The 119,681-nt window shown below is 39.3% G+C and overlaps 1 protein-coding gene and 1 long non-coding RNA gene across 2 annotated transcripts; both read left to right on the forward strand.

Moving 5' to 3' along the window:
• Positions 1 to 11,855: 11,855 nt before the first annotated feature.
• LOC136691410 (mucin-22-like) lies at positions 11,856 to 115,626 on the forward strand. Its single transcript, XM_066663972.1, has 71 exons — positions 11,856 to 11,964; positions 12,815 to 12,868; positions 13,088 to 13,141; positions 13,314 to 13,370; positions 13,970 to 14,023; positions 14,216 to 14,272; positions 15,306 to 15,359; positions 31,921 to 32,060; positions 32,374 to 32,652; positions 33,039 to 33,134; positions 33,243 to 33,402; positions 34,940 to 35,079; positions 35,176 to 35,454; positions 36,381 to 36,476; positions 36,557 to 36,707; positions 36,799 to 36,881; positions 40,541 to 40,619; positions 44,391 to 44,930; positions 55,128 to 55,267; positions 56,314 to 56,592; positions 59,225 to 59,320; positions 59,419 to 59,575; positions 59,842 to 59,895; positions 60,861 to 60,914; positions 61,135 to 61,194; positions 61,773 to 61,826; positions 62,063 to 62,122; positions 62,356 to 62,415; positions 62,660 to 62,719; positions 62,952 to 63,011; positions 64,902 to 64,961; positions 65,209 to 65,268; positions 65,847 to 65,900; positions 66,137 to 66,196; positions 66,429 to 66,488; positions 66,733 to 66,792; positions 67,025 to 67,084; positions 68,975 to 69,034; positions 69,282 to 69,341; positions 69,920 to 69,973; positions 70,210 to 70,269; positions 70,502 to 70,561; positions 70,806 to 70,865; positions 71,098 to 71,157; positions 71,390 to 71,449; positions 73,340 to 73,399; positions 73,647 to 73,706; positions 74,285 to 74,338; positions 74,575 to 74,634; positions 74,865 to 74,924; positions 75,169 to 75,228; positions 75,461 to 75,520; positions 91,781 to 91,840; positions 92,088 to 92,147; positions 92,726 to 92,779; positions 93,011 to 93,070; positions 94,624 to 94,683; positions 94,915 to 94,953; positions 95,181 to 95,240; positions 96,122 to 96,163; positions 96,510 to 96,563; positions 108,114 to 108,253; positions 109,972 to 110,250; positions 110,673 to 110,768; positions 110,877 to 111,036; positions 112,404 to 112,543; positions 112,638 to 112,916; positions 113,699 to 113,794; positions 113,877 to 114,027; positions 114,115 to 114,197; positions 115,171 to 115,626. The coding sequence occupies exons 1-71, from the start codon at positions 11,898 to 11,900 to the stop codon at positions 115,249 to 115,251; spliced, it is 6,870 nt and encodes a 2,289-aa protein (XP_066520069.1). The 5' UTR covers positions 11,856 to 11,897; the 3' UTR covers positions 115,252 to 115,626.
• LOC136691614 (uncharacterized) lies at positions 45,964 to 48,550 on the forward strand. Its single transcript, XR_010801884.1, has 3 exons — positions 45,964 to 46,731; positions 48,322 to 48,424; positions 48,518 to 48,550. It is a non-coding gene; the product is annotated as an uncharacterized lncRNA (long non-coding RNA).
• Positions 115,627 to 119,681: the final 4,055 nt, after the last annotated feature.

The following is a 119,681-nucleotide window of genomic DNA, read 5'->3' on the forward strand; positions in this document are numbered from 1 at the left end:
TGAGAAAGGTGTTTTGTTATTAGATTTATTATTTTATGATTTATGGTTTTACTTGCTAAGAAAGTGTTTTGTTTTGTTTTTTCAGTGCATTGTTAAAAATGCAAATACACACATTTGTGTCAGGTTGTGTTTTAATATACCTAAAAATAAATTGGCTTTAGTTATTATAAAGCCTGTAACAATTTACAATGTACATTATGTCCCTTTTTAATGTACCTTTATATATATATAGTATATATTTAAGTTACAAAATATTCAAATGTTGATATTTGTTCTTGGATGGAATCTTTTAAAGCCATGTTCCCATTTAAATAAATGGAATTTTAACTCAAATATTTTTCTGTTTGTTTACTACAACATCATGACCATCTCCTTGTTTCTACACTCACTATCCATTTTCTCAGCTCCACTGACAATAGAGGAGCACTTTGTATTTTTGCAATTACAGACACTGCAGACCACTACAGTGTCATTGAGAATGATCCACCTCCCATATCATACCGGTTCTATGTAGGTCCTGACAATTGAACAGTGTTGAAAGGAGCAAACAAATTATGCAAAGTGGACTACAGACTGTAACTGTAGAACTATAAAGTGCTCCTGTGTGGTCAGTGGAGCTGAGAAAATGGACAGTGATTTTAATCTAGTGATCTGAATTGCTGTGGTTCCTAAATGATTCCACTTACACCAATGACTTGTTGCTATGGTGGCATCCTATTACATCAGTACAATGCTCAATTTCAGTGAGCTCTTTAGAATAACTTGTTTAACAAATGTTTGTAAATGTGGGCTGTTTTTTTGTGGGCAGGTTTTTGATTGTATACACCTGTAGCATACGACTGAATGAAACACCTGAATTTACTAAGAGTTCCCAATATTTTGTCCTTAGAGTGTGTCTCTTACAGAATTTAAACATTTACATTAGTAAAAAAAAAAAAAAAAGGCACATATTTTTATTCTGAGGATTTTTCTTTTTTTTGATCCTGCAGTTTGGGCCAAAAAGGCAACATGTCTCATTCGAATGTAAGTATGTGAAAAGAATATGCGTACAGACTGTATACAAATTTCGAATGTCATTTAACAACAAAACAAAAGAGAAACATTTTCTATCATATTATTTCACTGAGGACTATCAGACATGCTTTTGTATTTAACACACTAATCTTACTTTAAAGAAATTAAAAGAATAAAATGTTGCTGTTATGATCATATGTGTCACCACTACAAAACGACTACATAGATGATTTTATAACATCTCTCAAAAATATGTACAAATCAATAGCTTGATATGGATCTCTTGGGAGTGTCAACTGGGATTCAGCCATAATTATATTACAAAGGTCATATACATCTGGATCACATGGCACTGACTGGCGAAATGTACATTCAATTTTGCATGTATGAATGTCCTCATTCAGCTGAATGAAGAAAGTCTCTGGTTCCATACAGTTCTGGCAGTCCATACATTGTGTTTGGCCGGCCACTAGGAACACTGTCATTCTTTGATGGTGTGTGAATCCCACACGTCTGCAGTGTCATCCAGCTCATCCTAGAAAAAAGGTTTTAAAAGATGTACCAGAAAACACCAAAATTAATTTCAGTATTACAATCCCTAACAATGTCCCTATTACTACAATGTTTAAAATACAAAGTACAATTATTAGACACATATACTTTTACCAATAAACATAACGTACAAACATCTCTAGTGCCAACTTTGCCTATTCATTCATTCATTCATTGTCTGTAACTCCTTATCCACTTCAGGGATACGGTGGTTCTGGAGTCTACCCGGAATCACTGGGCGCAAGGAAGGAACACACCCTGGAAGTGGTGCCAGTCTTTCACAGGGCGACACACACACACACTCACACTTATGGACACTTTTGAGTCACCAATCCACCTAACGTTGTGTGTTTCTGGAGCGTGGGAGGAAACCCACGCAGACACAGGTAGAACACACCACACTCCTCACAGACAGTCACCCAGAGCGGGACTCAAACATACAACCTCCAGGACGTGCCGCCAACTTTGCACATTTATTAAATTTAAATATAACTTAAATATACGGTAATGACAAACACCATCTCCAGAAATGTGGGGATGCTGTGCAAATCATTCACCTATTTTGAATTTGATGCCAGCTTAGGGTTACAGAAAATTTGGTATGAGAGCATATTTACCACTGTGCTGCATCATTTTGTGTTTTATCCCAAAACGCTGTATGCTTGGGAACTGAGAAGACCAAGTTCTGTAGTTGTGAAATAACAATTTTCCCATTCTTGCTAGGATTTCAGGTGCTTAACAGTTTGGGTGTCTGTTATAATTGTTTTCAGTGGGTAACAGGTCTGGATTAATTTAGCTCCTGGACTCCTTACTAAAGGAGACATGTAGAATGTGGACTGTCCTTCCAGTCACTCCATAACCTGTATATTTATTATTCAGCTTTATTATATATATATATATATATATATATTAGTCCCCATTTTTAGTTCTGAAAGACTCTGCCTCTCTGCTTTTGTTGAAGTAACTGTCTACTGAACAGAGAAGGTTGTCTACTGGAACAATGATTTGAAGCAATGCAGTAAAATAAGGATGTTGGATTTTCAGCACCCTGCCTCATCCACAACTCCCCAACTCATCCCAAAAGTACTGGGTGGGACACCATCATTCCAGAAAACACATTTCCAGAACTCAATGCTGGGGGCTTTATACGCTTCTAGTTCCCATATGGCTTTATTTATGGTGACAACAGGTTTGTGTTTATCTGCTCCTGAGAGTCTTATTCTATTGCCAATACTTCTGTACAGGGACTAGACAAGTTGTGTACATTGGCACATCTTTGTCAGCAATTTGTGCAAGTTAAAGTAGCTGAATGTATTCATTAAAAGGGGTGTCCACAAACAATTAGACATATTTTGTTGTTTATTTATAGCCTTGCTAAAATAAATAATAAAAAAAAATAACCAGCTTAACAACCCCTGTAAAAGACTGGCGTCCCCTAGGCTCCGGACCCACCGTGACCCTGAACTGGATAAGTGGTTACAGATAATGAATGAATGAAGGAATGAATTAATGAATTTATACTATGTTTAACAGATTAGGATATGGTTTAGTCTGTATAAACTGTTCAGCCTCTTTAATCAAACACCATCTTAGCACTTATCAAATCAACACCCATCAAATAGCTAATTCATCAACTCACCTGTATGAGGCCCATGCAGGAGAACTGAAGAAGGCTTTTGTCCAGAAATTCTCCATTAAAGAGCCCCCTTTCCTTGAGGTCAGCAAAGAGAGCTATCCAAAACGGCATGCATTCTTTCCTTAAGAAGCCCCACCAGCTTTCTATTCTCTGGTTGGCTGTGCTTGCTCCATCCAGATAGCTCTCTATGCTTCCATGGTGATTCCTTCTGAGGAAAAATTGAAAATCACGTACGTGTCCATTTTCTGTCCCACAGTCTCCTCTCACGATTTCTGGGCAGCCCCCCAAACGCTGAATTGCTTGGATGTAATAGCCTCCAAACAACCTTGGGTCGCTACTGGTAGTATAAGCATTCAGCCAGATTATTTTCCTGGAAAACCCATCTATACATCCATTGATGCAAATTCCATAATGCCAGATGAAGTTTGGTCCTTTTGAAAAATAATTCCATCTGCACAGCCTCTTTGCTCTTCTGAGTGCGACCCCTCTGGGGTTTAACTCCTTGAGAATCAAACGGACATCCTCCTTTCTCACTCGAAGCCCATTTAATCTACATTTAGCATACATCCATCGGTATCCATGGAGTTGTCCCGAGCTCTGCAGTTGCGACTGAACGAAAGTAATAACACTATGTCGATTAGAGTAATCCTTCCTTCTAGAAAATCCCATAGACCGCAACAAACGTTTCAGTTGGCGCTCCCCAATAACATATCCATGTTTACCGCTGAGAAGAGATGCAATGTCTTTATATTTCAGTCCAAGATCAAAGTAAAATTCAGCGAGCTGCTCCATAGTTCACCTGACACACACAGCAAGCACACAATCAACAGTAAGCACAGTACTGTACCATACGGAGCCCACAAAGTATTTGCGAGGGAACGCAAAACGTATGAAATTTTTTTGAGCCAGTCATCAGAACAGTGTAGCCCGCTGGGCTTGATGCATTTTTTTGTGATTCTGTGTGTTTACGTGGTGATATTTTTCCCCACTTGAACAAAAACGAGAGGCGGTGAAGTGAATAAATGAGTCGAAACAGCGAAACAGGAATTCCTCCGCTGCCCAAAGTAGGTCTATTGCAAAGAAGTTAGGAGAGGCTTTGGCCTCGGCTATTGGCCTCGTTTATTGATTTTAACGGACTCTGTTCTCTCGACGCGCGATTATGTTCACGTCTTAGAACACCACATCCTGCCTTTGACTCTTTTTTCTTCAGTAAAGTCAAGGCAAAATAATTTATTTATTTTTTTATTGTTGTTTGGCTGTTTTTTCAGTTACGTCTTACAATTTGAAGGGAAGACCCGTTTCGATTGCATAATTCTGGAAATGGCAAACAGCAATGTGCTTCTTTAACGTCCTGCATCACTTAAAGGTATTCAAATTTTTGGATCCTGGTTTGCAATATATATGCATGTTACTAGCAGGGAGACTGTAGAGCTTGATGGTTGTTTATGCATTTGAGTTAATAAAAATTTTTTGGAGAACATTTGATCCTTTATTTGATTGCTTTAATGAATCTCCAGAGTTAGAATGAAGGCTGCTAGTATTGCTAAGATAGGCATCTTCAAGGTAAGAAAACTACATATATATAACAAATGTTTTATCGTGTCATGACTGCATTGTCATAGTTATCTGTACACAGTTCGGGTTTATAAATTGTTTTTATAACGATTGTTGCAGTTTAAATTTTTCATTCCTGCCACCTTTCAGGCATTGCATTCCAGCTCCTATGAGTGGTTGTGGAAGGAACAATGTGCTGGCCTTTGTGACACCCAGGAAAATGGTGATATTCTAATTCATTTAAAATCAAGCTTTTGTTGTTTGATACTTTAGAAGATGATTTGTTTGCCATTTTTCCTATTTTTTGACAGCTGTGGTAGAGAGACAAACACAGTGAAGAGAGGTGATGATATGCAAAGTGCCCATGCCAGAACTGAACCTTGCCCGCTACAATAACAATATGTGGTATGTTTTTTTTTCTTAGAACAATGCATCTCCTTGTCTTTTATTACTTTTGTTTCAGGTATTAAGATTTTTCTTGACATGGACATCACATCCATAAAAATTGGTAGTTGGTTGTGCAGTTCAGTGTACATTAATTTAATGACAGAAGGCTTTGGGTTAATCTCTTTTTGTAGACTGTGTAGCCATTTCATGTTCAAACAGCGTATGCAGTTGCTGATGCTAAACACGGTCACAATTATATAACCTAATGTGATTTCAATTTCACCCATTCTAGTCCCTTTCTTCAGATGTTTTGATAACTGTTTAATAGATCTTTTATTATTAGTGATTTTATTAACTATTAGGATTTAGGTATTTTATTCCTTATGGGGAGTGATTGCTGTCACAGCAGGCTGGAGACAGGTCAGGTGATTTTTGTCATAGTGACGAACTTGTGCAGCTGTGCTTGATTTATGTATGTTCTATTGGTCTGATAATCTGGTTCAGAAGATACAATGGAGTTTGTTTATGGGCTGGAGACAGCAGAGACTGAGCTCCTTCAGTCTCCTTCATTTTCTCTGTCTATTCATTGTTTTAGGTGGCTCATGAAATCTTTATTGTAACGTGTCTTGCTCTCTTGTTTGTTTGTTTATTTATTATTTACAATTCATTTTAACATACTGTTTGTTAACAATTTAATGTTGTCTTGTTTCATTTATTTAATGTTTTGTATTTTTCTTTTTCTTTTGAGAAGCACTCTGCAACTGTGTAAGTGCAATATAAAAAGTTGTTATTGTTATTATGTTTATTATTATTAATTCTAATATTATTAATGTTGTTTTTGCTTTTGGGCTGCAGAGAGGATCATGTCAGTCTGCAGCAAATGCCTGAGATGTGAGTCTTCAAGCAGAACTGGTGGCAATAAACGCTTTTATTTACAGTTATTTGAACACGTCTGTGTAAGACTCTGTCCCATGTTAAATGCCACATTTGGACTCAGTGACATTACTTTTGATGAACTAAGGCAAGTGGACACTTTTCATAATGTTTCTTCATTCCACCATGGATTAGTGCATATGTTTGGACACACATGATCTCACCACTGCTTTGTATGTATACTGGGCAAGTTATTGGATCTGTTCTACACTGTTGGATCTGTTTTACACTGAGAATGTACTAATGCAAATGCCTCAATAATAGTCTGTACCTTGGTTTATATCTAACTTGTTTTGCCTTTGTAACTTCAATTAGTAATTGTAAAACCCATGGCAAAAAAGTGTAAAGCCTAATGTGTAATGCCGTATTTTTTGCAAGGATATTCTGGCAACCACAGCTGCCGGTAATTTACTGTAAAGTTGAAATCTACAATAAAATACTGTAAAATAATCATGGTTGTAATGTGTTTATCATGGAAATGGGATGTAATATTTTACAGTAAAACTGTTGTTTTTTAATTGTTCACCGTAAACAGGTTCATAAAAATAGCTGTTAATTTTACAGCATAGTACTGTAAACAGGTTCAATATAATTTTTAAAATTCACAGTAATTTTCTGTAATTAAACAACAGTTTTAAACTGTTGAAAATTACAATTGCCAGAAAAGATACCGTAATGTTATTTACATTGTCAACATTTTTTTTACGGTGAAGTTCTGGCAATCACAGCTGCCAGTATTTCACCGTAAATTTAACAGATTTTTTTTTACAGTGTATGGAAACCTTATAACTTTTTTAGATCATTTATCATGCCTTATTGGTTTTATTTTCAGGTAAACAACAATGGATTATTGACCGTTGATCAACCATGGTACAGCCCTAAACCTACTCTGTTCACTGCAAATAATGGAAAAGATATCAATAATACCACTGGACATGGTATTATCTCATACAAGCAGTACAATAACAGCAGTGTGCTCTCACGAGCCACAAAGGACATCAACCAGTACTATCCAGGCATTAATTTCACTGCCTCTTTGGTCTTTGTTGCAACATGGGATAAAGTGGGGTACTTCAGCTATTCAGACACGGTATGATACAAAATACTTGACTTGTTTGATTGGATAAGACAAAAATGACAGTAAACTTAAAACACTTTTAATGTATAGTAAGGTTTAGTTTGTTCATTGTGTTAATGCATAGATTTATGTATTTGTACAAGTATCTTAATTTTTTGGAGTTTTTCAACACAATTTTAAAACAAAGCTTTGGAACCTTGTGATCCTGGGTTAAATTCCCAACTGTCTGTGAAAGGATTTGTGTGTTCTCTCCATATCTAAGTTACATACCTATAAATATACTATCTTGAATGTGGGGTTTGTTCCAACAGAGACCGTTTCACATTTTATATATCACTGTCCAATCAAAAATATGTATCTCCAAAATAGCTTTATATGAGCAGGAAAAACCTTTTTAAGTTTCAATGGAAATCAAGGTAAAATTATTTTATTTTAAGTAACTTTAGATCTTTAGATGCTCTAGTCATCATGAAATTTGTACGTAGTGTGAAGGAGGGCTGCTGTATTCAACAAAAATATGCCATAATTGTCATAATTTGTCTTTATTCCAAATTCTAAATACTATAAACTTTCTGTTTAGGCTTGATATTACACAAACTCTACAGACTACATTATAATACTGTGGTTAAGTGGTGGTTTCTCCATTCTGACTCTCAGGATTCTTGAGTCATTTGAATGTCCCTGGGCGTTCCTCGTAGGCCAACTTGCTATCGCCATTACAGGAGGTAATCAGGTTTTACAGGTAGTACATTTTCAACATAGAAAACATGTTTTATCCCATGTGTTGATGTTTTAACTTCAATTCTGGGATGTCTCTATATTCTTTTCCTGGTATTTATTAAACAATTGAAATGTGTAATTGTAATTATCATTCTTCCTACTAATTACATTATTTTAGTATGTCTGAAAGTTCGGATAAGCCTTAATCTAACCTTAGTAACCAAAGGATCTTAATACATCAGATAATCATACCATTTTATGACTCAAAATGTATTACAACATGAATTAGTGTAACAGCTGACAATGTGAGTGGTGAGAATTCATGTGCAAGTGAATTTAATTCAATAAAGTGGAAACAGAGTGAAGTACAAAAAACAACCACTACACAGTACTGAACTTAGACTGTAGATTACTTGGCTGAGAGAATGTTAAGGTATTTGGTTTTAGAAATGTTCAAAAACCTAAATGTTATCTTGTTGCTTTCTGGTAAATGAGTTGCTTTAATTTCATTTCAACACGGTGCTTCAGTTTTGTAGCGTTGTATGAACAGAATATAACGGGCTTTCCCTGATCATACACACACTGCCTGAAACTGAAAAGATAAAAAAAAATTATAGTTGTTATTATTTTTTATTATTATAAACAAAGACATTAATATGAAGCACTAAAGCTTCTCCAGACCTTCCAATGACAAGGGTATGTATTTTGGGCATTTCCTGTTTTTGAAATTCCAGAAACACCTCTGTGGCTATATGACTAATGGTGGCTACATTAGGTTTGTCTAGTTTCTCATTGCTCTTGTTTGTTTTGATGTTTTTTTTTTTTGTGTGTGTCTTGTGTTTGCTGGACTTTGCATTAAAAATAATCATATAATGTGAATATTGCAGATGGAGTATGGCTCTCCTGGTAATAATGATTAATATTTGTATAAAACAGGAAATTATATTTAAATCCATGCACTTATACATTTCATTAATTACCAGCAATCTTTGGGCACAAGGCAGGAGCACACCCTAGAAAATTCACCACACTCTCACACCTACAGACACTTTTGGACAGCCACAGACCAAATGCCTGCAAGACAGAGACTAAATGTCATGCAGCTTGCACATGGACTACAAGGAAATCATTATCTGAAAAGCAGGTTTGGGAGGTTGCAGACATTGGAACTTTTAAAGGTTGCATGTGAAATGTTTTAGTTTGAAGCTGAACTGTGCAGTGTTCACTTTTTTCTGAGGCTGGTGATCTACAGTTATAAGATTGTATTACAGTGATATCAGCACAGACATTGGCAAATGAGCTAAAGTAAGTCTCTGTTTTGTTCCTTTACAGATGTGCATGCATTAAAAGTCTTTATTAAGTCAATCTGACAATGACAAGCTCGGCTCTATCGTCCGGGGTGACCCTGAAGACAGTGGCAATCCTGTTAATGATAAGTATGTTTTTTTTTTTTCAAAACTGGTTTTAAAGTTTTACAGATCTAAAATTATAGATCTATTTACAACAGTTTAATGAATCTTCATTCTTTTTTTCCTGAAAACAACAGTTGGAAAAGGTAATTAAACTCAAATAGTACTGTCCTGTCTTTTTTCTTATCATTGGGCTTTATGCTGTTAATTAATCATTTGTTCGCATTTTCTTTGCATTTACTGTATTTAAAAGCTATTGGGAGTATTACAAAATTCATTAATATTCAAATGACACTAAACATTTTTTTACATCATGTCATCCCAGAGGGAATTGATGTTCAAATGTTCTTTGTCGATAATAATTATCCTCTAAATTCTTTAGTAAACAATCCCTCTTGTGTCCAGGGAAATCAGATCACTTGATTTACAAGCTTTGCTGGGAGTTTTAGAAGTTTCATGAGTATTCAAATGTCATCATTCAAATGTATCCAAATGTCACCTGTTGATAGTTAATTCCTCAAATTCTTGAAGAGGCCGATCCTCTGGAAAATACTTAAGATGAGGTATCTCTTGTGGAATAAGAGAGTGTACTAAAAGTGTACTACTTTGGAACGACTAAATTGTACTAAATCTTTACTTATAGGTAACTTAAATTACAGTAAGTTACACTTAATGAGTGAATTAGTCATATGTTATTTCTGCAAAAATAAAATATATTTATATGTTTAATGTTTAAAGTCTAGGGCGGCACGGTGGCGCAGCAGGTAGTGTCGCAGTCACACAGCTCCAGGGGCCTGGAGGTTGTGGGTTCGATTCCAGCTCCGGGTGACTGTCTGTGAGGAGTTGGTGTGTTGTCCGCGTGGGTTTCCTCCCACAGTCCAAAAACACACGTTGCAGGTGGATTGGCGACTCGAAAGTGTCCGTGTGTGTGTGTGTGTGTCTGTGTTGCCCTGTGAAGGACTGGCGTCCCCTCCAGGGTAAATTCCCGCCTTGCGCCCGATGATTCCAGGTAGGCTCTGGACCCCCCACGACCCTAAATTGGATAAGCGGTTACAGATAATGGATGGATGGATGGATGTTTAAAGTCTTAATCTTATCATTTGTAAGTATTGTAATTTGTAATACTATATACTGGTATATTTGTGCTACTGCAAAATATTGATTATTGATTACTTTGACGTGGTCTGATTGTTTTTTATATTAATGACTTTTATTTTATAATTTATTTATAATAAAAGCAAATTTTAATGAGTTTTAGAGTTGAGGCATGCAGCTCATAAAAAATATTTCAGTTGTTTTAGAAGAGTGGCAGAAATAACATATGACTGGTACAATCAGTATATACATGATATAAATAAATTTACATATTAGTACTGATTTCAAAATGTGTCAGGAACAAGGGGCGGACTGACGGAACGGACGCACACGCTAAAGCACAGATAAACTTTATTTAAAGGAAAATAACAAAACAAAGAGACTTTAACAGAAAGAACAGAAACGGGAACCCAAGCAGGCTAAATGGGACACGGGAAGCTAAACAGGGTAAACGGGACAGACAGACTAAAGAACCAAATGACAGAGGAAATGAAACAACGACGTGGAAAATAATAACGGACGAACTTGCAGAGATGGACCGACTAGAGAACACGACAGACTTGATACAATACAAAGAACAAAAGAACAAATGACCAACAAACAGGAAGTGCAGGAAGGGGACTTAAATACTGAACACAGACACGATACACCTGGACATCTAACGAGGGGGCAGGTTAACAAATGACACAGACGAGAAGGCGGAACAAAGGCGGGACAAGAACATAAACAAACATAGCCATGTGCTAAAGGAGCACATGGCCGGGGGAAAACAGACTTGAAGAGACGAGGGCGTGACAAAATGACAATTATATAATATGCTGTCATTTTTGACAAGGGTTAAGACACTTGCGTCCAGAACAAAATCAAAGTTATTTACTGTAATGCATCAGAACTAAGCAAGGTTTTTTTTTTTTTTTGGTGCTCAGTTTTATTTTGAATTCAGTTGCAGAAAAACTGATGTGTTGATATTTCCGTAAATTTGTACCCACTATGAGACTGATCTCCACTAAAATATGGGTGAGGTGTCTGCTCTGAGGAAAATTCTCCACCATCTCTCCATCTGGTCTATAATTATTAAAAAAAAATAGAGAGATATTAAGATCACTTTCTTTACACTTGGATATTGCAATCAATAACACCATTCCAACAACTGAAGCTGAAAAGATATTTAAGTCCACCAAGCTAAAACACAGAAAATAAATTTGGTTGGGGACAAGCACTAAGCTGCAATAGTCTATTAAATAAGACATCAAGGACTAGTTTCTGATTCTGACAGTGGCAGATGCTGGTCTTTCAAGGAGGGGAAGCTCAATTTTGGCCTACATCATAAAATCTGTCGGATTATTTATACGTAAATTCTACCCTCCGTTCCTTTTCAAGGAAATGATCTGTGACCCTGTCGTACCAACAAGGCGACTTTTCCAGGGACTTGACTAGTGTCCTCTCAATGGCCAGCAGAGCTAGGCTGCTTAAATGGCCTTGGCCCATGTGAAGTGGGTCCGCCTGTGAGTGATTTGTGATGGTGGAGGGGCTCAGCAGCACCCGCTGGACAGAAACTGCAATAGAAGTCAGAAAGAGTGATAGAGGTCAGTCTCCAAACACAAGCAGCTACAAAATACCCCACCAGAAATAGAAGCTTGATTTGTGGCTAGTCGTTTTTAACAAAGAAAATGCCGCTAAGAGGATTAAGAAAGTCTCCGGTTCAACTCAGAACAGAAGGAAAATTTAATGATCCCACGGATCTTTACACCAAAGGATCGCTGATTCGCTCATTTCGCTGTCAATAAAAAAGGGATTCAGCCTCAGACAGGTCATCCAATCATCATGCAGAAGCTGAGCTCAGCGTCCACACTGTTTAAAGCACTGTGAAGCTGTGGGAATGATTGAGAGGAAAGCCGCGTCTTTACCAGTGATAAGAAGCTGATTCTGAAAAATAGTTGAGTGCGTTGTAATGCATATTTATTCAATGACATGTACACACAACAGTATATATTTGATCACTTATTTTTTTTTAATTTTAGGGGAAGCTGAGCTTCCCTTGCAGTCTTAGGGTAATCGCCTCTGGATTCTGAATATAGCTAAAAGAGATTAAGAGAAAATGTGGATGGAATGCAGCTGTCACCAGGTCATTTAGTCATCACTCTTGATGGCACCATTTGATGGTGATGGCTCAATGATGGTCACTCTACAAAGACCCGAGCATCCCTCAGCTGCCAACTTCTCCCTCTATTTTCTTAACATACAAGAATATTTCTTTCCTACTGATTCCAGCCTAGCAGCAATTCCCTGCTGGACTAGTAGGGGATGGGATCCCACTTCTGACACCACTTGTAGTGATGTTCAAATGAGAAAAATGGAAAACACAACCATTATCTTTTAAGGGTGCACTTTATTGCAAACTATCACAGTATAATAACACATTTTGACATTTTCTAGGTTTGACCACAGTGAGCCCTGTCACTCTGAATGCTACCAGCTCTGACACTACAGGTATGCACTCTATTTTGCTTGATATTTATTTATCCATTTAAATCTAAAATAGGCAGATGTCCAGACACTGAGGTAAACACATATTTCTTTTTTCTAAATTTCAGTTGTGATCATACTCTTCAACTTTACTCACTTCTTAATGTGCATAATCCCAGTTTAAGAGAACAAAGTAATATTTACATTACAGTATAACAGATCATGTTACTTTGATCATTTTAGCTTTGAGCACAATAATCCCTGTCACTGCCACCACTACCACCACTAGTACTACAGGTATGTACTCGTTCCCTATTCCTTTATCAGTCTAAAGAAGGTAGATGCACATACAGCCAGAGGAAACAAGTTTTCAGCCATATTTGTTAAACAAGTTCCATTAAATGAAAATTATAGATTAAACAATGTTTAAATTATGACAGGACCGATCATGTTCTGTTTCACATTGTAGTAAGTGCAAGCTCAATAAGCCCCCCCACATCCATAACTGGCACCACTATCACTACAGGTATGTACTGGTCCTATATTTTGTAACTATTTAAAGAAAGCAGATGCAGATTTCTCATATTCATCTGAGCAACTTCATTAGATTTTACAAGCATAAACAAAGTTAGAACTTGATGCCTGCAACACACTCCAGAAGTAGTGCAACTGAAGTATATCTACCACAGGTTACATTGCCTTTCATTTGATTTAAACTAAGGACACTATTGTTGTAGTTTTGCAAGTGGAACATTTCCTGAAGTACCCTTAAGCCCATGTGGCTGTATTTATTACATCAGCAAGGCAGTTTATAAAGCTACCTGCTATCTGAGCAGTGCCATCTCCGAAGTCTCACACATTCAACACTGGTTTCTGGGCTACACTGACTGAGACTTCTCTAAAGTTCATGAGTCTTTCACATTATTACATACAGTGGATGCTGAAAGATCAACAAATTCTTTGCAATCTTACATTGAAAACTGACTTTTAAGAAATGTTTGAGAAGAATATTACAATAATAATTGAGTACATGTTTTCAATGAATAGTACAAATTGTCCCCATTGTTTTCAAAATGATTTTGTACTTAAACACTATAAATGATGTTCATTTTGCCATTGTTTTAGATGTGACCTCAGTAAGCCCCATCACTTCCACAACCTTCACCACTAACGGTACAGGTATGCACTGGTTTCGTTTTCCTTCATGTGTCTAGAGAAGGTAGATGGTAGATGTACTTATAGGATGAGGAAACAAGAATTCAAGCATGTTATTTTTTATTATATAAAATTATATAATTTAAAATGATTAAATTATAGATTAAACAATATTTCTATTATGTCAAAACAAAATATTATTTTTATACAATTTAGTAGGTGTGAGCTCAGTAAGCCCTGCCACATCCACAACTGCCACCAACAATGCTACAGGTATGTACTAGTCCTACTTTTTTCTGTCTAAATTAGATAGATGCACAGATACTTTTCTATTAAATTAAATGAAACAGTGTAAATTAAACCAATTTTACAAAGCTGAATTTTCTGAAAAGTTAGGACATTTTGTATAATGCATTAATAAACATAACCATGAAATATTTTTGGTCCTGAATCTTTTTAACATGAGAAAATACAATGGAAATATTTCCAATATTTATCTCAGCAACTTGATTGGATTTTGTAAATTTAAAGTTAGTATTAGATGCCTGCATCACACTTCAGAAGATTGGGAATAGAGGCACAGCTGCCACAGATTACATTACGTTTCCTGTTAATTACACTTTTTATCACTGAGGATGCTAATTGTTGCAGTTGTGCAAGTGAACGATGTACTATTTCTTCCTTCATGCAAAACCTCAGGTGTTTAACAGTCAGTGGTCAGAGATTTGTGTGGTTCTCCTCCTCCTTATGTACCATAGGGGACAGATCTGGTGTTCAGGCAGGCCAGGCAAGCATGGGCTCTCTGTGTTTAAGAAACCACACTGTTGGAGCAAGTGTCTAAGGAAGCCTGACGTTGTCTTGCTTAAACAACCACAAAATTCCCAGATTGAGGCATTGCCTTAATGGTGGCATATGTCTCCCTAAAATAACAATAATCATCTCAGACAACAGAAGCAAGTCATCCATTCCGTTTCAACTGCTTCCCACAGACACACAAACAATGACAAATGCCTAGTTTTGCTGATAACAGTGTGGATGGTACATTTTGTCTTTGACAAAGAGAACTTAAAAATGCATTCTTTGAAAAACAAACTGCAACATGGGCTCACCTGAATACAGCAAAAATTCCCACCATCTTTTGGACCATCTGAGATGAGCTTGGCCCCAGAGAGCTCCAGGGAGTTTCTGCATAGAAACAAGTGTTCACACACATCAGTTAATAAAATTAAATTAAAATATATGCATGAATGAATCCAATTTTTTATTTTTATTTTAAAAAGTCATGTTATTTCTCACATTGTTGTAGGTGTGAACTCAATAAACCCCATCACTTTCACAGCTGCCACCACTAGCACTACAGGTATGGTCTGGGTTTTATATCTTTATTCAGTCTAATGTGGAGATAGACCCAAACATGTTCATTCCAGAGGCGATTGCTCTAAGACTGCAAGGGAAGGTCAGCTTCCCCTAAAATTAAAAAAAAATAAGTGATCAAATATATATTGTTGTGTGTACATGTCATTGAATAAATATGCACTACAACGCGCTCAACTTTTGTTCAGAATCAGCTTCTTATCACTGGTAAAGACGTGGCTTTCCTCTCAATCATTCCTGCAGTTTCACAGTGCTTTAAACAGTGTGGACGCTGAGCATCCACAGAGTTCAATAGCAAAGTAGCGAAGTGCAGCGAAACGAGACGAGTCATTGGATAAATGCTGGGCTTTGTCCCGCCCATCGGACGCTCAGCATCTCTGGGGGTCTATGGGGCAGTGGGCTGGCCTTGGCTGACCCAGACGCTCAGCTTCTGCATGATGATTGGATGATCTGTCTGAGGCTGAATCAGCGATCCTTTGGTGTAAAGATTCGTGGGAGCACAGGCGGACCCACTTCACATGGGCCAAGGCCGTTTAAGCAGCCTAGCTCTGCTGGCCATTGAAAAGACGCCTTGTTGGTACGAAAGGGTCACAGATCATTTTCTTGAAAAGGAACGGAGGGTAGAATTTACGTATGAATAAACGGATACATTTTACGATGTAGGCCGAAATTGAGCTTCCCTCCTTGAAAGACCTGCATCCGCTACTGGTTCATTCTGACATTGTTGTAGGAATAATGACAACAAGCCCAGGCATTTCCACGGTTGCCCCCAGTATTATACCAGGTATGTACTGGTTCTGCTTTTTTTTTTTTCAATCTTTTTATAATCTCATCAGTGAATAAACGTGTTTTTTTAATTAAATTCAGTTCACAAAAATTTCTGTATGTGGGAGAATGAAACAGACTGGACAAGATTCATATTCATGCTGTTTACTGTATGTCCTGTAGATCAGTGACAGACCGTGTTGTTATGATACAGAAATGAAAGACAAAACTGTTTAGCACAAATGGATCAAATATAACAAATCAGAAATATAAACATGGGGAACACCCTTAAGGCAGATATGTACATATAGGGCTGCATGGGAAAATACACTGGAGTCTTCCTAGACCTCCTGACACTCCTGTCTGTCAGGCCACAGATTCACATCTACATCACATCAGAGCGCTTCCCTTACAATGCAGCATGGAAAAAATCTTTTTGAATGTCTTATCCAGGCTCTACAGGCATGGTGCCATGATTATGTGGCTGGCTCCTTGCTTATTTGGGCTGTCGACACTGGTTATTTCCCTGTTCTTCCATTGTCGGAAATTTAAACACTGTGTTGTGCTCTGTCTATATATGTTTGGCAACCGAAGGTTCATAAGATGCACCTCTGAGCTATTTTAGAGAACTGGTTGGTCATTGGTTGATCTAAAGCTTCAAACATTCCCCTTTATATGTGAAAGTCATGATTCACCTGAGAGCTACTCATCAGTTCAGCAGACATTCATCAAAAATGTCTGGGAGAAATGTACAAAATGTGATTCACAGATCATGACAACTGGATCAACATGTCTGAGTGTACTGACTTCTGCAATGGACTAGTGCCTGGATGTTTTGGGGGTTTATTGAACTGTTCAACCAAGAACCAGTTTAATCCATTTTGATCAACATGAAAAAAGCAATTGATAATATATTATAGCACAGATGGCTGTGCACAATCACGAGCATGATTAAGAAAAACATGTGTTGTTTGTCCAAAATAAATAAGAAATGTCTTTATGAATTGCATAAGTAACTAAATGATGTTTGAACAAGTCATTTGGAGAAATTCAATTCTGATCTGAAAAATGCTGCAAAGCCACTGAGACAAACTAAGAGTATGTATAAAACGTATTTTTTAAAATTGTCATAGAACAGATCATGTTCACATGGACAAAGATGTTGGTTTACTCACAACAAGGTCAATCAATGACACTGTTTCCACCAATACTAGTCTGAGTATGTACTAGATCTGCTTTTTTATGAATCTAAAAATTGGAGATGCACATGCACACACACACACACACACACACACACTGAGACAACCTCGTAGACAGTGTTGTTAACTTTTGCTGTGTTGTGAAGACAGGTGATGGAAAAGAATCTCCGCAGACACGGTTAAAAGTGTAAATACATCTTTATTTACCAAAACAGTGTCTTACGGGTTCTTAAGGATCCCGTGAGAGGAGTGTTCAATTCAGAGCTCAGATTCTCTCCCATGTCTAAAAAATCTCTCCCTCCTCCTGGCTAGGACCTCGCTCTATATGTTTCTCTCCTTTCCAAATAAGGTAAACATAAAGGATAATTTACAATGCATGTTAAGGGAGTGGTAAAATTTATGGCCTCCTGCCCTCACTGCCAACTTATCCTAAACATTCCTCTTCTGTGGAGCACAGACACAGCACATATGGCTGAACATGAAAAACACAGTGAACATTTCTTAATACTGCCCTACGAGGCCTTCTGATAAATATACCGCATAATTTCCTCCCTTCGAGACTGTTAAAGTCTCGTAAAATTTTAAGCAACCCATACATGTTAATGTCATAACAAATAAGTGATACCTTCCTACACACAATTTTAACATCACTTGCATTATGATGTAACAAAATTTCATGGAGTGTGAGGGCGAAAAAACCTGCCAGGCAGCCATCTTTCTTGAAAATCCTTCAACCATTTTAGACAGGAAAAATTCCGTTACGATCCCTTCTGCCCAGGCGATCACAAAACTTGTACTCCAGTCCAATTAAATTTACTCTATATGTGTAGGGAGTTGACTTAAGTAAATGCACATGAAAATCTCAAATAAAATCAAACAAATGTCCAAATTCAGGCTGGTCGACCCATCGGGCCTTCCAATGGACCTGTCCCTACCTGACACACCCCTTGTCCCTAACATTGAGAAAAACAAAAAACTCTGAGATTTCAATACACTTACACAGATTACATTTCATCAGTCTATAAATCTTCATATTAAACAGTTGTTACAATTTTTAATATCACTCGTATAATGGTTTATCAATATCAAATAATAAATAATTAATAAATTAATTAAATAATAATAACTAATAATAAACAATTCAATAGGAACATATGACATAATATTCTCTTTTTAGCAATTTTGTCTTCTGATGTGATGTTGATGACATATTGAGCTTCAGCAAGTCTTCACCATTCTTGTTTCAAAGTCCTTCTGTTTTATTGTCCTCTTTTGAGTTTTTGGATCCCTGTAGCATTTCAGGAATCTCGAACAACCATCCTCCCTTTTTTCTTTCTGGAAGAAAGAAACAACAGCCAGTATCTTTCGCAAAAATGACAGATGCAAATAAACATCAAATAAATTTCAATAATAGTAATACTAATGGATTAATACGTTTTATAAGCTACAGTGTATACTTCATCCTACAATCTTTATAATTGATTACTAAATAGTAAACCTAACAAAATAAAAGAATAATGTCATAATTGAATAGTAAAATATATAATAGTGGATATTCAAAATGGATATCTTTCCACCAGGTTGTAGTCTAAAATTTCCTCCTCATGTTTGTCTGAGTCGGTTCTACTTAATAATGGCATCAGTACTTGATCTCCAGGCATTACAACTCCAACCCATTTCAAAATCATAGCTTTTGCACAAATTAACAACAGTGTACAAAAACAAAACATTATACACACTGCTAAAAGAGCTGCTCCAAAAACTTGAGCCAACATTGCTCCTAGTGGTCCTAATTTCTCCAATAACCAAGCATTCACAGACCATCCAGCTCCTTTTGATGGACCAAACACCTCCCTTATATGCTTCAATGCTTTTATAACACTAGTCATATTATCCGAATTATCCGGAATCAAAGTATAACAGGCATCCCCTGTTAGATTCAAAGCTACACATAAACCCCCTTGCTTAGCTAAAATGTAATCCAGAGCCATGTCATGTTTCAACAATGTTAATCTGTGACTTTTTTGTGTATTTGACAAATACTGAAACCCTCTGTCACGCCCTTGTCTCGTCGTGTCTGTTTTCCCCGGTCATGTGCTCTTTCTAAGCACATGGCTATGTTTTGTTTATGTTCTTGTCTCCGCCCTTGTCCTGCCTTTGTTCCGCCTCCTCGTCTGTGTCATCTGTTAACCCGTCCTCCTCGTTATCTGTCCAGGTGTGTCTCATTTATGTCTGGTATTTAAGCCCTCTTGTCTCACGTCCTGGTTGTCGAGCATTACTCATTTCTCCGTTGTCTTCAGTCCTGTCGGTCATGTTATCTGTCTGTCTCCGTAGTTTTCCCGTCGTCGTTTCATTCCCTTTGTCGTCGTTTCGCTTTGTTGTCCGTCTGTCCCGTTTACCCTGTTTATTTCCTAGTGTCCAGTTTAGCTTGTTTACCCTTCTGTTTAAAGTCTCTGTGTTGTCATTTTCCTTGAATAAACGTTTACTGTGTTTTAGTGAATGTGTCCGCCCTCAGTCAGTCCTCTCCATGATCCTGACAGAATGTTTGACCCAACAAAGGACGCAGCTAGCGCAGACAGTTACTTTCGGAGGCTAGGAGAAGTCCAAGCGTCCATAATTCAGGCATTGGTAGCTTCTAGGACTTTAGAGGAGCCGAATTATGGACAGAAGGACTGCTCCAGCGTGAGTCGACGGCTACAGCTCATGTCTGGCGAGGTTCCTGATCCCCTACCAGAGGAGTCGATGATTAGACTGAGTGATTACTCCAGCAGGAAGCGAAAGAGTCGGCGGAAGAAGCGTGCTGGATTCCCCCCCTCGACGGTGGATTACCCCCTTAGGTCATGGGAAATTTTGGGGGGGGGGTTTAAGGGTAGGGGCTGTTAGCCTCCAACCTCAGGACGACGGAGGTGGGGCTAACAGGGGCGCACCTCTGAGGGATCTAATGGGTGCGCCTGTCTTTGTGAGTGCGGCGCGCGCCTCTCCTGTCTTCGTGAGCGCGACGCCCGCCTCTCCTGTCTTCGTGGACGTCGTCGCAGTTTCTCCTGTCTCCGCGGACGACTTCGCAGATTCCTCTGCCTCCGTGGACGTCGTCACAGTTTCTCCTGTCTCCGTAGACGACGTCGCAGATTCCTCTGCCTCCGTGGACGACGTTGCAGTTTCTCCTGTCTCCGTGGACGACGTCGCAGATTCCTCTGCCTCCGTAGACGTCGTCGCCGGGCCTCCTGTCTTCGGAATGGCGGCTCCCTCAGCCGCTCCTGTCCCCGTGACTGTGACTACAGCCGCTCCTGTCCCCGTGACTGTGGCTACAGCCGCTCCTGTCTCCGTGAGTGCGGCTCCCTCAGCCGCTCCTGTCTCCATGAGCGCGGCTCCCTCAGCCGCTCCTGTCTCCGTGAGCGCGGCTCCCTCAGCCGCTCCTGTCTCAGTGAGTGCGGCTCCCTCAGCCGCTCCTGTCCTAGTGACTATGGCTTCGGCCGTTTCGCCACCTGTGACTGTGGCCCCGGCCGCTCCTGGTCATGTCCGAGGGACGGTCCCAAGGACTACAGGGCCGATCCCCAGAACTGTGCCCAGGCTGGTTCCTCAGACTGCCCCACAGACATTTGCCAGTCCTGGGCACCCCCCTGTTATATTAGTTCCCCTGTCTGTCCCTGTCCTGGTTCCTGTCTCTGTTCTTGTCCCTGTGCCCGTGTCTGCCTTTGTATCTGTTCCAGTCCCTGTCACTGTATTCGTGTCTGTCCCTTTGAATGTCTTGGTCCCTGTTCCCCTGCCAAGTCCAGTCCAGTCTCCTGTGAGTCCTGTCCAGTCCCCTGTCAGCCCTGTCCAGTCTCTGTTTCAAACCCCTGTCCAGTTTCAAATCCCGTCTCCGGTCAAGTCCCCGTTTCAACCCTCTGTCTTGTTTCATGTCCAGTCCCCTGTTAGTCCTGTCCATTCCCCGTTTCAACCCTCTGTCTTGTCTCATGTCCAGTCCCCTGTTAGTCATGTCCAGTCTCCGTATCCGTCCAGTGTTCAGTCACCTGTCTTGTTTCCATTCCAGTCCCCTGTCCTGTCACCTGCCCATGTCCAGTCTTCTGTCCCCAAACATGTCCAGTCTCCGTATCCGTCCAGCGTTCAGTCACCTGTCTTGTCTCCAGTCCAGTCTCCCTTTCAACCCTCTGTCTTGTCTCAAGTCCTGTCACCTGTCCCGTCTTCTGTCCAGTCCCTGTTCCCGTCATGTCCAATGTCAAAAACCGTGTCCACTCCCGTCCTGTCCAGTCCGTTCTCGTCTCTTTTTCAGTCTCTTGTTGCCCCCCTTTGTCAGTCACCTGTCATGTCCCATGTCCCGTCTCAGATACTCGGTCCTGTCGTGTCCCCAGCTCCTGTGTCTGTTCCCGTCCTGTCCTGAGTCCTGTCTCCCATGGTTCCTTGTCTTAGTCTGTCTTGTTTTCCGTGCCCTCTCCTGTGCCAACTCCTGGGGGGTTTAAGTGTACGCACCCCGGGAGTTGCGCGTTCATGGGGGGGGGCATCTGTCACGCCCTCGTCTCGTCGTGTCTGTTTTCCCCAGTCATGTGCTCTTTCTAAGCACATGGCTATGTTTTGTTTATGTTCTTGTCTCCGCCCTTGTCCTGCCTTTGTTCCGCCTCCTCGTCTGTGTCATCTGTTAACCCTGTTAGTCCTTCTATAGTGATTTTCTGAGTGGTTACTAAACCATTTGAATCCATGTCTTCCATTGGTTTTCTGGCTTCAAAAGTCACTGGACTAATATTCACTTCATGCTCCATATTTAACTCTGGACCCTGTGTTATGTTTATTTCCTTTTGCAATGGAAAGGACATTACTTCTGGAGTCTGGGTTACTTTTACAACATTATGTGATCTTGTTATTTTTCCATTTTCAACAGTTGTGATAGATTCAGATGTACCCGAAGCAGAAGTCATCATTGGCAGTGTAGTACTATTCATCTCCTTTAATGGCATATCTAAAGTAGTAACCTGATTTGTTACATTATTGCCTTTACTTATTTCTGGAGCTAGAGTAATTGGCTTAATTTGTTCTTTAGTAACCTTCAGAGTCATTGCTATAGTGGTTTGGTCCTGAACTCTTTTAGTAGATTTAAAAACTTCAATAGGACTCTGGTCCTCTATCATCACTATCACTGTACGAGTTATGTACCCTTCTCTCCCCACATTTTGAAATGGCACAAATTTAAGCTCTGGCTCCAAATAAGTACAAGTGTATTCCCCTTGATCTTCCCATGTAACATTACGTAAAAGAATTGAACAATCATCTCTAACTCTGAACCCCCTAAAGGCATTAAACAAAAGATACTTTCTCTGGTCACGAGGCAAATGATCAACTTCAGGTCCTGTTAACACCACTTCTTCACCACGACTATTTTTCCACTCAGGAGGACTATTACTCCCTGTAATAAATCTTCCACATTTACAGGGAAGATGAACTGCTTTACCTAATTTAGCTTTAACCACTGTCTTGAAAGGTGATGATGTTGTTGAAATTATCAAAGGCACTAGTGTAGTTAGATGTGATCCATTTACCCCCTCACTAACTTTTGACACTGGAAAAGTAAAATTCTTTAAAGTTTCATTCTCTTTAGTTCTCATACCATTTAGGTCTAACCTTTTTCCGAACTGGTCTTGGCCTCTTTTCTTGATCCAAGCCTCTGAACTGTTTTAAAATTAAATTACTGCTTTCTGGAATGGGACCTGCTGTTTTTGGGACATATTGAAATTCAATGTCTCTAAACTTTTTGTTTTGTTTACAGTCTGCTGTGTCATTTCTGGCATCGTCAGAAATATACACAGAGTCATCAGCATCATCCAAACCAGGGAAAATTTCCTCTTCAGGAGATCTACTCTGGTTTGTTTCCTGCATGTTATTTTCAACCTGTTCTCCCCCATGTTCTTTTGGTTCTCCTGAACCTGCAACCTCTCCTCCCTTTGAGAAAGGCTCCTCTTCACTTGGTGCTTTAACACAGTGAGATAAATGATACCACGTTGGAGACCCCTTAACTTGAACTGCCGTTCCAGTACTGTGAACAACTTCAAAAGATCCTTCTCTGCGTTCGTTATACCATTTTCTTCTAAATACCTTTACAAACACCTTGTCTCCAGGCTGCACTGTATTCTTCCTTTGCTCATCCAGCCTCTCCTGCTCCTCCTCTTTTCTTTGCTTTTCTGAAACATATGTGGATATTCTTTTATGTAAATTAGCTAAGTATGAAACATATGCTCTCATGTCATCTTCTAAAAAGGCTAAACGTGCCAATGGCGTTGGCTTTCGTCTGCCTGTCATCAACTCATGAGGAGTCATGTGTAAATCACGCAGCTCACTTGAGCGACACACCATTAATGCTAATGGAAGCGCTGCTATCCAATTTAACCCCGTGTGTTGACAGATTTTAACAATCCGATTTTTCAAGACACCATTAATTTTTTCACAAATCCCTTGACTTTGCGGATGGTACACAGCTCCCAGACGCTGTTTAATTCCCAATTTTTGCAAAATTAATTTCACAGTTTTATCCACAAACTCTTTCCCATTATCTGAGGATATTTGATCTGGAAGTCCCCACCTGCTTATGACTTCTCTACACAAAAACTTGGCAACCGATTGAGCATCCTTACGCTTAGTTGGACATGCCTCTGGCCATCGTGAAAACCTGTCCACAACATCTAGCATATACCTCTTACCTTCAACTGGTTTTATCATGTCAACAAAGTCCACAACTAACTCATGCATAGGACCCCTTGGTGTTGGAATGTAACCAGGCGGAACCATCAACCCCCTGCAAACATTATTTTTCAAACAAATTGTACATCTGCCAATTACGTAATCTATCTGTTCAAGCAAATATGGTGCCCAGAAACCATACTCCTTTGTAATCTTCCTCCTAACTTCTCCCCTAGCCACATGAGCTAACCCATGTGCCTCTTGAATCATCAGACCTAACAGGTCCGGGGGTGCTACTATCAGCCCCTCATGGTATCTCCAGAGACCAGTAGAATCCCTGCTGGCACCTCGATCTAACCACAATTGTATATCTATTTCAGGAACAGCTTCCTGCATTAAAAGTACATCATTAAGTGCCACCTTCTCTTCGAAGTCCACTTCATGAGTTACCAAAAACACTTCCCAGAGTTTGTCAGCTCCTGTAATGGCTTTGGCAGCTTCATCAGCTGCTCTATTCCCCTGTGAGACCCTTGATGCATCCATTTTATGAGCTGCACATTTAGCTATTGCTATTTCTTTAGGTTTCATCATAGCATGCAACAGTTTCATTATGTGAGCATGATGCTGTATTGGTGACCCATCAGTTTTCTTAAACCCCCTGTTTTTCCACACTGATCCAAACAAATGACACACATTATGGGCATACGTCGAATATATGTATATGTTCACTCGCTTACCTTCAGCCAACAAACATGCTTCTGTTAACCCCACAAGTTCAGCAAGTTGTGCAGATGCAGACTGTGGAATTACTTCAGCCTTTTCAACAACAAAGTCGGTCCCCTGGGCTCTTACTATTGCATTGCCAGCCCTCAATTTATCTCCTACACGATAACAGGACCCATCAGTCCAATACTCCAATTCAGCCTCACGCAATGGAATAGCTTGCAAATCAGATCTAAGTCTCGAATACCTCTCTGCGTCTCGTACACAGTCATGTGGTTCACCATCTTCTGGAGTTGGCAAGTTCTCAGCTGGATTTACTGTTACACGCCTCGCTAGGGTGATGACATCTTGTTCTAAGAGCCTATGATAATCTCTAATTCTAGGCATAGTTAGAGTATATTTACCAAAGTTTAAGAGATTTCTAAGACTATGATGGGTAAGAATTGTCCCTGGATAACCCATCGTGACAGATGATGCTTTCTCATACATTAAGTACACTCCCACCATTGCTCTGTAGCAACTTGGTAACCCCAATTCCACTTCCGAAAAAGCAGTTGAATAATAAGCAATTGGTTGGGGATTGGTTCCCGTACCTGTTGCCTGACAAAGAACTGCACATGCATATTTTCCTCCAGTAGAAGTGGACACATATAACAAAAAATTCTTAGAATAATCTGGCAGAGCTAATGCTGGAGCCTTTTGTAACCTCTGTTTTATTGTCTCAAAAGCTAAAAGGCCTGCCTGTGTCCAGGAAAGATTACAATAAAACTGAGCATTCTCTGTATCTTTAATCATAGCTCTCAAAGGTCTTGTTAAACTAGCATAGTCCTCTACCCATGCTGAGGAATACCCTGCAATACCCAAAAATGTCATCATGACTTTCTATACTTAGTGAAACACTAAAAAATGCACCACATAAATCTAATACTGTACGATAAGAGTTATCTGGCTTCTTCACAGGCAACAAAGGTGTATTACTCTGCGGATTCTGTGTTATCTTCAGAACACCTGCCTTCACAAGACCTTCAATTTGTGGTTCGATCCCTTTGATTGCTTCTTCATTCAAAGGATACTGAGGCTTCCACGGAGGTTTTGTTCCTGGTCGAAGTTCAACTTTCACTGGTTGAGCTGACTTCACAAATCCAATGTCAGTGCTATGTTGTGACCATAAACATTTTGGAACATATCGCAGCATTTCCTCTTTCAAAGAGTTTGAATCCATCTTCTCATTGTAAAGTGATTCATGTGTCATCCTGACGACTTGTGGCTGTCCTTGTCCTTGAGCAGTAATCATAATCTTAATAAATTGCTGATCTTCACTGCTCCAGATGGAAAGATTCTCTTTAAGCAGTTTATAGACAACTTCTTCTGATTCTGCCATCATTTCACCTATTTGTTTCTGCTCACAGTCTTCAGACACCAGTAAAGTCACATATGGTACACTTTTTCCCATCTCAAACTCTTTATGCAAGTAATCATTTTCATCTTCATAGCAGCTCCTTGTGGTCCCAAAATTATGCAACATGTACGCAATTCAACTTGCTTTGGTTGATGACTCAGCCATCGTTCTGCATCTGATTGTTCAGCATCCTTAAAGTATTTCAGTGTACAATGAAATGGATACTCTGGAGTCTTTGCATCAGGCATGTTTGCTTCAATAAACTTCTCCCACATCTTTGCTGGTTCCAAGAATTCTTCACGAGGATTTCCAATACAAAATACTGAAGAAGCTTCAGTCTCTGTTTTCATCATCAATTGATCAATCATTTCACTCGGCACTTCCACCAGGCAGCCGTCTGGTGTGCATTTTATTGTACAGTTCAATCTGCACAAAGCATCTCTTCCCAAAAGTGCAATAGGTGTATGTTCTGATACCAGTATGGGTATTGTAGTCTTCAGATGTTTATAGCAGAGCTCAATTGGTTCTGTGAGAGGAATCGGCTGTTTTACTCCCTCAAACCCGATTGTCCGAATCATCTGACCAGACCTGGGGTGGTGTATAGCATCTTCAGGCCGAATACAGGTGAAAGCAGCTCCACTATCTGCCATCATTGTCAATGGTTGATTATTTATTTTCACCTCAATTGTTGGATCTCTCTCCAGCCCTATTGCTACCAGCTGACACCTCCCATATGAGTTCTCCGGGCATCCCTAGAATCCTGGTTCCGGGCCCCTATAAGGGTTCACAGGTCCCTTGATTGACCTTGGTTGTCCTCTGAATCCTCCTCTGTATCCTCCTCTGAATCCTCCTCTAAAGTATCCCCTGAAGTTTCCTCCTGGCCGGTTGCACTCACGAGCAAAATGTCCAAACTGTCCACAATTATAGCACACTTCAGGAGGCTGCTGGCTGTGGCCAGGGAGTCACTGGAGCCTCTGATGTTGACTGGCTCACTTGAGGTTGAGTCTGATCCAGATGTGGTCCTGGCTGATTAGGAGGCTGACTTTGTATGACTACAGCTTGTTTCTTTTCTTTTTTCTTGTTGTCCACCAGTTGTATTTGGTTCAGCTTTCTGAGGGTCTCTTCATCCTGTATTTTCTGATCATGTTCCTTCTTTCTATATAGCTCCACTTGATGGGCTATATGATCTGTATAGACACTCTTTGCCCCTTCTGCAATTTGGCTCGCAAAATTGACTGCTCCATCTGATTTAAATCTGGATCATTTCCTGTGACACTTCTCCATACCTGATGGACTCTTGACACATAGGCTCTTGGGTTCTCATCTTCTCCCAAAGGCTCAATCAGGATATTGTCAGGATGCACATTGGTTGGAAATGAATCTTTCAATGCTCTTCACATTCGACCTCTGATTGCAGCAAACAGCTCTGGATCATTAACAGCAGTTCTTACATATCGTTCTAGGCCTGCTTTCTGTAGAATTTCTTCCATGGCTGGAACTCCCAGGAGATTTGCTAAAAGTCTCTTTATGTCACCTATTGCAGGCTGCGTTCCCACCAGAAGCTCTTCCAATTTTGAAATCCAAGGATATGCTCCTTCTTGCAAAGTAGCCAACTTTTCCATGATATCTGACATATCTGTTTCATCAGAACTTCCATCTCTTGAGTCCTCTTTCCTTCTACTCACATCTCCTCTTTTTTCTGCTTTAGCTAGCATTCTTCTGATGGCTGGGTCATATCCCCCCATGGCCTCCTCCTGGTCACTCAGATCCTCATCTCCAATGGTCCTCCTTCTCATTCTCAGTTCACCTCTAGTCTGCAGACGTCGAGTTTTCTTCTTGCTTTTCGAACTACAGTTATACAGTTTTATTGTTGTCTCTGCTTGTCCTGTTTCAATGATGCATTCGTCTTCGTCTTCAATGTGATAATTTCCTCCTTGACTAATCACTGGAAGCTGAGGGTAGACTTTCTCAGCTTTCACTTCCTTCTCATAAGGTGGTGGTGTCTTAACTGAGTCCACATGTGGAAAAGACACATCAACCTCTGCCATCTGTTTTTCTTACGACTTTCTTCGTAAGTTGATTTATGGCTTCTGCCCCGTCCTCCCTCTTGTCATTCGCGGCCTTGATCAGTTTCTGACTCTCTTGTTCAAATAACTGGAGAATGCCAAGCTGTATTTCTCTTTTTTCCTTTCGCTTTTCTCCTTGATGCCCTTTCTTCTGTCCTGCTTTATATGTTAATACAAGTACCTCTATTGTTTTAATTACATCTGGGTTAAGAGTCCCCTCTACTGGCCATGATTGGTCTATGTCAGGCCATCGCTTATAAAATTTTTCTGATATTCTTGCAATGCCTTTTATTAAAGGATTATTTTTCTTATCTATATCAACAGGAGTAACCCCCTTTGAAACATTAGTGCCCATTTTTGGCATAATAATATCTAAATATGTTCCCAACTTACACCAGTTAAATATTTCTCTCCCTTTTTCCTCTCTGTTTATAAGCCACTATATTACCACAATCAATAAAAATTAAACCCCAATTGAATTTGCCAACTTCAGAGAAATCAAACCTTAATATGCAATACAATTCACACCACTAAATCCCCTTTACTAAGTGATATAACTACTAAGTGCACCATAAACCTTGATTTATTAAACATTCAATAACTACCTTGTAATTAAAGAATATACAAACTTATATAAGGCTCAACAAGCACTTCTAAATATGATTACCACTAAATATTTGAAACCCCATTACACTTATAGCAAAGCTTAAATCAGAAACCCCTTTTCAAATAATAATTTTTCTTCATAAACCTCGTTGTTAATTCTTTATAATCAAATTATTATCTTAAAAATGAACAACCTGTTGCTAAGCTTTCTTTGAAGAAGTCTATGTCATGTACTATAGCACCAATAATGGACTAAATGCAAATAGATAAACAAATCAATGAATTTCTAATTATTACTTTTTAATAATGAGACCTATTAATGATTTAATCTAAATGTATCAATGCAGGTGTTTGTGAAAGAAGTTTGTGGATAAAATAACTGGCCTTTGTGCAGTCTGCTCTGCTTTGGGTATCTTCGACCCACTTTTTTTCCTCCTGTTCCTCTTCTCACCGTCTCACCGTCCAATGCACCCATTCTCAGGAGCTCCAAACCCCTTCACAGCACTATACATCCATATTTTTTCATTTGCCCAAATAACTATTAGTTTCTATTTAAATGAAATCAACGTGGCTTTTATCAGTAAGTCACAAATCAAAGTCCTGCCATTTCTCTCTTTTTCAAGAGTGAATTTTAGGCCTTATCAAATCAAATCAAATTTATTTATATAGCGCTTTTCACAACTGATGTTGTCACAAAGCAGCTTCACAGAATTCCAGTAAGACAAGATTTGACATGAAATGTAAAGACAAATGTAAAACCCTCAAGTGAGCAAGCCAGGGGCGACAGTGGCAAGGAAAAACTCCCCCAGCTGAGGAAGAAACCTTGGGAGGAACCAAGGCTCACAAGGGGTGACCCATCCTCCTCTGGTCAATCTACTGGTGATGATAGTTAGAGACCCCCCCTGCAAAGTATAAGATCTCAAAGATTCAACAAAATGAGAGGAACTAGACCCATGATCTCTTTTTTCTCCCAATAAAAGCCATCATATGGAGATTTAAACATTTTTCTCCTTTTTCTTCAATAACAATTTTCCCTTTAGTTCCCATGATTAAACCTTACAGTTTCCCCAATGTGCCCTATTAATTACTCAGCTTTAACCTCGCTCTCCTTTCTCCTATTCTCAGCATCTAAAAACGTCTTTCTGGAGCTCATTGTCTATATTTTCTTAATGTATAGTCTCCAAGAAAGCTCATAAAATCGTCTTTCTGGAGCTCATTTTCTACTATTTTCTTTAATTTACTGTCTCCCAGAAAGCTCATTTATTTTTACTTTATATTTTTTAATTTAAAAACGTCTTCCGTTCAGGCTCATTGTCATAAATAAACAAACCCCTCATTTTATTGAGGTTCATATTCTTTAAATAACTGTCCTTTGAACAAAGCTCATAATTTTTACCATTATAAATTTCTTTCCCTATTAATTTCTAAATTTCTCATTCTTCATCACATTTCCCACATTCTTTAAACACTTTCTTCAAACACTTTTTTCCGAGGGCTTTTTCCGAATCAGCGGCATCCTCTCTTTATTTAACTCTCTTTTTCCCATATATTCCTCTTCCTTATATTCCTTTACCTTAAATTCCTTATATTCCTTTTCTTTAAACCTTAAATTCCTTATATTCCTTTTTCCTTTTAACCTTAAATAAATTTTAACCAAATGCCACTGGGCCCAGGTTTCCAATAGTTTCCAGGTTTTCCAATAGCTTCTCACTATTTCAATATAATCTAATTCTACACTATCTCAAAGCTTACTTTCACGCAATGACTGTGATTCATGTCTTACAGTTTCGAGCAAAATAGGGCCCTGTTTACCCAAACGTGCATGTCATCATCAGCTCATCTCATCATTACTAATTAAGCTATTCTACACTTATACTTCAACATTTCCTTTCCTTTTCTTTTTCCTTTTCCTTTTCACTCTTTTCTTCATTATTCCCTTTTATTTCCTTCATTTCTCTATTACTATGACTATAGTTAAAATTTAGAACGGAGAAACTTTATCCAACACCATCATCAACACAACACTGCATACACTAATTAGTCTATCTCGGTGCAACTCTCTCTGCATCAGACAGCCCAAACACCCAACCAGCGCTCAAATTTGTGAAAATCTCACCTTCTATTTGCCGGCTTTAAGCGGTAGTTCGAATGCAGGGGCTGTCCGAAGCAGGAAGATCCACAACTCAGCATCCCATCCTCGTCGCCATCTTTGTTGTTAACTTTTGCTGTGTTGTGAAGACAGGTGATGGAAAAGAATCTCCGCAGACACGGTTAAAAGTGTAAATACATCTTTATTTACCAAAACAGTGTCTTACGGGTTCTTAAGGATCCCGTGAGAGGAGTGTTCAATTCAGAGCTCAGATTCTCTCCCATGTCTAAAAAATCTCTCCCTCCTCCTGGCTAGGACCTCGCTCTATATGTTTCTCTCCTTTCCAAATAAGGTAAACATAAAGGATAATTTACAATGCATGTTAAGGGAGGGGTAAAATGTATGGCCTCCTGCCCTCACTGCCAACTTATCCTAAACATTCCTCTTCTGTGGAGCACAGACACAGCGCATATGGCTGAACATGAAAAACACAGTGAACATTTCTTAATACTGCCCTACGAGGCCTTCTGATAAATATACCTCAACAGTAAGCATGTATAGGTCATATAGTGAGTGTGTGTGTATATATATATATATACAGGAGGTCTTTCCTACCTGTGGTCACCAAACCACCAAACTTTATATCTCCTCCCTCAAAGTGTGACACCATGGTTCATCCGCGAAATGCTTAATACCACATTATACAGTGATTTTTTTTCTTAATGTGTGCAATAATTCAGAAGAGCAATAATATATACAGTATATTTTATATTATCACAAACAATGCCATTTTACTGTATTTTTAAGAATGTAAATGTGTACATATTACAAATTTCGTTTTTGTTTTAATTTGTTTTATTTTTTATTATTATTTTTTTTTAAGTAGAGTGTTTATTTTTTACATAAACGAGTTTGCTTTGTACTAAATGAACCAAAACTGTGTTTTGTTATGTGTTAACATAAAGACAGACTGGCACACATTTAGTTTTCATTCCATTTATTCAGGTTTCATTTGATTTCTATTTGTGTTCTTTCAGCAGCAGCACCATCTCTTTTCTATCAGTTTGGTGCTGGAAGTGGTGACACTGTATTTTTTGGCAGTGATGATGGAAGCTCTCCTGCTATAAACCTACTGACTCCATTCATATTCTTTGGTCATGCATACTCTCAGATTTATGTAAGTGAGATCAGTTGCTGAATTTGTAGTGTCCACACCTAGTACTGATTTTTTTTATATATGTCATAATTTCATAATTTTCAACTTTCATAATGTCATAATTGTAAATATCTTTAAAATATCTTTAAATCTTATATGCCGAAATATGGAATTGGGTAATCTATGATAAGCTTTGAAAATTTAGCAATGTCTGATTAATACACATTTTTCAGTTTTTCATAACTTAGCTGAGTTGTGACTGTGGTGGGAGAATGTTTTCATAACCAGACTGATTATGCTCATTTTTAAAATCAACTTTTGGTGCTAACTGCAGATAAATGTCAACGGACACCTGACGTTTGATCATCCATGGTATGGCTTCACCCCCTACCTGTTCCCTGCTTATGGTGTTCGGGACATCATCGCTCCATTGTGGACTGATCTTTCTAGCAATTATGGTAGGGGTATCTCATATCAACAGTACACTAATGGCAGTGTGCTCTCACAGGCCTCTCAGGACATTAACCAGTACTTTCCAGGGCAGAATATTAATATTTCCTGGGTCTGGGTTGCAACATGGTCTAATGAGTCGTACTACAACCAGAGTGCAGCAGTAAGTTATATAATATTTCCTCTGTATTTTATTAAATAATATCTTTGGTTGTGGGGTGTGGCAAAAACATTAAAACATATGTTTAAAAATTGGCACCATTCCTAAACAAAATTTACTATGTAAACTAACTCATTAAATCTGTATGTTTGGGTGGCTCTGTGGCACAACAGGTAGTGTTGCTATCACACATGCTATCACGAGACCCACTCTGGGTGACTGTCTGTGAAAAGTTTGTAACGAATGACTCTGCAGAAAGTATTTTTGTGCACTATGTACTTCTGACAGCTGAAATCCTAAAAAACAAATCTGACAATTGAAAACTGGTGATTACTGGTCATTAAAACTTACATGTAATTGACCATTTTTTAATTTATTTATTTTTCCAGCAAGCATCATTTCAGGTGGTTTTGATTTCAGCAGGCAATTCTTCCTTTGTTCTGATGAATTATGGTGTGATTACTCCAACAAATCTACCAGTTGAGGTAAAATTGTAAAATTTTTTTACCTGTACCCCATCTATCTTTATTTGCAATTAATCTTTTAAAATGTCTTCTTTATTTGTCCTTTATTTTATATCCTTGTTGGTCTAGGCCGGGTATGACACAGTAAACTCTATGTATTTCTATCTAATTCCACGCTCAAATGACACCAGCTTCATCTTAAACCTCAAGAACACTAGTAATGTTAACATGACTGGACGCTGGGCTTTCAATGTGACTGGAGATGGGCCAAGAACCTTCTCTCCCCAAGGTTAGTTTTGTGTTCTATGAATAATAATTATGAATGTATTGATTAGTACAAATTCCAGTATGTGTTCTGTGTCATGTGTAGTGTATGTTGTGTATACACTGTAATATATATAATATATATATTTATATATTGTGTTTGTAGCGTTTGACCTTATTCAAACTCTTCTGATTACTGACGTTTTGACTACTGATAATAATTGTTATTATTATGATTGACTTAAATGACAAAAACATTAACAAGTAGTTAGAAAATGAAAACTGTCATCGCTACGTGAGTTCTTCAGGATTTTCAGACTTTTATTGAACAGACTCCACACACTGTTATTTCAAATAATGGAAATATTTTATTAAAAGGAAAAAAGAATATTCACTTAACATAGCATAATCTCAAAATCTCACGGCATCAATGCAGGTGAAGCCGATTCGAATTTAAAGATAAGCTAGGCGATATGACTTGTGACTAATGTGTTGCTAACTGAGATTTAATTAACGTATAAATTTATCAAGAGACTTAATTCAATTTTCAGCTCTGGAAGTGCGTAGTTTTAGCTTACTTTTCGGTCGATCTCAACCACTCGACGGGTACAGAGGTGCTTTGAGGTTATGGAAGAGAGGAGTCCCGCTTATTTCCCGCAGTTCTTCCGTGGAAGTTTTCAGGCTGGGTACTCAGAGCGTGGTGACGTAGACGAAAGGATTCCATCTGGCTCACTGTCCTGAGTGGGAGGTTCCAACCATATGGAAGCTTTGGACGAGAAGTTTCGCTGGTCCTTGCAGTCTCCAGAACTAAAAATCAAATCAATAGGCTTATACTTATTTTACGATTTTCTTCTATCTCGGCGGTGTTTCTTACTCTGGCCACGAATAAGTTTCACCTGCTTTGATCAGTCATGAGATTAAACTTAGATTGGGCGATAAAACATAAACACAATAAAAAGGAAAAAAGATTACTTAGAGTTACTCGACGTTACGTTGTAGTTTCTGTATCACACTGCTAACACAAGGCGTCCCTTGGAAGTTGAGTGAGGTCCTTCTTAGAGCCTTTGAGTTGTTTCGTCGGCGTAAGGAAGAATGAAGAGTGTCGCACTTGAAGAGTGAGCGCAACGTGAGAAGGTCGCTGGGGAGCGGCAGAAAAGACATCTTTTTGTAAACACATATTTTCACCTTTCATTTCAGTCTCACAAATATGGATATTTTGAAATAACCACTCTATCCATCTACAACTGTTTGGTTTTGAATTGTGGAAGGAAACTCCTGCAGACATGGGGAGAACACATACAAATCCACACAGACATGAAGTAACAACTGGACCTAAAGCCCAAAGACCTGGAAGCAAAACAAATACCTGTTTTGCTTGTGTGGAGTACATGCTGAATGATAATACTCTTTCTGTCTTGAAAATTGTCCAGTCATGGACACATCAATTGACAATTCACCATAGTGTTGTCAACTGATTCAAGACTAATCTCTAACACTTACAGTATCTTTGTACAGTAGATTAGTTCCATGTAAATAAGAAGGCATCTTTCGTTCTTTCACAGACTCACAGCCATACATATTCTATCCATATGGATCAGAGGCAGGAGACAATATCAATCTTCGTATTGATGATGGAAGCTCACCACCTATTGGGCTTCAGAGTCCATTCACTTTCTTTGGACGCACTTACCCTATGATATATGTGAGAATAAATAGGTTTTTACTACCTTTTAAAAGCTGATCAGAAAATATTCTATTTGTAACTACATTAACAATCTGCCTTTCCTTTCACCCGCAGGTTAACAATAACGGATTTTTGACCTTTGATCAGCCACTCTCCACCTGGGTTCCTGTGACATTCACAGTTCATGGTGGAAGAGATATCATTGCTCCACTGTGGACTGATATAGACAATCGTCAAAATGGAGTGATCTCCTATAATCAGTACACTAACGGCAGTGTGCTCTCATGGGCCACACAGGACATCAACCAGTACTATCCAGGGGTTAACTTTAATGCCTCTTGGGTCTTTGTTGCCACATGGGATAAAGTAGGGTACTACAGCAACACAGGCTCGGTAAGATATAACATCGTCGGACTGGTGGAGATTAGAGACATTTTAAAGAAGAACAAGAAAAAATATGCATTGTTTTTGTTCTTTCACTAGCATTTTTAAGAAACAGAAATAGCTGTCCAGTAAGATAGCTATCTCTATACGTAGCTCTTCTTATTCAGTCTCCTGTGTACAGATCTAGAAAGTACTTTTATATGTGCTAGACTTGCAACCTGGCTATATTAAGATCCAGGCATCAAGATGTAGCTGGAAGGTTAAGATGTTACATAACATTTGGTTTTTATGTGGTATGGGTTCATGTTCACTCAAAATAAATTCCTATTCTGTTTTTAAACATAAAGATGCGCAGTCAGAGGCACATACATATAACAAATCTGGTGCAGCTCCAGTAACAATGGTCAGACAATAAAGTAGTGAGTTAGAGGCTGGGTAATGAGTCCCTGGGTTCAACCCTTGTTTTGGATCACTGTCTGCGTAAAGATTCTCCCTTTATCTGTGTGTGTTTTCTCCGGGTATTTCAGTTTCCTCCCACAGTCCAAACACGTGTTGTTAAGTGGATTAGCTGCATGAAATTGTCCAAATGTGTCAGTGTGTATGATTACACTCTCAGAAAAAAAGTGCAAAATGTGTAAATATTTAAAGGTAGAACAGTAGTGTTAAGTCCAGTTGTATTCTCTAAATATACATTACATTCGCTTACCCAGAAGGCAAAGTGAATATTATTAACTTTTCAGTTTTCATTAACTGTAAGTCATCAACATTAAAAGAAACACTTGAGATTTTTTTAATGAATTTTTATGAGTTTCACTTTTACTTTTTGAATTCAATTAACGTTTTCTTCTAATTTATTGAGCTGCACCTGTAAATTAATGAATTTCTGTAGAACTCAATGATTGAACAAATGAATTTCCATAACTGTTTTTTTCCAGGAAACCTCTTTTCAGGTGGTTTTGATCACTGGCAGCAATTTTTCCTTTGTGCTGATGAATTACGGTAACATTGCTCCAACAGCCAACCCAGCAGAGGTAAAACGACCAAAATATCATCTCCCATAATACAAGCGTGTCTACATTCTCTATCTGTTCTCATCTTGTCATCTGTCTAGGCTGGATATGACACAAACACCACAGACTACTTCATAAGTTTGTCTTCAAATGACAAATTCACCATCCAGAGTCTCAGGTATTCAAGTAACAGGAACGTCCCGGGGCGCTGGGTCTTTCTGGTAAACCAACCTGACAACGCAATTACAAGAGGTAATGGTGTAAGGAGAGTTCAGAAGAGTAAATACACCCATTGTTACATGAAAAAATTAATTCATTAAATAAATGTGTGTAATTCCTACAGATAACACTCTTGCAGCGCGTTTGAATGTCATGTCAACCTTAAACCTTACAGACACCTATAATCAACAAATCTTTTTACAGCAGGTATGTTAATACTGTCACGTATAAAAATGAAAATGCAGCTATTCTACATATTAGAATACATGTATTTCTTTAATATCATATATTAATATACTAAAGTTACATTAAAACCAAGCACACCATTGTTTTTCTTGTGAAATTCCCAATTTTTGATGTGTCACATGACCCTCTTCCCATTGAAAAAATAAAAGTTCTAAAAAAGATCTAAAATGGCCGACTTCAAAATGGCCACCACCCATCTTGAAAAATTTTCCCCCTCCCATATACTAAGGTGCCACAAACAGGAAGTTAACCAACCATTCCCATTTTATTAAGGTGTATCCATATAAATGGCCCACCCTGTAAACTTATATCAAACAGTTCCCATATCCAGAAAAGTGATTACATTTTGTAAAATGAAGTATCAATTGAAATAATCTGTGTTATGTCTTGACTAATTCTCTTGATTGCAAAATCACAAAGAAATTGTTTTATGTATAGTTAAACCTTAGAACATTCCATTAAAGTTGAGCTGGTAATCACTTGTGGAAAAATATGTTTGAATCATGCTGAAATATTTGTTGTTGTGGAACCATTAATATTGAGCCTAATCAATTATATAAATATTTGAATGTGAATTTTAATTATATTTGTTGAATTTGAATGGCATTTGATAAACTTGAAATGTTGGGGTAGTAATATATGAAATATGGTTAAATATTCAGATTTGAAATATTCACATTAAAATAAATCCAATTATAAAAATTCTGACCCAAAAATACAAGTCTTAAAAATTCAGCTGAGTGATGGATTGATTAACAAACTGCAGTGCCCTCTTACAAATGTCACCAATCACGGGGCAGTCTCACTCCATCCCAAGTCCTGCCCTGAGCCTTAAGGTCTTCCTTGAAGTGAGCACTTTTTAATGATAGTTTAAGCGTGAGCAAAATGTGTGCAGTGTCCTAGTGATGAAGTAGTTTCAGAATAGAAATATGACCTAGTTGTCCCTTTGTGTCATTTATTATGGGTTAATCATTGCTGCTCAACATTACATTTCTCTACTGGATGCACAGACAGTAAAATATTTAAAGTTGTTGAGATTTAATCACAATCTCTTATAAGTGTGGGGGTGACACACAGTTTTCACATTGTGACAGCTCCTCTGTCCATAACCCACACCAAAACTGGAAACAGAGTGTTACTGCTTTTCTGTTTAACTTTACACAAAACAGGTGAGATCACCAAACTGTTTAGGCCACCAGAATACCAGAAAACGAGTGGTTGGATATTTTAATGAATCTCTCCTTTACATACAACACTGTTTTATCAAACAGTTATTTATGGAGATTTAAACATTTCTACATAAACACCCCCCTGTTCCTTTGTCAAGTCTATATTACTCTGGTTAAATAAATTTAAAGATGCTCACGTTTAATTGCAATCTACAATTTAACCTTATATTCCCCTGCCATGATCATAAGTTTTTGTAGAGGAATTGTATTGTGTTCAGTTTTTGTAGTTGGTTACGAACAGACAGGCTTTCCATGATGCTATACTGTCCTGAACTGCATGTTTATATTATATCAGTACAGCAAGTTAAACAGAATTTTTTCCCCAATCTTCATCATTTTTAAGAAATAAAAAAAGACTACAGAAATTACACTTGTTTACATGAGAAAATTGTCATGAATAAATATTAAACAGTGATATTTTTAATGTTACAAATCAAGGACATAAGTACGAATCAGAATTTTGAATATTTGAATTATAGTTAATTATAATTGATAATATACTGAATATATTATATCTGAATTATTTTTGTGTGGCATTGGGTAAACTTGCAGAGAGATTAACCAATCAAAATCACAGCATTAACCAATCACAGTGCCATGTTCTCAAGGCCACCAATCACAGAGCAGTCTCACATCATCCCAAATCCCAATGAGTCCCAATGAGCACCTTAATGACAGTGTAAGCGTTACAACCACTGTTTAATCAGTCAGTACTTTATAGATATTTAAACTTAAACGCCCTGTTCCTTCATCAAGTATATATGATTCTGCTTGCGTTTAATGACACATTACCATTACTATTTTATCTTTTAAGTTCCTGCAAGGATAAGCTCCTGCCAAGTACTTTTTTTTTTTGTGTAAAGGGATTGTGTCATTCAGCAGTGTCTTCTCTTTGGTTTGAACAAACAGGATTTTACCATTAACTGTCCGAACTACATGGCGTTTATATTATATCATTATGGCAAATCAAACAGAGCATTTCCCAGAACTTTAGCATTTTTATAGGAAAGAAAATGTACACTCATCCCGCCTTGCGCCCAATGATTCCAGGTAGGCTCTGGACCCACCACAACCCTGAATTGAATAAGCGGTTACAGATAATGAATGAATGAACGTACACTCAGAAATGACAGTCTTTTACACAAGAAACCTCAGATCATGAATACATCTTATTTTAACAGTGATGTTATGTATGTATATGTATAAATATATATATATCTCAACTTTACATATTACAATGAGAAAAGCTTGTAGTTCAATTTTCCATAAACAAAGTGACAGTGGACTGTGTGCGAATACAGAATGCTATGTTTGTAGCATTTTACTTGTTTGGTCCGTTTACATGCTAGTAGCATATGTGTGCTAGTTATAGCCTAAACATCCATGTGCTTGCTAAACTTAGGCTACTAGAAGATGTTCTACAATGAAGTGGAGTATATGTCAATGTCACAAAACGGATGTCGTTGTCATCGGCATATGCACAAAATAAAGGCATATGCCAATGTCACCAAATTAAAAATCGATGCCATTGGCATATGCCACTGTCACCTGAACATAAGATGCTGATGTCAGTTCAGGGTCGCGGTGGGTCCAGAGCCTACCTGGAATCATTGGGTGCAAGGCAGGAATACACCCTGGAGGGGGCACCAGTCCTTCACAGGGCAACACAGACACACACACAAAAGACAGACAGACACTCAAACATTCTAATTTATCAAATGTCATAGAAATATATTTAAAATATAAAATAGTCAGATTAAATTCAAATGTTATTTAGCTCCATACACAGATTTTTTAAAATTCCCTATTAATATGCAATTTAAATTATATTTATTTAAATCTACAGAGCATACAGAGTACAGTATCAGTAACAAATTGCATGTAAGAATATATTGTAAGAATCCTTTCAATTCCTAGATATCAAAACATTACTGTGAGCATTTGATAGCATCCAACCACATTAATCTTAGTGAGGACAGAGCTTGTGGGATTTATACAGATCTATCCAACTGTCTAGAGTTCATAGAGTACATAGAGGCTGTTTCTCAGTGGCAAGCACAAGACTTGTCTTCTACGGAAGGACGTTCTTGAGAAATCACCTTGTAGGATTACATTCATGACACCACAGTAATTGATGGTAATTTTAAGTGCTTCTTGTTGGCATACCAATGTTTCCTTTACGCCATATTTGGCACAAATCACAAACAATATTTGGGTGCTTTAACTCTTCTTGATGTTCATGGTCCTGAATATTGGAATATAACATGGGCAAAGAGGGAGAAAACAGGCAAGAACACCAGAACTTTTGAACATGCAAGAAAACACATTAAGAAATATTTTTAGTGTAGGTACCTATTTTTAATGTAAGACGTATTTAACCTTTCTCTACAGTTCCAGAATGCACTGAGGAAAAAAGGGATACCATCCACTGTGAAAGTGAAACTGACACGTCCCAAGATTAAAAGTCCATGATGGAAATTCTGAATTGAAGTAGGCTGTTGTTATCATTTTTTGGGCTCAAACCAAATTTTCAGCTCCTCTGAGGGATGAAGTCTTGCCATTCATTTATCCAGCTAACTTTCCTGCAACTTTGTTTATGATTACATAAAATATTTTGTGGAATAAATCTAGAGAAACTAACTCATCAATATATTCAAATATCTTGCAGACTGGAAAGGAGATTCACCTTCCAACAAGACAATGATCCTAAACATACAGCCAGAGCCACAGTGGAATGGTTTAGATCAAAGAATATTCATGTGTTAGAATCTGTGGCAAGACATGAACACTGCTGTTCAATCTCTCTCCATCCAACCTGGCTGAGCTTGAGCTATTTTACAAAGAATAAGCAGTAATCTCAGTCTCTAGATGCACAAAGCTGGTAGAGACATACCCCCTAAAGACTTGTAGTGAAACCTGGCTCTACAAAGTATTGATATAGAGGGACTGAATACTTTTCAGATTTTTATTTGATTAAAATTTTGAAAACCGTGTCTCATTTTTTTCCACTTCAGAATTATGTGCTAATTTCGCAGGCACTACATATATAAATCTATGTATTCTCAAATGGACAAATGTTAAGCTTATTAATTTCTCTTTTAAATGGTGCTACATTTGTAATGAACATGCATTTGTGTGATGAGTAGTAGAGCTGAGTATGTGGGTTGCACCCATGAAACATTTGCCAAATCCTCTCTGCCAGTGACAAACAGCTTATTTTTTGTGATGCTGCGGGGCGGCATCTCCCTCATTGGAAAAACGAGGCTTGTCATTATTGGAGGCAATCTTACTGCAGAGAGATATCGAGATGAAATTCTGCAACCAGTGGCAATCCCATATCTTCACAGTCTGGGACCGAACTCTATCCTCCAAGATGAAAACGCTCGTCCCCACAGAGCAGTGTTTATCAGAGATTACCTCCAGAAATTGGGGAGTCTAGAGGATGGAATGGCCTGCCAGCTCCTGACCTTAACTCCATTGAACACTTGTGTTTTTTAAATAAATAAATTGTTAAATTGCCAATACGTCTAGTTTCTTCAAACTTCAATCATCCAGTCCACCACACACGAAATGAGTCAATGGCAAAACAAGCTGTTTGGCATCAGCAGAGAGGATTTGGCAATTTTTTCCTGGGTGCAACCCACATACTCAGCTCTACTGCTCATCCCACAAATACATGTTCCGAATATGTAGCCATATTAGTTTGTAATAAATGGATGTCATAGTGAAGTTGTAAGTAGTCCTGCTGCCACACAGCACCACGTTATCCATGTCCTGTGTTCAATGGCCACCTCAGGTCATAGTCTGTGAGGAGTGTGTTCCTGAATTAAAGATAATGTTAACATAAATTTGAAGAATTAAATTTTACTAGTTAAATGTATTAGCCAATTTATGTAAAATAGATAACCTTGTTTACTTAACTATAAATAAATTAAATTTTCCCATCAGTTATGGTGTGTCTTGAGCCTACTGGGAATCATTGGGTATACACTAGACGGGGAGCCAGTCCATCAGAATAATAGCTGCCTAGTAATTGTACAATATTTTCAATTGTTATATATAATAATGTTATCCGTGATGTAACATGCTCATAGGCTACAAGGAAATCATTCTGTGAAAAGCAGGTTTGGGAGGTTGTGCCCATTTGAACTTGGTCACATTTGTAATATATCAGTTTGAAGCTGAACTGTGCACTGTTCACTTCTGCCTGAGGTTGATAATCTACAGGTGTAAGATTGGATATCAGCACAGACTCTAGAAAGTTAAAAGGATTTTTTTAACAGATGTGCAGGCATTAAATCAATCTGACAATGAGGAGCTCGGCTCTATCGTCCGGGGTTCTCCTGAAGACAGCGGCGATCATATTAATGATAAGTATGTTCTTTAAATGTCTTTTTCATTTTTACTCTGTTCAGTAAATTTAGATATATTTATAACAGTTTAATGGATATTAACTCTTTCATTTTTTCCTGAAAACAACAGGTGGACTTGTAAAAGAAAAACTAAACTGTAATGACACTATCCTGTTGTTTTTCTAGCCTTTGAGATTGCATTTTGTTAATTTGTTTACAATGTATGCTGGGAGTTTTAGATGTTTTATGAATTTCCCAATGGAATCAGTCTGTTTACATGTTCTCATTTTTGTTATCACAGAGGAAAACTTTTAATGTTAATAGTGGTTTCCTCTAATTCTGCAAAGGCAGACCTTCTGAAAAAAGTAAAATAAGGATTAAATGTTAAAAAAAGAATGCAAACTCATTACATCCCTTATTGCATGTCTGTTGCATGCCTTTCCACCATTATTAATCAAAGTGGTTTTTCACCAGTCAAGTTCATTTTTAGAGTCACATGCATTTTTTACTTTACTTATTTACAACGTGATGGTGTCACAGAGTAGGTTTACAGACACAAACAATTAAAACACAAACAATTAAAACAAAAAAACATAAATATTTTTATAGCTTCCACCTATATAGCGGCTAAATACTTGTTCATCCCAATTTATTCATAAGGAGGGTGTCCTTTTCTTGCAGTAACAGATTCTATACTTCTTTGCCATTTAGCAACATATACATTATTAAGGGGCTCTGTGGGATGATATTCTGAAAATTATTATTATTATTGTTATTATTATTATTATTATTATTATAGATTTTGCCACAGAAAGCCCACAACTGCCCACAAATGAAAGTTCTACAACTCCAGACAATGGCACAACAGGTGTGTCCATCCATTGTCCACCGCTTATCCGGATCTGGGTCGCGGGGGAAGCAGTCGGAGCAAAGAAACCCAGACCTCCCTCTCCCCAGCCACCGCCTCCAGCTCCTCCGGGGGTATACTGAGGCGTTCCCAGGCCAGTCGAGACATGTAGTCTCTCCAGCGTGTTCTTGGTCTGCCCCAGGGCCTCCTCCCTGTTGGACATGCCCGGAAAACCTCACCAGGAAGGTGTCCAGGAGGCATCCGAACCAGATGCCCGAACCACCTCAACTGGCTCCTCTCGACGTGGAGGAGCAGCGGCTCCACTCCGAGTCTCTCCCGGATGTCTGAGCTCCTAACCCTGTCTCTAAGGGAGAGTTCAGACACCCTGCGGAGAAAACTAATTTCAGCCGCTTGTACCTGCAATCTCGTTCTTTCGGTCACTACCCAAAGCTCCTGACCATAGGTGAGGGTTGGGACGTAGATTGAACAGTAAATCGAGAGCTTTGCTTTTCTGCTCAGCTCTCTCTTCACCACAACGGACCGGTACAGAGCCCACATTACTGCTGACGCTGCATCGATCCGCCTGTCAATCTCACGCTCCATCTTTCCCTCATTCGTGAACAAGACCCCGAGGTATTTAAACTCCTCCACTTGAGGCAGGATCTCACTTCCAACCTGGAGAGAGCACTCCACCCTTTTCTGACTGAGTACCATGGACTCGGACTTGGAAGTGCTGATCATCATCCCTACCGCTTCACACTCGGCTGCAAACTGGAGGTCCCGGCTTGATGAAGCCAATAAGACTACATCATCCGCAAAAAGCAGACATGGAATCCTGACCACCAAACTGGACACCCTCTGCCACTAGGCTACGCCGAGAAATTCTGTCCATAAAAATTGACAACGGGCAGCCCTGACGCAGTCCAACTCCGACTGGAAACCAGTTGGACTTACTGCCAGCCATATGAACCAGACTGCTCTGTTTATACAGGGACTGGATGGCTCGTAGCAAAGAGCCCAGTACCCCATACTCCCTGAGCAGCCCCCAGGTCTGGGCCTGCCAGGTCTGTCCGGCACCCTCCCCCGCCATCTTCACAGGAACAGACGCGGCGGGGGATGCCACCTTCGCAGGAACAGACGCGGCGGGGGACGCCACCTTTGCAGGAACAGATGCGGTGGGGGATGCTACCTTCGCAGGAACAGACGCGGTGGGGGGCGCCGCCTTCGCAGGAACAGACGCTGCGGGGACGCCGCTTTCTCTGGAGCAGGAGTGGCTCCTTCACAGGGACAGGAGCGGCCGGGGCCATAGTCACAAGTGCAGAAACGGCGGGGGACGCCACCTTCACAGGAACAGACGCGGTGGGAGACGCCGCCTTCTCTGCGGCTGCCGCCTTCTCTGGAGCAGGAGTGGCTGAGGAAGCCGCCTTCTCTGGAGCAGAAGCGGCTGAGGAAGCCGCCTTCACAGGGACAGGAGTGGAGACATCCACAGAGGCAGGGGCTTGTGCTGCTCGCCGGGCACATGCTGGAGTTTTTGCGGGTTTAGGGGGACTGATGAGCACACTCTTGAGGGACTTCTTCAACTGTAGTTCCCCCGGAGATGCACCCCTTTAGCCTCACCTCCCGTGTGCAGTGGTTTGAGGCTAACAGCCTCTACCCTCAACCCCCCCACAAAAATTTCCCTGGACCTGAGGGGTTAATCCTCGGGAGCAGAACGGGAGAATCTCTTGATTAGGAGTTCAAAAAATGTCTCTACATTAATATCATTGTCCCTTTCCTTAATTAAGGTTTCAGCGCACCGTAACACATCTCCTCTAAGGAGAGATTTCATAAATATGATTTGTATAAATTCAGGAGGAGGTTAAATATTCAAAATAATTTTTACATTGGAATATAAATCCTTTGCAGTGGGTACCTCCTTCAAATTCCGCAGGTACTCCCAGATAGGATTGCAGAATAGCAGGTTGATCACCCACCCTTATGGCCAGTAAATCCTCTGCTATTTTCATGGCTTTATCCGATGATATGTCAGTGTTAGCTGCGTCCTTTAGATGGTCGGTCATTCTGTCACAATTAGCGGAGGGCGGACTGACGGAGGCGGACGCACTTGCTAAAACACAGTGAACTTTATTTAGGAAAGAATAACAAAACAGAGAGATAACCGAGACATAGACAAAGGAGCTAAGCGAACTAAACTAGGACATAGAGTAAAATAGACAAAACCGAAACACGAGTACTAAACAGACTAAATCTAAACACTGAGTGCTAAACAGACAGAGAAACAGACTCAACCAAGACATAGACCTAAATAGACAAACCTGGACACAGCTAAACAGAGACATAAACCTGAACACAAAGAGCTAAACAGGTAATGACAACGAGAGACACAAGGAAGGAAACCGACAGAGAACAAACTGAAACGAGGGACAGACAGACTTGACTGAGCAACATGACAATGGAAGCAACAAGACTGAATTGGAACGAAAACGAGAACGATTGACTGACAAGAGGAAGTGATACAAGGGGACTTAAATACTTAACACTTAAATATTAAGACGCACCTGAGACAGATAATGGGGGGGGAGAAAGGCGGGACATGGGCGGAGACATGGACAACAACAAACAACCATGTGCTGAGAGAGCACATGGCGGGGAAAACAGACATGACAGGACGAGTGCGTGACAATATGGATAGTGTTTTAATAGAACAGAAAAGGTGTTACTCTCATTATTATTGTAAAATGTGCAGTTACAACTGTAACAATAACAAACTATAATAGTTATTATTATTATAGTTTTCACCAATGAAAACCCAAGCAGTTCCACAACAGCGCAGATTGGCAGAGCAAGTATGTGCTGATCTTCATTATTTGTGTTAAATCAAAGCAAGCTCATGTCTCATTTAGCTATTCTTCAAAGTTTTTTTTTTTTTTTTTAAAGTATTGTTAATTATCTTGGTGGACTAGTATGCCCAGTCTTCTTCCTCCAGCACTGCTTCTCATATTAAATGGTCAGAATACATGTTAAATAGGTTTGGTGATGCTATTCAAATTGATATTTGAGTTGCCCTGAACTCTTGTCTGAAAACATAAAGAAGCAGTTTCTGATTCTGCATAGGGCTTTTTAGGACATTGCTGTTGGTGAACACTGGAGAGAATAAAACAAATTGAACAGAGGGCCAAAAATAATGTCGACTATAAGTGAATGCAGAAATACAAATCACAATAAATAATAACAATGATAACCACCATATCATAGCCACCATTATTAATCAAAATGATTTACAATAGAGTAGATCATGTGTTGATTTAATTGTTTTATGTATTTTATAGCTAGCACAAGTGAAATTCCAACCAGGTCAACAACTGTAGACTCTGACGCAAAAGGTAAGCGATAATCCTCATTATTTGAGCCATCATTATTATTGAGCCAAGCACGATTTTATCACTATCACCTCTGTAACTCCAGCATGTTCCAGAGCTCCAGCCACCAGCAAACTAAGAAATCATTCTCAATGTGTTGCTTATGTTCATGTGTTCACCTGTTCACACAACATTACTTCTGAATGTAAAGGTATTAAGGGGGTGTCCTCCTTTCCTGCACAAACGTGTTCTAATCTTCTAGGACGGGGTGTCCAAACTTTTTTCACTGAAGGCCACATCCATAAAAATATAGGAGGGGCTGGGCCACTTACTAGAAATTAGATATATAGCCTTAACTTTAGTGTATTAAAGTAAGAAAAATCAATTAAAAGTGGTCAAATATTTGTTTATATTGTTGAATATAATTAAAGACAACTTTTCATAAATGGATCTTTATTGATTTATTAAAAAAAAGTAGCTTTGGTAGCTTTTTCTCAGAACAGCAGCCTCAGATTTCTTCTTAGAAGATTTACAGTACAGAGAAAATACAATAAAGGGGAAAATGGGACAGGTAAATTTTAAGCTTGTTAAGTTATTAACATTCGTTTGAAACGGTTATCAACATTAACAGACAGGAGTGCATATAATTTTAGTAAATTATTCTGGTGAGTATCAGCTGCGCTAGGTATGTAAATCGGGCCATCCAGCTGCGGTGCTTCGGTGATTCGACGCCACTTGTACTCTGTGTGTTAACAAGAAAAACGCATATAAGAAAGTGATGCGCAAAAGCAGTAGTGACAGAATTGATGTGCATTATTGATATTTGAAGCATGTGTATTTGCACATGCATTAATTCACGGGTACTGTGGAATATATTTTTTACTCACCTAAAGTGGGAATGATATTGGACCGAAGAATGGCTGGCAGGTCTGGAGTAAACTTAGTGGTTGAGATGCAAAGGACATTATGGAGAAAGTTGAAAAGACGTCCAAACACAGACATTGAAAAGACGACCATTAGACACATTTTGGACGTCCATTGACGTTATTAATTGGTCCCGAAATAAATTACTTGTATAAAACGCATTTTGGACGTCCACTGACGTTATCGATTGGTCACCACTTAACTAACTAATTTGGATGTCCATTGACGTTTAAAATATGTCCTTCACGGACAGACTATTTTAGACCTATTTTGAACGTCCAGGGATGTTCATTGTTTACTGGGTTTGCTGACAGTGGGATTTGGATACAAAGAAAACATGCTGGACCAAATTTTAATGCAGATAAGCTCATTTTAACTGTGGTTTTGTTTTAATAGCACTCTGAAATACATCATACCAATATGTCACATTGATTACAGAGGATACGGTGTTTCAGCATAATGCAGGATAACCAGACCAGCCACCTTGCACATGAAAATGCAGAGCTAAAAATCACATGAGGCCTTTTATAATAAGTGTTCATGAAGGAGCCTAGATATCAACAGCAGTATCGGCCACTACTCTATACCTGCCACTGTTTAAGAGAGGGCATCCCTTGTTTTCTTGTATATTCCTAGTAAAAGTCTATCACATTTCCAATAATACACTAATGATTATATATTCTCTATCAGTGCTGGAGACTCTGTTAACCCTCGTAGTGATGATGAACACTCACTTGCTATAAATCTACAGAGTCCATTCATTTTCTTTGGGGACACACACTTTCCGATATATGTGAGTGGTTATAATCATCATGACAATATCAAGAAGATATGAAAACCTAACTTTTTTAGATCATGTATAATGCCTTATTGGTTTTATTCTCAGGTAAACAACAATGGATTCTTGACCTTTGATCAACCGTGGTACAGCCCTACACCTACTCTGTTCGCTGCTAATAATGGAAGGGATATCATTGATACCACTGGACATGGTGTTATCTCATATAATCAGTACAATAAAGGCAGTGTGCTCTCACGGGCCAAAAAGGACATCAACCAGTACTATCCAGGCATTAACTTCACTGCCTCTTGGGTCTTTGTTGCAACATGGGATAAAGTGGGGTACTTGAGCTATTCAGACACAGTATGATATAAAATACTTGACTTGTTTGATTTGATAAGACAAAAATGACGGTGAACTTAACACACAGGGGCACTATACTTTTAATGTATAGTAAGGTTTAGTTAGTTCATTGTGTTAATGCATAGATTTATGTATTTGTACAAGTACCTTAATTTTTTTGAGTTTTTCGACACAATTTGAAAACAAAGCTTTGGAGCCTTGTGGTCCTGGGTCCTGGGTTTGTTCACAGCTTCATTTGTAACATTTCTACTGAGTACTTTCTGCTTATGCCTTGTTCTTTTTTTACATTTTATTAACATTTTTATTGTAATAATTTGATTACATTAATTTATCAATTATTATGATGTATTTATTTATATATGCAATTAACACAGGCCATATGTAATTTATGAAATCATGCAGAAAGACATTATGGTCTAGTAGTTTGGTTAGTTTAGCAGGACAAATAAAGATATGTAAATTACACTAGAGATAGTATAATTAGTATTTGTAATGCATTTGAAAGGAACTACACAATTACTTCTTATTGAAATTGATTATTTGTTTTGTCTTAAACATGGCTTGTATGTTTTGCTCACTTTATGTTGACTATATTTATCACAGTTTGTTCATGTTTGGAGAATGTTTCTGTGACACAGCGTTTAGTTTTCTACTATATATTTAACAAAGAGAAAGTCATCTTGTCTGTCCCTATAATGACACAAATACACGGACACATCACACCGTTACTGACTTTCTGACGAGGAAATTACATCTGCACAGCTTTTACTTTAACTTTATATGAAAACGGGCAGAATGAAATTATTATAGCCAGAACACCAGAGCGAGGTGTTACTCAAAATAAACGAGGCTGTGGATTAGTTACAGCACCGTTTTATCAAACCCTTTTTATAAAAGTAAGTCAGTAATATATATATATATATATATATATATATATATATATATATACCCAGTGATGCCCTGTTCCTTTATCAAGTGTAGATTACTTGACTGATATAATGTTAAAGTACTTGGTTTTATTCATTCATTCATTCATTATCTGTAACCGCTTATCCAATTCAGGGTCGTGGTGGGTCCAGAGCAGTGGCGGATGCTGGTCTTTCAAGGAGGGGAAGTTCAATTTCGGCCTACGTCATAAAATGTGTCGGTTTATTTATACATAAATACTACCCTCCATTCCTTTTCAAGAAAACGATCTGTGACCCTGTCGTACCAACAAGGCGTCTTTTCCAGGGACTTGACTAGTGTCCTCTCAATGGCCAGCAAAGCTAGGCTGCTTAAACAGCCTTGGCCCATGTGAAGTGTGTCCGCCTGTGAGTGCTTTGTGACGGTGGAGGGGCTCAGCAGCACCCGCTGGTCAGAAACTGCGATAGAAGTCAGAAAGAGTGATAGAAGTCAGTCTCCAAACACAAGCAGCTACAAAAAACCCACCAGAAATAGAAGATGATGATTAAGAAAGATGATTAAAAAGAAAATGATTAAGAACATCTTCGGTTCAACTATAGAATAGAATAGAACAGAATAAAAATGTAATGCTCCCACGGATCTCTACACCAAAGGATCGCTGATTCGCTCATTTTGCTGCCAATCAAAAAGGGATTCAGCCTGAGATCATCCAATCATCATGCAGAAGCTGAGCATCCAGGCCAGCCGAGGCCAGCCCACTGGCCCATAGACCCTGATCGTCCAATGGGCGGGACAAAGCCCAGCATTTGTCCAATGGCTCGTCTCGTTTCGCTGCACTTCTCTGCTTCTCTATTGAACTCTGTCTTTACCAGTGATAAGAAGCTGATTCTGAACAAAAGTTAATCGCGCTGTAGTGCATATTTATTCAGTGACATGTACACACAACAGTATATATTTGATCAATTATTTTTTGACATTTTAGGGGAAGCTGAGCTTCCCTTGCAGTCTTAGAGCAATCACCTCTGGTCCAGAGCCTTATCTTGTTGCTTTCTGGTAAATGAGTTTAATTATAATATATTATATATTATAATATATTAATTATAATAATATTATCTTAACATGGTCCTTCAGTTTTGTAGCTTTGTATGGACAGAAAATATTAGGCTTTCCCTGATCATACACACACTGTCTGAAACTGACAAGATAAACAATTTTTTATAGTTGTTATTATATGTTATTATTATAAACAAAAACACTGATATGAAGCAGCAAAGCTTTACAGACCTTCCAATGACAAGGGTATGTATTTTGGGCATTTCCTGTTTTTGAAATACCAGAAACACCTCTGTCGCTATATGACTAATGGTGGTCCGGCTTGTCTAGTTTCTTTTTTTTTTTTTTTTTATTCCAGCAAACACAGCACAGTGGAATTTCACCTTTCTTATTTAGCCAGTTCATGTACATTCTGTGAACCGTTCAGAGATAAGATAACTCGAGAAAAATGTTTGTATACAGGAGGTGTATTCCAAAACACACAGCCTTAATAGAACACATGACATGTTGAGAGGGACTGTCTAGTGTGGTGGAAAATTATGACTGTAGTCGGTATCAAATGAAAAACAATTTATTTGGAGAGAATGCTGTGCGTAGCACCATTTTCCTCTCTCCTCGACCATTTCTCGAGTCTTTTATACCTGTAATTCCCATTCTGTGCATCCCCCTCTACCCAGTTGGTCTCGGTTGTCTCCTCTCTGTGGCCTGGAGACAAAAGGAATTGATTGAACAGAAGGTGTCGATATCCTGTTATTTGAAACACACGCACACATAATGTAACAACAGCAACTGGCAATCGTGTGGTTCCCCATCATTTGGTGTGGGCAAGAGTGAGGCTGGGTTCAAAGTTGTGCAAAGCTGCATTGGGCATGTCTAACAGGGCTGTGTGATAGCACAGCCACCTCTGTGCTGAGAGGTGTGCAACCTTTTGATCTTGTAAAATGTTATACACTGAGTGTGGGACCTTGAGAGTGATATAGAATAGAATAGAATAGAATAGAATAGAAGCTACTAGAGTTTTCTCAGCTGCTGCCACTGCCCTAAGACACACTGGTAGGCCCTGAGCTACGGGGTTTAGTTTGCTGGAGAAGTATGCCACTGGCCGTAACTTATCCTCATGTTTTTGAGTGAGAACTGATGTCATGTATACTCCCTTAGCGTCCACCATCTGGACAAAGGGCTTAGTTGGGTTAGGTATGCCTAAGGCTGGCATGTTTTGTAATGCAACCTTAAGTTGTGTGAAAGCCTCCTCTGCTTGTTCTGTCCACTGCAGTGGACATCAGCCTAGACTACTAAATGATGTCCCATAGGGGACCTTTTTGAGCATAAGATGAAATGAAAGTACGACAGTAAGAACACATTCCCAAAAAAAAAAATGTTTCTTTGTCATGGGTTTTGGCTGAATTCTGTCTGCTGACATACGTCTGTGACCTGCAGTGAGAATGTGGCCCAGAAAGGTAACCTCTGGCTTACAATACTGTAACTTGGCCTTGCTGGCTTTGTTCCCATGCTTAGCCAGATGTTGCAATAAGAGCATGGTGGCCTGTTTACAGAGCTCCTGCGAGGGGGCACTCACAATCAAGTCATGGACTTGTACTGGAGCAAGTACTGGAGCAAGACAACTTCTTCTGGCAATGTTAGTGACCCCAGGCTATCTCTCAGAGCCACGTTGTATATAGTGGGAAACTTGAAACACCCTTGACAAAGCTGTTTGAAAGTATATGCTTTCCCTTCAAAGGAGAAAGGGAACTAAAACCTGCTGTTTGGATTTACCGGTACACTGAAAAATTCATTTGCCAAATCTACCAAACTGGGTCAAAATAGTGTGAGGTTTTGTTACTTCAGGTGCTCGAGCTTGAACTGCAGCATTTACTGCCTGCAGATCCTGAACAAATCTCCACTCATCCCGGCTGGGCTTCATTACTGGATAAATTGGTGTTCTGACTGGTGAATCTGGACATGGCACTATGATCCCTGCCTCAAGAAGAGCTTGAAACACGGGTCTGATGCCTTCAATTGCTCCAGGTTTCAAAGGATACTGAGCTTGCCTAGGTCTGTAAGTGGATTTTGGTGTGATGGATACTGGTTCATGGTTTTTAATTAGTCCCACATCATACTTGCTAGAAGCCCACAGCTGAGGAGGAAGTGAAGCAAACTCTAGTTCCTCTTCTTCTGTGAGTGTTGTGGCCTGAATCAGTGGGGGAGGGTCAAACAGCGCCATTGTTCGCTCCGCTCTCAGTCTGTACTGAAATGAGCACTTCCATGTTTTTGTGGAGGAGCTGTACTGCACGTTAGGGTGCTCTGTATCAGCCCAATCATTAGCCCTGGCCACCCTCAAGGCCCATGGCCTGATATCACTCCATGGGAGGGTATGTTTAAATATGGCCAGGGAGATGTGGGGGTATGAATTTCCTACTGTTAATAACGCATCCTGTTGTTCTGTTAGTGAAATTAGGGCTTCTTATCTGCCAGTATAGATCTTTATTATGGCAGAGCTACAATGCACTGAAGATGGCCCTCTTCAGCAGTATGTTGGTGCTGTCCATGTCTATGCATGGTTCCTCCAGGTTTTCTCTGGTTTCCTACCATAGTCCAAAAACACATATCACTAGGTGGACTGTCTATGTGACATAGCTCATGGGTGTTATTGTGTGGGTATGTGATGCCCTGAGTGAGTCTGTCCTCGTGCCCATAGATTATGCACAGAATGTGAATGCACAGGAAATGAATGAATGAATAGTCCAAAAAGTACACGTAGATATTTTTAAAAAATATAATAGAGAAATTATAATAATTGATTATATTCTGAGTGCAAAACAATGCTTAGTTTTCAGTAAATTTTCCTTTGGAGGACCATGTATCCAAATCCTCATATGACACTGACCATTGGTGTGCCTTATGTTTGCTGGACTTTGCCTTAATCATAATCATTATATTGTGAATATTGCAGGAGTATGGCTCTCCTGGTAATAATGATTAATATTCGTATAAAATGGGAAATTTATTTAAATCCACGCACTTACACATTTCATTAATTACCAGCAAGTTTTGGGCACAAGGCAGGAGCACACTCTAGAAAATTCACCACAGGGCACTCTCACACCTACAGACACTTTTGGACAGCCACAGAGCAAATGCTTCAAAGACAGTGACTAAATGTGACTAAAAGCATGCACATGTACTACAAGGAAATCATTATCTGAAAAGCAGGTTTGGGAGGTTGCATGTGAAATATTTTAGTTTGAAGCTGAACTGTGCAGTGTTCACTTCTGTCTGAGGTTGGTGATCTACAGTTATAAGATTGTATTACAGTGATTTCAGCACAGACACTGGCAAATGAGCTAAAGTAAGTTTCATGATGTTATTTTTTATTATCATTTAACCTTTAATTTAACCAGGCATGTTATTAAGGATGTTTTCTTTTTGTGCAATGGGAGCCTAGCAAGCAGCAGATGTCACCTAAATGAAAGGGAAATAGAAAAAAGGAAAATAAATATTTAACATATTTGTGAGCATTAAGTCTTTAGTAAATCAGTCTGACAATGAGGAGCTCTGCTCTATCGTCCGGGGCGGCCCTGAAGACAGTGGCGATCATATTAATAAGTATGCTCTTCAAATTCCTTTTTCCAAAACTGGTTCAATAAAATTACAGATAGGTTCATAAGATTTTACTGAAAATTCAATTTGTTCTTTTTTTTTATTTGTTTTTTTTTTTTTTTCTTCTGAAAACTACATAGGTGGACTTGGAAACGGTAAATACATTTTAATGACACTGTTCTGTTGTTTTTCTAGCCTTTGGGTTAAAACTCTATGTGGTGAATGCATCTTTTCTGTGCATGGTTGCATTTTCTTAATATATTTACAAGTTATATTCGGAATTGAATGAATATTAAAAGGCCACCAATTTCATCCCAGAAGAATTTATATATATATATATATATATATATATATATATATATATATATATATATATATATATATATACATTAAAACCTATTTCAGAACAAACATCACTGATGTTTGTTCTGAAATAGGTTTTAATGTCAGCATCTTAAAAAAAGGTTGTGCTCAATTTAACTTTCTTAAGTGCGAACAAAATAAGACCAGTCACTTTCACAATTGGTTTATTTATTATTATTATTAATAATATTATTTTTATCTAACACACGTAGATCAGTGAAAGGTATTGGGTTTAATACACTTCCATTGCCTCAGTTCACTGTAAATCTAGGTGGCTGTATGCTAAATATGAACCAAAATTATGTATTTATAAAAACAAAAGACATAGTGGCCTTTGTTTACTTATAAGATGTTTTTATTAATATTCAGAAGCTTTTGATTTTTTCATTCCATAAATTCTGGTTTCATTTGATTTCTGTTTGTTTTCTCACAGCAACAACACCACCTCAGTTCTATCCATTTGGTGCTGGGATTGGAGACACTGTAATTGCCAGCAGTGATGATGGGAGCTCTCCTGTTATAAATCTACAAACTACATTCTTTTTTTTTGAACATGCATACTCTCAGATTTATGTAAGTAAAACAGCTGCTGAATTATAAAAGTGTCCACATTCTACACTAACAGAAAAAATGTAGGGTAGAGCTACACTCTTAAATATAAAGGAGCTACGAAAGGTTATTTCTGTGAGGCCATAGAAAAAGCACTGTTGATTCAATAAGGAATCATTTTTACTAATCTGTTTAAATAAGTAAAGAATCATAAATTGAGTGGTGGATTTTTAAATGTGTCCACAGAATGTACTTTACTGCCACTAAGTTACAGACAGTATACCGTTTGTTACCTTTAAATACACAACAGTGGTTATAAGTCCAGTTGCGTTCCCTAAAGGTACATTAGATTCTGTTTTGCAGACACAACACAACTTTACACAATTACTTTATTTTAATTTAATGCAATTATATTCCCTAAGTAAATGTACTGAATATGTTTACTTGAGGGTACCAACCATATTGAGAGCAAAAGATACTACCACAGTGACAGTTTTCAGATTGAACATATTTATTGTACTTTTTCCCCCTCATGTCCGGTTACGAAGTTTGTGTTTATAACAAAAACATTCAAAATAAATTTTTAAATAAAGCTTTTTTGGAGTTTTCATATACAACGCATATGACATCGTTTCTATATATCCAATACATATGAAAAAGTAGTTGATATTGTGCTTTTAATTCTGATTGTCCTGTATTACTCATAATTCTACAAGTAGTCTAGGCTGAAATACTCCTTATAACTCCAATGTGAACAGGTGCAGCCAGACAGGTTTAGACTGGATAGGTGTATATATATGCAAAGGCCTTTATTGTGACCTTACAAAATTGCAGGTATTTCCAGCTTATATGTCCATCTATGGATTCTAAGGAACTGGTAAACTATGATCATTTTTTAAACATTAGCACTGTCTTATAATTACTTGATTTTCAACTGAAGTTTATCTAGTAAAATTAATTTTTCATAATGTAGGTGAACTGCAAATGGTGATCAGAAAAACATTTTCACAGACTAGCCTGGTTGTGCTCATTTTAAAAGATGTCTTGTCAAATTTTTATGACATTTGCAGGTAAACGTGAACGGAGACCTTACATTTAATCAGTCATGGTACGGCTTCACCCCTTACCTGTTCCCTGCTCATGATGTTCGGGACATCATCGCTCCATTGTGGACTGATTTTGATAGCATTTATGGTGGCAGTATCTCGTATCAACAGTACACTAATGGCAGTGTGCTCTCACAGGCCTCTCAGGCCATTAACCAGTACTTTCCAGGGCAGAACATTAATGCTTCCTGGGTCTTTGTTGCAACATGGTCTAATGTGCCGTACTACAACCTGCACACAGCAGTAAGTTATACAACATTTCCTCTGCTTTTTATTAGAATGTGGATTGACTTTGTGGGATAAGGCAAAAAAATTAAAATATTGAAATTCATGTTCAAAAACCATGTAAAGCGTCCCACTGGTATGATTTCTACAGAAAATTTAAGAGACAGGTTGCCAGACAGCTAACCTTAAGGACTGGATTTTATATACCAAAACTTTGCAAGGACACAAAAGTGTAGCAAGTGCAGAAAGCAACACACCACACCACTGACATAAGTTAATTAATTTATGAATTCATTGTCTGTAACCCTTATCCAGTTCAGGGTCATGGTGGGTCCGGAGCCTATGCGGAATCACTGGGTGCAAGGCAGGAACACACCCTGGAGGGGGCACCAGTCGTTCACAGGGTGACACACACACTCACATTCACTCACACCTACGGACAATTTGAGTCACCAATCCACCTACCAACGTGTTTTTTTTTTGGACTGTGGAAGGAAACCAGAGCACTGGAGGGAACCCACGCAGACACAGAGAGAACACACCATCCTCCAAAAATAACCCACAATATGAAAACAAATAAAACTAATACTAGAACAAATGAAAACTAAAATTAGGCATTAAAAATTATAAAAACTAGCAATCCCACTCTAAAACCAATTAAAACTAACTGAATTACAGAAGAAAGTCACAATGAATGTGACTTTGATAAACTATAATGAAAAATGCAATTGCCTTGTGGAGGGGGCCCTAGCATTCTGAAGGGTCTGGGTCATGGTGAAAGACAAGCTAACAAAGCTTCCATCTCAGTGGCCAAACCCAGAGATTGAACAGGGCCAGATTGGGATGCCAAAGAGACCCTTTAGCCTGAGACAGCGGGTCCTTCCTTCTCCCACCAAGAAATTTTGCAACTCTGCAAGCGGGACTGTTGAGGCACTACCAGAAGGACATGTGCAGGTGCTCTTCACTCTTTCCAGCATTTCTGGAATCAGGTACAGTGTGGGGGAATCACATATAGAAAACATGGAGGCCACTGATGGGCCAGTGAACTCACACCTAGTATTCCTTTGCTATAGGTTAAGAAGAAGAACAGTGGGCAATATGCCGACTCTTTTAAGGTTAAAGATCTATGTGTGCCTTTCCAAAATGATCCCTATTTACTTGCACAGTAGCTGGATAAGGTCTTCATTCACTGGGGTGGATTCTACCCCTTGCTGTATTTAGCACCTCTGGAAGAAGAATTGTTCTGATTGAGGTCAGGTGAACATCTGCCCACAGAATCAGTTCCTTGGCCCCTTGTGCAGAATCTGTGGCCATTCTTTGTGGGATTGAGTTTTTGAGATGGATACCAGTTTTGAAGAGGCCAGAGCTGGAGAAAGCTGAAGCTGGAGAAAGTGGACCAACGAGGCCACTGCCATATGACCAAAGGTCTTTGTGCTTGTATACCTTTCACAGTACTGTCTCTGTTGAATTCGGCAAGGCACTGATCCAGAGCTGCCTTCACCTGTTCCATGAGCTGTGCTACTATTGTGAGTGAGTTCAATAGGCTACCTTAAAATTTGGTCTGCTGAGAAGGTGTTAACTGAATTTTTATCATGGTTGATGGCAAGAGCAAGCTCTTCCACAAGGGGTCTTGTTCCACTAGAGCTGTTGGAGGAGGGCTAAGGCAGTAACTGAATCATCCACTGCTGGATAGGAACCAAACCCCAGCTTATCTGCCTCTGGTATATTTGCAAACTATATATTGCCCATTGCTGTAAGGTAATTTCCTTCACAAAATCTGGAATAGCTGGCATAGCTTACTAGTTACATTGTGCAACTGACAACACAGTCAGTTAAAAAGAAACAAAGAGCTGGTTCCAAGTAAAATGCCAATGTTTGTTGTACATAAGTTTTTGATACTATACAGTAATAGGTTATGGCACCAGCATTGATACCAAGGCAGCCTTGGTTTACACTTAATTTTAACTCAGATGGGCTGAAGTTGAACCAGGGCCACCAGCATGTAAGTTGCTTACCCCTGTGCACTGTTCAATGGTTTTAACCACTCCACACTGAGTTTGGGGTAATTGTTTAACCTGAGGGCTGTGAAAAATAATACTGACTGAGATAATGCAGAAGAGCATTGCAGTCCGACTTTCCTACGTTCTGTAATCTCACGAGGGATTAAAAGAGGACGACTGTGTGTCACACTGAGTGTATATACTGGGTGCTGCGACACACTCGTGATCATTGTTTTGGTATAGCCTACCTCAGCTGTATTGTGCATGTGAGGATTAATATCTAGCCCTTAGGGATAGCTGTCTGGTAAACTTTTTATTGGACAAAACCGAACTTGTTTGGCCCAGACTTTGCAGTTTCGTTCAAACCAAAATTGCATGTGTGAAAGGTGCCTTGGGCAACAGTCTGGGCCAAAGGATCAAAAGAGGTGTTTTCTGTTTGGTGTTGTGAGCAGTATGAATATCCCTTAGATTAGTGTGTGTGTGTGTGTGTGTGTGTGTGTGTGTGTGTGTGTGTGTGTGTGCTGTTAATGTGCATTACACTCAGCAACAGGTAGGAGGGCCCAGGAGAAAAAAAATCACTTCTATCATTGTATTCCTTTTAAAAGTCTTTTTAATTGTCCTAATATATCACTATTGTTTTCATTTTTCAGCAATCATCATTTCAGGCAGTTTTGATTTCAGCAGGCAGTTCTTCCTTTGTCCTGATGAATTATGGTGCGATCGCTACAACAAACCAAACAGTTGAGGTAAAATGGTAAAACATTTTCATCTGTACGCTATATTTACTTAGTTACAATCTTCAGGATATTGATTTTATTTTATTCTCCTCCCCTGTTTGGTTTAGGCCGGGTATGACACAGTAAATTCTACGCACTACTTCAAAATTCCAAACTCAAATAACGGCAGTTACATCTCAAACCTCATGAACACTAGTAATGTGAATGTGGCTGGACGCTGGGCTTTCAATGTGACTGGAGAAGGAACAGGAATCTTTCCCCAAGGTAGTTGTATGAATTAGTACAAATTCCAGTATGGGTTCTATGTCACACTGGATTTATTGATATAAGAATTTATGAAAACAAACTGAATAATATCAACTTTATTATGAATGAACCTAAATCTGCACAGAGTGAACAAATTTATACGTAATTCTGAGAGCTTTTTGGCATTTGGGTGTGACTATTATCCATGACTATTAATCAAAGTGCTTTTAAGCTAGAGCAGATTGTGTGTTTATTCAATTGTTTTTTCAAAATGTATTTTATAGCTATCACCACTAAAACTCCAACTAGTTCTACAGTTCCAAACACCAGCACAACAGGTAAGAAATTATTCTCAATGTGCTGATTTATGCCTGTTCACTTAAAATTCCTTTTAAATTTAATTAGTGATTTTAAAACGCCAGTTAAAGTAGAGAAATACTAAAATCACTTCTTCAATGTTACACTAATACTGAACATTGCAAACCACAAGACTATTTCCAAATACTGAAGCTGAAAAGATATTTAAAGCCAAAAAAAAAAAAACAGCATAGAAACTAAATTTGGGGACAAGAACTAAACTGAAATATAAAGTCATGTTCAATCCAGAGAGATTCTAGAAAGTACAAGACCTGTGTAACTCTGTATCTCAAGACATGTTTCAACTGTGGGCTGAATATCTGATAAGAAGTCTTGGAGCAAGAAGAATGTTAAAGTTTGGCCAAGACTTGCCATGAAATGCGGAAGATGTTTTACTCTGGAATGAAGCCCTGAAAATGCTTGAGCATAGTTAAATAGTGTGAGGAAAGTGAAATTATATGTTTTCAGTGTCAGTCATGATATTGTATTTGATCAGTGCCCAGTCAATGTGACAGTGACTTCCATATGTGAGAAGGTACTATTAATGAGGAGGTGTGTACTGGAATTTTACAGAGACATAAGCTGCCATCAAGTTGTTTTCTTGTCCTGGGATATCCATGGTTTTTTAAGCACTCTAGTGCAAGGCCTCTGTCTACACTTGCTACAGGAGTGTGGCTATTTAGATACAGAATCACTGGCTGAATCAATCCCAGATCTGTCTCCTGTAGCTCATCGTGAGGAAGAGTGTCAGACAATGCAGATCACAGGCTGTTGTGCAGCTGAAATCTTGTAACATGGTGCTAAGCAATCCTCAGTCAGTGACAGTTTTCCTAAGTGGGACTGTCATATCCTTTGTTTTCTTGATGGCGATTCTCATTTAGTTTCCTTTCTCAAGGCCTCCAAATTTGTAGATGTTCTGTATAATTTCTTCTGCATTTCAATTCAGTCTTGACCAATGAATCCTCAACCAGTTTCACGGCTACAGACACCAGCATGACAGGTACTTAACAAATACTTCTGAATGCAAAACTATTTATATGGTGGGGGGGACCTCCGTTCCTGCAATAACAGCAACTGCTCATGTGGGAAGTTAGGAGGTTAGGTTAAGCCCTTTAATTACATATACATTAGTGTTGGGGTGGGGATGTAGTTGTAGAGAGTTGGATGTTGTTTGTGGGTTTTTTTTTTTTGTAATTAGTTAATTTCCTTTAAAATTACAGCTTTGACCACACAGCTGCTCACAACTGAAAGTTCCACAACTTCAGACAATGGCACAGCAGGTACATGGTTATCCTCATTATCTGTGTTTCTTCTTAATTGTTTGTCTGAATTAGCTTTTCATCTAATGACTTTCAGGTCTTCTTGAGTTCAGGGCCAATGTTGGTTGTCTTGTATCTTCAATCTTCTTGCTCCCGCACTACTTCTCTTTTTTAATAATCAGAATTCATGTTAAACATATTTGGTGATGCTATGCAGATCCTGCTGCCATGAATCCTTTCTACCCTGCTGCCAGTACGCTTGAGCTCCTTGGTACCATTCGAATTCTGTCTCTATCAGGGTCCGCTGCCATGTGACGAGCTGCCTTCTCTGTATCAACCTGACCATTGTGTAGAACTTAATGCCTAGCGTGCCTGTCAGTTTTGGGGGTTTGACTTCAAATACATTCTAGCCACCCTGAACTACTGCCCAAATATATATCTGATCCTATTTCTGCATTTACAGACGTGGTCCGTACTAGCAAATAATAATTATAACCACCAAACAATAGCTTAGCCTGTCCACCATTATTAGTCAATGTTGTTTTACATTAGAGCAAATTGTATGTTTATCTGATAGTTTTGCAACATGTCTTTTATAGCTGCCACAAATGAGTCTCCAACCAGTTCCACAGCTCCAGACACCAGCACGACAGGTATGTAATAATTATCATTTTGTTTCTGGTTACCCGAAATCACTTCTGAATGTAATGGTATTAATATGGAGGGTGTCCTCAGTTCCTGCAGTTACAGGTTCTGCATTTCTGGGAGGTTGGGGGTGTTTGCCATTTAGCGACATATACATTAAAGTTGGTGTAGGGGCGGGGGGTTTTTAGAGGGGAGGATATTCTATTTTTTTGTTATTATTTATTTATTTATTATTAAATTACAGTGTTGACCACACAGCTATCCACAGCTGAAAGTCCCACAGTTCCAGGCACTAGCACCACAGGTACGTGACAATTTGTATTGTGTTGCTAATTTCCTGAATACCTGAAATCACTTCTGAATGTAAGGGTATTTATATGGAGGCTGTCCTCCTTTCCTGCAGTAACAGCTTCTGCTCTTCTGGGAGGTTGGGAGGGTTTGCCATTTAGCAACATATACATTAGAGTTGGGGTGGAGAACTTTAGAGGGTTTGAAATGATTTTTTTTTTCACATATTTATTTTTTTTTACTTTACAGCTTTCGCCACACAGCTGCCCACAACTGAAAGTTTCACAGTTCCAGACTCTAGCACCACAGGTAGGTGACAATTCCTATTGTGTCACTAACTTCCTGGTTGCCCCAAATTACTTCAAAATGTAAGAGTATTAATATGGAGGCTGTCCTCCTTTCCTGCAGTAACAGGTTCTGCATTTCTGGGAGGTTGGGGGTGTTTGCCATTTAGCGACATATACATTAAAGTTGGTGTGGGGGCGGGGGGTTTTTAGAGGGGAGGATATTCTTTTTTTTAATTATTATTTATTTATTTATTATTAAATTACAGTGTTGACCACACAGCTGTCCACAGCTGAAAGTCCCACAGTTCCAGACACTAGCACCACAGGTACGTGACAATTTGTATTGTGTTGCTAATTTCCTGAATACCTGAAATCACTTCTGAATGTAAGGGTATTTATATGGAAGCTGTCCTCCTTTCCTGCAGTAACAGCTTCTGCTCTTCTGGGAGGTTGGGAGGGTTTGCCATTTAGCAACATGTACATTAGAGTTGGGGTGGAGAATTTTAGAGGGTTTGAAATGATTTTTTTTTCACATATTTATTTATTTTTACTTTACAGCTTTCGCCACACAGCTGCCCACAACTGAAAGTTCCACAGTTCCAGACTCTAGCACCACAGGTAGGTGACAATTCCTATTGTGTCACTAACTTCCAGGTTGCCCCAAATTACTTCATAATGTAAGAGAATTAATATGGAGGGTGTCCTCCTTTCCTGCAGTAACAGCTTCTGCTCTTCTGGGAGGTTGGGAGGGTTTGCAATTTAGCGACATATACAGGGTGGGCCATTTATAAGAATACACCTTAATAAAATGGGAATGGTTGGTGATATTAACTTCCTGTTTATTGCACATTAGTATATAGGAGGGGAAAACTTTTCACGGTGGGTGGTGACCATTGCGGCCAATTTGAAGTGGGCCATTTTGGATCCAACTTTTGTTTTTTCAATGGGAAGAGGGTCATGTGACACATCAAACTCATTGTGAATTTCACAAGAAAAACAATGATGTGCTTGGTTTTAATATAATATTATTCTTTCATTAGTTATTTACAAGTTTCTGACCACTTATAAAATGAATTCAAAGTTCTGCCCATTGTGTTGGATTTTCAATGCAACCCTCCTCTCCCACTCTCCACACACTGATAGCAACACCGCAGGAGAAAGGCTAGCACAGGCTTCCAGTATCCGTAGTTTCAGGTGCTGCCCATCTCGTATCTTCACAGCATAGACAATTGCCTTCAGATGACCCCAAAGATAAAAGTGTAAGGGGTTCAGATCGGGAGACCTTGGGGGCCAGTCAACTGGCCCACCACGACCAATCTACTTTCCAGGAAACTGTTCATCTTTGAATGCTCAGACCTGACACCCATAATGTGGTGGTGCTGGATCTTGCTGGAAAAACTCAGGGAACGTGCCAGCTTCAGTGCATAAAGAGGGAAACACATCATCATGTAGCAATTTCACATATCAAGTGGCCTTGAGGTTTCCATTAATGAAGAATGGCCACACTATCTTTGTACCACATATACCACACCATACCATCAATGTTTTTGTTCCAACAGTCTTGGAGGGGTCTATCCAATGTGAGTTAGTGTCAGACGAATAGCGGTGGTTTTGTTTGTTAACTTCGCCATTCACATAAAAGTTTGCCTCATCACTAAACAAAATCTTCTGTGTAAACTGAGGGTCCTGTTCCAATTTTTGTTTTGCCCATTCTGCAAATACATTGAGCCGATCTGGGTCATCCTTTTTGAGATGCTGCAGCAGCTGGAGTTTGTAAGGATGCCATTTTTGAGTAGCTAATATCTGCTGAAGGGATGTTTGACTGATGCCACTCTCCAGTGACATGCGGCGAGTGCTACGTTGTGGGCTCATGCTGAATGAAGCCAAGACAGCCACTGATGTTTCTTCATTAGTGACATTTTCATGCGTCCACATTTTGGCAAATCCAACACTGAGCCAGTTTCACGAAACTTGGCAAGCAGTTTGCTAACTGTAGCATGGGAAATGGGTGGTCTTGTAGGGTGTCTTGCATTGAAATCTGCTGCAATGAACTGGTTACTGCGTTCACCAGACATCAGCACAATTTCTATCTGCTCCTCACGTGTTAACCTCTACGACATGTCAATGGCTGTAAAGACAAACTTGTAAATAACTCATGAAAGAATAAAGTTACATTAAAACCAAACACACCATTGTTTTTCTTGTGAAATTCCCAATAAGTTTGATGTGTCACATGACCCTCTTCCCATTGTAAAAACAAAAGTTGGATCCAAAATGACCAATTTCAAAATGGTCACCACCCATTGTGAAAAGTTTTGCCCCTCCAATATACTAATGTGCAATAAACAGGAAGTTAATATCACCAACCATTCCCATTTTATTAAGGTGTATCCATATAAATGGCCCACCCTGTACATTAGTGTTGGGGTGGGGGGGGGGTTAGAGTTTTTGAAATTATTTGTTGTATTTTTTTTTTTTTTCATATATTCATTTATTTTTACATTACAGCTTTCACCACACAGCTGCTCACAACTGAAAGTTCCACAGTTCCAGACATCAGCACCACAGGTACGTGACAATTCGTATTGTGTCGCTAACTTCCTGGTTACCACAAATTACTTCAAAATGTAAGGGTATTAATATGGAGGGTGTCCTTCTTTCCTGCAGTAACAGCTTCTACTCTTCTGAGCGTTTGGGAGGGTTTGCCATTTAGCGACATATACATTAGTGTTGGGGTGGGGTTGTGGTTGTAGAGAGTTGGATGTTGTTTGTGGGTTTTTTTTTTGTAATTAGTTAATTTCCTTTAAAATTACAGCTTTGACCACACAGCTGCTCACAACTGAAAGTTCCACAACTTCAGACAATGGCACAGCAGGTACATGGTTATCCTCATTATCTGTGTTTCTTCTTAATTGTTTGTCTGAATTAGCTTTTCATCTAATGACTTTCAGGTCTTCTTGAGTTCAGGGCCAATGTTGGTTGTCTTGTATCTTCAATCTTCTTCCTCCCGCACTACTTCTCTTTTTTAATAATCAGAATTCATGTTAAACATATTTGGTGATGCTATGCAGATCCTGCTGCCATGAATCCTTTCTACCCTGCTGCCAGTACGCTTGAGCTCCTTGGTACCATTCGAATTCTGTCTCTATCAGGGTCCGCTGCCATGTGACGAGCTGCCTTCTCTGTATCAACCTGACCATTGTGTAGAACTTAATGCCTAGCGTGCCTGTCAGTTTTGGGGGTTTGACTTCAAATACATTCTAGCCACCCTGAACTACTGCCCAAATATATATCTGATCCTATTTCTGCATTTACAGACGTGGTCCGTACTAGCAAATAATAATTATAACCACCAAACAATAGCTTAGCCTGTCCACCATTATTAGTCAATGTTGTTTTACATTAGAGCAAATTGTATGTTTATCTGATAGTTTTGCAACATGTCTTTTATAGCTGCCACAAATGAGTCTCCAACCAGTTCCACAGCTCCAGACACCAGCACGACAGGTATGTAATAATTATCATTTTGTTTCTGGTTACCCGAAATCACTTCTGAATGTAATGGTATTAATATGGAGGGTGTCCTCAGTTTCTGCAGTTACAGGTTCTGCATTTCTGGGAGGTTGGGGGTGTTTGCCATTTAGCGACATATACATTAAAGTTGGTGTAGGGGCGGGGGGTTTTTAGAGGGGAGGATATTCTATTTTTTTGTTATTATTTATTTATTTATTATTAAATTACAGAGTTGACCACACAGCTATCCACAGCTGAAAGTCCCACAGTTCCAGGCACTAGCACCACAGGTACGTGACAATTTGTATTGTGTTGCTAATTTCCTGAATACCTGAAATCACTTCTGAATGTAAGGGTATTTATATGGAGGCTGTCCTCCTTTCCTGCAGTAACAGCTTCTGCTCTTCTGGGAGGTTGGGAGGGTTTGCCATTTAGCAACATATACATTAGAGTTGGGGTGGAGAACTTTAGAGGGTTTGAAATGATTTTTTTTTCACATATTTATTTATTTTTACTTTACAGCTTTCGCCACACAGCTGCCCACAACTGAAAGTTCCACAGTTCCAGACTCTAGCACCACAGGTAGGTGACAATTCCTATTGTGTCACTAACTTCCAGGTTGCCCCAAATTACTTCATAATGTAAGAGTATTAATATGGAGGCTGTCCCCCTTTCCTGCAGTAACAGGTTCTGCATTTCTGGGAGGTTGGGGGTGTTTGCCATTTAGCGACATATACATTAAAGTTGGTGTAGGGGCGGGGGGTTTTTAGAGGGGAGGATATTCTTTTTTTTAATTATTATTTATTTATTTATTATTAAATTACAGTGTTGACCACACAGCTGTCCACAGCTGAAAGTCCCACAGTTCCAGACACTAGCACCACAGGTACGTGACAATTTGTATTGTGTTGCTAATTTCCTGAATACCTGAAATCACTTCTGAATATAAGGGTATTTATATGGAAGCTGTCCTCCTTTCCTGCAGTAACAGCTTCTGCTCTTCTGGGAGGTTGGGAGGGTTTGCCATTTAGCAACATGTACATTAGAGTTGGGGTGGAGAATTTTAGAGGGTTTGAAATGATTTTTTTTTCACATATTTATTTATTTTTACTTTACAGCTTTCGCCACACAGCTGCCCACAACTGAAAGTTCCACAGTTCCAGACTCTAGCACCACAGGTAGGTGACAATTCCTATTGTGTCACTAACTTCCAGGTTGCCCCAAATTACTTCATAATGTAAGAGAATTAATATGGAGGGTGTCCTCCTTTCCTGCAGTAACAGCTTCTGCTCTTCTGGGAGGTTGGGAGGGTTTGCAATTTAGCGACATATACAGGGTGGGCCATTTATAAGAATACACCTTAATAAAATGGGAATGGTTGGTGATATTAACTTCCTGTTTATTGCACATTAGTATATAGGAGGGGAAAACTTTTCACGGTGGGTGGTGACCATTGCGGCCAATTTGAAGTGGGCCATTTTGGATCCAACTTTTGTTTTTTCAATGGGAAGAGGGTCATGTGACACATCAAACTCATTGTGAATTTCACAAGAAAAACAATGATGTGCTTGGTTTTAATATAATATTATTCTTTCATTAGTTATTTACAAGTTTCTGACCACTTATAAAATGAATTCAAAGTTCTGCCCATTGTGTTGGATTTTCAATGCAACCCTCCTCTCCCACTCTCCACACACTGATAGCAACACCGCAGGAGAAAGGCTAGCACAGGCTTCCAGTATCCGTAGTTTCAGGTGCTGCCCATCTCGTATCTTCACAGCATAGACAATTGCCTTCAGATGACCCCAAAGATAAAAGTGTAAGGGGTTCAGATCGGGAGACCTTGGGGGCCAGTCAACTGGCCCACCACGACCAATCTACTTTCCAGGAAACTGTTCATCTTTGAATGCTCAGACCTGACACCCATAATGTGGTGGTGCTGGATCTTGCTGGAAAAACTCAGGGAACGTGCCAGCTTCAGTGCATAAAGAGGGAAACACATCATCATGTAGCAATTTCACATATCAAGTGGCCTTGAGGTTTCCATTAATGAAGAATGGCCACACTATCTTTGTACCACATATACCACACCATACCATCAATGTTTTTGTTCCAACAGTCTTGGAGGGGTCTATCCAATGTGAGTTAGTGTCAGACGAATAGCGGTGGTTTTGTTTGTTAACTTCGCCATTCACATAAAAGTTTGCCTCATCACTAAACAAAATCTTCTGTGTAAACTGAGGGTCCTGTTCCAATTTTTGTTTTGCCCATTCTGCAAATACATTGAGCCGATCTGGGTCATCCTTTTTGAGATGCTGCAGCAGCTGGAGTTTGTAAGGATGCCATTTTTGAGTAGCTAATATCTGCTGAAGGGATGTTTGACTGATGCCACTCTCCAGTGACATGCGGCGAGTGCTACGTTGTGGGCTCATGCTGAATGAAGCCAAGACAGCCACTGATGTTTCTTCATTAGTGACATTTTCATGCGTCCACATTTTGGCAAATCCAACACTGAGCCAGTTTCACGAAACTTGGCAAGCAGTTTGCTAACTGTAGCATGGGAAATGGGTGGTCTTGTAGGGTGTCTTGCATTGAAATCTGCTGCAATGAACTGGTTACTGCGTTCACCAGACATCAGCACAATTTCTATCTGCTCCTCACGTGTTAACCTCTACGACATGTCAATGGCTGTAAAGACAAACTTGTAAATAACTCATGAAAGAATAAAGTTACATTAAAACCAAACACACCATTGTTTTTCTTGTGAAATTCCCAATAAGTTTGATGTGTCACATGACCCTCTTCCCATTGTAAAAACAAAAGTTGGATCCAAAATGACCAATTTCAAAATGGTCACCACCCATTGTGAAAAGTTTTGCCCCTCCAATATACTAATGTGCAATAAACAGGAAGTTAATATCACCAACCATTCCCATTTTATTAAGGTGTATCCATATAAATGGCCCACCCTGTACATTAGTGTTGGGGTGGGGGGGGGGTTAGAGTTTTTGAAATTATTTGTTGTATTTTTTTTTTTTTTCATATATTCATTTATTTTTACATTACAGCTTTCACCACACAGCTGCTCACAACTGAAAGTTCCACAGTTCCAGACATCAGCACCACAGGTACGTGACAATTCGTATTGTGTCGCTAACTTCCTGGTTACCACAAATTACTTCAAAATGTAAGGGTATTAATATGGAGGGTGTCCTTCTTTCCTGCAGTAACAGCTTCTACTCTTCTGAGCGTTTGGGAGGGTTTGCCATTTAGCGACATATACATTAGTGTTGGGGTGGGGTTGTGGTTGTAGAGAGTTGGATGTTGTTTGTGGGTTTTTTTTTTGTAATTAGTTAATTTCCTTTAAAATTACAGCTTTGACCACACAGCTGCTCACAACTGAAAGTTCCACAACTTCAGACAATGGCACAGCAGGTACATGGTTATCCTCATTATCTGTGTTTCTTCTTAATTGTTTGTCTGAATTAGCTTTTCATCTAATGACTTTCAGGTCTTCTTGAGTTCAGGGCCAATGTTGGTTGTCTTGTATCTTCAATCTTCTTCCTCCCGCACTACTTCTCTTTTTTAATAATCAGAATTCATGTTAAACATATTTGGTGATGCTATGCAGATCCTGCTGCCATGAATCCTTTCTACCCTGCTGCCAGTACGCTTGAGCTCCTTGGTACCATTCGAATTCTGTCTCTATCAGGGTCCGCTGCCATGTGACGAGCTGCCTTCTCTGTATCAACCTGACCATTGTGTAGAACTTAATGCCTAGCGTGCCTGTCAGTTTTGGGGGTTTGACTTCAAATACATTCTAGCCACCCTGAACTACTGCCCAAATATATATCTGATCCTATTTCTGCATTTACAGACGTGGTCCGTACTAGCAAATAATAATTATAACCACCAAACAATAGCTTAGCCTGTCCACCATTATTAGTCAATGTTGTTTTACATTAGAGCAAATTGTATGTTTATCTGATAGTTTTGCAACATGTCTTTTATAGCTGCCACAAATGAGTCTCCAACCAGTTCCACAGCTCCAGACACCAGCACGACAGGTATGTAATAATTATCATTTTGTTTCTGGTTACCCGAAATCACTTCTGAATGTAATGGTATTAATATGGAGGGTGTCCTCAGTTTCTGCAGTTACAGGTTCTGCATTTCTGGGAGGTTGGGGGTGTTTGCCATTTAGCGACATATACATTAAAGTTGGTGTAGGGGCGGGGGGTTTTTAGAGGGGAGGATATTCTATTTTTTTGTTATTATTTATTTATTTATTATTAAATTACAGAGTTGACCACACAGCTATCCACAGCTGAAAGTCCCACAGTTCCAGGCACTAGCACCACAGGTACGTGACAATTTGTATTGTGTTGCTAATTTCCTGAATACCTGAAATCACTTCTGAATGTAAGGGTATTTATATGGAGGCTGTCCTCCTTTCCTGCAGTAACAGCTTCTGCTCTTCTGGGAGGTTGGGAGGGTTTGCCATTTAGCAACATATACATTAGAGTTGGGGTGGAGAACTTTAGAGGGTTTGAAATGATTTTTTTTTCACATATTTATTTATTTTTACTTTACAGCTTTCGCCACACAGCTGCCCACAACTGAAAGTTCCACAGTTCCAGACTCTAGCACCACAGGTAGGTGACAATTCCTATTGTGTCACTAACTTCCAGGTTGCCCCAAATTACTTCATAATGTAAGAGTATTAATATGGAGGCTGTCCCCCTTTCCTGCAGTAACAGGTTCTGCATTTCTGGGAGGTTGGGGGTGTTTGCCATTTAGCGACATATACATTAAAGTTGGTGTAGGGGCGGGGGGTTTTTAGAGGGGAGGATATTCTTTTTTTTAATTATTATTTATTTATTTATTATTAAATTACAGTGTTGACCACACAGCTGTCCACAGCTGAAAGTCCCACAGTTCCAGACACTAGCACCACAGGTACGTGACAATTTGTATTGTGTTGCTAATTTCCTGAATACCTGAAATCACTTCTGAATATAAGGGTATTTATATGGAAGCTGTCCTCCTTTCCTGCAGTAACAGCTTCTGCTCTTCTGGGAGGTTGGGAGGGTTTGCCATTTAGCAACATGTACATTAGAGTTGGGGTGGAGAATTTTAGAGGGTTTGAAATGATTTTTTTTTCACATATTTATTTATTTTTACTTTACAGCTTTCGCCACACAGCTGCCCACAACTGAAAGTTCCACAGTTCCAGACTCTAGCACCACAGGTAGGTGACAATTCCTATTGTGTCACTAACTTCCAGGTTGCCCCAAATTACTTCATAATGTAAGAGAATTAATATGGAGGGTGTCCTCCTTTCCTGCAGTAACAGCTTCTGCTCTTCTGGGAGGTTGGGAGGGTTTGCCATTTAGCAACATGTACATTAGAGTTGGGGTGGAGAATTTTAAAGGGTTTGAAATGATTTTTTTTTCACATATTTATTTATTTTTACTTTACAGCTTTCGCCACACAGCTGCCCGCAACTGAAAGTTCCACAGTTCCAGACTCTAGCACCACAGGTAGGTGACAATTCCTATTGTGTCACTAACTTCCAGGTTGCCCCAAATTACTTCATAATGTAAGAGAATTAATATGGAGGGTGTCCTCCTTTCCTGCAGTAACAGCTTCTGCTCTTCTGGGAGGTTGGGAGGGTTTGCAATTTAGCGACATATACAGGGTGGGCCATTTATATGAATACAACTTAATAAAATGGGAATGGTTGGTGATATTAACTTCCTGTTTATTGCACATTAGTATATAGGAGGGGAAAACTTTTCACGGTGGGTGGTGACCATTGCGGCCAATTTGAAGTGGGCCATTTTGGATCCAACTTTTGTTTTTTCAATGGGAAGAGGGTCATGTGACACATCAAACTCATTGTGAATTTCACAAGAAAAACAATGATGTGCTTGGTTTTAATATAATATTATTCTTTCATTAGTTATTTACAAGTTTCTGACAACTTATAAAATGAATTCAAAGTTCTGCCCATTGTGTTGGATTTTCAATGCAACCCTCCTCTCCCACTCTCCACACACTGATGGCAACACCGCAGGAGAAAGGCTAGCACAGGCTTCCAGTATCCGTAGTTTCAGGTGCTGCCCATCTCGTATCTTCACAGCATAGACAATTGCCTTCAGATGACCCCAAAGATAAAAGTGTAAGGGGTTCAGATCGGGAGACCTTGGGGGCCAGTCAACTGGCCCACCACGACCAATCCACTTTCCAGGAAACTGTTCATCTTTGAATGCTCAGACCTGACACCCATAATGTGGTGGTGCTGGATCTTACTGGAAAAACTCAGGGAACGTGCCAGCTTCAGTGCATAAAGAGGGAAACACATCATCATGTTGCAATTTCACATATCCAGTGGCCTTGAGGTTTCCATTAATGAAGAATGGCCACACTATCTTTGTACCACATATACCACACCATACCATCAATTTTTTTGTTCCAACAGTCTTGGAGGGGTCTATCCAATGTGAGTTAGTGTCAGACAAATAGCGGTGGTTTTGTTTGTTAACTTCGCCATTCACATAAAAGTTTGCCTCATCACTAAACAAAATCTTCTGTGTAAACTGAGGGTCCTGTTCCAATTTTTGTTTTGCCCATTCTGCAAATACATTGAGCCGATCTGGGTCATCCTTTTTGAGATGCTGCAGCAGCTGGAGTTTGTAAGGATGCCATTTTTGAGTAGCTAATATCTGCTGAAGGGATGTTTGACTGATGCCACTCTCCAGTGACATGCGGCGAGTGCTACGTTGTGGGCTCATGCTGAATGAAGCCAAGACAGCCACTGATGTTTCTTCATTAGTGACATTTTCATGCGTCCACATTTTGGCAAATCCAACACTGAGCCAGTTTCACGAAACTTGGCAAGCAGTTTGCTAACTGTAGCATGGGAAATGGGTGGTCTTGTAGGGTGTCTTGCATTGAAATCTGCTGCAATGAACTGGTTACTGCGTTCACCAGACATCAGCACAATTTCTATCTGCTCCTCACGTGTTAACCTCTACGACATGTCAATGGCTGTAAAGACAAACTTGTAAATAACTCATGAAAGAATAAAGTTACATTAAAACCAAACACACCATTGTTTTTCTTGTGAAATTCCCAATAAGTTTGATGTGTCACATGACCCTCTTCCCATTGTAAAAACAAAAGTTGGATCCAAAATGACCAATTTCAAAATGGTCACCACCCATTGTGAAAAGTTTTGCCCCTCCAATATACTAATGTGCAATAAACAGGAAGTTAATATCACCAACCATTCCCATTTTATTAAGGTGTATCCATATAAATGGCCCACCCTGTACATTAGTGTTGGGGTGGGGGGGGGGTTAGAGTTTTTGAAATTATTTGTTGTATTTTTTTTTTTTTTCATATATTCATTTATTTTTACATTACAGCTTTCACCACACAGCTGCTCACAACTGAAAGTTCCACAGTTCCAGACATCAGCACCACAGGTACGTGACAATTCGTATTGTGTCGCTAACTTCCTGGTTACCACAAATTACTTCAAAATGTAAGGGTATTAATATGGAGGGTGTCCTTCTTTCCTGCAGTAACAGCTTCTACTCTTCTGAGCGTTTGGGAGGGTTTGCCATTTAGCGACATATACATTAGTGTTGGGGTGGGGTTGTGGTTGTAGAGAGTTGGATGTTGTTTGTGGGTTTTTTTTTTGTAATTAGTTAATTTCCTTTCAAATTACAGCTTTGACCACACAGCTGCTCACAACTGAAAGTTCCACAACTTCAGACAATGGCACAGCAGGTACATGGTTATCCTCATTATCTGTGTTTCTTCTTAATTGTTTGTCTGAATTAGCTTTTCATCTAATGACTTTCAGGTCTTCTTGAGTTCAGGGCCAATGTTGGTTGTCTTGTATCTTCAATCTTCTTCCTCCCGCACTACTTCTCTTTTTTAATAATCAGAATTCATGTTAAACATATTTGGTGATGCTATGCAGATCCTGCTGCCATGAATCCTTTCTACCCTGCTGCCAGTACGCTTGAGCTCCTTGGTACCATTCGAATTCTGTCTCTATCAGGGTCCGCTGCCATGTGACGAGCTGCCTTCTCTGTATCAACCTGACCATTGTGTAGAACTTAATGCCTAGCGTGCCTGTCAGTTTTGGGGGTTTGACTTCAAATACATTCTAGCCACCCTGAACTACTGCCCAAATATATATCTGATCCTATTTCTGCATTTACAGACGTGGTCCGTACTAGCAAATAATAATTATAACCACCAAACAATAGCTTAGCCTGTCCACCATTATTAGTCAATGTTGTTTTACATTAGAGCAAATTGTATGTTTATCTGATAGTTTTGCAACATGTCTTTTATAGCTGCCACAAATGAGTCTCCAACCAGTTCCACAGCTCCAGACACCAGCACGACAGGTATGTAATAATTATCATTTTGTTTCTGGTTACCCGAAATCACTTCTGAATGTAATGGTATTAATATGGAGGGTGTCCTCAGTTTCTGCAGTTACAGGTTCTGCATTTCTGGGAGGTTGGGGGTGTTTGCCATTTAGCGACATATACATTAAAGTTGGTGTAGGGGCGGGGGGTTTTTAGAGGGGAGGATATTCTATTTTTTTGTTATTATTTATTTATTTATTATTAAATTACAGAGTTGACCACACAGCTATCCACAGCTGAAAGTCCCACAGTTCCAGGCACTAGCACCACAGGTACGTGACAATTTGTATTGTGTTGCTAATTTCCTGAATACCTGAAATCACTTCTGAATGTAAGGGTATTTATATGGAGGCTGTCCTCCTTTTCGCAGTAACAGCTTCTGCTCTTCTGGGAGGTTGGGAGGGTTTGCCATTTAGCAACATATACATTAGAGTTGGGGTGGAGAACTTTAGAGGGTTTGAAATGATTTTTTTTCACATATTTATTTATTTTTACTTTACAGCTTTCGCCACACAGCTGCCCACAACTGAAAGTTCCACAGTTCCAGACTCTAGCACCACAGGTAGGTGACAATTCCTATTGTGTCACTAACTTCCAGGTTGCCCCAAATTACTTCATAATGTAAGAGTATTAATATGGAGGCTGTCCCCCTTTCCTGCAGTAACAGGTTCTGCATTTCTGGGAGGTTGGGGGTGTTTGCCATTTAGCGACATATACATTAAAGTTGGTGTAGGGGCGGGGGGTTTTTAGAGGGGAGGATATTCTTTTTTTTAATTATTATTTATTTATTTATTATTAAATTACAGTGTTGACCACACAGCTGTCCACAGCTGAAAGTCCCACAGTTCCAGACACTAGCACCACAGGTACGTGACAATTTGTATTGTGTTGCTAATTTCCTGAATACCTGAAATCACTTCTGAATATAAGGGTATTTATATGGAAGCTGTCCTCCTTTCCTGCAGTAACAGCTTCTGCTCTTCTGGGAGGTTGGGAGGGTTTGCCATTTAGCAACATGTACATTAGAGTTGGGGTGGAGAATTTTAGAGGGTTTGAAATGATTTTTTTTTCACATATTTATTTATTTTTACTTTACAGCTTTCGCCACACAGCTGCCCACAACTGAAAGTTCCACAGTTCCAGACTCTAGCACCACAGGTAGGTGACAATTCCTATTGTGTCACTAACTTCCAGGTTGCCCCAAATTACTTCATAATGTAAGAGAATTAATATGGAGGGTGTCCTCCTTTCCTGCAGTAACAGCTTCTGCTCTTCTGGGAGGTTGGGAGGGTTTGCAATTTAGCGACATATACAGGGTGGGCCATTTATAAGAATACACCTTAATAAAATGGGAATGGTTGGTGATATTAACTTCCTGTTTATTGCACATTAGTATATAGGAGGGGAAATCCAATTTGAAGTGGGCCATTTTGGATCCAACTTTTGTTTTTTCAATGGGAAGAGGGTCATGTGACACATCAAACTCATTGTGAATTTCACAAGAAAAACAATGATGTGCTTGGTTTTAATATAATATTATTCTTTCATTAGTTATTTACAAGTTTCTGACCACTTATAAAATGAATTCAAAGTTCTGCCCATTGTGTTGGATTTTCAATGCAACCCTCCTCTCCCACTCTCCACACACTGATAGCAACACCGCAGGAGAAAGGCTAGCACAGGCTTCCAGTATCCGTAGTTTCAGGTGCTGCCCATCTCGTATCTTCACAGCATAGACAATTGCCTTCAGATGACCCCAAAGATAAAAGTGTAAGGGGTTCAGATCGGGAGACCTTGGGGGCCAGTCAACTGGCCCACCACGACCAATCCACTTTCCAGGAAACTGTTCATCTTTGAATGCTCAGACCTGACACCCATAATGTGGTGGTGCTGGATCTTGCTGGAAAAACACAGGGAACGTGCCAGCTTCAGTGCATAAAGAGGGAAACACATCATCATGTAGCAATTTCACATATCCAGTGGCCTTGAGGTTTCCATTAATGAAGAATGGCCACACTATCTTTGTACCACATATACCACACCATACCATCAATTTTTTTGTTCCAACAGTCTTGGAGGGGTCTATCCAATGTGAGTTAGTGTCAGACGAATAGCGGTGGTTTTGTTTGTTAACTTCGCCATTCACATAAAAGTTTGCCTCATCACTAAACAAAATCTTCTGTGTAAACTGAGGGTCCTGTTCCAATTTTTGTTTTGCCCATTCTGCAAATACATTGAGCCGATCTGGGTCATCCTTTTTGAGATGCTGCAGCAGCTGGAGTTTGTAAGGGTGCCATTTTTGAGTAGCTAATATCTGCTGAAGGGATGTTTGACTGATGCCACTCTCCAGTGACATGCGGCGAGTGCTACGTTGTGGGCTCATGCTGAATGAAGCCAAGACAGCCACTGATGTTTCTTCATTAGTGACATTTTCATGCGTCCACATTTTGGCAAATCCAACACTGAGCCAGTGTTGTTAACTCTTGCTGTGTTGTGAAGATATGTGATGGAAAAGAATCTCCGCAGACACGGTTAAAAGTGTAAATACATCTTTATTTACCAAAACAGTGTCTTACGGGTTCTTGAGGATCCCGTGAGAGGGTGTTCAATTGAGCGCTCTCAGTCTCTGTGTCCCATGTCTAAGCTCTCTCTTCCCGTCTGGCTCGAATCATTTTGTCTATATATTCTCTCCTTTCCAAATAAGGCAAACATAGAGAATAGTTTACATTTGCATGCACTTAAGGGAGGGTGTAAAATTAATAGTGTCCTACCTCACTGACAGCTTATCCTAAACATCCCTCTCTGTAGCGCACATACATATGTTCATATGGCTGAGCATAAAAACACACTGAACATTTCTTAATACTGTCTTATGAGGCCGTCTGATAAATATACCTCATAATTTCCTCCCTTCGAGACTGTTAAAGTCTCGTAAAAACCCATACATGTAAATGTCATAACAAATAAGTGATACCTTCCTACACACAATTTTAACATCACTTGCATTATGATGTAACAAAATTTCATGGAGTGTGAGGGCGAAAAAACCTGCCAGGCAGCCATCTTTCTTGAAAATCCTTCAAACATTTTAGACAGGAAAAATTCCCTCAACGATCCCTCTGCCCAGGCGATCACAAAAAAATTGTACTCCAATCCAATTAAATTTATTCTATATGTGTAGGGAGTTGACTTAAGTAAATGTATATAAAAATCTCAGAAAATAAAATCAAACCAATGTCCAAATTCAGGCTGGTCGACCCATCGGACCTTCCAATGGACCTTTCCCTACCTGACACACCCCTTGGCCCTAACATCGATAAAACAAACAAAAACTCTGAGATTTCAATACACTTACACAGATTACATTTCATCAGTCTATAAGTCTTCATAATAAACAGTTGTTACAATATTTAATATCACTCATATAATGGTTTATCACTATCAAAGATTACTAATAATAAACAATTCAATAGAAACATATGACATAATATTGTCTTTTCAGCAATTTTGTCTTCTGATGTGATGTTGATGACATATTGAGTTTCAGCAAGTCTTCACCATTCTGTTTCAAAGTCCTTCTGTTTTATTGTCCTCTTTTGAGTTTTTGGATCCCTGTAGCATTTCAGGAACCTCGAACAACCATCCTCCCTTGCAGTGATCTTCCCCCCTTTTTCTTTCTGGAAGAAAGAAACAACAGCCAGTATCTTTTGCAAAAATGACAGATGCAAATAAACATCAAATAAAACTTTAATAATAGTAATACTAATGGATTAATACGTTTAATAAGCTACAGTGTATACTTTCATCCTACAATCTTTATACTTGATTACTAAATAATAAACCTAACAAAATAAAAGATAATATCATAAGTGAATGGAAAAATATATAAAAGTGGATATTCAAAATGGATATCTTTCTACCAGGTTGTTTTCCAACATTTCCTCCTCATGTTTGTCTGAGTCGGTTCTACTTAATAATGGCATCTGTACTTGATTTCCAGGCATTACAACTCCAACCCATCTCAAAATCATAGCTTTTGCACAAGTTAACAACAGTGTACAAAAACAAAACATTATACACACTGCTAAAAGAGCTGCTCCAAAAACTTGAGCCAACATTGCTCCTAGTGGTCCTAATTTCTCCAATAACCAAGCATTCACAGACCATCCAGCTCCTTTTGATGAACCAAACGCCTCCCTTATATGCTTCAATGCTTCTATAACACTAGTCATATTATCAGAATTATCCGGAATCAAAGTATAACAGGCATCCCCTGTCAGATTCAAAGCTACACATAAACCTCCTTTCTTAGCTAAAATGTAATCCAGAGCCATGTCATGTTTCAACAATGTTAATCTGTGACTTTTTGAGTATTTGACAAAACTGAAACCCTCTTATTGTTTCATTAGCAAACCCTTGTAAAGTGTACGTAATATTATCTATATGATCTGCTAAAAATGTCACACCATACCATGGGAATAATCCTATACCCCATTTTTCTCCTATACTGATTCTCCAATGATATGCTTCCAAGTTATGAAACTGAGCCATTTCCCTTTTCTTTCTTCTCACAGAATTACCTTCAGAATTCCCTTCATCAGTTGCTTCAACTTTTTGGAGAGTATAAACCTCATAAGGAAGCTTTAATGTTGCCATATAACAACAGCCTGTCCACCCATATGGTAGAAATATGTATGCTTTATCTCCACAAACCCACAAATATCCTTAAAATTTCCTATAGTCACATTTACAGGCAAAATGTCATACTGCACCATTAATCTGGTGTATGAAAATTCACTTTAAACAAAACATCCTTAGGTTTAGGCTCTTTAAAATTCATCTTATATCGAGCACAATCAGATATTCCCATAAACATCCCCTGTCCATTGTGAGTATCATTGGAACAAAAACAGTCTTTAGTCTTCACAGATTTTACTTCCATCGCATCAGGCCGTGCTGTCAGTATATTTTCATGCCGATTAAGGAAATTCACATATGGTAACTTCATCAACCAAGTACAATTTAATCTAGGTCTAAACAAATGCACTGATAAAGCCATTATTATATCTTCTTCAGAGTTTTGCTGATATATTAACCATGATAAAGCATAAGATTGACACATAGCATGCAATGGTTCTGGTACTGTCTCTAAAATTGATGGCCATGTGCTTGGTGATGGAACTTTCACCACACATGGACCAGTCAACCTCGTACTCATTCTTACGGAATGGGTTATTTGCTGAAACCATAAATTTCTAGATGCCCATGGGTCTGTGATTTGTAACACTGAAGAATCAAATCCATATGCTTTCCATTTTGCTTCTCTTTTCTGTAATGCATGGTAATGGTCAGTCATTTCTCCAGATGTCCAGTCAGAATCAAAAAACTCACTCTGCCCTTCTAAAGTGATTTTCTGAGTGGTTACTAAACCCTTTGAATCCATGTCTTCCATTGGGTTTCTAGCTTCAAAAGTCACTTGACTGATATTCACTTCATGCTCCATATTTAACTCTGGACCCTGTGTTATGTTTATTTCCTTCTGCAATGGAAAGAACATTACTTCTGGAGTCTGGGTTACTTTTACAACATTATGTGATCTTGTTATTTTTCCATTTTCAACAGTTGTGCTAGATTCAGATGTACCCGAAGCAGAAGTCATCATTGTCAGTGTAGTACTATTCATCTCCTTTAATAGCATATCTAAAGTAGTAATCCGATTAGTTACATTATTTCCTTTACTTATTTCTGGAGCTAAAGTATTTGGCTTAATTTGTTCTTTAGTAACCTTTAAAGTCATTGCCATAGTGGTTTGGTCCTGAACTCTTTTAATAGATGTAAAAACTTCAATAGGACTCTGGTCCTTTATCATCACTATCACTGTACGAGTTATGTACCCTTCTCTCCACACATTTTGAAATGGCACAAACTTAAGCTCTGGTTCCAAATAAGTACAAGTGTATTCCCCTTGATCTTCCCATGTAACATTACGTAAAAGAATTGAACAATCATCTCTAACTCTGAACCACCTAAAGGCATTAAACAAAAGATACTTTCTCTGGTCATGAGGCAAATGATCAACTTCAGGTCCTGTTAACACCACTTTTTCACCACGACTATTTTTCCACTCAGGAGGACTATTACCCCCTGTATTAAATCTTCCACATTTACAGGGAAGATGAACTGCTTTACCTAATTTAGCTTTAACCACTGTCTTGAAAGGTGATGACGTTGTTGAAATTATCAAAGGCATTAGTGTAGTTAGATGTGATCCATTTACCCCCTCACTAATTTTCGACACTGAAAAAGTAAAATTCTTTAAAGTTTCATTCTCTTTAGTTCTCATACCGTTTAGGTCTAACCTTTTTCCGAACAGGTCTTGGACTCTTCTCTTGATCCAAGTCTCTGAACTGTTTTGAAATAGAATTACTGCTTTCTGGAATGGGACCTGCTGTTTCTGGGACATATTGAAATTCAATTTCTCCAAACTTTTTGTCTCGTTTACAATCTGCTGTGTCATGTCTGGCATCATCAGAAATATACACAGAGTCATCAGCATCATCCAAACCAGGGACAATCTCCTCTTCAGGAGATCTACTCTGATTTGTTTCTTGCATGTTATTTTCAACCTCTTCTCCCTCATGTTCTTTTGGTTCTCCTGAACCTGCAACCTCTCCTCCCTTTGAGAAAGGCTCCTCTTCACTTGGTGCTTTAACACAGTGAGATAAATGATACCACGTTGGAGACCCCTTGACTTGAACTGCCGTTCCAGTACTGCGAACAACTTCAAAAGGTCCTTCTCTGCGTTCGTTATACCATTTTCTTCTAAATACCTTTACAAACACCTTGTCTCCAGGCTGCACTGTATTCTTCCTTTGCTCATCCTGCCTCTCCTGCTCCTCCTCTTTTCTTTGCTTTTCTGAAACGTATGTGGATATTCTTTTATGTAAATTAGCTAAGTATGAAACATATGCTCTCATATCATCTTCTAAAAGAACTAAACTTGGACCTTTCCCACTTGTACGCAAACATGGCGTTGGCATTCGTCTGCCTGTCATCAACTCATGAGGAGTCATGTGTAAATCACGCAGCTCACTTGAGCGACAAACCATTAATGCTAATGGAAGTGCTGCTATCCAATTTAACCCCGTGTGCTGACAGATTTTAACAATCCGATTTTTCAAGACACCATTCATTTTTTCACAAATCCCTTGACTTTGCGGATGGTAAACAGCTCCCAGACGCTGTTTAATTCCCATTTTTTGCAAAATTAATTTCACCGTTTTATCCACAAACTCTTTCCCATTATCGGAGGATATTCGATCTGGAAGTCCCCACCTGCTTATGACTTCTCTACACAAAAACTTGGCAACTGACTGAGCATCCTTACGCTTGGTTGGACATGCCTCAGGCCATCGTGAAAACCTGTCCACAACAACCAGCATATACCTCTTACCTTCAACTGGTTTTATCATGTCTACAAAGTCCACAACTAACTCACGCATAGGACCCCTTGGTGTTGGAATGTAACCAGGCGGAACCATCAACCCCCTGCGAACATTATATTTCAAACAAATTATACATCTGCCAATTACGTAATCAATCTGTTCAAGCAAATATGGTGCCCAAAAACCATACTCCTAACCTAACTTCTCCCCTAGCCACATGAGCTAACCCATGTGCCTCTTGAATCATCAGACCTAACAAGTCCGGGGGTGCTACTATTAGCCCCTCATGGTTTCTCCAGAGACCAGTAGAATCCCTGCTGGCACCTCGATCTAACCACAATTGTTTATCTATTTCAGGAACAGCTTTCTGCAGTAAAAGTACATCATTAAGTGTCACCTTCTCTTCGAAGTCCACTTCATGAGTTACCAAAAACACTTCCCCGAGTTTGTCCGCTCCTGTAATGGCTTTGGCAGCTCCATCAGCTGCTCTATTCCCTTGAGAGACCCTTGATGCATCCATTTTATGAGCTGCACATTTAGCTATTGCTATTTCTTTAGGTTTCATCATAGCATGCAACAGTTTCATTATTTGAGCATGATGCTGTATTGGTGACCCATCAGTTTTCTTAAACCCCCTGTTTTTCCACACTGATCCAAACAAATGACACACATTATGGGCATACGCCGAATCTATGTATATGTTCACTCGCTTACCTTCAGCCAACAAACATGCTTCTGTTAACCCCACAAGTTCAGCAAGTTGTGCAGATGCAGACTGTGGAATCACTTCAGCCTTTTCAACAACAAATTCTGTCCCCTGTGCTCTTACTATTGCATAGCCAGCCCTCAATTTATCTCCTACACGATAACAGGACCCATCAGTCCAATACTCCACTTCAGCCTCACGCAATGGAATAGCTTGCAAATCAGATCTAAGTCTCGAATACCTCTCTAAGTCTCGTACACCGTCATGTGGTTCACCATCCTCTGGAGTTGGCAATTTCTCAGCTGGATTTACTGTTACACACCTTGCTAGGGTGATATCTTCTTGTTCTAAGAGCCTATGATAATCTCTAATTCTAGGCATAGTTAGAGTATATTTACCAAAATTTAAAAGATTTCTAAGACTATGATGGGTAAGAATTGTCACTGGATAACCCATCGTGACAGATGATGCTTTCTCATACATTAAGTACACTCCCACCATTGCTCTGTAGCAACTTGGTAACCCCAATTCCACTTCTGAAAAAGCAGTTGAATAATAAGCAATTGGTTGGGGATTGGTTCCCGTACCTGTTGGCTGACAAAGAACTGCACATGCATATTTTCCTCCAGTAGAAGTGGACACGTATAACAAAAAATTCTTAGAATAATCTGGCAGAGCTAATGCTGGAGCCTCTTGTAACCTCTGTTTTATTGTCTCAAACGCTAAAAGGCCATCCTGTGTCCAGGAAAGATTACAATAAAGTTGAGCATTCCCTGTATCTTTAATCATAGCTCTCAAAGGTCTTGTTAAACTAGCATAGTCCTCTACCCATGCTGAGGAATACCCTGCAATACCCAAAAATGTCATCATTTCTCTAACAGTTCTGGGTTTGGGAGCTTTGCAAATAGCTTCTAACTGCTTATCAGAAATACATCTGTGTCCCTGTGTTATGGTCTGCCCTAAATAAACTACCCTTTCCTGACAATACTGCAATTTTTTCTGAGAGACTTTGTGCCCTTTCTCTGCCAGCACCTGTAACAAAGTAATTGAATCCTTAAGACATGTTTCCTCATCTGGTGCACAGAGAAGAATATCATCCATGTATTGAATGACAGTACTTTTTAACTTCTGATCTACCCCAACTAAATCATCTTTCAATACTTTATTGAAAATGTGAGGACTATGTTTATATCCCTGTGGTAATCTCTTATACTCATAGAATTGTCCCTTGTAAGTAAACCCAAATAAACCCTGACTTTCTACACTTAGTGGAACACTAAAATATGCACCACATAAATCTAATACTTTGCATCCGGAGGAATTTGGGCTAACAAAACATGTGGATCTGGCACTACTGCTGGAAAGTCTGCGACTACTTCATTTACTGCTCTCAAATCATGTACTAAACGATAAGAGTTATCTGGCTTCTTCACAGGCAACAAAGGTGTATTACTCTGCGGATTCTGTGTTATCTTCAGAACATCTGCCTTCACAAGACCTTCAATTTGTGGTTCGATCCCTTTGATTGCTTCTTCATTCAAAGGATACTGAGGCTTCCACGGAGGTTTTGTTCCTGGTCGGAGTTCAACTTTCACTGGTTGAGCTGACTTCACAAATCCAATGTCAGTGCTATGTTGTGACCATAAACATTTTGGAACATATCGCAGCATTTCCTCTTTCAAAGAGTTTGAATCCATCTTCTCATTGTAAAGTGATTCATGTGTCATCCTGATGACTTGTGGCTGTCCTTGTCCTTGAGCAGTAATCATAATCTTAATAAATCGCTGATCTTCACTCCTCCAGATGGAAAGATTCTCTTTAAGCGGTTTAAAGACAACTTCTTCTGCTTCTGCCATCATTTCACCTATTTGTTTCTGCTCACAATCTTCAGACACCAGCAAAGTCACATGTGGTACACTTTTTCCCATCTCAAACTCTTTATGCAAGTAATCATTTTTGTCTATCTTCATAGCAGCTTCTTGTGGTCCCAAAATTATGCAACATGAACGTAATTCAACTTGCTTTGGTTGATGACTCAGCCATTGTTCTCCATCTGATTGTTCAGCATCCTTAAAGTATTTCAGTGTACAATGAAATGGATACTCTGGAGTCTTTGCATCAGGCATGTTTGCTACAATAAACTTCTCCCACATCTTGGCTGGTTCCAAGAATTCTTCGCTAAGATTTCCAATCCAAAATACTGAAGAAGCTTCAGTCTCTGTTTTCATCATCAGTTGATCAATCATTTCACTCGGCACTTCCACCAGGCAGCCGTCTGGTGTGCATTTTATTGTACAGTTCAATTTGCACAAAGCATCTCTTCCCAAAAGTGCAATAGGTGTATGTTCTGATACCAGTATGGGTATTGTAGTCTTCAGATGTTTATAGCAGAGCTCAATTGGTTCTGTGAGAGGAATCAGCTGTTTTACTCCCTCAAACCCGATTGTCCGAATCATCTGACCAGACCTGGGGAGGTGTATAGCATCTTCAGGCCGAATACAGGTGAAAGCAGCTCCACTATCTGCCATCATTGTCAATGGTCGATTATTTATTTTCACCTCTATTGTTGGATCTCTCTCCGGCCCTATTGCTACCAGCTGACACCTCCTACGCGAGTTCTCCGGGCATCCCTAGAATCCTGGTTCCGGGCCCCTATAAGGGTTCACAGGTCCCTTGATTGCCCTTGGTTGTCCTCTGAATCCTCCTCTGTATCCTCCTTTAAAGTATCCCCTGAAGTTTCCTCCTGGCCGGTTGCATTCACGAGCAAAATGACCAAACTGTCAACAATTATAGCACACTTCAGGAGGCTGCTGAAAGTTCAGACTGAATCTTCCTGGTCTTCCTCTTCCTAGATTTCCTTGACTTCTTCCTCTCCATGTCTGCACCTGACCAAACACTGGCTGTGGCCAGGGAGTCACTGGAGCAACTGATGCTGACTGGCTCACTTGAGGTTGAGTCTGATCCAGATATGGTCCTGGCTGATTAGGAGGCTGACTTTGTATGACTACAGCTTGTTTCTTTTCTTTTTTCTTGTTGTCCACCAGTTGTATTTGGTTCAGCTTTCTGAGGGTCTCTTCATCCTGTATTTTCTGATCATGTTCCTTCTTTCTATATAGCTCCACTTGATGGGCTATATGATCTGTATAGACACTCTTTGCCATGCTTCCAAGACCCACTACTTCTGCCAGTTTACTTCTCACTGGTAAGGGTAGTCCCTTCTGTAATTTGGCTCGCAAAATTGACTGTTCCATCTGATTTAAATCTGGATCATTTCCTGTGACATTTCTCCATACCTGATGGACTCTTGACACATAGGCTCTCGGGTTCTCTTCTTCTCCCAAAGGCTCAATCAGGATATTGTCAGGATGCACATTGGTTGGAAATGAATCTTTCAATGCTCTCCACATTCGACCTCTGATTGCAGCAAACAGCTCTGGATCATTAACAGCAGTTCTTACATATCGTTCTAGGCCTGCTTTCTGTAGAATTTCTTCCATGGCTGGAACTCCCAGGAGATTTGCTAAAAGTCTCTTTATGTCACCTATTGCTGGCTGCGTTCCCACCAGAAGCTCTTCCAATTTTGAAATCCAAGGATGTGCTCCTTCTTGCAAAGTAGGCAACTTTTCCATGATATCTGACATATCTGTATTTTGCCAAGGCTTGTATTCCAAATTCCGTCCACGGACTATCACTGGACATATCTTTTCAAGTGATTTCCCTTTCCTTGGGCGCAAAGTGTATTGTTTTTCAGATTTTTTAGTGTCTTCATTTTTCAGATCCTCCTCATATGTCTGCAACTCTTTCAGTTGTGTCTCCAGTGAGCTAGAAGCATTATCTAAGTTCAATAAACATTGGTCTATACTTTTTTCTACTTCTCTCAAAGCTCTTCGTCTGTCTTCTCCTTTTGTGCTGGATGTTTCAGGAAATAATCCTCTTTCAGAGAAAGATCCCATACTCTTCCATCCATCATCACTTTCTTCATTCTCTGTTTCATCAGAACTTCCATCTTTTGAGTCCTCTTTCCTTCTACTCACATCTCCTCTTTTTTCTGCTTTAGCTAGCATTCGTCTGATGGCTGGGTCATATCCACCCATGGCCTCCTCCTGGTCACTCAGATCCTCATCTTCAATGGTCCTCCTTCTCATTCTCAGTTCACCTCTAGTCTGCAGACGTCGAGTTTTTTTCTTGCTTTTGGAACTCGGATACAGTTTTATCGTTGTCTCTGCTTGTCCTGTTTCAATGATGCATTCAATTTCGTCTTCAATGTGATAATTTCCTCCTTGACTAATCACTGGAAGCTGAGGATAGGCTTTTTCACTTTTCACTTACTTCTCATAAGGTGGTGGTGTCTTAACTGAGTCCACATGTGAAAAAGACACATTAACTTCGGCCATCTGTCTTTCGGTTTTTTACATAAGTTGGTTAATCGCGTCTACACTTTTCTCCCTCTTGTCCTTCGCTGCCTTCATCAGTTTCTGACTCTCTTGTTCAAATAACTGGAGAATGCCAAGCTCTATTTCTCTTTTTTCCTTTCGCTTTTCTCCTTGACGCCCTTTTTTCTGTCCTGCTTTATATGTTGATACAAGTACCTCTATTGTTTTAATTACATCTGGGTTAAGTGTCCCCTCTACCGGCCATGGTTGGTCTATGTCAGGCCATCTCTTATAAAATTTTTCTGATATTCTTGCAATGCCTTTTATTAAAGGATAATTTTTCTTAACTATATCAACAGGAGTAACCCCTTTTGAAACATTAGTGCCCATTTTTAGCATAATAATGACTAAATATGTTCCCAACTTACACTTATTAATTATTTCTCTCCCTTTTTTTTCCTCTGTTTATATGCCACTATATTACCACAATCAATAAAAATTAATCCCCAATTGAATTTGCCAACTTCAGAGAAATCAGACCTTAATATGCAATACAATTCACACCACTAAATCCCCTTTACTAAGTGATATAACTACTAAGTGCACCATAAACCTTGATTTATTAAACATTCAATAACTACCTTGTAATTAAAGAATATACAAACTTATATAAGACTCAACAAGCACTTCTAAATATGATTACCACTAAATATTTGCAACCCCATACACTTATAGCAAAGCTTAGATCAGAAATCCCTTTTCAAATAATAATTTTTATTCATAAACCACGTTGTTAATTCTTTATAATCAAATTATTACCTTAAAAATGAACAACCTGTTGCCAAGCTTTCTTTGAAGAAGTCTGTCATGTACTATAGCACCAATAATGAACTAAATGCAAATAGATAAACAAATCAATGAATTTCCAATTATTACTTTTTAATAATGAGACCTATTAATGATTTAATCTAAATGTATCAATGCAGGTGTTTGTGAAAGAAGTTTGTGGATAAAATGACTGGCCTTTGTGCAGTCTGCTCTGCTATGGGCAAATTTGACCCCCCTTTTCTTCTCCTGGTCTTCTCACCGTCTCCTTTAAGATGAGACTCACACACATATACACACACACCCCACAGGATAAAAAGACAAATAGAAATTTAATACATTCAGCTTACTTCTTAGTAATTAAACATTCAATATGCTTATTTGTATTTTATTTACCAACATTTAGTTCATTCATAACATTTTTACCCTTCATTCAATATTGTAAACACCTCCAACAAATCTCTTCATTGGCTTGAAGCCCAAACGACCTTAATCTCAACCCCCCTAAAAAGGGTCTAAAGTGATTGATGGCAATAAGTTCATCCTTAATGCAGCTCCCTTTAACATCTGGTTCGGCTTAACCAGTTTAGCATAAACATTTCACATACTATTCTATGACCACATGATAGTAAGTTTCCAACCCTGCATCTTGGTTCCTAAGATGTATATATTAAGATAAGATTAATGTACTATGTTGTACTCTTCACATATAAACATCGCAGTGGTATGTTTAAACCCCAGAAAGCATCAATGCCAAACACTCAGAGTTTTCCAATATTCACACATTGGCAGTATTTTTCATTTATCAGTTGGCAGCTAAAAATTATTATTTTTCTCATATAAAGTAACAGTACTTCACAGAGATCTCAACACCATAGACTATAAAATTCACCCCCTTTTTCTGAGCAACTGAAATAACACCATTCCAACACACTTTATTAATTCAATTCTAATTTCCATATTGTAGCAGCTCTCTACATATAAGGCCATTCCTCAGTTCCACTGGCCTAAAACAATTACCCCATTCAATGTATCTCAATTTCATCAAACTATTGCATTCAAAGAGAACACAACCAAATTACTGCTCCACCAATTCACTCTCACACACTATGTTAAATTAATCCTCTATTCCCTTTTATTTTAGATCATAAGCACAACACAAGCACCACACCCATAAAAAAAATTCAGTTCAAACGCACCCATTCTCAGGAGCTCCAAACCCCTGCACAGCACTATACATCAATATTTTCTAATTTGCCCAATAACTATTAGCTTCTATTTAAATCAAATCAACGTGGCTTTTATCAGTACATCACAAATCAAAGTCCTACCATTTCTCTCTTTTTCAAAAGTGAATTCTAGGCCTTACACACTTGCAGAAAGAGACCCCCCTTGCAAAGCATAAGATTTCAAAAATTCAATAAAATGAGAGGAACTAGACCCATGATCCCCTTTTTTTCCAATAAAAGCCATCATATGGAGATTTCAAAAAATTTTTCTCCTTTCCCCAATAACAATTTTCCCTTTAATTCCCATGATTAAACCTTACAGTTTCCCCAATGTACCCTATACTCAGCTTTACACCTTGCTCTCCTTTCTCCTATTCTCAGCATCTAAAAACGTCTTTCTGGAGCTCATTGTCTATATTTTCTTAATGTATAGTCTCCAAAAAGCTCATAAAATCGTCTCTCTGGAGCTCATTTTCTACTGTTTTCTTTAATTTACTGTCTCCCAGAAAGCTCATTTATTTTTACTTTATATATTTTTACTTTAAAAACGTCTTCCGTTCAGGCTCATTGTCATAAATAAACAAACCCTCATTTTATTGAGGTTCATATTCATTTAAATAACTGTCCTTGAACGAAGCTCATAATTTTTACCATTACAAATTTCCTTCCCTATTAATTTCTAAATCTCTCATTCTTTATCACATTCCCCCTTTTTCTAAAAACACTCCCACAGAAAATTCATGGCTTTTTTACAGTGCAAGGGAGAAACCAGTTCTCCCCCTCACACACTCAATATGGGGGTTGATCACTCCCCCTTTTTCTCTTTTTTCTCCCAAAAAAATTCTTTCAGCTGACACACACACATGCACAGCAAGACACTCCTTTTTTCTTAACTCACTAGGCACACACACATACTCCAACATCCTCCAAACAGCGCTTACACACACTCATCATTTTCAACACAATTTCTCATAGTCGACCCATTCACACATTAACAGCATGCTTTTTATTGCCGCCCTTACCTTATTTCCTTATTTCTTATTCCTTATTTTTAATTTATGCTACCTTATGAGGTGTAATAATTCAAAAAGAGGCAGCATCAATACAGTGTTCGTCAACAGTGTTTCGAGTGGGCACCCCTAATTAAATCTCTGCATCACACCTCCAGTTTCTCATCAAACTGACCCAAAAAATCACCTAGTGAATTTTTCAGGATTTGCGGCCGGGCTAATCCCGCCTCCATGAGGGCTTTTTCCAAATCAGCGGCATCCTCTCTTTATTTAAGTCTCTTTTCCTCTATTTTCCATATATTTCTCTTTTATTCCTTCTTGTTATCCTTAAAACCTTAAAACCTTAAATAAATTTTAACCAAATGCCACTGGGCCCAGGGCTTCTCACTATTTCAATATAATCCAATTCCAAAAAACTCAAAGCTTACTTTCATGCAATGACTGTGATTCATGTCTTACAGTTTCAAGGTTTGATGTCATCATCAGCTCACCTTATCGTTACTAATTAAGCTATTCTACTTATACTTCAACATTTCCTTTTCTTTTTCCTCTTTACTCTTTTCTTCATTATTCCCTTTTATTTCCTTCATTTCTCTATTACAATGACTATAGTTAAAAATTTAGAATGGAGAACTTTATCCAACACCATTATCAACACAACACTACATATACTATTGAGTCTATTTCGGTGCAACCCTTTCTGCATCAGACAGCCCAAACACCCAACCAGCGCTCAAATTTGTGAAAATCTCACCTTCTATTTGCCGGCTTTTAAGCGGTAGTTCGAATGCAGGGGCCGCCCGAAGCAGATAGGTCACAGCTCAAATCCCATCCTCGTCGCCATCTTTGTTGTTAACTCTTGCTGTGTTGTGAAGATAGGTGATGAAAAAGAATCTCCGCAGACACGGTTAAAAGTGTAAATACATCTTTATTTACCAAAACAGTGTCTTACGGGTTCTTAAGGATCCCGTGAGAGGGCGTTCAATTGAGCGCTCTCAGTCTCTGTGTCCCATGTCTAAGCTCTCTCTTCCCGTCTGGCTCGAATCCTTTTGTCTATATATTCTCTCCTTTCCAAATAAGGCAAACATAGAGAATAGTTTACATTTGCATGCACTTAAGGGAGTGTGTAAAATTAATAGTGTCCTGCCTCACTGACAGCTTATCCTAAACATCCCTCTCTGTAGCGCACATACATATGTTCATATGGCTGAGCATAAAAACACACTGAACATTTCTTAATACTGTCTTATGAGGCCGTCTGATAAATATACCTCACCAGTTTCACGAAACTTGGCAAGCAGTTTGCTAACTGTAGCATGGGAAATGGGTGGTCTTGTAGGGTGTCTTGCATTGAAATCTGCTGCAATGAACTAGTTACTGCGTTCACCAGACATCAGCACAATTTCTATCTGCTCCTCACGTGTTAACATCTACGACATGTCAATGGCTGTAAAGACAAACTTGTAAATAACTCATGAAAGAATAAAGTTACATTAAAACCAAACACACCATTGTTTTTCTTGTGAAATTCCCAATAAGTTTGATGTGTCACATGACCCTCTTCCCATTGTGAAAACAAAAGTTGGATCCAAAATGACCAATTTCAAAATGGTCACCACCCATTGTGAAAAGTTTTGCCCCTCCAATATACTAATGTGCAATAAACAGGAAGTTAATATCACCAACCATTCCCATTTTATTAAGGTGTATCCATATAAATGGCCCAGCCTGTACATTAGTGTTGGGGTGGGGGGGGGGGGTTAGAGTTTTTGAAATTATTTGTTGTATTTTTTTTTTTTTTTCATATATTCATTTATTTTTACATTACAGCTTTCACCACACAGCTGCTCACAACTGAAAGTTCCACAGTTCCAGACATCAGCACCACAGGTACGTGACAATTCATATTGTGTCACTAACTTCCTGGTTACCACAAATTACTTCAAAATGTAAGGGTATTAATATGGAGGGTGTCCTTCTTTCCTGCAGTAACAGCTTCTACTCTTCTGAGCGTTTGGGAGGGTTTGCCATTTAGCGACATATACATTAGTGTTGGGGTGGGGATGTGGTTGTAGAGAGTTGGATGTTGTTTGTGGGTTTTTTTTTTGTAATTAGTTAATTTCCTTTCAAATTACAGCTTTGACCACACAGCTGCTCACAACTGAAAGTTCCACAACTTCAGACAATGGCACAGCAGGTACATGGTTATCCTCATTATCTGTGTTTCTTCTTAATTGTTTGTTTGAATTAGCTTTTCATCTAATGACTTTCAGGTCTTCTTGAGTTCAGGGCCAATGTTGGTTGTCTTGTATCTTCAATCTTCTTCCTCCCGCACTACTTCTCTTTTTTAATAATCAGAATTCATGTTAAACATATTTGGTGATGCTATGCAGATCCTGCTGCCATGAATCCTTTCTACCCTGCTGCCAGTACGCTTGAGCTCCTTGGTACCATTCGAATTCTGTCTCTATCAGGGTCCGCTGCCATGTGACGAGCTGCCTTCTCTGTATCAACCTGACCATTGTGTAGAACTTAATGCCTAGCGTGCCTGTCAGTTTTGGGGGTTTGACTTCAAATACATTCTAGCCACCCTGAACTCCTGCCCAAATATATATCAGATCCTATTTCTGCATTTACAGACGTGGTCCGTACTAGCAAATAATAATTATAACCACCAAACAATAGCTTAGCCTGTCCACCATTATTAGTCAGTGTTGTTTTACATTAGAGCAAATTGTATGTTTATCTGATAGTTTTGCAACATGTCTTTTATAGCTGCCACAAATGAGTCTCCAACCAGTTCCACAGCTCCAGACACCAGCACGACAGGTATGTAATAATTATCATTTTGTTTCTGGTTACCCGAAATCACTTCTGAATGTAATGGTATTAATATGGAGGGTGTCCTCAGTTCCTGCAGTTACAGGTTCTGCATTTCTGGGAGGTTGGGGGTGTTTGCCATTTAGCGACATATACATTAAAGTTGGTGTAGGGGCGGGGGGTTTTTAGAGGGTTTGAAATGATTTTTTTTTCACATATTTATTTATTTTTACTTTACAGCTTTCGCCACACAGCTGCCCACAACTGAAAGTTCCACAGTTCCAGACTCTAGCACCGCAGGTAGGTGACAATTCCTATTGTGTCACTAACTTCCAGGTTGCCCCAAATTACTTCAAAATGTAAGAGAATTAATATGGAGGGTGTCCTCCTTTCCTGCAGTAACAGCTTCTGCTCTTCTGTGAGGTTGGGAGGGTTTGCAATTTAGCGACATATACAGGGTGGGCCATTTATAAGAATACACCTTAATAAAATGGGAATGTTTGGTGATATTAACTTCCTGTTTATTGCCCATTAGTATATAGGAAGGGAAAACTTTTCACGATGGGTGGTGACCATTGCGGCCAATTTGAAGTGGGACATTTTGGATCCAACATTTGTTTTTTCATTGGGAAGAGGGTCATGTGACACATCAAACTCATTGTGAATTTCACAAGAAAAACAATGATGTGCTTGGTTTTAATATAACATTATTCTTTCATTAGTTACTTACAAGTTTCTGACCACTTATAAAATGAATTCAAAGTTCTGCCCATTGTGTTGGATTTTCAATGCAACCCTCCTCTCCCACTCTCCACACACTGATGGCAACACCGCAGGAGAAAGGCTAGCACAGGCTTCCAGTATCCGTAGTTTCAGGTGCTGCCCATCTCGTATCTTCATAGCATAGACAATTGCCTTCAGATGACCCCAAAGATAAAAGTGTAAGGGATTCAGATCGGGAGACCTTGGGGGCCAGTCAACTGGCCCACCACGACCAATCCACTTTCCAGGAAACTGTTCGTCTTTGAATGCTCAGACCTGACACCCATAATGTGGTGGTGATGGATCTTGCTGGAAAAACTCAGGGAACGTGCCAGCTTCAGTGCATAAAGAGGGAAACACATCATCATGTAGCACTTTCACATATCCAGTGGCCTTGAGGTTTCCATTAATGAAGAATGGCCACACTATCTTTGTACCACATATACCACACCATCAATTTTTTTGTTCCAACAGTCTTGGAGGGGTCTATCCAATGTGAGTCAGTGTCAGACGAATAGCGGTGGTTTTGTTTGTTAACTTCGCCATTCACATAAATGTTTGCCTCATCACTAAACAAAATCTTCTGTGTAAACTGAGGGTCCTGTTCCAATTTTTGTTTTGCCCATTCTGCAAATTCATTGAGCTGATCTGGGTCATCCTTTTTGAGATGCTGCAGCAGCTGGAGTTTGTAAGGGTGCCATTTGTGAGTAGCTAATATCTGCCGAAGGGATGTTTGACTGATGGCCACTCTCCAGTGACATGCGAGTGCTACGCTGTGGGCTCATGCTGAATGAAGCCAAGACAGCCACTGATGTTTCTTCATTAGTGACATTTTTCATGCGTCCACATTTTGGCAGATCCAACACTGAGCCAGTTTCATGAAACTTGGCAAGCAGTTTGTTAACTGTAGCATGGGAAATGGGTGGTCTTGTAGGGTGTCTTGCATTGAAATCTGCTGCAATGAACAGGTTACTGTGTTCACCAGACATCAGCACAATTTTTTTGAAATTATTTGAAATTATTTGAAATTATTTTTTGAAATTATTTGTTGTATTTTTTTTTTCATATATTCATTTATTTTTACATTACAGCTTTCATCACACAGCTGATCACAACTGAAAGTTCCACAGTTCCAGACACTAGCACCACAGGTACGTGACAATTTGTATTGTGTTGCTAATTTCCTGAATACCTGAAATCACTTCTGAATGTAAGGGTATTTATATGGAGGCTGTCCTCCTTTCCTGCAGTAACAGCTTCTGCTCTTCTGGGAGGTTGGGAGGGTTTGCCATTTAGCAATATATACATTAGAGTTATGGTGGGGGATTTTAGAGGGTTTGAAATGATTTTTTTTCACATATTTATTTATTTTTACTTTACAGCTTTCACCACACAGCTGCCCAAAACTAAAAGTTCCACAGGTAGGTGACAATTCCTATTGTGTCACTTAATTAATACTCTTACATTACTTCAGAATGTAAGAGTATTAATATGGAGGCTGTCCTCCTTTCCTGCAGTAACAGCTTCTGCTCTTCTGGGAGGTTGGGAGGGTTTTCCATTTAGCGACATATACATTTGTTGTGGCATTATAGAGGGGTTAGTTTTCTTTGTTTGTTGATGTATTTATTTATTTATTTTTAAATTACAGCTTTAACCACACAGCTACCCACAACTGAAAGTTCCAGAGCTCCAGACACTGGCACAGCAGGTATATGATGATCCCCATTATCTGTGTTTCTTCTTGGTGAGCTCAAGCCTGATTTAGCTTTTCGTCCAAGTACATTCAGGTCTTCTTGAGTTCAGGGCCAGTACTTGTTATGTGCTGAGGCACACTGTGCCAAGAAACGAGCAGAACAATGTTGCACTGAACTGTTCATAAAACATATATTTCGTGAATATCTGTAGTCTTCAAAGTATTCATAGCCTCAAAATGACTATGCGCCCCCTCCAGGGCATCCTGCTTTGCGCCCATTTTATGATTCCCAAAAAGTTTTATGATTCTCAAAAGTTATGAGAGAAATTAAACCACATTCATCTCACACTACAGTGTCGAGGTTTTAGAACAGCATTTGCTCCTATCCAAAAATGGTAAGCCATTACAACAGCCCGGATGCTGAACTGGCCATTTGCGGTCCTCACCTTTCATCAATAGAAATCATTTGCTCCCATGACTGTTGGGCAACTTGAATCCTACATCAGACAAGAACATTCATCTCATAAAATCCCAGCAATTAATCTCCTCACTGCTGTTAAATGAAGAATGGATGCTACACATTAATAGACCAATAGTTTAATTCAATTTAATTATTCATAAAATATCTTTTAAAATTTAACCTTAGAACAGGTCATGTTCATTTTGACATTGATTTATGTAATCACAACAAGCCCAGTCTATTCTGTTGTTGCCACAATTATGACGCACTGCATATATATGCACGTATACACACAACCCACTTACACCGACCACCTCACATTTGTATGATATAGAGGGAGCACACACACACACACAAATAAATTCAGTTGTATTTAAATGTGTATATTTATATTATAATATTTTTTTATTTTTTATTCTTTTTGGTGTGCTCTCAGTTTTCACAGTCCCATTCATAACAGCCATCCCTAGCACTGGAGGTATGTTCTGGTTCTGCTTTTCTTTTGTGATTTATAATTGTTAAATACACAGACAGAATGAAAAAACTAGTTCTCTCGCAATCTTTTTAAATGTATTTTTGTTAGTATACTTCCTGTACTTTCTGTACATTGTATCACACATAGGGGTGGTTTCCCAGACAGACCTTTAGCCTAGTCCTGAACTACATAGCATTTTGAACTGTGATTTTCCATTGAAAGGAGGACATAGTGTAGGAGGAGGCTTAATACCTGTCTGGGAAGCCATCCCTTAATGTGTGTGATGCCATAAATTAAACAATATCTATCTTACAAAGGAAGAAATTGTGTTCATTTTGCCATGTTTTAGGTGTCAGCACAATAATCCCAGTGTATTCCACAGCTGCTAACACTAGCACTACAGGTATGTACTCTGACGTGGTGGTAGTGTGTTTTGCTGGTATGGGTGGATTAGACACAGCAAAGCTTTTTTTAAAACTTTTGAGTGTCACAGTCAGAGGTGTCTGTGAGCGGAGACCTGTGTCTCCAACTTTACTTCTACAAGCTGGATCAATGAGGAGGGTGTGTTTAACAGAGGAGACAGTGAATGGACACAGTGTTTATAAAATTAAGCAACACTGCTGTTTCTAACCATCACATAGTGTCAGTGCAGCACTGAGAATGATCTACTACCTGTTGTTAACTTTGCTGTATTGTGAAGACAGGAGATGGAAAAGAATCTCAGCAGACACGGTTAAATGTGTAAATACATCTTAATTTACAGAAACAGTGTCTTACGGGTTCTTAAGGATCCCGTGAGAGAGTTCTCCAATTCAATGCGCGCACGTCTCTGGTCTCTGCCCAATTCTCTCCTTCTCTATCTTTTCTCTCTCATCTTTAACCTCTCTCTCCCATCTCTATTTTCTCTCTCCCACTGGGTAGGACCCCTGCTTATCTATATGATTCTTTCTCCTTTCCAAATATGGTGAACGTAGAGGTTGGTCTACATTTGCATGTTTAAGGGACTAAGGGAGGGGTAAAATTTATAGTCTCCTACCCTCACTGACAGCTTATCCTAAACATTTCTTCCTTTGGAGCACAGACATAGAGCATACGTCTAAATCTATAGAACAGTGAACATTTCTTAATACTGCACTTAAGGCCTTATGTTTAAATATACCTCATAATTTCCTAAAATTAAACAACCCATACATGTTAATGTCATAACAAATCTCCCATAACAAATTGTGTGATACCTCCCTACACACAATTTTAACATTACTTACGTTATGATATAGCAAAATTTCATGGAGTGTAAGGGCGAAAAAACCTGCCAGGCAGCCATCTTTCTTGAAAATCCTTCAAACATTTTAGACAGGAAAAATTCCCTCTTGATCCCTCTGCCCAAGGCGATCACGTACTGTAATCCAGTCCAATTACATTTACTCTATATGTGTAGGGAGTTAACTTAAGTAAATGTGTAAAGAAATCTCAGAAAATAAAATCAAACCAATGTCCAAATTCAGGCTGGTCGACCCATCGGACCTGTCCCTTCCAATGGACCTGTCCCTACCTGACACACCTCTTAGCCCATTGAGAAAAAATAAAAACATCTGAGATTTCAATACACTTACACAGATTACATTTCATCAGTCTATAAATCTTCATAATAAACAGTTGTTACAATTTTTAATATCACTCGTATACTGGTTTATCAATATCAAAGATTACTAATAATAAACAATTCAATAGAAACATCAGCAAATTCGTCTCCTGATGTGATGTTGATGCCATATTGAGTTTCAGCAAGTTTTCACCATTCTGTTTCAAAGTCCTTCCCTTTTTTTTGTCTTCTTTTGAGTTTTTGGATCCCTGTAGCACTTCAGGAATCTCGAACAACCATCCTCCCTTACAGTGATCTTCCCCCCTTTCTATTCTGGATGAAAGATACAACAGCCAGTATCTTTTGCAAACATGACAGATGCAAATAAACATCGAATACAACTTAATATTAGTAATACTAAAACATTAATACATGTTATAAGCTACAGTTTATACTTCATCCTACAATCTCTATAAGTGATTACTAAATAATAAACCTAACAAAATAAAAGAATAATGTCATAATTGAATAGTAAATGTATAATAGTGGATATTCAAAATTGATATTTTTCCACCAGGTTGTTTTCCAAAATTTCCTCCTCATGTTTGTCTGAGTCTGTCCTACTTAATAATGGCATCTGTACTTGATGTCCAGGCATTACATCTCCAACCCATTTCAAAATCATAGCTTTTGCACAAGTTAACAACAGTGTACAAAAACAAAACATTATACACACTGCTAAAAGAGCTGCTCCAAAACTTGAGCCAACATTGCTCCTAGTGGTCCTAATTTCTCCAATAACCAAGCATTCACAGACCATCCAGCTCCTTTTGATGGACCAAATGTCTCCCTTATATGCTTCAATGCTTCTATAACACTAGTCATATTATCAGAATTATCCGGAATCAAGGTATAACAGGCATCCCCTGTTAGATTCAAAGCCACACATAAACCTCCTTTCTTAGCTAAAATGTAATCCAGAGCCATGTCATGTTTTAAAATGTTAATCTGTGACTTTTTTGTGTATTTGACAAATACTGAAACCCTCTTATTGTCTCATTAGCATATCCTTGTAAAGTGTACATAATATTATCTATATGATCTGCTAAAAATGTCATACCATACCATGGAAATAATCCTATACCCCATTTTTCTCCTATACTGATTCTCCAATGATAGGCTTCCAAGTTATGAAACTGAGCCATTTCCCTTTTCTTTCTTCTCACAGAATTACCTTCAGAATTCCCTTCATCAGTTGCTTCAACTTTTTGGAGAGTATAAACCTCATGAGGAAGCTTTAATGTTGCCCTATAACATCAGCCTGTCCACCCATATGGTAGAAATATGTATACTTTATCTCCACAAACCCACCAAATATCCTTAGAATTTCCTATAGTCACATTTAAAGGCAAAATGTCATACTGCACCATTAATGTTCTACTCTGTTTGCTATCTGGTGTATGAAAATTCACTTTAAACAAAGCATCCTTGGGTTTAGGTTCCTTAAAATTCATAATATAATGAACACAATCAGATATTCCCATAAACATCCCCTGTCCATTGTGAGTATCATTGGAACAAAAACAGTCTTTAGTCCCCACAGATTTTACTTCCATTGCATCAGGCAGTGCTGTCCGTATATTTTCATGCTGATCAAGGATATTCACATATGGCAGCTTCATCAACCAAGTACAATTTAATCTAGGTCTTAACAAATGCACTGATAGAGCCACCATTCTTCTGCAGAGTTTTGCTGATATAACAATCATGATAAAGCATAAGATTGACACATAGCATGCAGTGGTTCTGGTACTGTCTCTAAAATTGATGGCCAGGAGCTTGGTGTTGGAACTTTCACCACATATGGACCAGTCAACTTCTTACTCATTCTTACGGAATAGGTTATTTGCTGAAACCATACATTTCTAGCTGCCCATGGGTCTGTCATTTGTAACAATGAAGAATCAAATCCATATGCTTTCCATTTTGCTTCTCTTTTCTGTAATGCATGGTAATGGTCAGTCATTTCTTCAGAGGTCCAGTCAAAATCAAAAAACTTGTTCTGCCCTTCTAAAGTGATTTTCTGAGTGGTTACTAAACCATTTGAATCAATGTCTTCCATTGGGTTTCTAGCTTCAAAAGTCACTTTACTAATATTCACTTCATGCTCTATATTTAACTCTGGTCCCTGTGCTATGTTTACTTCCTTTTGCAATGGAAAGGACATTACTTCAAGAGTCTGGGTTACTTTTACAATATTAGGTGATCTTGTTATTCTTTCATTTACAACTGTTGTGATAGATTCAGATGTACCAGAAGCAGAAGTTATCATATGCAGTTTAGTAATATTTATCTCCTTTAATGGTATAGCTAAAGTAGTAATCTGATTTGTTACACTATTTCCTTTACTTATTTCTGGAGCTAAAGTAATTGGCTTAATTTGTTCTTTAGTAACCTTCAGAGTCATTGCTATAGTGGTTTGGTCCTGAACTCTTTTAGAAGATGTAAAAACTTCAATAGGACTCCTTTATCATAACTATCACCGTACGAGTTATGTACCCTTCTCTCCACATATTTTGAAATGGCACAAATTTAAGCTCTGGCTCCAAATAAGTACAAGTGTATTCCCCTTGATCTTCCCATGTAACATTACATAAAAGAATTGAACAATCATCTCTAACTTTGAACCATCTAAAGGCATTAAACAAAAGATACTTTCTCTGGTCACGAGACAAATGACCGACTTCGTCCTGTTAACACCACTTCTTCACCTCGACTATTCCACTTAGGAGGACTATTACTCTCTGTATTAAATCTTCCACATTTACAGGAAAGATTAACTGTTTTACCTAATTTAACTTTAACCACTGTCTTGAAAGGTGATGACGTTGTTGAAATTATCAGAGGCACTAGTGTAGTTAGATGTGATCCATTTACCCCCTCAGTAACTTTCGACACTGGAAAAGTAAAATTCTCTAAAGTTTCATTCTCTTTAGTTCTCATACCGTTTAGGTCTAACCTTTTTTCGAACTGGTCTTGGCCTCTTTTCATGATCCAAGTCTCTGAACTGTTTTGAAATTTTACTGCTTTCTGGAATGGGACCTGCTATTTCTGGGACATATTGAAATTCAATTTCTCCAAACTTTTTGTCTTGTTTATAATCTGCTGTGTCATTTCTGGCATCATCAGAAATATACACAGCATCCAAACCAGGGACAATCTCAACGACAATCGCCGTTCCAGTACTGTGAACAACTTCAAAAGGTCCTTCTCTGCGTTTGTTATACCATTTTCTTCTAAATACCTTTACAAACACCTTTTACAAAAAAATTAATTTCACTGTTTTATCCACAAACTCTTTCCCATTATCTGAGGATATTCGATCTGGAAGTCCCCACCTGCTTATGACTTCTCTACACAAAAACTTGGCAACAGATTGAGCATCTTTACGCTTAGTTGGACAAGCCTCAGGCCATCATGAAAATCTATCCACAACAGCCAGCATATACCTTTTACCTCCAACTGGTTTTATCATGTCAACAAAGTCCACAACTAATTCACGCATAGGACCCCTTGGTGTTGGAATGTAACCAGGTGGAATCATCAACCCCCTGCAAACATTATTTTTCAAACACATTGTGCATTTGCCAATGACATAATCAATCTGATCAAGCAAATATGGTGCCCAAAAATCATACTTCTTTGTAATCTTCCTCCTGACTTCTCCCCTAGCCACATGTGCCTCTTGAATCATCAGACCTAACAGGTCTGTACATCATTAAGTGTTACCTTGTCTTCCAAGTCCACTTCATGAGTTACCAAAATCACTTCCCAGAGTTTGTCAGCTCCTGTAATGGCTTTGGCAGCTTCATCAGCTGCTCTATTCCCTTGTGAGACCCTTGATGCATCCATTTTATGTGCTGCACATTTAGCTATTGCTATTTCTTTAGGTTTCATCATAGCATGCATCAGTTTCATTATCTGAGCATGATGCTGTATTGGTGACCCATCAGTTTTCTTAAACCCCAGATTTTTCCATACTGATCCAAACAAATGACACACATTATGGGCATAGGCTGAATCTATATATATGTTCACACGCTTACCTTTGGCCAAGTTCAGCAAGTTGTGCATATGCAGGCTGTGGAATTACTTCAGCCTTTTCAACAACAAAGTCGGTCCCCTGGACTCTTACTATTGCATAGCCAGCCCTCAATTTATCTCCTACACAATAACAGGACCCATCAGTCCAATACTCCACTTCAGCCTCACGCAACGGAAGAGCTTGCAAGTCAGATCTAAGTCTTGAATACCTCTCTGCATCTCGTACACAGTCATGTGGCTCACCGTTCTCTGGAGTTGGCAAGTTTTCAGCTGGATTTACTGTGAAGCACCTTGCTAGGGTGACATCTTCTTGTTCTAAGAGTCTATGATAATCTCTAATTCTGGGCATATTTAGAGTATATTTACCAAAGTTTACGAGATTTCTGAGACTATGATGGGTAAGAATTGTCACTGGATAACCCATCGTGACAGATGATGCTTTCTCATACATCAAGTACACTCCAACCATTGCTCTGTAGCAACTTGGTAACCCCAGATCCACTTCTGAAAAAGCAGTTCAATAATAATTGGTTGCGGCACGGTGGCGCAGCAGGTAGTGTTGCAGTCACACAGCTCCAGGGACCTGGAGGTTGTGGGTTCAATTCCCGCTCTGGGTGACTGTCTGTGAGGAGTTGGTGTGTTCTCCCTGTGTCCGCGTGGGTTTCCTCCGGGTGCTCCGGTTTCCTCCCACATTCCAAAAACACACGTTGGTAGGTGGATTGGCAACTCGAAAGTGTCCATAGGTGTGAGTGAATGTGTTGCCCTGTGAAGGATTCCCACCTTGCGCCCAATGATTCCAGGTAGGCTCTGGACCCACTGCGACCCTGAACTGGATAAATGGTTAAAGATAATGAATGAATGAATGGTTGGGGATTGGTTCCCGTACCTGTTGGCTGACAAAGAACTGCATATGTGTATTTACCTCCAGTAGAAGTGGACACATATAACAAAAAATTCTTAGAATAATCTGGCAGAGCTAATGCTGGAGCCTCTTGCAACCTTTGTTTTATTGTCTCAAAAGCTAAAAGGCCATCCTGTGTCCAGGAAAGATTACAATAAAGCTGAGCATTCCTGTATCATAGCTCACAAAGGTCTTGTTAAACTAGCATAGTCCTCTACCCATGCTGAGGAATACCCTGCAATACCCAAAAATGTCATTATTTCTCTAACTGTTCTGGGTTTGGGAGCTTTGCGAATAGCTTCTAACTGCTTATCAGAAATACATCTGTGTCCCTGTTTTATGGTCTGCCCTAAATGAACTACCATATCCTGACAATACTGCAATTTTTTCTGAGAGACTTTGTGCCCTTTCTCTGCTAACATCTGTAACAAAGTAATTGAATCCTTATGGCATGTTTCCTCATCTGGTGCACAAAGAATATCTTCCATGTATTGAATGACAGTACTTTTTAACTTCTGATCTACCCCAACGAGGTCATCTTTCAATACTTTATTGAAAATGTGAGGTCTATGTTTATATCCCTGTGGTAATCTCTTATATTCATAGAATTGTCCCTTGTATGTGAACCCAAATAAACCCTGACTTTCTATACTTAGTGGAACACTACAAAATGCACCACATAAATCTAATACTGTGAAGTACTTTGTATCTGGAGGAATTTGGGCTAACAAAACATGTGGATCTGGCACTTCCACTGGAAAGTCTGCTACTACTTCATTTACTGCTCTCAAATCATGTACTAAATGATAAGTTATCTGGCTTCTTCACAGGCAACAAAGGTGTATTACTCTGCGGGTTCTGTGTTATCTTCAGAACATCTGCTTTCACAAGACCTTCAATTTGTGGTTCGATCCCTTTGATTGCTTCTTCATTCAAAGGATACTGAGGCTTCCACGGAGGTTTTGTTCATGGTCGGAGTTCAACTTTCACTGGTTGAGCTGACTTCACAAATCCAATGTCAGTGCTATGTTGTGACCATAAACATTTTGGAACATATCGCAGCATTTCCTCTTTCAGAGAGTTTGAATCCATCTTCTCATTGCAAAGTTATTCATGTGTTATCCTGACGACTTGTGGCTGTCCTTGTCCTTGAGCAGTAATCATAATCTTAATAAATCACTGGTCTTCACTCCTCCAGATGGAAAGATTCTCTTTTAGCGGTTTAAAGACAACTTCTGCTTCTGCCATCATTTCACCTATTTGTTTCTGCTCACAATCCTCAGACACCAGCAAAGTCACATGTGGTACACTTTTTCCCATCTCAAACTCTTTATGCAAGTAATCATTTTTGTCTATCTTCGTAGCAGCTCCTTGTGGTCCCAAAATTATGCAACATGAGCGCAATTCAACTTGCTTTGGTTGGTGACTCAACCATTGTTCAATCTCTTGAGTCCTCTTTCCTTCTACTCACATCACCTCTTTTTTCTGCTTTAGCCAGTATTCGTCTGATGGCTGGGTCGTATCCACCCATGGCCTCCTCCTTGTCACTCAGATCCTTATCTCCAACGGTCCTCATTCTCAGGTCACCTCTAGTCTGCAGACATCAAGTTCTCTTCTTGCTTTTGGAACTCAGATACAGTTTTATCGTTGTCTCTGCTTGTCCTGTTTCAATGATGCATTCATCTTCATCTTGAATGTAATAACTTCCTCCTTGACTGATCATTGGAAGCTGAGGGTAGACTTAGTTTTCACTTCCTTCTCATAAGGTGGTGGTGTCTTAACTGAGTCCACATGTGAAAAAGGCACATTAACTTCTGCCATTTGTTTTTCTATTGCCTTTGCCTTCATTCAATACTGTAAACACCTCCATACAGTGTCTTAATTGGCTTAAGACCTGAATGACCTTTTTCTTAATAGCCCCGAGAAAGGGTCTAAAATCTAAAGCAAAAAAGTCCATCCTCAATAAAGCTTGCTTTTAACATCTGGTTTTGCTTTCCCAGTTAAACATAAACATGTCACATACTATTTTTATGACCACTTGATAGTAAATTTTCAACTCTGCATCTTGATTCTTAAAACGTAGCACATCAATCTTATCTATATGTATATAAGTTGTAATTTTAACATATAAAAACATTGCAGTGGTATGTTTGAAACCCCAGAAAGCACCACTGTCAAACACTCAGTGTTTTCCAATATTCCCACATTGGCATTACTTTTACATTTTTCAGTTGACAGCTAATTTTTATATGTTTATATAAAGTAACAGTACTTCACAGAGATCTAAACATCAGACACTATAAGATTCAACCCCTTTTTCTGAGCAACAATTGTTAATTTACTAAACCCAAATGAACAACATTAAAGTTCAACATCCAACTAAACAACACCATTCCAACACACTCTATTAATTCAATCCCCTCCAAATTCCACCTTGTGGCATTTCTCTCCATATAAGGCCGTCCCCCAGTTCCACTGGCCAAAAATTACCCCATACAATGTGCCTCAGTTGTATCAAACTATTGCATTCAAAGAGAACCCAAACAAATTACTGCTCCACCAATTTACTCTCACCCACTATGTTAAATTTATCCTATATTTCCCTCTTATTTTAGGTTATTATACTTTTATCTCAGCTGTGCTCACATACAACTCCACACATGCACCACACCCATTGGAAAAACTCAGTTCAAACGCATCCAATCTCAGGTGCTCCAAACCCCTGCACAGCACTATACATCAATATTTTTATACATTTATATTTTTAATTTGCCCAGATAACTATTATTTTCTATTTAAACCAAATCAACGTGGCTTTTATCAGTACGTCACAAATCAAAGTCCTGCCATCTCTCTTTTTCAAGAGTGAAACTTAGGCCCTACACACTTGTCAGAGGAGACCCCCCCAATCAAAGTGTAAAATCTCAAAACTTCAGCGAAATTGAGAGGAACTTAGACCCGTGATCTCTTTTTTTCTCCCAATAAAAGCCAACATATGGAGATTTCAAATTTTCTCCTTTTTTCCAATACTAATTTAACCTTTAATTCCCATGATTAAACCTTACAGTTTCTCCAATGTACCCTATTAATTACTCAGCTTTAAAACCTCTCTCTCCTTTTTCCTATTCCCAGCATCTAAAAACGTCTTTCTGGAGCTCATTTTCTATAATTTTCTTAATTTATGGTCTCCCAGAAAGCTCATTTAATTTTACTTTTTATTTTTTAATTTAAAAATGTCTTCTGTTCAAGGCTCATTTCCATTATAAATAAACAAAGCCCTCTTATTTTGAGGTTCATGAAATCATATACAATCACTGTCCTTGAACGAAGCTCATAAATTTTACCATTACAAATTTCTTTCCCTATTAATTTCTAAATCTCTCATTCTTTGTCACATTTCCCCACTTTCTCTAAACACTTTCTTCACTCTTTCTGACACTCTTTCTCTCTCTCTGACACTGGGCAGAGGTGTCATTTCCCCGCTTTCTCTAAACACACCCACAGAAAATGTATGGCTCCAAGGGAGAGACCAGTTCTGCCAACACACTCATGATGGACCAAAGAAGGGAGGGGGGTGATCATTCCCCTACCTGCACCTAGTACTCACAAACATAACTCTTTCAGCTAACCATACACATAAACACACATAGTTACAGACACTGACACACGCACATACACAGCAAAACCTGTGTATGTGTATTTTTTTTCTTAACTCACTAAGCACCCACACATATACACACGCCATCCAACAACCCCCAACAGCGCTTACACACACATCTCTTTCAACATTTAACACAATTCTCATAGTCGACTCATTCACATTTTAACAGCATGCTTTTTAATTCCCCTGCTGCTCCTTATTTACTTATTCCTTTTTCCTTATTCCTTTATATCCTTATTTTTAATTTATGCTACCTTATGAGGTGTAATAATTCAAAGAAAGGCAGCATCAATACAGTGTTCTTCAACAGTGTTTTGAGTGGGCACCCCTAATTAAATCTCCATATCACACCTCCAGTTTCTCATCAAACTGTCCTAAAAATCACCTAGTGAGTTTTTCAGGGTTTACGGCCAGGCTAATCCCACCTCAACAGAGAGGGCTTAATCCAAATCTGCGGCATCCTCTCTTTATTTAACTCACTATTATCTCTTTTACTTTTATTCCATTTTTCCTCTTTTATTACTTCTTCTTTATTTCCAAAAATAGGGCCCTGTTTACCCAAACTCGCATGTCATCATCAGCTCACCTTATCGTTACTAATTAAGCTATTCTACACTTATACTTCAACTTTTCCTTTCCTTTTCTTTTTCTTCTGTTACATCTGTTCCTTTTTACTTTTACTTCATTATTCCCTTTTATTTCCTTCATTTCTATGTTTTATTACTGTAGTTAAAAATTTAGAACGGAAAAATTTTAGCCAACACCATCATCAACACAATACTGCATACACAAATGAGTCTAAGAGGTGCAACCGTTTCTGCAAAAGACAGCTCCAACAGACAGCTCCATTTGTGAAAAATCTCACCTTCTATTTGCCAGCTTTAAGCGGGAGTTCGAATACAGGAGCCATCTGAAGCAGGAAGGCCACAACTCAGCATCCCATCCTCATCGCCATCTTTGTTGTTAACTTTGCTGTATTGTGAAGACAGGTGATGGAAAAGAATCTCAGCAGACACGGTTAAATGTGTAAATACATCTTTATTTACAGAAACAGTGTCTTACAGGTTCTTAAGGATCCCGTGAGAGAGTTCTCCAATTCAGTGCGCGCACGTCTCTGGTCTCTGCCCCATTCTCTCAACTCTAACCTCTCTCTCCCATCTCTATTTTCTCTCTCCCTCTGGGTAGGACCCCTGCCCATCTATATTATTTTTTCTCCTTTCCAAATATGGTGAACATAGAGGTTGGTCTACATTTGCATGTTTAAGGGACTAAGGGAGGGGTAAAATTTATAGTCTCCTACCCTCACTGACGGCTTATCCTAAACATTTCTCTCTGTGGAGCACAGACACAGAGCATACATCTATACATATAAAACAGTGAACATTTTTTAATACTGCGCTTAAGGCCTTATGTTTAAATATACCTCACACCCAAACAAACCTGCTTAGTGAGGTTCCTGGGGGGTCCTGACTAGAGATGGGAATAAGAAAGTATGCAGACAAACAGGTGGACAACTGTCTATAACTAGAAAGTACTCCTATAAGGACAGTGGGGCTGATAAAATGGACAATGAGTGTAGATACAGTATGTTCAGTAATAAAAAGTGTTTATTAATATTCTAATCTGCTTCATATTTCATTTCATATGCTTTAGTTTTCATTCCATAAATCCAGGTGTCATTTGATTTCTGTTTGTTTTCTCACAGCAACAACACCACCTCAGTTCTATCCATTTGGGGCTGGGATTGGAGACACTGTAATTGCCACCAGTGATGATGGGAGCTCTCCTGTTATAAATTTGCAAACCACATTCATTTTCTTTAAACACGCATACTCTCAGATTTATGTAAGTAAAACAGCTGCTGAATTTATAGTGTCTTTAGCCTACATTGAGTCTGGTTTATTTTTATTCTTCATGTCTAATTATTTATATAAAATTTGGAATTATGTATCCAAAATGTCACAAATTAATTTTTAAATAATTTCAGATTCAACAAACTTTTGTGTTTTAGAGGCATTTGAGTGCTGGAGCTAAGTGATATTTTGCTCTTAATTTTGACATGACTTTGATTGACTGTTTTGATTGGCTGCTGTGTATGTACATTGTGGTGGAAATTTCATCAATATGTTTTCCTTTTTTTTTCAAAGGAAAATACATGATTCATTTGTATTAATTTGATATGTTTTGAACTGTGAATGTTTGTGAATGGTACAGGAGGAATAGTTCTTTCCTGCTTTGAAGAACTTATGACTTGATCATTGCAGGGAATGCGTGGGTTTCCTCTGGGTGACTCTCTGTGAGGAGTTTGGTGTGTTCTCCCTGTGTCTGCGTGGGTTTCCTCCGGGAGACTGTCTGTGAGGAGTGTGGTGTGTTCTCCCTGTGTCTGCGTGGGTTTCCTCCGGGTGACTGTCTGTGAGGAGTGTGGTGTGTTCTCCCTGTGTCTGCGTGGGTTTCCTCTGGGTGACTGTCTGTGAGGAGTTTGGTGTGTTCTCCCCGTGTCTGCGTGGGTTTCCTCCGGGTGACTGTCTGTGAGGAGTGTGGTGTTTTCTCCCCGTGTCTGCGTGGGTTTCCTCCAGGTGACTGTCTGTGAGGAGTGTGGTGTGTTCTCCCTGTGTCCATGTGGGTTTCCTCCGCGTGCTCCGGTTTCCTCCCACAGTCCAAAAACACACGTTGGTTGGTGGATTGGAGATTCAAATGTGTGAGTAAGTGTGTGTGTGTGTGTGTGTGTGTGTGTGTGTGTGTGTGGCCCTGTGAAGGACTGGGGCCCCCTCCAGCGTGTGTTCCCTCCTTGTGCCTAATGATTCCAGGTAGGCTCTGTACCCATATCTGGAGCCTGAACTGGATAAGGGTTACAGATAATGAATGAATGTATAATTGCAGGGGTTTCGGAGACAATGCATGTTTACAACCTTTCTATGACTTGCTACCTGCAGGGAAGCCCATTTGGGTGATAGAGCCTAGCTCTCTCTAGGGGTTTGAGAGAGCTAGAGAGAGTAATGCAGGGTCAGTACAGTGTTAGTAAGTGAATTCAAGGTATGGGAAACCTCATATGAAAGATAAATAATCAACTTGATGGAGAAAACAGACCTTACAAACTACATATAAAACACATGAAACAAACGGACTCATAAACGGGAACATGTCATTGACATGGCGAGAGTGAGCCGATGTGCATTTACAGCTCTCCTGCTGCCGAGACAATCTGCAGAATAAAGATTCATTCTCATTCCTAAGGCAATTGGTTTTTGGTGATTTGGTTTTGTTTTAATTTTTACTTCGCAGCGTGAACAGGTGCAGATTTAGATGGGATAGATGAAAATATGCAAAGACCTTGCTATTGTGACCTTACAAAATTGCAGGTATTTCCAGCTGATGTGCATCTATGGATTCTAAGGAACTGGTAAACTATGATAAGCTTTGAAACATCAGCAATGTCTTTTAATTACATGTTTTTCATTTTTCGTAATGTAGGTGAACTGCAAATGGTGATCAGAAATCATTTTCACAAATCAGACTGGTGCCCATTTTTAAAGTTGTATTTTCCATTTTGATGTAATTTGCAGTTAAATGTCAACGGACACCTGACCTTTGATCAGCCGTGGTATACCTTCACCCCCGACCTGTTCCCTGCTCATGGTGTTCGGGACATCATCGCTCCATTGTGGACTGATCTTGATAGCAGTTTTGGTGGCAGTATCTCATATCAACAGTACACTAATGGCAGTGTGCTCTCACAGGCCTCTCAGGACATTAACCAGTACTTTCCAGGGCAAAACATTACTGCTTCCTGGGTCTTTGTTGCAACATGGTTTAAAGTGTCATACTTCAACCAGAGCACAGCAGTAAGTTATACAACATTTTTAATTAGAATGTGGATTGGCTTGGGGAATGAGGAAAAATGATTAAATTCATGTTCGAAAACCAAGTGATGTGTTCCACTGGTGTCATTTCTAAGGGAAATCTAAGAGATTCTAACATTACACTTACATGTAAACTGACCAAAATTCAAGAGAAATATATATAATTATGTCTTTAAATATATGTTTATTTTACATGTGAAAAAATCCCATATCAGTTCTGAAAGTCCACCCAAATCGAAACCATATTTAATACAAACGAAATGTCACACATTTATAAATATTCTCATTGAAGCATAGCTAAACTCATGACAAACCCACTTAATTTGGTACAAGGTGTATATCCTTTAATACAAGCAAGGCCCATTGGAAATTTTGACTATGATATATTATTTATTATGTTTCAGCGATCATCATTTCAGGTGGTTTTAATGTCAGCAGGCACTTCTTCCTTTGTCCTGATGAATTATGGTGATATTGCTCCAACAAACCTATCAACTGAGGTAAAATTGTTAAACATTTTCATCCATATCCTATTTTTTATTTCAGTTGTATTTCAAAAAATTCTCTTTATGAAATTCTTCTTTATGTTATACTCCTGTGTGGTTTAGGCCGGATATGACACAGTAAACTCTACTGACTACTTTCTAATTCCACGTTCAAATGACAGCAGCTACATCTCAAACCTAATCAGCACTACTAATGTGAACGTAACCGGACGCTGGGCTTTCAATGTGACTGGAGAAGTGCCAAGAAACAACCTTTCCCAAGGTACTGGTGTTTTCCATGAATTATAAAAAATATATTTATGGATAAGTACAAATTCAAGTATGTGCTGCATATGACATATGCAAGAGCAGCCAGTAGCTGGCTAATAGCTTTTAAAGTATCCATTTTTCTGCAAAAACCTCCAGACGGTCCAGTTTTGTCGTTTATATACCGCATGAATCCGGTTCTACACGATTCGACTCGACTCGACACAGCTTGGCTCAGCATGCTTAAAGCTTTTCCACTGGCAGGGCTCGACCACGAAATGGCATCGCGAAACCGGAATCTCTGGCTTTGAAAACCACAAGAACGGCGGCGTTAAAGTTAGGCGCTGTTTACTTGTCATGTATTCGCATGTTGTTTTAGTTTTTTGGACTAAGCACAACTCCACGTCCCAGTTCTCACTCAGTTCAAAACTCTTTTGTTGCACGTTCGGTTAGCTTCAGCAGCGGCGCAACCATAAATACCAACACTTTTGATACTTCATTCATTTGAGGTAATGTATATCATTAACAGGAACACAGAGGAAAGTAACTAAACTGCTGAGATCTTGTATAAATGATATGTGGTTGGTGGGAATTACTTTTTTCCTTCCTCCTGGGTAAGTGCTTAATGTGTAAACGCAGCAGCACACTGCTCAGTCAATCAGTCACTCAGTCTGTAGACTCAGACAAAATGGTAGCATGTAAATGGAGTCATGTGTGCAGCTGTTTCAGCTCTGACTGTCTTTATTCTATGAAGTCTTCTGTGCTTCAGGCAGACACTATCCAGGTACAGAGGGAGAAAATGTGGAACTGAGCACTGTTGCTGTTGGAGTTGTTCAAATTAAATATGATTTTGAAATAAGTACATGCTTCAACAAATAGCTATGTGAGTTCAGCTCAGAGTTATAATGTGTATCACTGAGATAATCTCACACAGGCAAAAAAACTAAAGATAAGTTTTTCTAAAGAATTGATCATTTAAAGTGAATAAGATAGACTAGGTGTCTAGGATTTGAAATACACTTGCTTTCTTAGATTTACCAGACACATTAGGTGCACAAAGTATCTGTATCGGAGCGGTATCACCGATACCAGCCAGAATTTTACTCAATATGGGATCGGAAAGGAAAACGATGGTGTTGAGCATCACTACTGCATTGGTGGAAGGTGGAATGTACAAAGCTCATATGACCACCTTGTGAATTGTACAGATGCCTAATGTGAGGATGACAAATCACTTTTTCCCTGTGATGTGATCATAGATACATGCATCTACTGGCAATTCATCATCTTTTATATAATCTGGTTCAAGCCTATACTTTACCTCTTACAGTAGCTTTGTAGAGTAGTGCCATGTAAATTACATTACATATTTCTTTCTTTTAGAGTCACTACCATATATATTCTATCCATTTGGATCAGAGGCAGTAGACAATATCAATCCAATCAGTGATGATGGAAGCTCACCAGCGATCAGCCTTCAGAGTCCATTCCATTTCTTTGGCAACACTTGCTCAGAGATATATGTGAGTATAAATAGGTTGAAACCCCCAATCAAAGCTGATCTAAGAATATTCTATGTACACTGTTTAACAAATCTGCCTTTCCTTTTACTCGCAGGTCAACAATAATGGATACTTGACCTTTGATCAGCCACTCTCTACCTGGGTTCCTGTGAACTTCACTGCTTATGGTGGGAGAGATGTCATCGCTCCACTGTGGACTGACATAGACAATCGTCAAAATGGAGTGATCTCCTATAATCAGTACACTAACGGCAGTGTGCTCTCACGGGCCACACAGGACATCAACCAGTACTATCCAGGGGTTAACTTTGATGCCTCATGGGTCTTTGTTGCCACATGGGATAAAGTGGGGTACTACAGAAACACAGGCTCGGTAAGATATAACACCGTCAGACTGGTGGAGATTAGAGAAAGGATGTAGAGAAACAAGAAAGAGGTGCAGAAACATATGGATATCCAGCAAGTCTCTCTCTCTCTCTCTCTCTCTCTCTCTCTCTCTCTCTATATATATATATATATATATATATATATATATATATATATATATATATACATTCTTATTCAGTCTCCAATGTACAAATCATAGTAGTATTTCTTTTATATATGCCAGGCTTGCCACTTGGTTTTTGTGAGATTCAGACATTAGGATGAAGCTGGCAGATTTGTTACCCAACATCTGGTTTTATGTGGTATATGTTCAGGTTATATGTTATAGGTTTAAACAAGAGGGCAATGTTCTGGAGAACTGCCCTTTATCTCCTTCACACGATGCACATGTGCTGCCCCACACTTAAAGCATACAGGGCATTTCCCACTCTGAGGATGCATCTGACACAGAACTGCTGTGCACTACATGTGTAAAAGGACTATTTGGGGACATCTCCAAACCTGATAATCTAGAGTTATCTTGGAATTTTTCTGGAATTCATGTGTAAAGTGAGAAGGTTAAAAAAATGTGAGTGAAAGAATAAATGAGTGAGTGTGATTCCCTGTGGAGAACTGGCATCCTGTCCAAGTTGTGTTCCTGCATTGCACCTAAGGATTCTGGGTAGGATCTGGACCCAAAGCATCCCAAGGAACAGGATGAAATTAGAATGGATGTGAGTGCATGAATTAGTTAATGAATTAATGCAGGTTTATTATTTTTTCTTCTAGGAAACCTCTTTCCAGGTGGTTTTGATCACTGGTGGCAATTTTTCCTTTGTGCTGATGAATTACGGTGACATTGCTCCAACGTCCAACCCAGCAGAGGTAAAATGACCAAAATATCATCTGCCACAATACAAGCTTGTCTACATTCTCTATCTCAGTTCTGATCTTGTTGTCTGTCTAGGCTGGATATGACACAAACACCACAGGCTACTTTATAAGTTTGTGGTCAAATGACAAATTCACCATCCAGACCCTTAGGTTTTTGAGTAATGTGAATGTCCCTGGACGCTGGGCCTTCCTGGTAAACCAACCTGATGTAGCCATTACAAAAGGTAATGCTGAAAATAAAAATAATAAACATGCCTTTTGCTACATGAGAAAATTTGTTCACTAAATAAACGTGTGTGTGCTTTTCACAGATAACATTTTTTTATTGCATCTGAATGTTCTGTCGAGTTCAGACCTAACAGACCCCAATAACCAAGGCATCTTTTTACAGGAGGTATGTTAATACTGTCAAATAGAGAAATCTTATATTGAAATACATATATTTTGTCAGCACTAATTCTAATATATTTAAAAACTAAGTGTTAATGCATGGGTGTGTTTAATTAAAATTTAAAAGTAATTAATGACTTTACCAAATTTGTCAAACTTCCTGCAATAATCTGTCACGCATTTGTGGGATGAGTAGGAGAGCTAAGTATGAGGGTTGCGCCATGAAAAAATTTGCCAAATCCTCTCTGCCAATGCCAGATAACTTATTTTGTGTGATGGTGTGGGGCTCCTGTTTGTTAAATGAATAAATTCTTAAATTGCCGATATGTCTTGTTTCTTCCAACTTAAAACATCCAGTCACCACACACCAAACAAGTCAATGGCAGAGTAAACTGTTTGGTTAATTTTTCATTGGCGCAACCCACATACTCAGCTCTACTGCTCACCCCACAAATGCACGTTCCTTACAGTTGTGGCACAATTTAAAAGGGGTTTCCAACAGTATAAAATTTATTGCCAAGAAACATTGTTACAACAAATAAATCTACCAAACACAAATATCCTTTTTTTTTTGCTATGTTTAGATGATCTACCACCAACAAAGAAGGCCAAGAACATTTTGTTGATTTTAAAAATTACAATTACTTATTTAGTCAATGTAACAGGTTAAGGCACGCTGTGCCACCACTTCCCTTTACAATTTTTCAGGCAAAGACACACACTCACGTGAAATAAGACAAATTCAGCAGTCCTCCTCTCTGAGATATAATATGTCTGTAAATGTTAGAGTTCAGAGACGTCCTGCTTTTGAAACTAACCTATGCCTAGCCGAGTCTCTGGCCAACATGCATGGTGTCATGCCAAACACAGTCTCAGAAACGCACACAAACACACCCAGAATCTGAAAATTTGCAGTAGATATTATAAGATTAGTTTAAGGATCCCTGTAAAAGACAATTTTACACCCTTCTTTACAGTTTCAAGATACACTAAGGAGCAGAGGAATACCATTCACTGTGAAATTGAATTTAACATATATCCAGAAGACGAATCCATGATGAAAATCCTTTCCACAACAAGGATGTATCACACATGTTGGGCCCAGAACAAATCTCCAGCCATTCTGAGGGATGAGGGCTTGCCTTCTATTTACTCAGCTAACATTCCTATGACCTTCCTTTTCATTTGCTGTGGAATAAAGCTAGATAAACTACCTTACAATAAAATCTAAGAATGCCTTCAGTAAAATTACCATTATGGACATACTTGCATTTATTTTTTTTTAATGAACAGTTTGTCTTCATTCTATCCGCATGTCAAAAATAAAATTCCATGCAGACTGCTGTCTGTAATTTGTAAGATCAATTATGTTCTCAAAAAAATTCCAAAGAAAAAAAAGCTTTCCAAATGGCCAAATGTATACAACTTGGATACTGAAAAGCATGTAATAGAACAAAGTACTAAGACCAAACTTTGGAAGTGTGGAATAAACCTGTTATAGTCATACACAGGATAAGATTTTAAAAAACATTTATAATATCCTTTGTCAATCCATTGTAGCTTCACATACCCCCCACCCCCCACCCCCAACTCTCTTCCTACCTGCAGCCACAAAATTTCTCTCATCCCCCTTTTGTTAAAATCCTACACTTCACTTCTAAAGTTGCTGTGGCTATTTATGATCCAGTCAGCGACCAGCTACATCTAGAAACCTTTAAATGAAATAGTATCCTACACATACGCACTAAGGTTTCTGTGGCTGTTTATTGTCTCAGTACAAAACCACCCACTGCATAACTAGCTCTTCACAGGGGACATCAAGTCAGCACCTCCTCTCGTCTGTATTTCGCTGAATTAAGCCCACAACGCCTCTGGGTCAAAGGTGAAGTCTGTTGTCCCAGACACACCCACCTCCAAACTAGATGTACATCCTTACCATTCCCTTAACTGTCAAAAACCATAAATCCACATGGGCCTCCCTGGTTACTAAGGTTGTACCTAGTCCCACTGGCACCGTTAATGCAAGCGCAGTGCCATGTTTTCCAGGTGACCTTTACATGCTTCATCACCAACAACTGCAATAACACTTATACAGTGTATTTCCCCAACTTTTCTGTGTTCTCCTCATCCACATCCACTTATTAGACCTTTCAGCTGTTTCTGATAACTGTTTTACAGCTGCCCTCACGATCCCTGTCAAATGATGTTATCAACGTCACTTGTGAATTCTACCAGACACTTGAAGCTGAGCCAAAAGCAAGTGATGCCCAGAAGACAAACAAATAACAGTAACCCATCAGCCTGGACCAAGCAGATATGCCCACCCCCAAGGCCAGCCCCGACCATTATATCCCTGAATGTTGAAGGACTGTCTGCAACTAAAGAACTAAAGAGGAACTGCAGACACAGAAGAAGAACCTGAGTAAGTGCATGCTTGTGCATTCTGTATTTATTTACCAACTCAACTGATCTTGTGGACTTCCTGTGCTGTGGCTCCAGTCACCTGACTGCAAGTATCAACTGAAACCCATTCTAAAGGTGTTAAGTACCACTACTGATTCAATTAGGGAAACAATCAGCTCGAGGGAGTTTCAGCTGTGACCACTCCCTCAGGCCTTTTGTTCTCTACCAAACTGTCAGTGGGCGGTCTCAGCTGGGACAATCAATCACCAACACAGGACAGCTGTGTGAGATCTCCATTACAAAAATGAATGATCCCTCTGAAGCGTCAGCCTTTGTGTTCAGCCTTTCTGGGGTAAAGACATAACGTGTCTCCCAATCGTGTCCCCCAAGCGAGGCCACTAAACCTAATTTTCCTCTTTCCTCTTTCCACAATGTGTCCCTACCCCATCTCTCCTCTCTCTGGAACTCGCAGGCGCTTCTACTTCCACAGACGGAAACGAAACCTTGATAACCTTCGCTCTCTATATCACACATCCACACCCATAACCAATTCCTTCTCAATAGGTATATGGAACTGTCAGTCTGCAGTAAACAAAGCAGACTTCATCTCCGCCTATGCAAACCATCTTTCACTAGACATCCTAGCCCTCACTGAGACTTGGATCAAACCGGAAAACAGCGCTACCCCCACTGCTCTCTCCATCAACTACAGATTCTCCCATACACCACGGCCTGGTAAACGAGGTGGTGGTACGGGGCTGTTGATTTCCAACACATGGAAATATACCCAGTTCGAATCATCGGTCTCATACAGCTCCTTCGAATTCCATGCCATCCTGATGACTGCACCAGTAAAAATGTATGTGGTCGTTGTATACCGTCCCCCAGGGCAACTGGGTGATTTCCTAGAAGAACTAGACACCCTGCTTTCATCCATCCCTGAACATGACTGTCCCATGCTCATTCTCAGTGACATGAACATCCACCTTGATACTCCGGCTGCTGCTGACTTCTTCTCTCTGACCCACTCCTTTGAGCTACAGCAGGTATGCACCCCCTCAACTCACAAAGCAGGTAATGCACTTGATCTCATTCTCACCAAACACTGCCTAATTAACTCTGTAAATGTTACTCCTCTACATCTCTCTGACCATTACTTTATTCAGCTCAATGCTTGTCTCCCTCAGCAACCCACTGTGTCCGCTCCCCCTGTCCCCGTCCGGCGCAATCTCCGCAACCTATCTCCCACCCACTTCTCTGCCCTTGTGACTTCTGCTCTCCCACCCCCCAGCACCTTCTCATCTCTTGAGGTCAATGACGCCACAGAGTCACTCTGCACAACACTGAGCTCCTGCTTAGATCGCCTGTGCCCTCTGACTACCAGACCCGCAAGACCCATGCAGCCCCACCCGTGGCTTACTGACTCCCTTCGATCAATGCGCACTAACCTCAGAGCTGCTGAGAGGAGATGGCGAAAAACAAAAGACCCATCACACCTGACACAACTACAATCCCTGCTCTCAGCCTTCTCAACAAATGTCACCATTGCAAAAAAGAAATTCTATCAAGACAAAATCAACAATGCTACTGACACCCGGAAGCTGTTTTCAACCTTCAAGTCTCTGCTGAACCCTCCACCTCCACCCCCTGCAACCAACCTCACCGCTGACGCATTTGCTGACTTCTTCACCAGCAAAGTTGCTGCAATCAGCAGCCGGTTTTCTGACCCCTCTACACAGCCTTCGGCTCCCCCTTTGAATCCTCCTAAACCTACTGCTTCCTTCCCTTCTTTCACTCCTCTCACAGAAGACGAGGTATCAAATCTTCTTAGAGGTGGCCGTCCCACATCCTGTTCACTGGATCCCATTCCTACCACCCTACTGCAAACAATAGCCCCGTCCATTGTGTCCGCAGCCACTCATGTAATCAATTCCTCACTAACCTCTGGAACATTTCCAAACACCTTCAAGCAAGCTCAAGTAAGACCTCTACTCAAAAAACCTGCTCTTGCTCCTTCTATAGTAGAGAACTACCGACCAGTCTCTCTCCTCCCCTTCCTGTCTAAAATCATTGAAAGAGCTGTCTTTAAGCAGGCAACAAAATTCCTCTCCCAACATAACCTTCTTGACTCGAACCAGTCCGGCTTCAAGAGCGGCCACTCGACGGAAACTGCACTTCTGTCAGTAATGGAAGCTCTTAAAGATGCAAAAGCAACGGGTCAATCCTCAGTTCTCATTCTGCTCGACCTATCAGCAGCGTTTGATACGGTCAACCACCACATCTTACTAAACAAACTCACTGACATGGGCTTCAAGAACAATGCACTCTCCTGGTTTGAGTCTTATCTCACTGGACGATCCTTCAGTGTGTCATGGCTTGGACAAACATCAGCGCGACACCACCTCACCACAGGTGTGCCCCAAGGCTCGGTGCTGGGACCCCTCCTCTTTGCCTTGTACACTACCTCTCTAGGCCCAATCATACATTCGCACGGCTTCTCCTATCACTGCTATGCAGATGACACACAGCTCTATTTATCCTTTCCTCCAGGAGACACTTCAGTGGCAACTCGAATCTCTGACTGTCTCTCTGACATATCTACATGGATGAAGGAACATCACCTCCAATTGAATTTATCCAAAACTGAACTACTGGTCCTCCCAGCCAAGCAAGCTATTCTCCACAACATCAGCATCAAGCTAGGGTCCCTATCAGTGGCTCCCACCAAGGTTGTAAGAAACCTAGGTGTCATGGTTGACGACCAGCTGACCTTCGCAGATCATGTTACCGCTGTAGCTCGATTGTGCCGCTTCTCCCTATTCAACATAAGGAAGATTAGGCCATACCTAACTCAACATACAACACAGCTCCTCGTTCAGACGTTAGTAATCTCCCGTCTAGACTATTGCAACGCCCTCCTGACAGGTCTTCCGACCTGTGCTGTGAGACCGCTACAGATGATCCAGAATGCGGCAGCACGCCTGGTCTTCAACCAACCAAAAAGAGCACATGTCACGCCCCTATTAGTTGAGCTGCATTGGCTACCCTTAGCTGCTCGCATCAAATTCAAATCACTAATGATGGC

This window comes from Hoplias malabaricus, chromosome 3 (genome assembly GCF_029633855.1).
Source record: "Hoplias malabaricus isolate fHopMal1 chromosome 3, fHopMal1.hap1, whole genome shotgun sequence".
Classification (NCBI taxonomy): Eukaryota; Metazoa; Chordata; class Actinopteri; order Characiformes; family Erythrinidae; genus Hoplias; species Hoplias malabaricus.

Excerpts from the sequence above, each read along its gene's own strand:
- LOC136691410 (XM_066663972.1), top strand. The coding sequence starts at position 11,898 with ATGGTGGAGGGGCTCAGCAGCACCCGCTGGACAGAAACTGCAATAGAA. Across the intron at positions 94,954-95,180 it reads CAAAACTAAAAGTTCCACAG|CTTTAACCACACAGCTACCC; the intron begins GTAGGTGACAAT and ends TTTAAATTACAG. Across the intron at positions 111,037-112,403 it reads AAGAAACAACCTTTCCCAAG|AGTCACTACCATATATATTC; the intron begins GTACTGGTGTTT and ends TCTTTCTTTTAG.